The sequence below is a fragment of the Nicotiana tomentosiformis genome, chromosome 3 (assembly GCF_000390325.3).
Source record: "Nicotiana tomentosiformis chromosome 3, ASM39032v3, whole genome shotgun sequence".
NCBI lineage: Eukaryota > Viridiplantae > Streptophyta > Magnoliopsida > Solanales > Solanaceae > Nicotiana > Nicotiana tomentosiformis.
In genome coordinates, this window is record NC_090814.1 from 36,164,599 (window position 1) to 36,308,777 (window position 144,179).

The following is a 144,179-nucleotide window of genomic DNA, read 5'->3' on the forward strand; positions in this document are numbered from 1 at the left end:
CATGATATACTACATAACCCAGATTCTCAGAGCAATAATTTTCGACCACAATAGTTGCTCAATAACAAACCCAGTACCGGTATCAAACCTCATATCAAATAAAACCTTCTTATAAATCTTCGTACACTGCCAATGATGAAATAAACACGTAGAATCTCATAACCACTCATCATAACAGCAAGTCGTATAACTTGCTCGCCCGATAAGAACCATTTCAAAATTCTAAGTTGACTAGAGACGTTATTCTTTCAAACATACCTAAATCAAATTCGATAGCACTTATTCCAGGTCCAATAACCTCACCTCATCCAATACAAGTTGTTCAAGCGACATGCCACACCAATACCATCTATAGCCACATATCGTGCAATCCGTGCACCAAACAGGAAACAACTCAAATGTACCCAAAATGGAAAGAGAATCAAATGAGAGAATTGTTCTGCAAGCTCAACAGATACCACAGGCGCAATGCTGTGAACCCATCACATAAAGGAGAACCAAACCATACAAGATAAACACAAAGGATCATATCCCAACATAACTCTACAGCGATGCACGACCCAATCCAAACACCAGTCCACATGAAATACCTCGAACCATGATGTTCATAATCAACAACCATATGCATATCTACAACAAATACAATGTGCATGATCATAACCATGGAGAAATGAATAGCACAATATAACACAAATAGGAAAAACATAACCAAGGCACAATCAACCATTCAACACCCTAAGAACCATCTCACTCGAATTCTGCCACAAGGTCCAAACAAAACGCATCATGAGAGTAAATAGTCAACAGTCTCACAACCCATCGTAGCATAGCAGAGCAACACCCCAAACATATCAGGCACGAATAAGATCAACTCTAACTGATGACATAACATTCAACAATAGCTATGCTGAGTAAACAAATCTGATCCGATGGAGAATAAATATCCTCAATGGGCCTACCAGTGGCCTCCAATTCAATTTTGATCCTTTTGAAATAGATAGATAACCTCTGAAAGGTCCACAATAACTCATCCATAATACATACACTTAATCTTCAACCTCTTAACATGCCTTCACTGTCCGTAACCAAGGAACAACCAGCCTTTAAGAACCCTTATGGTCTTTAAATCCCTAGAATACACGAATCTCTAAGTTTGATCCCAACTTCACCACTCATAAGGCTAACACGTCCCTCATACACAATCATCTCACAAGAAATACTTCCATAATTCTTACGTGCTACACATCCAAAATCTAAACATCAACAGTCGATCAACCAGGCAATTACTATAATACCAGTCAAGCATCTGCAAGTCAAAACACAGTACGCCTTTCTAAAATACATGCTCTCCTCGAGTGATATCGAAATAGTGCCAGCATTCTTCGAAACATCTGAAGTTGTCCATGCTGTCTAAAACTCGTGACCTTCCCTTCAATATTGAACCACAAACTTGCACATGCAAATCTCAATCCCACACATCACACCGTATCCATCATGCCATCATAGGAAAACACAAAAACCCCATTATCAACCTCGAATCACAAATAGGATACACATTCCGTTAGCCAAAAACCTTCCACTTGACTCACATCCAAGAGAAAATCACAACACGCAGCATACCCCTCATACCTGACGAAAACATCTATCCGAAGTCATGGTCAAAATTATCGAGAACTCTTTTGGAACCCATTTGGACATCACCAAGCCATCAAAACTGAATCTATCTAACTCAACCAAATCACGCAGGTCGCCAAACATAAGAGTATTACCACAAAGCACCGATAAAGCCCCACCATATCTTAAGAAACAAAACAACTGATCATATCCATTACCATTATGATCCACCCTACCACCAAGTTATCCTATTTCTCCGAGTTCTTTTCGAATTGCCTTCAAGTTAACACTTCTCCTTGCCAGTACATCATGATCCTTACCCAAAGCTCACCACAAGGGAACCTAGCATGAAAGCACGTCATCTTAAAGCTCGTAAGCCATTGTATTCCCTCTTAAGCACCCAAAAGTATCGCAACCAAAATTCCCACTCTAAAGAGACCTCCCGCGAATGTAAAGTTGTTTCCTCAACCTCTCTGATACTAAAATGTAGAATCCATAATGATACAGAAATACCGCGAGTCCTGACACCATCCATCGCAAATCGCATATCTTAACCTTTTACAAGTCCAAAAATTCCTCAAATACTGCATATGCATTTCGAACCCATTAGAACCTTCTTGAGAGTCATCAACCCTATTCTAATCCCGAATGCACCGCCCAAACGAGCCGAACGACATGTGCTCCATTAGCACACCAACACCCAAAGAAGTACTCTACATCTGTAAGCAACCGAGTGAATCCCTACTCCATGAACACTACCTCCACTATGAATAACAACCTGAATTATTACAAGATTTCTAGTATCCCCATAAAGTATAGCATATCATGCATCCAGCAATTCCCTTGCTCAAGTCATCCTCAAAGCCAACCTCTTCAGGTCGCAACCGATCATTAAATATGCCTCAGACCGAAACCAATATAACACATAACCATGCAATCTGATCGTCGATAGCCGACTCCCCCACTTGGATCAAATCCATAGAACACAACATCTGATAACCCACAATACCCTTACTCCATTACTGTCATAATCCCGCATTGTAATTCAACTAAATATACCATAAGCTCATGTAGCTCTAATCATAAAAATACCTCAAATCATTTTCTAAACTCACATTCATCCTCGTGACAGTCAAGCTAACTTCCTCATGCGATCCAAACTCAAAATGCAACACATATAACCGACTGGTAGAAAGAAACTCTCCATAAAATATCATAAGAATCACACATCTGTAGACTATCCCGCATGTAATAACCCACCTGCTTAGCCTCAAACTGCATCTCTCTATGCCCTACCATTGTCACAATCACTATGCAATCGCTAAATCTTCCTGTGTCTAAACTCGCCAACAAGACATAAGAATCTACTTCATCCGACAAATGAACAACATGAAAGATCCCTTAACACTCTCATAACTCGAGATTGTACAACACATCAAGACAGAAATCAAGCACCCAATAGTCCTTTTCACATCCCAAGAAAACTCTTCTCATCACATCCAAGCCATCTGAACACATCCTGCAGTCACATAATATTTATTATATAGCAATCCAACCACTCACTGAGCCATAAATCCCACTCCTAGGGACACTACCGGACATATAAGTCCAAAAGCACATACTCACTCAACCGAATTCTCCAAGCCCAAGTTGCGGTCTGAACCTGGCCTCAAGTCCTCCAGACTAGCCCATCACCAAAACACAACAAATACATCTCGCACCTCATCCAGGGAGACACAAGCCACCGATGCACAGCTGATACTGGGCGCTCAACATAACACATGAGTGAGTGGAAGGAATTCAAAGAGATACGCTTCAAGCTGAATCAATGTCGCACGATAAGGAAAGAAATATGGAAATTTACTACATGCCATGTAGCCTTTCGAAGATAGGGATGGATGTCATCATACCGATCCGCAAAACTCTACTAGACACTTGCTAATGACTCGTAGAACTTATGAACCTAGAGCTTTGATACTAACTTGTCACGACCCAAAATCCACTAGTCATGATGGCACCTAACCTAACCCGCTAGGTAAGCCAACTAACAGTTAACACAATTCAAATGGGAATAATAAGGGATAGATAAATGAAATAACTGAAACTCTATTCAATAACCCAAGGACTAGTAATATGATTCATGAGCCACTAAGACTTAGATTTATAATGCTGATATGAAATAAATACAACATCTATTTGGAATGTATACAAATAGAATTCAAATCTAAAGCTACCAATGGTAAGTGATAGCTATATCCGGAACACAGGTACGTCTTCAGTGCCAGCTCCCAGCATCCACAGCATCTCAGCTCATAGATCTACACGCAAGGTACAAAAGTATAGTATAAGTACAACTGACCCTATATACTCAACAAGTATCATAACTAACCTCGACGAGGTAATAGAAGCAAGAATTATAAATGATACTCGCTATCACCTGTATAGTTCATAATTGCAGCACGTACAGAATAGAAAATATAATCAAATCATGATATCATGGATAAAACCACATTGGAGCTCTCAGTTTTCTCAACGGATTCTACACAGTTAACAATCCATCATTTAAGGAAGATATGCAAATAAATCAGGTAACAACCAAGGAAATTGCAAGTAAAGATAAAATGCAATAACCAAATATCAATCCATTGTGGCGCGTGACCCAATCCAAATAGAATTCACATCACGGCTCTCAGGACCATATCAGAATCACAGTAACCAAACCAAACAAATAACCAGCCCTCCCAGAGCTCACATCAACCAGAAACCCGTCGATTTCTCACAATTCACGTGTACACCATCAAGAGAGAAACATGAGAGGGTGACCCTAGGAGGGATGGATCCATATCCACGTGCTGTACGGACAACTCACGTGCTAACAATATCAACCGCACAGACAACTCATGTGTTGCACGGATAATTCACATGCCAATAATATCACTATCTGGATCAGCACGGATAACTCACGTGTTGCACGAATAACTCATGTGCCAATAGTATCAACCGCACGGACAACTCACGTGCCGATAATCACAATTCGCCTGGAGTGGTCACATGCTCAATATTACAATCCGCTCGGCGTGGTCACAGGCATAACAACATAATTTGCCTAGCGTGGTCACAGGTGTAAAAATATAATCTGCTCGGCGTGGTCACAGGTATCTAGTCCAAATCATATCACACAGAAGCAAATATACAAGAATACATGTATATGATCATGAATATTACATTTCATGCTCCTGGACATGTATAAATAACATGTTAAGGTGTATGGATGTGCAAAGTGTAGTATCATAGCTCAAATCGATAATTTACAAAGAAATAACAATTATCAAGTTCATTCAGGGGATTAGCCTCTATGTAAACTCAAACATGGATCAAATAATTCATATCAGGGTTATAATTATGAGAAACATTACAGCATAAATCTTAACAATCAAGTTAAGGCATGTCATAGCCTAAGAACTACCCCGAGCATGGATAAATACCTATGTGCTTGCACATGGGCTCTAACCACACACATATGCACACCCATAGCACGTAGCTATCACAAATAACTCAGAAAACTTGTGCCTCAACCAAGTTTAGTTAAGATACTTACTTCAAGCAAGCCAAATCAAATGCCTGGCAAGCCAAACAATACTCCAGAAATACCATCCCGCATGAATCAACCTCTGAATGGCTCTAAACTATCCAAAAGCACCTCAAAAACATCAAATACATCAAATAATGCCCTAGGAAACAAACCCAAGCGATAAAGGTCAAATCTTTAATTAAAAACTCAAAGTCAACCAAAAGGCCAACTCGGGATCGCACCTTAGAACCCCGAAAAAACATACAAATTCCAACAACACATTCGAATACGAGTCTAACCATACTAATTTCATCCAATTTCGACTCTAAATCAATTCAAAACTCAATTATTCTCTTTAGAAAAGTTTTTTTTTATAAAAACCCATAATTCTCCAATCAAAACATGGATTAATTCATAAATGAACTATTATAATCATGTTAAAATACAAAATGTCAAGTTAGATATTGACACCCCATGAAAAGACGAGAAGAACTCCACGAAAATCACATCAATCGGAGCTCTAGAACTCAAGATATACTCAAAATACCAAATTAACGCAGTCTGATTATTTTATACACAGGGATTTCCGCTGTCATTTCTGCTTTTGCTGACCACTTTTTGCACCTGCGGGGTCACAGATTTGGACCCTATTTCGCATCTATGAAGCACCAGCAACACCTAACTTCTCCGACACTAAAATGGGCATAACTCCCTCACATGATGTCCAAATTCGACGATTCTTTTTGCTATGGCTCCATAATTACGATACAGATCTAATGTTTTAACCAAAACATAATTTGGAGCTCATTTATTAATGTAGTACCATTTATTCTTGAATAAACAATGACAAAACATCAAAAACAAGTGCAACACAACCCAAACCTATCTGAAACTCATCTGAGCCCCTCAAGACCCTGCCAGAACATACCAACAAGTCCCAAAATATAATACGGACCTGCTAGAGGCCTCAAATCTCACATAACAATATCAAAACCACGAATTGCACCTCAAATCAAACTTAATGAAATTTTGAACTTTCAACTTTCAAAACTCGTGTTGAACCATATCAAATTAACTCGGAAAGACCTCAAATTTTACACACAAGTTCCAAATGACATAACAAAACTTTTCTAACTCCCGAAACCATAATCCAAACTCGATAACATCGAAGTCAACTCCCGGTCAAAACTATGAACTTTCCAAACCTTCAAATTGCCAACTTTTGCCAATTAGCGCCAAAACTTTCTAGAAACATCCAAATGCAAATTCGGGCATACGATAAAGTCCAAAATTACCATCCGGACCTAACGGTACCGTAAAAATTCCGATCCGAGGTCAAATATATAAAAGTCAAACTTTGTCAACTCTACCAACCTAAAGCTTCATATTTAGGAATAATTATTCCAAATCAATTCCGAACAACTCGAAGACCAAAACCGATGATACATGCAAGTTATAATACACTATATGAATCTATTCATGACCTTGAATCACCGAACAAAAGTCAAATGCTCAAAATGACTGTCGGGTCGTTATAGTATGGGAGGGGGTGAAATTAAAAAAAAACACAAGGTAGAGGACATACTTGGGCGTCGCGAGACTAAACGCGAGGGGGGCGGCGCCTGGCCAGGAGACGTGAGCTTCAAGGTGAGGGGGAAAGGGTGTGGCGCGGGCAGTGTGGCGAGCTGGAGCTCATGTTCGGGCAAGCAATGCTAGGCTTTTAAAGAGGTCCCTACCTTGCTAGGAGGGGTCTGGAGCGCTCTTAAGTGATTTTTCATCCCATTTTTGAATCCTCTATGCGTTTTGACCTCCCTATTTCTCTCTCATACCTATTCCAACACCAAACATCAACCTGTTAGTACCCGAAAATCAAAAAAAAATCAAATTAAACAAAGCTAATCTATGAATTGGGTTACCTCCCAAAAAGCGCCTTAGCTAACGTCGTGGCATAACATTTACAACATCAACATCGCCGCACGATGCAAAATGTTCCCGCAAGCATCCACCAAGTCTATCGAAGTTTTGTGACGACGAACGCTACCACCCCAATAGTATTTAACTCCTTGCTCTTTAACTACAAACATTCCACCGTGTATGGGATCCCTAAGTTCCACATCGCCATGCTTTGTATCACATACTACCTCAAATAGACCACACCATCGAGGCTTGTGCTTTCCAGGGAAGAGCTTCAATCTCGACTTAAGCACGAGCATGGATTGACCCAGCTCAAAGTCACAATGTGCAAGGTGTTTGTGACGCAACTTCTTTGTCTTTCCATTGCACACTTTCATATTTATAAGCAACTAAAACTCTTCATGCTCAATTTTCTTTTCAATACTATCATTCACATCACTATCTGGCTCTATTAACTTTGGTTCCACCACTAAAATCATGCACAAGTCCTCGTAATGCTTGGAAAGGTTGAGCGCCTTGTACACACTAAATGTAACTTCTTCATCATGCACTCTCATATTTAGCTTGCCCCCCCCCCCTCCCCTCACATCAATAAGTACCCCTCCAGTGGGCAAGAATGGTTGCCCTAAAATAATTGGAACCTCCTTATCGGCCATGTAGTCAAGAATAATGAAATCCGCGGGAAAAATAAACTTCCCCACTCGTACCAGCACATTTTCAATAATTCTTTCAAACACTGCTAATGACCTATCTGCTAGCTATAGAGTAATAGTAGTAGGCCTAGGTGCTCCCAAGTCGAGCTGCTTGAACACTAGCAATGGCATCAAATTAATACTCGCCCCAAAATTGCATAATGCTCTACCAACCTCGTATTTTCCAATCGCCAGGGGAATTGTAAATCAACCGGAATCCTTCAAATTAGGCGGGAGCTTACTCTGTACTCTACCACTGCATTCCTCAGTATATGCAACTCTGTAACAACTCGATCGGTCATTTTGAGTACTAGCTCTCCTTTCTGGGTTTTGAAACTTTTCATAGCTCTATTTGATGATTTATGACTTGTGTGCATGGTCGATTTTAGTTTTCGAGTGGTCTGGAATTGATTTAGAAGAATGATTCTCATTTTAGAAGCTTTAAGTTGGGAGAGTTGACCAAGTTTGACTTGTGCGTATTTGACCTCGGATTGGAGTTTTGATGCTTTCTATTAGGTCGGGGTGGTGATTTTGGACTTGGGCGTATGCCCGGACTTGCATTTTGATATTTTAAGAAGGTTTTGGCTCTATTTGGCGAAAATCGACAATTTAAAGGTTTGGAAAGTTCATAGGTTTGAACGGGAGTTGACTTTGATGTTATAAGGTTCAGATTATTTTTCTGGGAGTTGTAATAGGTTCGTTGTGTCATTTGTGACTAGTGTGTAAAATTTGGTCTCATTCCGAGTTGGTTTGATGGGAATCGGATACTTGGTTGCGATTTTTGGAAGTTCTTGAGTTTCATTGTGATTTTGATATGTTTTGGTGTATGAATCGTGGTTTTTCATGTTATTTTTATGATGCAAGCATGCGAGCAAGTTCATATGAGGATTATGTACTTGTTTGTATGATTGGACGGGGTTCTGAGAGCCTCAGGTGAGATTCGAAATGGTTTCGGATCATTTCGGATGGTTTATGTGTTGCTGGTTTCTGGTGCATCTATTGTGATTCGCGATTACGGGAGGAGATTCGCGATCGCGTATAGGGTTGTGGGGCAGCTGGCTGATCTGTTCGTTGCATTCGCGGAGTGGTCTCGCTTTCGTGTAAGGTAGTAAAGCTAGCTTTCGCGTTCGCACTTGGAAGTTCATGATCACGGAGTATTGCTGGAGGCAGTGGCTCGTTGGCCTTCGCGTTCGCGGTATAAGCTTACATTCGCGCTTCTATGGTTTAGTGGTTATCATGATCGCGGGGCACAGACACGATTGCGTAGGGCTTTTTATTGGATAGTGCTAATTTGTACTTCGCGATCATGATGGATATTCCGTGATCGCGATAGGTATCACGGGGAAGATATTTTAAGTACTCCATTTTAAGGGTTTGAGTCATTTTATTACATTTTGAGATTGGAAGCTCGGATTTGGGCGATATTTGAAGAGATTTTCACCATTTGGGCTGAGGTAAATATTTTTGACTCGCATTTGATTATTATACATGAATTTATCTTTGATTTTGGCATTTGATTGAGGAGTCTAAAAGAGAAATTGGGGGTTTTGGCTAAACTTTTCTAAAGTGAATAATTGGATTTTGAACATCAATTTGGAGTCGGATTTGAGTGAAACTAATATGGTTGGGCTCGTATTTGAATGGGCTGTCAGAATTTGTGAGTTTTTGGGTTTCGAGATGCGGGCTCGGGTTAACCTTTTGGTTGACTTTAGTATTTGATTAAAGATTTGACCTTTATCGTTTGGTTTGTTTTCTATTGCATTATTTAATGTTTTTGAGTTGATTTTGGTTAGATTTGAGTTGTTGGGATGTCGATTCATGTGGGATGGCATTTTAGAGTATTGTTATGGCTTTTTAAGGTAAGTGTCTTGTGTAACTTTGTTGAGGGAATTTTTTCTACTAAATAATAATGTTTGTTACATGTGGGGGTCATATATATACGAGGTGGCGTATATGCATGTACTAGGATTTCCATGCTCAGGAGGGAGAAATTATATATTTCTTTGTGCCTTGTTGAACTTGGTGATTCCTTATCTTATGCTTCAATTAATTATATGACTAATACATTCAATTATATGTGTTAGAACATATGACATCTTGAAAGGATTTAATGTGCTGTTTTTCTGAGACCATTTACAGGCTTAATTAAACCGTAGCATCATGAACGTTTATTTATACATGTTATTGTTAAGCTACTTGAGCTTCTTTATTCGTAATAAGAGATGAGAATTGGGGCCCTAGGGCTATGTTTGGCATGATGAGTATCGTCGTGCAGTGTGAAATAAGATAGGTTGGTTGGTCGTTACCGTGTGAGAAGAATGGGAGTTGGATTTTTGTAATGATTACTCGTTCGTTAAACATTTACATGCCCTCAACTTTGGTTTCTATTATTGTTTGCTATTTTGTATGTTACTTCCATGTTTGTGTCCCTTATGTAATTGCCTTTGTGTTTCATATTTGGCCTAATACTGTTATATCATTGATTCGACCTTGTTTGTTCCGGTTACTCTTACGCTTTTACTTGATTTACTTCTGCTACATGTTCTCCTCGAATTCATGCCTTTAGTTGCTATTAGCCCGTACATGTCACATGCCTCTATTTGTTACGTGATTTACTTATTAGATGTCTTGACTTGTTACATGTCTTCTCTTACTACCTGCATTCATATGTTATATGCCTTTACCTGCTATATATCTCTACATGTTACATGATTTCACTTCTTACACACCTCTACTTGATACCAATTTTTATTTGGCGTACCTCCTTCCTCGCTTCATGTTTTACACTTCTTTGCTTACCCGGTTTGGATAACTTTTAGATTGGTTGTGTGTTTATGCTTTGTGGGAGATTTGTCTTTATATGTGGGAGACTAGCTTTGGGGTGCGGTGTTGCTCATCTACTTTGTTTGAGTTTGTATTCCTAGTTGAACTTCGCATGTTAGTTTCCTTGGTGTTACGTTGTAAACTTCTCGTGCTTGGTCGTCGTAGAATAGCTTTGTATGAACTTATTTAAATTTTTGGGATTGGGTTACATGTCTCAACGGTATTGATATTATATATGGGATGGGGTTGCACACTGCAACAGTATTGATATTATACATATGGGATCGGGTTATACGCTGCAACGGTATTGAAAATTTATATATGTGGGTCGGGTTGCGCACCGCAATGGAAAAGTTGTACTATGGTTATTCTTGGTTGTTGGTTTCCCTAACCATATTGTGTTGTTAAACTGAGTTGTGATGATATTATGGGACCCTCTGTCAATTATATTCTTGCTTCATCCATTACGTGGTTATTCGTTTCTTTATCTCGTATTGCTCTTTCTACTTATCAACTGCACATGTAAAAACATAATAAGTGAGTATCTTGTAACTCAAAATCTCGTTACTACTTCACCGAGGTTAGTCAAGATACTTACCGAGTACATGAGGTCATTTGTACTCATACTACACTTCTGCATTTTGCATGCAGATCTTCGAGTTGCGTAGCTGTGGAAGACAAAGCGTTGCATTGAAGACGTACCTGCATTCCAGATTCAAGCTACCTCTTGATCATGGTAGTTTAGGATTTCAAATTCTATTTATGTAAATTTCAAACAGATATTGTATTTATCTTTCATATCAACTTTGTAAATCTAGATCAATGTGGCTCATGACTTGTACTACCAGTCCTTGGGAGGTTGTATAGAATTCAACTTTGTTCTATGTTTGGTTTACCTAACTCTAGGGTTAGGTGACAGCATGACTAGGTGGATTTTGATTCGTGACAAACCGTTTCAAACTCTATCAAACTTCTTTTATTGGCCATAATGTCTCTCAAGTACTTGGCATATTTAGAAACTTCTTGTAACACTTCAACCAAAGGTAGATTCACACGCACCTAGCTCACGATATCTAAAAACTTTTGTACTTGGAATCATCTTTCGATTTCTACAACCTTTGAGGAAAAGGCGGTGGTGGACTTACCTTTATCTCTTGTCTGTGTTCATCATCTATTTTTTTAGCTTCTACCTCCGGTTTAGGTACCAATCTTTCAAAACTTCTTTAGGTGTATACTTTTTAGGTGGCACATCCTCTAATGTTCTCCCATTTCTTAGATTAATTTTTTGCACTTGTTCGATGGGATTCTTCTTAGTATCATTTGGGAGAGCCCCTGCAGGTCGGATATTTTGCTGTGCATCCAACTGCCCAATCTGCCTGTCTAAATTTTGAAAATCAGTCCTCAGCTGGTTGTCAATTAACAACTTTTTCATCAAATCATTGGTGCTTTCTTCTACCTGTTGTGGTGGCTTTTGGGGCTGATTGTAATTTCCTTGGGGTCTGTATTGATTTTGAATAATCTGATTTCCACCCCATGAGAAGTTCGAGTGATTCCTCCAGTTGGGATTATAAGTGTTTCCATATTGTGCATTTTGGTTCGGGTAACTTCGTTATATCTGCTCTCGTGGCTGAAAATTCATCAAGCTCAATTGTACATGATGCTCTTTGTTTTATCATTCTTCGTGGTTCATCCTCACCTTGACAGTTATGATCGTTTGCGGTGATGTTGTTTAGTAGGGTCTGAATCTCACTGTATGACTTTTGCATGCAACTACTTTCACAAGCTGAGTCTAGATTCAATTTGGAGGTCTCGTCCAACCCATCGACAAAATTATGAACCAACACTTCATCAATTTGACAGTGATGCGAACAATCTCTGAGTAGCTTTTTATATCCCTCCCAGACTTGACGTAGAGTCTCGCCATCTTTTTGTTGAAACCCCAAAAGTTGGCTTCTTAGTGACTTTGTTTTCTTTGTGGGAAAGAATTTGATTAGGAATTTTTGTGCTAGACCATCCCAAGTGCGGATTGAGTTTGTTGGCTCTTTGTTCAACCATTCATTTGCTTCCTCCAACAAAGAAAAGGGAATCAAGGTCAGTCTGACATAGTCCTTGGAGACATTCGGATAGTTGTATGTATCCGTAATCTCCAAAATAATTTGTATGTGCCTTTGCGGATCTTCACTCGATAAACCCACAAATTGCCATGTGGATTGAATTAGCTGCACCATGTACTATTTCAGCTTAAAGTGACCAGTTATGCCAGGCTTCACGATAACCTGAGTCATGTTTGCGAGACTAGGACTTGCGGCCTCAATCCTGGTCTCTCGTCATTCTCTGCCATCTCGATTGGCTGTGATTGGACTACGATTCCCAACTATGCAGTTCTTGCTCTTGCTTCCGCCTCCCTCCTGCATAGTTGGGAATTATAATCCTAATCGCGAATCTATTCTCTGATGCCCAGATTCAAGAACTTACTCTACTCAATCTTATATGCAATCTATAATTCCCACTTTCGAGTTCAACTATAAATTCATAGATGGTATTCTACGGTTAGCTACGCAATAGAATAATTTAAGTGCAAGATTGAATAAACAAATTAATATGAACAGTTCAAAACCCGTTGGATGTCAATTGTAGATTTTTCACTCATCAGTGTAATTTAACTGATTATACTAGGTTAAGTAGCTATTTTCCAACAACTGACGCTCAACTAATTATAGACAATATGTCTTTAGCTAGCTTTTACACGCTGATTAGTGCATAAATATTAAACCCAAAATTTTTACAAGCAACTCATCTCTGCAATTCTTCGTTCAATTTAACTTAAGGATCACTTGCAGCTTCACGCTTCTACCCCACTCTAAAAAGAATTACACCTATGTGATATAGACATTTACATTTTCATAGATTACAAGAACAAAATATACAGTTTCTGTGAAACTCTGCAGCAACTCCCTCACTTTTCGATGCCCTGCTGCATATATTGTATCAAATCATATCCGGCCGTAGTCCACTTGTTGTACGCATCACTACATGCACGAATCATGTAATTGGCTGCTTCACGCTCACTCATCTCAGGGTGAAATCTCTTTCTAAGATTTCCTATGGGGTCACCCCTGCTAAAGCAAGGCAATCCGCTATCTAGCATCATCGAAACTGTATTTATTATCCCATCCATGTGGCGACGTGCAGCAAGGTAACCCTTGACACACAAGCTGGAAAACAATCAATCGAGCCTTAGCATAAGAAAAAAGTAATTCATACATAATAAGACAGAGCAATTAGCCCAACGAAGACCACTGACCTTACAAACTGGTACCACGTCTCACTTTTCATTGCTCCAGATGGGTCAATTAATTGGGTCATCTCATGACTCAGCTTGAAGTGAGCACTTTCAAATCGCATATTTCCACCAGGAGAAATTTCCAGGATAAAACCAAAATCAATATGGACAAGCCGACCAGCACTGCAGAACAAATATAAAAAGGAATTCATCAGATGATGAGTCAACATTACCCGGCCAATATTGACAAGCTTGAAAAGATATCTATTTATCCCAGTCCCAGAATAATGTATTTACTTCCTTGGAGTTTCCAGACTTCTTTGGAGTGTCCAAAAGTATATGTCCATCTTCATGAACTCCACAAAAAATATGCACCGCCCCACGTGGAAACAGCATTTCGAAAAGGAATGCACAGCTATGAAGTGAAGTTACTTCTCATCGTTAGGTTCTTGGTATGTTAAAAGACTCAATTAATACCACCTTTCCTGTTAACTAACCAATTGAGTCCACCATGAGCTCGAACAATGAACTCACTAGCCATCTATATACAATAGAAGACTAGTTGAACTTGCCTTATGAACAATACTGTTTCCTTGAGTCTCTTAGTTGACATTGCTAAATGCAAATATCACACGGCAACAGCAAGTATATGGCCAATCTTTAGTAGTATATAATTTATAAGCAGAATAGTCATCTATTGGTGTGCATATTGCACATTATCATTCAGCATCATTGATGTGTGTCAGCCATCTTACCATAGACTAATCTAACACGACATACAAGGTCTTCAAATCAGATCTGAAAAAGGAGCCTACTTTATGACACATCATCAATCTAAGCTGGAAAGCATGGTGGTGAGGAAACATATAAAAACTTATTTTAAAAAATCACTTTCAGACGCTTCCAAACACATTTAACAGCAGCTATCCTATATTGTGCATATTTCTATCTCCCCTTAGCTTATGCACTTCAACTGTTAAAACAATTTGAAACATTTCCACCATGACATGACGATATTTTAGAAGCCTCTGCATCTTAAGTAACACAAAACCTGACTTACATAAAGTGTAATTTCACAACCATTGGCATTATGAAACTTAACAACAGAAGACAAAGGTCTTACCTGTCAATCAGAAGGTTCCCATTATGTCTATCCTTAGGCTGAAGCAACAAGCTGGCAACTGCATAACCTGCACTGCTTATGATGAAATTCTCACGAGCAGCTTCAAAGCCAGGAGAGCCGACAGGCCCATAGTCCTGTTGGAAAATTTCATATAGACCACCATCAGTCGTCTCACCCATCTGACTTCTGCTTCGTGTGTTGGGTACAACCTGCAAAGGGACAGATGTGAAACGATTTTGGAGGCAAAAAGAGCTATCATGACCACATAAAACTAAATGACCTCATAACCATCGGCTACATGAAATATCATCTTTCTTCTGTATTGTAAAGTAGAAGATACCACCATGGATCGCATTCTAGGTTTTTTCACGCGTACAAAGATTAACTCTTTAACTAATCTCCAATACAAAACAAAACCATGCATATAAACAACGAACTGTTTGCTGAAAATACTCTATATGCTATAAAGATAAACCAAAGGTATGAGGGAACAAGGAGAAGATAAAAGGAAAAAATTAAGGCATTTTTTACAGCAACACAGTTCAGTAACCAATATTTAGCCACCTATCCTGCAGGTGAGCATTACATCCCTCTGACAACAATTTGCATTCAGACCTTCAATTACCTATACGATTCAGCAGACAGTTTAACTTTCCTAATTTCTCTCTAAGGTGTCGACAGTGAGTGATAAAATTTATCAGTTGTTACCTCACTGAGACGCTCTTTAACTTCTTACATAAAATATGTGTGTGTGTGTAATTTGGCATATTTACCGGAGATGAGAGGCTGTTTCCGATAGACCCTCGGCTCAAGAAAAGGTGAAAAGAGAGAAAAAGGAAGAAGAAAGAAAGAATAGGGGTAAGGTCTGCGTACACACTACCCTCCCCAGACCACACTTGAGGGATTATATGGGGTATGTTGTTGTTTCTGGTCAGAGAACTGAAAATTGCACTTGTCAGATTTAAAGTTTTTTTGAAAAAAAAAAGGGGGGGGGGGGGGGGGGTGCTTGGATAAATCTGAATAAATTTTAGATGGAACTACTGGCTAGGCTCAGTATTTTTGGTGGATGACATGAGAAATGAAGATGTAACACATAAAAGTAATTAATATTTGATGAAATGGAGGAGTTAAATAGCAGCAAATGTTGGGAATTCAAGGGCCAACACATCCGAAAGATGAATGCCATAAAAATACAGATGTTAAGATAGATGTTTGCGCATATAATATTGGACAAATTAGAATGATCAAATTCAAAAGGGAGTGTCAGTAGCACATATAGAGTATAAACTAAGAGAATTTTGCTTTAGATGGTTTGCCCATGTCCTATGTAAACCTCCAGATGCATCGGTTACATGTGTGATATGACGATTGAAGATACTAAAAACTTAAAAAGGGACACGGCGACCAAAAATCAAGTGAAAAGTAAGATGAAAGGCCTACAATGTCTAGAATCAATGTGAACTTAGCTGAGAGCAGCACACGATGGAGGCGAATGATCCATAAATGCAATACCTACTAGTTGAGATTAAAGTTTAGTTATTGTTTATACTCTTACGCAGGTCCAGCATTTGACACGTGTTTTTTTAGTCTGATGACATTTGTATGGCAGAACAGGGATAAGAGCGAAATCTAGAGAACCCCTAATTTGCCTTAAATCATAAATGACAAACTTATTTAGTAGTAAAAGGAAATGGATCCAAATAGAGCAGAATGAATACATAGGATTCATAAAGCCAGCCCCAATTATTTCGCGAGTGAGGAGTGATTGACTGGCTTATCCATGAAAGAGACTGAAATGCCAGTATTTCAAATTTTCATTGAAGTGAGACGCCAATAGCTTCATACTCAAACACGACAGATCTAACACATCTAATTATCAGTAATGTTTTTTTGTTGTCTCATCATAAATACTCTCTACAAGCTACTTTTATAACTTGGAGAGACTAGATACAACATTAATTTTTCAAGCACCTCTCCAACATGAGTAGAGGAATGCACAAAAGTTGTACCCTTCACTATGCAAATTAAAAGTTACATAAAATGGTAGCACAATTGGTCCTTTAGAGCCGGAAGGCTACAAAATTTCAGCATCCTACATATATTTTCATTTCTCAATCTTTCGTCAGAAGTTCTTTTAAAAAGAAATGTTGGAAGATAATTTTGAAAAGTGAATAAATGATCACAGGACAGCTTGTTGGCCCATAAAGTACAGTGGGACTGAAGGAAACATAGGCATCAAACAGAATGGAAGAGCTTGATTAATTGTCCTGTTCTCCTCTTTCAATCTATTCTTAGTTTTCCTACAGTCTCCAAGTTTGTCCCTATATTTTCTGCAAACTCTGTCATCAGGACATTCCATGATGAATCCCTCAAGGGACTATTTCACAATCTGATTCACCTAAAATAGCAAATCCTACAGAAACAAGGGCATATAGCTAACAGACTGATTTGGGTAAAACTTAATAGGTCAGTTACGGCTTGTTTTCATCTTCATGTCTTTTTTCTCCTCTATATTCATATCTATTTCCACTTCTTTTTTCGGATAAATCAGCAGTTTCCAGACATTTCACATATGAAAATTTCATTATGAAAGCATACGCATCCATGAAATCATAGGCAGATGTCATGTAAAGATTCACCTCAATTATTCCTCTTTCTGGGCCAGTTGGGAGAACTCCATATGGAAATAAATAAAGATTAAGCCCAACAGCTTCAAAGATATCTTTTAAAAGTGAAATAACTTGTAAAGCAAGAACATCTTGTCGACAATCATCTCCAACCTATGCCAAAGAAAAACAAAATTTAGCCATATGTAAACTAGCATAAACAAGAATGAGCCGAAAACTAACAGTTCCATCTATCTAACAAGTTAAGTTTCTTTTTTGATAAGGTAAGAAATCAGTTCTACCTAACCACTTAAACTTCTAGACTAGATAGGATAACAAATTTCGCATCGCATTAGATGAGACATAAATCCTGCTCTTGAATTTTAAAGCCAATCATCATTGGAATTTTTTTATGTATCTGGTCCAACAAAAATAATCAACTGTAGACGTGAAGAAGCGTTTTGAAGACTTAAATAAATAACTAAAAGTGTCTAAAATAGGAGAGTTCAAAATTTTAGATGACGTGATGCACACATTTTAGAAAAACTATTACTCCCTCTGTTTCATTTAAAGTGAAGAGTTTGATTGGGCACAGAGTTTAAGAAAGAAAGAAAGAAAAACTTTTGGGACTTAAACATGCCATGACATTTATGTGACTATAAAATCATATCATTAAGGGTAAAATAGGAAGTATAAAGTTAAATTGTTTCTAAATAGAAAGGTGTCATTCTTTTTATAACAGACTAAAAGGAAAGAGTATCACATAATTAAATGGAATAGAGGGAGTAGTACTTAACAATGTTAGAAACGAAAAGCGCATAAAAGCATAAAGGTCCCCGGGGCTTGAAGTGAAAAAGCGAGAATTAAGCATATTTCATGAATGAAGCGCACAATTTATGGAAAATAATAAATATCAAACTTGTATTAGTTCAGTACTACAATAATCAAATTGTGATTAAAGTAACATTCACAGTCATTTACAACAACGCAGATATTAATTCAACTCTTCAAAATTGAGAGCTAAAGAACCGACCACTTCTTGTTTGGATCACTTTGCTCATCGCATCGCTTCAGGGCTTTTAATAGCATTGCTTAACAAAAGAGACAGCAATATGATATGTGGCACAAATGTGCATATTTTATATGATTTATGACTCGTTTTAAAAACTTTTACATTGGTTTAGCTATTATAAACATTTGTATTGACCTAATTAGTGAACTTTGATGTTTAGGAGGCCATTGGAGTGAAAGGAAGTGAAATGGGTCGAATTTGGAGCAGAGATAAAGAGTTGGATAAAATTGTATATACATGCTGCAAGACATGCACCGCAGGCCTATAGCAGGTTTACAGTTAAAAGTGGGGTTAGAAATAACGAAGCTTCGGAGCGATCTTAGTGAGTTGTTTGAGTTGCTAGCTGGAGTTAGTTGAGAGAATAATTCTAGAAAATTACTGCTTTTTATCGAGAAATAATTGCAGTAACAAGAGAACTCACGATCAGCGGAGAATAATTCGGCGAAATTAGAGGAAACATGTTAGACACTCATCCTGATAATTCCAGAAATCACTATCCTAGCTTTTTACTCATCGAACACACCTTATCTCTTTAGTTGCTTATTTTTTTATTACTTTAGTGTTTGTCATTTAATTAGTTTAAAACAAAACCACAATTTTTATAACTCGAAAATTGTTTGAACTTGTTTTTTTTGTGATATTGATAATTATAGCTAAGCGTTAGTTCTCTGTGGGATTCGACTCAGGACTCTTTAGCCGGATATATTTGCAGTGACCGCTTATCCTTTTTAGAACTAGAGTTGGGCATTGATCACAATACTATTTCTGCAGGATCTGAATAAGCTTGGGAAAGCTTTTTAATTGCATAAAGTATTCAGGATCGTTGAGCCCATGTCAAGTTCATCTACTTACCGCTCAAAATCCATTACTTCTAGATTATATTCCTAAAACTGATGTATCAGTAAGATAAGAGAAGTAACTAACTTTCCAACTCCTCTATAATAAATCAAATGCCATTGTTCCTATATGAAATTGGTCTAAAAAGATTTTGTTAGTTTACAGCATGTATAGAGTGTAGTATTGTCTCACATTGGTAGAGGTGTAGTATGTCCTTGTATAGTATAGCTATAAATAAGGACATCTTGTATTGTATTGTTCATTCAACATCAATAACATATTTTCTCCCGTGCCTTCTCACATGGTATCAGAGCAATTGTGAGAGACTTATCGCTGTGCATAAATTCCAGTGATTCCTGGAAAGAGAAATCAGTACTTTTTAAGGCTATTTTCTATCTGCTTCATTTCTGCCAGTGTTGTGCAAAATCCAACACTACCACAAGAGTCGTCATTGTCCGGCGACCAAACCCCAATGAAAAGCTCCGGCAGCAGCCTCCTCACGCGCCTCCACGCGCCACCAGAAGCTCACGCGCCTCCACGCGCCGGCGCGTACGACCACTTCCGGTCATTTTTTGAAAATCTTCCTTCAGAACAGTTGGGTCGCCTGGTAATTCCGATCCTACCCCTACTGTTTTCATTTCATTTCGACAACTTTGAGTTTTTTCCGGCAGCTACAGTACTATTCCGACAACTACAGTATTCTGTTTCTGTGTTTCCGTACTCTGTTTCAGTAGATTACAGTTGATTCTTTCTCTTATTTGGTAATAATTTGCAACAATGTCTTTGGGATTTGATGCTTTTGGGTATAGAAACATGAGTTCTGGAAGCTCTAGTGCTATTATTACCTCGGAACCTTTAATGGGAGGTTCAAACTACTTAGCTTGGGCTTCATCTGTCGAGTTGTGGTGTAGAGGTCAAGGTGTTCAAGATCATCTAATCAAGCAGTCTAGCAATGGAGATGAAAAGGCAATAGAACTTTGAGCAAAAATCGATGCTCAGTTATGTAGCATCTTGTGGCGATCTATTGATTCCAAGTTGATGCCCTTGTTTCGTCCATTCCAGACATGTTATTTGGTTTAGGCAAAGGCACGCACCTTATACACTAATGATATATCTCGCTTCTATGATGTGATATCGCGGATGACAAACTTAAAAAAGCAGGAATTGGATATGTCTACTTACTTGGGTCAAGTACAGGCAGTCATGGAAGAATTTGAGAAGTTGATGCAAGTTTCTGCTAGTGTGGAAAAACAACAAGAGCAGCGACAAAAGATGTTTCTCGTTCTTACCCTCGCTGGACTTCCTAATGATCTTGATTCAGTACGCGACCAGATTTTGGCTAGTCCAACTGTCCCGACAGTTGATGAATTATTCTCTCGATTACTCTGCATTGCTGCAGCACCAAGTCCACTAGTGATCTCATCACAGATACTTGATTCCTCTGTTCTTGCATCTCAGACAATGGATGTTCGGGCATCTCAAACTATGGAGCATAGACGGGGAGGAGGTCGTTTTGGAAGATCTAGACCCAAGTGTTCTTATTGTCACAAACTTGGACACACTCGTGAAATGTGATATTCCTTACATGGTCGTCCACCCAAAAATGCTTACATTGCTCAGACCGAGACTCCAGGTAACCAGGGATTTTCTTTATCTAAAGAAGAATATAATGAGCTCCTTCAGTATCGAGCAAGTAAGCAGACATCTCCACAAGTAGCCTCAGTTGCTCAGATTGATAAATCTGTTACTGGTAATTCTTTTACTTGTGTTTCCCAGTCTAGCACTCTTGGCCCATGGGTCATGGACTCAGGCACTTCTGATCACATCTCTGGTAATATATCACTTTTGTCAAATATTGTATATTCACAGTCTCTTCCCACTGTTACTTTAGCCAATGGATGTCAAACTAAGGCAAAAGGAGTTGGACAAGCTAATCTCTTGTCTTCTATCACCCTAGATTCCGTTCTTTATGTCCCTGGCTGTCCTTTTAGTCTTGCATTTGTTAGTCGTTTGACTCGTGCCCTCCATTGTGGTATATATTTTATTGACGATTCTTTTATTATGCAGGACCGCAGTACGGGACAGACAATTGTTACAGGACGTGAATCAGAAGGCCTTTACTACCTTAACTCACTCAGTCCTTCCACAACATGTCTAGTTACAGATCCTCCGGATCTAATCTACAGACGTTTAGGACATCCGAGTTTATCCAAACTTCAGAAGATGGTGCCTAATTTATCTAGTTTGTCTACATTAGATTGTGAGTTGTGTCAACTTGGGAAACATACCCGAGCTTCCTTTTCGCGTAGTGTTGAGAGTCATGCAGAGTCTGTCTTCTCCTTAGTTCATTCTGATATATGGGTCCTAGTAGAGTCAGTTCATCCTTGGGATTTCGTTATTTTTTTAGTTTCATTGATGATTATTCAAGATGTACTTGGCTTTTCTTAATGAAAGATCGTTCTGAGTTATTTTCTATATTCCAGAGTTTCTGTGCTTAAATCAAAAACCAATTTGGTGTTTCTATTCGCATTTTTCGCAGTGATAATGCCTTAGAATATTTATCTTCTCAATTTAAGCAGTTTATGACTTCTCAAGGAATTATTCATCAGACATCTTGTCCTTATACCCCTCAGCAAAATGGGGTTGCTGAGAGAAAGAATAGGCACCTTATTGAGACTGCTCGCACACTTCTAATTGAATCTCGTGTTCCGTTGCGTTTTTGGGGCGATGCAGTTCTCACAGCTTGTTATTTGATTAATCGGATGCCTTCATCTCCCATCAAGAATCAGATTCCGCATTCAGTATTGTTTCCCCAGTCACCCTTATACTCTCTTCCACCTCGTGTTTTTGGGAGCACGTGTTTTGTTCATAACTTAGCCCCTGGGAAAGATAAGTTAGCTCATCGTGCTCTCAAGTGTGTCTTCCTTGGTTATTCTCGTGTTCAGAAGGGATATCGTTGTTATTCTCCAGATCTTCGTAGGTACCTTATGTCAGCTGACGTCACATTTTTTTGAGTCTAAACCTTTCTTTACTTCTGCTGACCACCATGATATATCTGAGGCCTTACCTATACCGACCTTTGAGGAGTTTACTATAGCTCCTCCTCCGCCTTCGACCACAGAGGTTTCATCCATACCAACCGTTGAGGAGTCTAGTGTTGCTCCCCCTAGTTCCTCAGCCACAGGAACACCACTCTTGACTTATCATCGTCGTTTGCGTCCTCCATCAGGCCCAACTGGTTCTCGTCCTGCACCTGACCCTGCTCCTGCTGCGGACCCTGCTCCTAGTACACCGATTGCACTTCGAAAAGGTATACGGACCACAGTTAACCCTAATCCTCATTATGTCGGTTTGAGCTATCATCGTCTGTCATCTCCCCATTATACTTTTATATCTTCTTTGTCCTCGGTTTTCATCCCTAAGTCTACAGGTGAAGCGTTGTCTCATCCAGGATGGCGACAGACTATGAGTGACGAGATGTCTGTTTTACATACAAGTGGTACTTGGGAGCTTGTTCCTCTTCCCTCAGGTAAATCTACTGTTGGTTGTCGTTGGGTTTATGCAGTCAAAGTTGGTCCCGATGGACAGATTGATCGACTTAAGCCCCGTCTTGTTGCCAAAGAATATACTCAGATATTTGGGCTCGATTACAGTGATACCTTCTCTCCCGTGGCTAAAGTGGCTTCAGTCCGCCTTTTTCTATCCATGGTTGCGGTTCGTCATTGGCCCCTCTATCAGCTGGACATTAAAAATGCCTTTCTTCACGGTGATCTTGAGGATGAGGTTTATATGGAGCAATTACCTGGTTTTGTTGCTCAAGGGGAGTCTCGTGGCCTTGTATGTCGCTTGCGTCAGTCACTTTATGGTCTAAAGCAGTCTCCTCGAGCCTGGTTTGGTAAATTCAGCACGGTTATCCAGGAGTTTGGCATGACTCGTAGTGAAGCTGATCACGCCATGTTTTATCGTCACTCTACTTTAAGTCTCTGTATTTATCTGGTAGTCTATGTTAATGATATTGTTATTACTGGCAATGATGAGGATGGTATTACCAATCTGAAGCAGCATCTCTTCCAGCACTTTCAAACTAAGGATCTAGGCAGATTGAAGTACTTTCTAGGTATTGAGGTTGCCCAGTCTAGCTCAGGTATTGTTATTTCTCAAAGAAAATATGCTTTAGACATTCTTGAGGAGACAGGGATGATAGGTTGCAGACCTGTTGACACCGATGGATCCGAATTCTAAACTTATGCCAGGACAGGGGGAGCCGCTTAGCGATCCTGCAAGCTATAGGCGGCTGGTTGGAAAATTAAATTATCTCACAGTGACTAGACCCGACATTTCTTATCCTGTGAGTGTTGTAAGTCAGTTTATGAATTCTCCCTGTGATAGTCATTGGGATGCAGTTGTCCGCATTATTCGATATATAAAATTGGCTCCAGGCAAAGGGTTACTCTTTGAGGATCGAGGTCATGAGCAGATCATTGGATACTCAGATGCTGATTGGGCAGGATCACCTTCTGATAGACGTTCTACGTCTAGATATTGTGTTTTAGTAGGAGGAAATTTGGTGTCCTGGAAGAGCAAGAAACAGAATGTAGTTGCTCGGTCTAGTGCAGAAGCAGAATATCGAGCAATGACTATGGCAACATGTGAGCTAGTCTGGACCAAACAATTGCTCAAGGAGTTGAAATTTGGTGAAATCAGTCGGATGGAACTTGTGTGCGATAATCAAGCTGCCATTCATATTGCATCAAATCCGGTGTTCCATGAGAGAACTAAACACATTGAGATTGATTGTCACTTCGTCAGAGAAAAGATACTTCCAGGAGAGATTGCTACAAAGTTTGTGAGGTCGAATGATCAACTTGCAGATATTTTCACCAAGTGTCTCACTGGTCCTCGTATTGGTTATATATGTAACAAGCTCGGTACATATGATTTGTATGCACCGGCTTGAGGGAGAGTGTTAGTTTACAGCATGTATATAGTGTAGTATTGTCCCATATTGGTAGAGGTGTAGTATGTTCTTGTATAGTATAGCTATAAATAAGGACCTCTTGTATTGTATTGTTCATTCAACATCAATAACATATTTTCTCCCGTGCCTTCTCACAGATTTAATGTCCCAAAAATGGAAAATCTTACTCATTTTACCTTTTATTACCATTTATGCAAAAGTTCAATTGGACTTACCACAATACTTCTGAATTAACATAAAACTATTTCAAAATCAAACATCTGGGCAATGGTGATCGTAAATTATAAATACCACTATTCTAATTCTACTTTGCATTTAGTCCTTCAAAATTTATCCACTTTTCTCAAATAGAATTTTTTTCTCAAGCTACCGAACTCTTTTGAATTCATAACAGCAGAATAATTGAACCGACTATTATATGATTAGAAAGTAGAAACTTCACTTTAGATAGGTTTAAATAAATCAGGCGTTTGCCTTTAGCTTTATACACATGTCTAATAGAAAATTGATGCAATCCACAAAACCCTCTAATGGAATACAAATTTAAGAATGTTAAAAGTTTGTAAAATGCTTAAGTTGTGTCTGGGCTACAAATTAATTGGAGGAAGAATCTATTATTCCCGGCAAATGAAGTGTCAGAGATTCAAGTATTAGCAGCAACTCGAGGATGTGAAGTTGATCTCTTCTTACAAGTTACTTAGGGATGGATCTGGGGTCAAGAAATAAGCCACAAGATATCGGGGATGGAGTTCTTGAAAGGTGTGAAAAAAGATACGCTAGATAGAAGAGCCAACACTTATCCTTGGGAGCAGGGTGATTTTGGTAAACACTGTTCTTTACTCACTACCTACCTATATATGATGTCTTTATTTCCTTTGCCTGCAAAAATTGAAAAGAGATTGATTCTTTGAGGAGAAACTTCATTTGGGAAGGTAACAAGGCAAGAAATGTTTCCACTTAGTAAAATGGAGAACTCTCATTGTTTTTGTTAAAGAGGGAAACCCGCAGCCGCTACACTTGGTGCGCACTGGGTAAACCTCCCCCCTGTGTAATAGCCTGCAAACCACACAGGGGAGGTAAGCCGCACTAGGCAAGCCATGTGCGACAGGCTCAACCCAGAAGGCATTGAGGGGGATTCGATCCCAGGTCATCCGTATGGATGACCGCCCCCGTATGGATGACCGCCCTCCAAACCAACTGGGCAACCCCGAAGGGGGGTTAGGTATAAGAAATTTGAGAATGCACAATAAAAGTTTACTTATGAATGATACGCAGATTTAGTTTGGAAGAGCAAGCTTTGTGGAGAAAGGTTGAAAAACACGGACAAGAAGGTAAGTGGGTCTTAAAATGGCTTCCCCTTATGATGTTAGTGTATGGAAGTCCATCAGAAACTTTTGGCCTGCTTTTGCCAATTATGTCAATATAAAACTTGGTAATGGGATGAAAACTTCTTTTTGGAATGACAATTGAGCCCAACATGAACCATTAAAAGATTGATCTTTCTGTTTGAGCCAACAACCTGATGCATCTGTTGCTGAAGTTAGGGATAAATAGGGGTGGAATCTAAACTTTAGAAGGCTTTTGAATGCCTGGGAAGTGGATAGAGTAGCTGAACTTCTCAGAAGTTTGGGACAGTTTCCAGGATCTACAGCAGCTGAAGACAGTTGAATATGGCGGAGGCATTGCAAAGGTGTGTATAAAATAGCATATATAACACTCGATCACAGTGGGCAACAGAGATTCAAATGGCCTTGAAAGGAAATATGGAAAGTGAAGATACCTTATAAGGCGGCATGTTTTTCATGGAGTCTAGCCAAGGAAGCATGCTTGACCCAAGAAAAACTTATGTGAAAAGGGTTGCAGCTGTATTCTAAATGTTTTTTGAGTGAAAAAGATTCTAAGAGCATAAATCATCTCTTCCTAGCCTGTGAAGTTACTGACGAGATTTGGCAGCTTTTTTCAACATGAAAGGAATAAAGTGGGCTATGCCAAAGAATACATCAGAGCTGTTGGCATGCTGGATTAATACTGGAGGTACTGCTGGACATAAACAAAATGGTGGCAAATGATACCTGCTTGTGTATGGTGGACTGTGTGGAAGGAGAGAAATACAGATGCTTTGAAGGAACCCGCAACTCTGTACAGGAAGTCAAGATGAACTGCCTGTCTTTATTTTATTTTTGGTGTAAAAAAGATCTCCTAGATGATGCTGAATCTCTCAAAAAAAAGGGAGAATGCTTCTCTCTAGTTACTTCCACCTGTATGACTTTGACCCAGTGTTGTCAAAGGCGCGCTTAAGCCCTGAAGCAAGGCTCAAAACATGTTGAGCGCTTTGGGGAAGTTTCAGTGTCGCATCAAGGCTCTAAGGCGTACTACTCCTTGCCAATGTGTGTGATCCTGACAAGGCGACACTAAACAATTGATATTTCATTTTATCGTAATTTTTTTCAATTTATTCATGCTTATAATTATTGGTCTTGGAATGTATATACATATTTTTGCTTTTTCTCCAGTTGCGCCTTTTTTCATTAATGCCCACGCTTTATTTGCGCTTTGCGCTTAAAGCCCCAACAGAACTTAGAGTTTTTTTGCGTTTTTCGCCTTTGATAACACTGTTTTGACCTAATTTACTATTTCCATGCTTACTTTTTCATCTTTCAGATTTGCAGTTTTATATCTGGATTCTGCTAGAGCAGATTTTGCTGATGCTGGCAGTATAGTACGCAGCACCTTAAAATTTTCTGGAAGAAGACATTTTATAGTTTGTCTGAGTACGTCAGAATAGCTAGTAGAATTAAATTTTTGATTGCATTATAGGATCCTTCTTGATAAGACCGGGTTTTTGGAGTTTACAAGTATCATATATGCTTCAATTCATCCGATTGTGCTTCGATTGAATTCTATGTGAAGTTCCTAATAATGCGCGGACGCATATAAATCTAGGAGTGCTCCCAGCGGTTACCTATTTCTCCTTCTTTTTCCCCTTCCTTCCTAAACTCACCATTGTAAATTCTGGCTATTTCTTCCTGTAGCTTTGTGTCATAAAGACAACCACACATCCTTATCCTTTCCCAAAAAAAACTTTTTGAACCAATTATATTTCCAAATTCTCATTTAAAAAAACAGCACAAAATCAAGGCCCAAAAGACGCCTTTCAAATCTGTCAAAACTTGATATTTTCAATGATTTAATGAGAGTCTCACTTGATTTGAAATTCTCGTTAATTATATTCCAAGCCTGAAAATAGCCTCCGTTTCATCTTTCTAATCCTCCAATGCCTAGGCCATCACCCATCCTAATACCCATTTAACCTAACAATTTTCTACCCCTTTAACCCCAATTGATCTTTGACTCCTATTCTTACCTCAGCGTGGTATTTTTTTAATTTAAGTCAAGTTTCAAGCTGTCGCAGCAAGGACAGAGATGTAAAAATTTACAACTCAACATGTCATTGGCAAAGCTTCAACTTTTACCTCAGCATGGCATTGCAAATGAGATAAAGACAATATATATTTCACCCTCTGATATTATAAGCAATGACCAGTCCGAGTTCTATGCTACAACAGTAAAATGTCAAACTAAACCATTAAATTCAAAATAGAGTAATTACCTACTAATCGTTAATTATGAAAAAGACACTCATAAATTTTAATGATTTTCATTCACTTCTTTCAATACTTCTGAAGCAAGCCAGTCAACCATCCACGGGAATTAACTGAAAGAAGACTTAAGAGGAAGAAATGCCTTTAAATTTATACTCCCTCCGTTCCAGTTTATGTGAACCTATTTCCTTTTTGATCCGTTCCAAAAAGAATGATCTCTTTCTATATTTGGAAACAATTTAGTTTAAACTTACAATTCTAACCTTAATGAGAAGCTTTTATAACCACACAAATACTCTGGGCCCCTTTTTGACTGGTTTAGGACCACAAATTCCAAAAGTCTTCAGTTTTTCTTAAACTTTGTGCCCAGTCAAACAGGTTCACATAAATTGGAACGGAGGGAGTATATATTAGCTGCTAAGCATAACGGTGTGGTGGGGAAAAGTTGTGGCAGGAAGGCAAGACCATAGGCAGATTTTCTTTCATCTGAAATAAAATATCTAAGATCTAGATCAATAAAATACGCTTATATCCCCTAATCATACCTTGAATATACAAGCTTGGGGTTTTATGTCATTTTGATCGCCATCTCGATCTGCAACGTTAAATGTGATCATAATAGGAACCTTGGCAGCTGATTGCAAGGGAATTCCACTATCAACCTGAATCCCTTTCACGATTTTATTAGGAGCTGTAGGTAGATAGAGATCATCTCCTTGCATCTCAATTTTCTCCAGCTCCCTAGTAAATGAAAATATGAGGTTTGTTCAAGATAGACAAATATCAGAAGGCACACAGCACCTATATATACAACATATTGTAGACAAATTGACAATATTAAATCTTGTTGCACATTTTACTTTACCTCCGAATGCCAGCTCGTCTCTCCTCCTTGGGGAGTGGATAGAGTGCGCCAGATATAGATGTAACCTTGTCAAAGAAATCAAACTCCCTTTGAAACACATCACGAGCCTTTTCATTGAACCCATCAATTATTCGTTGCCTCACAAGAGGAAGCAGGGCCAGAAATGCAGCATGCTGAAGATAAAATACAACGATATTGACAGTTATGAAATAGTGCAAATTAAAAATAAATCTATTAACCACTGAGTGAGAATGTGCAAGAACTTATGAGGTGGAACTACAAGAAAGACAAAATTCGTTGCCTTAAAAATTTTGGTCACCAGTCAACACAAAAGGTGAGAGAGATAGAGAGTGTGCAAAGTAAAAGGAAATGCATATGACATGCCTCTATGTGAGAGTTTCAGAGAGAAGTTGAATCATACAGAAAACAGATAAATGAATCTCCTTATCAGAAAAAGGATGGTTATAATATTGTCGCAAGGAGAAGTGCACCCCCCCCCCCCCCCCAACCCCCCAAAAAAAGTCAATTTGGAGGTATTACAAAGTCAATAGCTATACTCAAGGGAAATTACGTTTATTATCTGAAAATTAAAGTTTGCAGTTTCCAGAATCTTCCATAACATGGAGTTTATGCTGCATGCTCACAGAAAGAGGACCAGATAAGAGTGATTAGAAAAAGGTGCATTAGATGCTTTAAATGGAAGAGGTATCAGTTGAAAATTTTAATCTACCTTTGAAGAAGAATCTTTCCCTGACTCCGGCTCACAAGTCTCACCCTGCAAGCGTTATTCAGGTTAGTGGTTATCATAGAGAACAAGACCTATGTTCACCATAAAACAAGAGGGAACAGATTTAATTTTATCATACAAGGATAGCCATCTTAAAACAGAAACAAAGCAAAAGCTTCCCACCTGCAGATTCCATATTAGAATATGAGCGAATATGTCACTCCTTTGAGTAGCTCTCAGCAAGTATCCTTCTACTAATTTCTGCATGGGTAAACATCACATGATTAGGGTCAATCATGTCTATAATATGAAAGATGATTAAGCGTCTGTTTTCATTGATGAACACTACAGATGGGAAGTTGAGACACAAGGAAGGTATTATTGAGACTACTTCAAGATGAAAAGCCATTGTGATAGCTACTGTTTAATTCTAGTCATTTTTTCATACTACGAACAGAATCATTCATTTAATCGTTTATTATAACCATAAAATTGTTGTTCATTTAAGAATAATAATATCTGAAAACTGACAGGAATACTAAATCCAAGGTGTGAACTATGTAAAAACGTTGAACTAATGAATTAACTTCCAAGAATATATCGCTCTGACTTGCCGTCATGATTAAAAGAAAAGAACGAATTCACATCACAAAGTTAAGTAAAATGCACCTCGTCGTCATATCTCAGGGCCTGCACCAGCTGGGGCATGAAGAAGGTTACTCTTTGAGGAGGATAAGACTCCAACACCCTTAGAACATAAGCCATGACACGTGGATGACCCTTGTATGCTGGTGTGAGGAACTCCAGCGCCTGTGTAATTGAACAAGCAGCCCAGTGTGGCAATTGTTGTAGAAGTGTTGAATTTTCATCAATGGCTTTAGGTGTAACAAAGTATGGCAATGCTTCAGGTATGTGACGTATCTCCAATATATGCGACTGTAATAGAAACAAGATATTTATTTTCATCAGTCACAAAAAATAAAGAAAGGAAAAAATGGAAACAAAAATATAGGTCACCAAAATGAGTAGCAGTAACGGAATTTCAGTAACAGGATCAAGTGTTTGGTTAAAAGGACGACTAATAAGATTGTAAAACAGGCCAACTCAGAGAAATAGTGACAAGCCAGGAGCTGTAAACCAAGTTCTATTTCCTCTCATATAAGAAAATTCATAAAAAGAAAAAACAGATTCAACCTTAAGATGCTTTGGAAGACCATCAGCATCTCAAAAGAAACAGAATGATTTCTTCAGCTGATAAAATCATTATTTCTTACTTTATGCCTTCTCTTGGACTAGATTTATTCATACCAGAAAAGCTACATGGCCTAACACGATTGTCGTAGTGAGGAGAACAACTGCTCCGCAGCTCCAAACAATTCAAAATTTCAGGTTACAGTTGAGCAAAATGAGCATGCAATACAGAGAAATTAAGATAGCTAACAAGCAGCACATAAAACATAGCAGCTATGAAAAGAAACATATTTATTTAGGAGAAACATTCATCTGAGGTTTTTAGCTTATCAGACATGTAAAGCAGCCCTAGAAATTGTATGTCGCATTTTGATTTGTATCTGTCAAGAGATTTGACTTTGACAACTTGAAGTAATTAGACCGCTACAGTAAAAGAAAAAATCATGGCAATGAGCAAAAATTTAGTGAAAAGACCAAAAGGAAATATGCTGCCATAAAATTTCATGCTTGAATCAGCAAGGCAAATGGAGGCTAAGGCAAAGATGACCACAAGAACCATTCGACCAAATCTGAGGAAATGTTTGGTCAAGTCAACTACATTTCAAAACCATTCCAAAGCATTAAGAATGTATTTGGACTAGGCCATTGGAAGCTTTAGAAGCAAACACCTAAACTGGAATACTGGATCAATACTAAAATGACAAATGAGATCTGAAAAGATTGATGCAGAAAGCACAACAGGACATGGTTTTCAAGCATGTCCAAAATTATTGGATAGATTAAGTAAATTGAATGATAATCGGTTGGCTCTATACTATACAAGAAAAGAGATTTAGAATTACAGTAGTCTAGACTGTCAAAGTCATCATTTCTTTCATTCAGGAAATTAGTGTTGTTAAAATCATGGAGACTGTCTATTACTAGCTGGGTTGTTCCCAGTTTTTTGTAATAAGCAAATATATTTTATTAGAAGAAACAATCCCAAAAAAGGTGTCACCCTAAATAACACGTTTACACAAACCCAAAACATACGCAAAAGGAACTAGCTCTTAGTCCAATTTCTTTCCCAATCTTTATTTTGCATTAAACTCATTTCCCATCATAGTTGACACTGCCTTCCAACCATCATAAGTCACTCTTGTTTACTGCTTCCCCTCTTTCCTATCTGGTGGTTTTTCTTATCTTGGTTCACATCTTTGCTAACTCCTCCATTACATCATGAACAACATTACCTTTTTTAATAACATTTTAAGGAGAAAACAACCTTATGTTTTCATCTCAGATGCCATGATTTGCTTAAAGACTTAATATATCCTGCAACTCTGCCATCATGTTCAGATATTACCTAGTGGACCCTTATTAAAATTCCGTTAACTGATGGGTTGAACAGTTTCGTCAAGAGCCTTTAATGCATTCTTGGTTACCATTCTCCGATATCCAATTTTGACCCACTATCCCCTGTTGTCTTGTTTCAACTGCATCATCATATTCATTTCCCCACTCTTTTTCTAGATTAGAGTCCCCATCTGAGAGTATAATCCCCTTCTCCTACAGAATCCTCTCCAAAATCAAGAACCAGTAAAGCATTATGGGTTATCCTTTCTCTGAGATCCAATTACCCTCTATTCTCTGTTCTCTTGTTTCAACTCCATCACAATATTCATTTCCCCACTCTTTTTCTAGATTACAGTCCTCATCTTAGAGTATAATCCCATTATCCTACAGAATCCCTCTCCAAAATGATTGAGCTTAGTGTCAGCCAGATCACAGATCCCCAATAATGCATCATTTTCAGATGTTTCATATGAAGTGTTCCTTCCTAATTTTTTCCTCGTGATCCGAATAATTTTACTGAGGAAAGGTCTTTCCAAGCAAGGAAGACCAGAGGAAATAGAACTTGGAGCAGAGGAATTTTAAAGTCAAACATGTTTGTCGGAAATGCAAGGAAGCAGAACTTTATCCGATATTTCGGATCAACTTCAACTCTAGTCTTATCAAAGTGGACTTCATCAACTCCTTGTCTGTTAAATAGGAGCAACATCCCACATAATTTTTTTGTAATGTGGCACCTTCTCCGTGCTTATACGAATAAAACTTTACTTATCAGAAAAAGATGATACCAAGCCATATCTTACAAGCATATTGTACAGGAAGCATTCCTCCATCTTTTTGGCAAGAAAAATGTATTGAACATCTGATTGAGGTGGTGTTCCCATAGTAAAAGGCAACTTTTGTCCAATTAAAGCATCCTAACCTTTCTTTAAGGTGTAGAAAATTTCAGTCTACACTCAAAAGGAAAAGATGAAAATTAAAAAATCATAAGGGACATCTTTCTATTTCCTGGTCAGAAAATTTGTTACAGAGAACAGCCACCATATTATTGAAACTAGTTATGAAGCAAAAGTTACTCGAGAATGTTTGTCGTATGATTCACCAAGGCCCTTATTTTACGCGCTTTTGCATAAAAATTTCAACAAAATAGACAAATAATGCAATCTTCATCATCCTAAAGTCAACTTCATACGCAATTTCTGTTTCAAGTCATCTGTATTCTCTCTTAAAATATGTATCATTCAGGCACATTCATTCAGGGTTTAATAGAAAACCGAAGGATATGATGAGTGGGAATGAAAGACATACTTGCACCAACTGTGTTACTTCAGTCTTCAGATGATTATTTGTAGGAAACCTTGCAGCCAGACACAAAGCTATCTGAGGATCCACAGAAAAGGCAGTTCGAGCAAAATCGACCCATTTGTCGGAGCTGATTTTAAGACGTGAAGTGATTTCCCTGATGTTGGAAGAATTAATAACAATAGTGACAACCACATTAAAAGAAGTTAAAACAGGGAGAAAAACAATCAGTAATCGTTGTGCGTTACTTGGCAGTAGGTTGTGCCCAGACATCAAGTCTGTCAGCTTCATGCTGGCATAACATCAGAAGCAACTGTTTCCGCTTCTCCCTTCCAACAGCGTAGCTCTCCATTTGGCCCCAAACGGGATGGAATTGATCTCTCTGTGAGCATCATTAAGTTCAAAAAAGAGCACACGGACCATAAACAATTGTTTGCAATTAGAGAAAAGAAACTGTTCCCACGACAAAAAATAAAGATATTTTAGGCACAAAAAGTTTCACAAATGATGTAAGAACCAAAGTTTCCAGCGCCTCGATTATGATTATCTCACCACATCATTCAAAGAGTTTCCATTTTCCAGTGCACGTCCTCTGGAATCAAGTTGGGGAGTATCTAATTGCTCATTCAAAAGATGATGGACAAACATAGAAACGGACTGTGCCTCACTCAGGGCAAAGTTCTTATTCATATCATACCACTCAGGTTGGTGAGCAAACCACCCCAATGAAGCCCTGCAATTGAACATCACCAAATGGTTGAATGCATCAGCAAATCAGCATACTCCTAAATAAGGCCTAGTCTAATGAAACATATTGAATCCATTGAGATAAACTTCCATAAACAAATAGACATATGTTTGTGAGCAACTTAATGTCTATTAGCAAGCTATTGGTCAGAAATGATGAGCAAGGAACTTCCACTACTCATTCCATGCCTGTATTCACAATGCAGGCAAACATACTAGTCCAATTAAATGTGTGAGAAAGCACGGGAGAAAATATATTATTGATATTAGATAATAAATACAATACAAGAGGTCCATATTTATAGCTATGCACTACAAGGAGATATTACTCCTCTTCCAATGTGGGACAAGACTACACTATACATACTAACACTCCCCCTCAAGCCGGTGCATACACATCATATGTACCGAGCTTGTTACACATGTAGCTAATACAAGAACCAGTAAGAGACTTAGTGAAAATATTTGCTAGTTGATCATTCGACTTTACAAACTTTGTAACAATATCTCCTGAAAGTATTTTTTCTCTGACAAAGTGACAGTCGATCTCAATGTGTTTAGTCCTCTCATGGAACACCGGATTTGACGCAATATGAAGAGCAGCTTGGTTATCACACACTAGTTCCATCTTGCTGATTTCTCCGAACTTTAACTCTTTGAGCAACTGCTTGACCCAAACTAACTCATACGTAGCCATAGCCATGGCCCGATATTCGGCTTCGGCGCTAGATCGAGCAACTACATTTTGTTTCTTACTCTTCCACGAGACCAAGTTACCTCCTACTAGAACACAATATCCAGACGTAGAACGTCTATCAAAAGGTGATCCTCCCCAATCAGCATCTTTGTACCCAACAATCTGCTCGTGGCCTCAATCCTCGAATAGTAATCCTTTGCCTGGAGCTGACTTTATATACCGAAGAATGCGAACAACTGCATCCCAGTGACTATCACATGGAGAATCCATAAACTGACTTACAACACTCACCGGAAAAGAAATGTCAGGTCTAGTCACTGTGAGGTAATTCAATTTGCCAACCAACCTCCTATATCTCGTAGGGTCTCTAAGAGGCTCCCCATGTCCAGGCAGAAGCTTAGCATTCGGATCCATAGGAGAGTCAATAGGTCTGCAACCCATCATTCCAGTCTCCTCAAGAATGTCTAAGGCATACTTCCGCTGTGAAATAACAATACCTGAGCTAGACTGAGCGACCTCAATACCTAGAAAATACTTCAATCTGCCCAAATCCTTAGTCTGGAAGTGCTGAAAGAGATATTGCTTCAGATTAGTAATATCATCCTAATCATTGCCAGTAATAACAATATTATCAACATAAACCACTAGATAAATACACAGATTAGGAGCAGAATGCCGATAAAACACAGAGTGATCAGCCTCACTACGAGCAATGCCGAACTCCTGAATAATTGTGCTGAACTTACCAAACCAGGTGGTTGCTCCATATAAACTTCTTCCTCAAGATCACCGTGGAGAAAAGCATTCTTAATGTCTAACTGATAAAGAGGCCAATGACGTACAACAGCCATGGACAAAAAGAGACGAACAGATGCTACTTTAGCCACGGGAGAGAAAGTATCACTATAATCAAGCCCAAAAATCTGAGTATATCCTTTTGCAACAAGACGAGCCTTAAGCCGATCAACCTGGCCATCCGGGCCGACTTTGACTGCATAAACCCAACGACAACCAACAGTAAACTTACCTGCAGGAAGAGGAACAAGCTCCCAAGTGCCACTCGCATGTAAAGCAGACATCTCGTTAATCATAGTATGTCGCCATCCTGGATGAGATAGTGCCTCACCTGTAGACTTGGGGATAGAAACAGTGGACAAAGAAGATATAAAAACATAATGAGGTGACGACAGACGATGATAACTTAAACCGACATAGTGGGGATTCGGATTAAGTGTGGATCGTACACTTTTGCGGAGTGCAATTGGTTGACTAAGAAGAGACAAGTCCGCAGTAGGTGCAGAATCTGATGCGGGGCGTGAATCACCTGGGCCTGATGCTGGATGTGGACGACAATGATAAGTCAAGCGTGGTGGAGCTGCAGAAGGTTGAACTGGATTATGTGGAGGATCCGGAGCTATAGGTGGTGGAGCTACAACTGGAGCTCTAGGTGGTGGAGCTACAACTGGAGCTGTAGGTAGTGAAACTGGAGCTATAGGTGGTGGAGCTACAACTGGAGTTGTAGGTGGTGGAGCTAGAGTGATTGAATCTCCAAAAGATGAAACTGGTAGTACCTCAGAAATATTTAAGTGATGACCTAAACTTGTGAAGTATGATTGGGTTTCAAAGAAGGTAACATCAGCGGACATAAGGTACCGTTGGAGGTCAGGAGAGTAGCATCGATACCCCTTTTGTGTTCTCGAGAAACCCAGAAATACACACTTAAGAGCACGAGGAGCTAACTTATCTGTTCCTGGAGTAAGGTTATGGACAAAACAAGTGCTTCCAAAGATACGGGGTGGAAGAGAGAACAAAGGTAAGTGGGGAAACATGACAGAGAATGGAACTTGGTTCTGGATAGTTGAAGATGGCATACGGTTAATAAGATAGCAAGATGTAAGAATTGCATCCCCCAAAAACGCAACGGAGCATGAGATTGTATGGGTAGGGTACGAGCAGTTTCAATAAGATGTCTATTCTTTCTTTCAGCTACCCCATTTTGTTGAGATGTGTACGGACAAGATGTTTGATGAATAATCCCATGAGATTTCATAAACTGCTGAAATGGGGAAGACAAATACTCTCGGGCATTATCACTACGAAATGTGCGAATAGAAACCCCAAATTGATTTTGAATTTCAGCGTGGAAGGTCTGGAAAATAGAAAACAGCTCAGATCGATTTTTTATCAAAAATATCCAAGTGCACCTGGAATAATCATCAATGAAACTGACAAAGTAGCGGAATCCCAAGGTGGAACTGACCCGACTAGGACCCCAAACATCTGAATGGACTAAAGTAAAAGGTGACTCTGCTCGATTATCAAGACACCGAAGGAAATGGGAGCGAGTATGCTTACCGAACTGACATGACTCACACTCTAGAGCTGACGAGTGAGATAAACCAGATACCATTTTCTGAAGTTTTGACAAACTGGGATGTCCCAACCGTTTATGTAATAAATCTGGTGAATCAGTAACAGAACAAGTTGTAGAAGGAAGATAAGATGTGAGTCCATGTGATTTAGCAAGGATAAGGTAATAAAGTCTGTTTGATTCACGCCCGATACCAATGATCCGCCCCGTACTGCGTTCCTGTATAAAAACATGGTCATCAAAAAATAAAACAGCGCATTTAAGTGATTTGGCTAAGCGACTAACAACTATGAGATTAAAAGGACTATTAGGAACATAAAGGACTGAATCTAAAGGTAAGGAAGGAAGTAGGCTTGCTTGACCTATTGCAGTTGCCATGGTTTGAGACCCATTAGCCATTGTGACTTTTGGAAGAGATTGAGAATACGAAATAGTAGTGAAAAGAGATTTGTTACCAGAAATATGATCTGATGCACCTGAATCAATGACCCAAGACTCAGAGGATGAAGATTGGGAGAAATAAGTCACGCTATTACCTGTTTGAACAACAGAAGCTATCTCAGAAGATGTCTGCTTACATGCTTTGTACTGAAGGAACTCAATATAATCTGCTAAAGAAACCATCCGACTATTCAAAACATCGGTTCCTATGTCGCTACGAGATGTCGGCTTACATGCTTTGTACTGAAGGAACTCAATATAATATGCTAAAGAAACCATCTGACTATTCAAAGCATCGGTTCCCATGTCGCTACAATTTGTAGTAGTAGGATTAACTTGAAATAGTAGAAATAAGTAACTCCGGTGAGAAAACTGAAGAAATAGCTTGAAAAACACTGTTTACAGCAGGAAAACAGAACACTGTTCTGTGCTGGAAACACTATTCACGCTGAAAAACACTGTAGCTCGCCGGAATCTACTGTAGCTGACGGAAAGACTCAAATTGATCAGAATGTAACACAACCAGTGAGGGTAGGATCGAAATTACCCGGCGATCCTACTGTTCACCTGGAACTTTTTCAAAATCTGGCCGGAACAGTGCTCAGGCGCCGGCGCGTGGGTCAGATCTCGCCGGAAAATTTTTTTCTTTTCCAGGCGCGTGAGGGCGCGTGGACGTGTGTTTTCCGGTGGGATTGACTGGGGTTTGGTCGTCGGAGCCTGAGGAGTCTTGTGGTGGTGTTGGTTTTTGCACAACACCGACAGAAAGTGATTTGCTTATGGACAGCCTTCTAAGTCGCCGGAAAATTGTACGGCGAAGAGGTCTTTGTTCCCGGAAGTCGCTGGAATGATGCACAGCGACGAATTTCTCACTAATGCTCTGATACCATGTGAGAAAGCACGGGAGAAAATATATTATTGATATTAGATAATAAATACAATACAAGAGGTACCTATTTATAGCTATACACTACAAGGAGATATTACTCCTCTTCCAATGTGGGACAAGACTACACTCTACATACTAACAAAATGCAAAGTTTTTACCTATATATTCTGTCTTCCAGAAGCTGAAGCCCAGCCCTGAGGTTTTGCAAATTACCCTGTGACTTGCACGAGCAAAACTTCAGCCCAAGTAGCATCAGGGTGAAAAATGTGCCAGTAGCAGCAGGGTGGGAAGAAAAGTTCCAAGGTAGTTTGGTGGTTCCTTGCAACAACCGCCCTAAAAGTAAAAGCTGTGAAACACTATCATGTCGAACAACCTGCAAAGACAAGTTTTTCAAAACCAAAAAAAAAAAGTAGGAAAAAAAAAACTACAACTTGAACATTTATGAAATACATTTAAGAGAAACAAAAGGCTGAAACAATGATTATTTTAGCAACATTATCAAGAGAACATAAAGGCAGCACTTTTCACAAGAAAGGTTTGTTGTTTGTTTATTTTTCAATGTATGGTTTAAGCCATGTTTCATAGGCAACTATTGACAGTCTGGAAAAAGAGTGTTGCAAGAAGTTAAAGAGCAAAAACTGAGAAGCCGTCAAGGAACAGAAAATATAATCATTTCAATTGTGATGAAGTTAGTAGAAAAAACTATAGTAGTAGTTTTACCACGGCATCACCACAGTCCAACTAATCCAAACACAGATTCAACAAGCCAAGTACTCATATATCATAGTACTATACAAAGAAACAGCATTAGTGCGAGAAATTGGTGAGGAAGGAAACCAACGAGGGGCTTCTCTTACAAGTGCTGGAAGATACTCGGTAAAAGTTATACCAGACCAAAATACAATGAAAGAAGAGAAACAACAGCTAAAGACACCAATATTGTGAAATAGGTATTGCTAATTTGCCATGGAAAATCACATCTATTTAACTCGAAACCCTAGTACTTGAGTATTATGATTGAAGCAAACATCATATTGACATATTCATCTAATTAAATTTCAAATAAGTGATAGGACAACCGTACTTTAACATCATCTCTAAAGTCTAACCTAACCATTTTTGGGTGGACAATAGATCAGTGTATGTTTGATTATCGCATTGGTTCATAGGGAGCAGCTAAGAGAGTGAAAGCATTAAAACATTGATAATCACCTCAAAACGATCAATGAAAAAACCAAGCCATAGTTTGTGGGCCAATATTTGATCAACGGGATCCTTTTCAGGTGGTGCTTCTGGCTCCCCGGCAACCAGATGAGGCCTTAATTTAGCAGCAGGTCCACTACACCTAACTTCAGATGCAAAAAGACCTCGCTTTGTGTCGACTGTCCACAACCATGCATCGACGAGCTCAGCAAGTACCAGAGAACACAGTTGAGGAGCAGCTGAAACCAACCATGTCCAAATAAATACACCAGTCTCCATGGCATCAGATGTCAATATATAAGCTGGGCACCAGCAAAGAAGACGTAAAAGTTGTGAAAAGCTTTCTACATTTGATTTAGTATCTGAACCCTGTGGACAACAGCAAATACGGTAACATGTAAAGCGATAAAGAAAATTTAAGGGGAGAAAAAAGGAAGTTTCATCCCAGCCTAAGAATGCAAAGACTGGTAGGAATTAGAAACTTTTTGTACCAGATGAGAGAGAAGCAAAGCAGTTGCTTGAGAACAAGTTTCATGGAATGATGACTTATCCACTTCTTCCCCTTTTTCTGCAGTATTAACAAATTTCTGCAGCAGTCGGACAAACTTTGTAAGTAAAACCTCAGAAAAGGACTCAGTTTTTGGCTGCAAACTATCCACCATATCACCGGGACCCAATGCTGGCCGATCAAGGCTACCAATACTCTCATATAACCTTCTCATCCCTGCAATTTCTCCAGCATGATTACACTTCGCAGTTGCACTGATCATACCAGTACTGAGCACCTCTAAATTAAACGCCTCCGTCAATTTTAATTTTGCTCCAGATGCTGCAGCTGCTGCAGCCATAACAGCAGGAATATTTGCTGTTTTTGTTCCGGTCCAACAATCATTTTTACCAGTACCAATTTTTATCTCGGATAAGAGAGAAACAACTTCTGCTGTAGGCTGTGATTTTTGCCAAGTGTTTGCTTTACAAAGCTTTTCCTGAAGGAAGGAAAGAGAGACTAGCTAATAGTATGTGCAATAGAAAATGTAATAGGATAGAAAAGAAGATAAAAATCCAGTAAAACATCTGCACAAACCACGCAAATTCAGATCTTTAGGCAAAAAGGTATCTGAGATTTTAAACTTCGTTACTAAATAAAGCTAAAATACCATCTGCACACAAAATATTTACTCCTACATAAAAAAGACAATGTGTTTACCAATGTTAAAGACTAGTGATGTTTTTCCAACAAAATAATTTTTTGTCTGCCTGTATTGTCGCGGAGAGATAGACCCAAATATTCATTTTGCACTCTAAGCAAAGTGCATCAATCCCTTAGCAAGAGCAAATGAACATAGGCAAACAAACATACTTGAAAAATGTAATACGGAGGAAAAAAGGTGACACAGCCTTGTCATGAAACTCGAAACTGATGGAATAACAAACCTGAAGAAGCCCCTGACTAGTACAAGGAGCCTGTGAAAGTGAAACAATTATCCATTCGCGAACAGTTCTTTGGTACAAAGAGCGAATAGTAGCAACACAAGCAGGATCATTGACTACAGATGAAGGTGGATCATTGTGCACAGAAAACAACAGTGAATCTAGACAAGAAGAATTCCACAAAATCTGCAAGCCAGTAAATTATTCAACCGTTAGTATCAACCAATGGCAAGAAGCAAAGTAAAACAAATTTGACACTCGATACAAGCAGCAGCGAAACGCCACCTGAGGAAAGCGATCTCTTAATTGATTCAGCAAATTGACTGAGATATCTCGTATATGCTCATCCCTTTGAGACAAATTTTTTACAAGGAAACTGGCATGTGTGGACAACGTAGATTCCCTATACTCTGCTTCAGGTCCAGTCTCAGACATCCTATCCTCCTGCAGCAAGTTACAAAAAAGAGAAGAAACTGAATGGGGGGATGCAAGAGAAGAGGATCAGCAATTTATGTTTGTTTAAAAACTATGATCTCCATTAGCTTTTTCACTAAGAAAAAGTAGCTAAAAAGGTATGCTATACAGTTCAAAGTTGATTTCTAATGTGACGAACTTTGTCCATAACAGTTTCAAAATGTTCGTCTTCAGCTAAAGAAATTTAAAATGCTCTAAGTCGAGTACAGATATACGCAATTGCCTCCAGATGCAAAAAGAATGCCCCTTATCCCTATTTTCTACGATAAATTCCCACGCAATCCCCCAAAGAGTCTAGATGGAAAGAGGCTACGCCGTTTGATGCATATGATGGTGGAATGCAATAACCAATAAGAAGCAAAATAATCAGCAGTTTTGGTCTGCACTCGTTCAGAAAGAGAAAACAACAATGAAAACAACGTACTATTTAGGCAATTGAGAATTTTGCAAACAAAACGAGGGGCTAAATTGTTTCGAAGGCATAAATTGGAAGCTAACAAATTCGTAAAGAGAGAAGGGAAGACAGTTATTAAAATATCCATATGGGAAACACACACAGCAAAGGCTATTTAACGTACAAGATACACATATAAATTGTAAGCAAAGCTGAATACAGAACATTATTGCACATAAGTTAAAAATACAAACAAGATGTATACAAAGATGAATGCTGAATTTAATAGATATAAGTTAAAATGTTTAAGTAAACAAACCTATCATACTCTGAAAATATACAGTTTAACTGTTCTTTTTTTTTTTCACTGCATTTGGTATTCGACAATATTTTTCATTTAGTTCTATGAATTCTCGATGATTTGTGCATTCTGTTTCTTTCACTTAACTTGCATTTCTGGTATCCTTCAACCATCATATTATAGTACCCTTTATAAGAAAATTTAGATATACTGGTAATTTATAACCTTATAACTGCAAGTGATTAGTGTGTACAGCAAGACATAGCAGAAAGTTATAAGTACCAGCCACGCTACTGCTGTTTCAAAAGCCCTGTGAACAATTGCAGTCAAGCACTGAGAGACAGCCGGCGTGAGACCAGGACTCTTTAAGTATTCGAAGACACAGCTGAAGGCACTTCTAGAAGCTGTTGAACTAGGGCCCACACTGAGAATCCCACCATTACTACTAAACCGTATGATCTCCAAAAATGCTACAGCAAGTAGATAAGTTGACTTGACACCTGTAAAGGCCAAATAAAAATTATCTGTGAAGCCTAGAAACATCTCGATCATCATTTGTATCTAAGCAAAGAACATCTCAAAAACAATTAAAATTCATTAAGAACTTGATTTCCTTCTCAAAGCAAATCCTAACACGAAGAAATTCAACAAACCGGAAATTGTGCTCATCGCTGAAACTTCCATACGCCCTCCTAAAGCAGCAGAAAGAGCAGTTCTTTGGCTAACGGCAGCTTTCTCATTGCCACTACCACGCCGACTACCTGGGTTATGAAGAGCATTAAGTTCCAACTCATCTTCAAGCCACTTCACGGAGCTCACAACCTGGTAAACAGCACGTCTTAGACACCTTATATAAACTATTCGGTTAAACGAATTACATTATTAACATGAAACGAAAAACATTACAAGATTCAAGATGAAAAGAAATCGCACATTTATTGGCCTATTACTTTTGAAGTTATGGCTTGTGAGTAGGATAAACTATACTACCTTGAAGTAAATAACAAGAACAACATCCCATAATCTTTCTAGTCTCTTTGTCTCCACATATCACATCCCTCACAATGGTTTAAAAGCTAAAAGCGCACAAAAATGATATGATTAAAGCGAGAAGTGAAGCGAAGGCTTCCTTGAAGTGAGTTGTAAAATTTACAAAAATATAAAAAAATCAAACATATATCAGTTTAGTACTATAATAATATCTCAATTAATATAACTAATTCTGGCATTCAGTATGCAATAATGTTGATAGTAATCCAGCTTCTCAAAGTTGAGATTCAATAAACCAACAATTTTTCGTTGGGATCACTTTGTGTGTCATTGTTTGAAGCACACACTTCTATGAAGTGCATGGCTTCACTCATCAGACGACAAGCCTTCATTTCACATCATTTCATCGCTTCAAGCGACGAAGCAATGGCTTCTAACAACATTGATCCCTCCCTTCTCAGAAAATTGAGATCAAGAAAAATATCAAACATGTGGATAATTATGTTATCTTTAGACATGTGATATCCTTATTTTCGGTTTGGAAGTAAAATGCACCAATACTGTAGTTCTTTCCACTCAGTCAAAAGGACCAAAACAAAAGAGACAGCCATATAAGAGACTTATGTAATGAGAACTCGAGGAACTTTATTTTTTTGATAACCAAGAAATCCCCGAGGCCCAGTGGCCCTTGATCCAAAATTCGATAGATAGTGGGGCCGCCACTCTACCTTTCTCGACTTAAATACCAGGCTTTTGTCTCTCGCAAGTTAAAAAACGTATTGTGCACCTAATCCACTAATCACGGGTTGCGATCTTACCACTAGACCAGAGCCCTGAGGGCAAGAAATTGAAGAACACAATCACAAGACATGCTCATATAAAAATCGTCTAATGAGAGGTTTTTCTAGAAACCTTAGCTACATTCATAGAATTAGATGTGCTAAAGTAAAGGATGTCACGAAATATATTAGGGTTAGAAAGGCTTGTGATAAACCCAAATAGTATCCCTATAAAGGTTTGGAAGTGCCTTTGGGATGTCGGAATACCATAACTAACCAAGTTACTCAATGTCATTATATTAAGAAGTGAAAAGACGCCAAACAAGTGGACAAGAGTACCTTGGTTCTGACTATAAAACAAATGAGATGTTCAAAGTTGTGTCAATCAACTAGATATAAATTGGGTCAATGATGAAACTTTAGGAAAGAACAACAGAGTGTAGCCTTGGAGACATTAGAACACTACAAATGTGATAAGCGACAAGTTTGGTTTTATGTCTAAGCAGACCTACAACCAAAGATATATTATTGAAGATTGATGAAAGTTTATAGAGAGACAAAGAAGGATCTCTATGTGCTATTCATTGACATAGATAAAAAATAGATATGATAAAGTGCTATGAAAAGTCTTTTGGTGGGTGTCTGAAAAAAAGGAACTCATACCAAGTACGTAATTACTGTAAAAGATATTTAAGAGCAAGTTGTCACATGTGTGAGAATAGTGAGAAAAGTTTCTCATGACCGTGGATTTACACCAAGGATCTGCCTTGAACTGATACTTGTTTTAGCCTAGTTATGCATGAATTAATCAATAGTATCTTGATAGCATACAGGATGATATTCATTGTGTACAATTTGCAGTTGATATTGTGTTAACTCACAAACTAGCTAGGGAATATTGTGGAGAACTACTCAGAGCAAGTAGTTTAGAATAAGTAAAAGTAAACATAATACATGAACAGCAAGTTTAGGCCAGTGTTATCAAAGGCGAAAAGCGCAAAAAAGCTCTAAGGTCTGGTGGGGCTTTAAGCGCAAAGAGCAATAAAGTGCGGGCTTTAATGAAGAAAGACGCAAATGGAGAAAAACTACAAATATCTATATATATATATATATGTGTGTGTGTGTGTGTGTGTGTGTGTGTGTTATCCAAGGCTAATATCTATAAGCATGAATACCAAATACATGGACAAAGAAATTGAAGAAAATTTAAAATAAAGTGAAATATCAATTGTTTAGTGTCGCCTCTTCAGAATTACGCTCATTGGAAAGGAAAAATATGCCTTAGAGCCTTGATGAAAACACTTAAGCGCCCGCTAAGCGAGACGAAGTGCCCAACATGTTTTGAGCCTCGCTTCAGGGCTAAGCGCGCTTTTGAACTTTAGGCCCATAAGAAGAACAAAGATAAAATAAGATTAGACGGAATTGTTATGCATATATGCAGAAAATTCGGATATCTAGACTTAGTGCTCTAAAGGAATGGCATAATAGAGACCTAAAATAGGAATGGTCCAAATGGAGGATTGATATGCAATGTAAATTATGAAGATACCTAATAAATCAAAAGATAAAAGATAAGTTCTATAGAACAGTTGTGAAACGGGTAATGTATATGAAGTGAATATTATGTCTCAAATAAGTGTTGTAGAAATGCAAGTGTTAAGATCTCTACTTTTTCTGATGAAGTGTTAAGATCTCCACTTTACCCCAAGAAAATGCAAATGTTAAGATGAATATACAATCATATAAAATTAGACAAGGTTAAAAACAATCACATCAGATAGAGGATGCAAGTAGCACAAATAGAAGATAAATTGAGGGAAAGTCGTCTGAGATGGTTTGATCATATCCTAAGTAGACATCCAATATGCAGAAGCATGACAGTACAATAATTGAAGGTACTAAAAAGAGACAGTGCAAAGCGCAAAATCACGTTGAGAGGAAAAAAAAAAAAACAGCCCGGTGCACTAAGCTCCCGCTATGCGCGAGGTCTGGGGAAGGGTCGGACCACAAGGGTCTATTGTACGCAGCCTTACCCTGCATTTCTGCAAGAGGCTGTACACGTTGAGAGAATTAGCCTCAAAAGAACTTCAATCTATCAGAATTAATGCTAACTTAGCTAAGAACTAACAACTTTTAAGCAAGGATCCGGCAACATCAACTAGTTTGATTTAGACTAAGTTCTTATTGTTCTTTAAGTTACACTAGGTTTGGTAGGAATGAGTGTGAGATTTAAAGAATCCTCACTTAGAAAACCTTTAATTTGCCTAAACGGATAAATTATTTACGAATATTGGAATGAAATGGATGAAGGGGAGCCTTGGAGCAATGGTAAAGTTGTCTCCATGTGACCTATAGGTCACGGGTTCGAGCCGTGGAAGCAACCACTAATGCTTGCATTAGGTTAGACTATCTACATCACACCCTTAGGGTGCGGCCCTTCCCCAGACCCTGCGTAACGCCGGATACCTTGTGCATTGGAATGAAATGGATCCGCAAAATGAACCTTTTTTTCTGTTCATGTTGTTGTGATGTAGGTTTTTCCAAAATGAACCTCATCTTAATCAAGGAAGATGAAGAAAAAGAGCAAAATTAGAGCTAAATGAGTAAGAGGAATTACTAGGAAAACCGCTAAACTACTAAGTTGGGATGAAAATATGTAGCACACATGACATAGGAATGCACCAACAGGTGCAACATCTTAAGCATTTTCTTAACATGTTTCTCGAGATTGACCTACAATAGTTGCAACAAGGCAGCAATTTCAACATAAGTAGTAAGCATTCTAGGAGAAGATGATAACAAAAATTTGTTAGACGCTGAACTTCTAAGTCAGAACCAAACTTACAAGTGGTGGGGTTCCTTGAGAAATGCGTTGGACAGCGGAGGACCAATCAGCACTCCACATGTATGGACCACTCACCGCTTGAAGTGCAATTGCTCCCATGCTACCAACACTGTTTAGAGTCGTTGATACTGACTTTGCCATGCCATTAAGGTTCTGTAATGGAGGAGCCAACCCAAAGAGAGCAATATAGAACCACAAGTTTCTAAACAACTTCAAGAGTGAAGGTTCAACATCTACAGTAGGATCAAAATCTGAACATATCTCAGCCACGGCAGGAAGGAGAGGCCCAAGAAAATCTGCTCCACTCCTGCAAAATACAGTCCCTGAGTTCATCCAGAAACACTCCAGTAAAGCACATTCTCAGCCAACATTACAAAAACCTACTTTCCACTTTTTGACTCTGCAGCCAAGCCCACATCTGAGCACAGGGATAGCAAACGTTGACGGTAGTCTGTACGCAACTTAGGAGTAGTCAAATCTCTGGCAATCAGAAGAAATCCTGCGGGAAGTGTCTAGAATGTGATTGAACATGTGAGCAATCGATCAATTAAAGATAATGATAATTAACTGCTATAATATGATAAAAACACCATGATCCCACCTCAACACGCTCTGTTGTGGCCTCTGGGGCTGTGGTCTTACTTTCAGCTGAGCCAACAGCAGCAAGTTTACTTAAGTAACTCCTTGTCATCAGAACAACAGCTTCACGGTAGGACTTCTCAAAACCTAAACTTGCCATACGAGCAACAGCATCAAGAAGCTGCAGCAGCTCAACAAAAACAGGTTGAGTAACTCAGAAAGTGATTCAATTAGCTCAGTTAACAGAGTAAAGGCTTTCAAAACTTGAGTAAATGTTGCAGAGATACTGCACTAGGTTTGTGATGAAAAGAGATTTTCATACTCGGAGTCTCAATAAGCCTGGTATTGATGCATCACGCTCCTCTAAACTTTCAATGAATTTAGGCAATATCATATCCACAATTTCAGGCCTCTTAACTGAAGAATTCAGATCAGCTAGTAACCTTATAACGTTCAACTGCAGGGAAGGAGCTGCCTGCTTCTCCTTCTCTACCTGGAAATGTAGGCAGTTGCAAATAATATTATCAAAACAGAGACTAATAAAGAAACACTAAGAGAATTAAGCAATATGTCCTCCATGAAAAAATGCAAATACATGTAAGCCTCTTAGGTGGGTGTTACCATATTCTACGAGATTCCCCACCTTGGTTTGTAGAAGTATTTCATGAATATAAAGCATTTATTGGAAAAGGAGAGGATATTTAGCAAATGTTTTTTTAGATTGTTAAGGGAATAAATACTATTTTGTCACAGGCCAACCAGAAAGATGCTTGTCTAATGGCACAACTATGAATTTGCTCATCAAACTGTGATTTCAAACCTCTACTTGCAGAAACTTAGATATTCCAAAGCTATAGCTCAGTTGGTTGGCTACCTGAACTTTCAGCTTGTTGGTGAAGGTTCAATTCCCCACCATGTAATCCTCTCCCCCCTTTCCCCTTCCCCTATCCCCTATGTAATTAAAAAGATTTTGAAAAAACAATAAATAAATAAAAAACAAAAAAAACTATACTTCAGCTATAGGTTGTGCAGCCTGTAAAGCTGGATAACAAGCAAACTTCAATGTAAATGGATGCATATAAGCTATAAAAGTATTAGATTTCAATGCTTTATCATCAGCAAATGTCAAGAAGAAGACCAAGAGATTTTCTCAGGTCAAAGGAAAACTAACTTCGATTGTTTTCTTTGATGAGTAAACTATTTTCAACTTCTTTTATTGGTAACATATCTTCTTCTTATTTTATTTTTTTTGAGAGGGAATCATTAAACAATTCCTTATCAGTCTTGACTCCTTTCAATAGGAACAACAATTCAACTAGTACATAACAAGTATGGAACAAAGAAATATAATGGTACTAGGTTGACCTAAAGTCTTCCTATTTATATAGCAGGATCAAATAGAATTGAAGGAAAATGAATGTGATAAGACAGAATTTTTGATAAATTATATTTTTTTGATTGGTAACTATCTCAACTTTTTTGATACAAACTTTTCACAACATTTACAACGAACAACAACGAAACGAAATATTTCACATGATATACCAATTGACTCCTAAAGGAAAATCAAACATACAGGTCCCTAAGCAAGCATTCAAAAAGCTAAGCACAATTTCTAAGGGGTCCGTGACTCACAAGAAAAATCCTTCCCTTCTGTGAGCCTAGGAGAAACCAGAAACTCAACAGTGCAGATTAAACCACTAATCAAGACATTAAATGCCAAAAGTTTTGTCCTTGCAGCATGAAAGAGCACATTCAGTTTTTTATTATCAAAACTAGAGAAAGAGCAAATTTCTGAGGGAAATAAAGAGGATGTTTACACAACAATCAGTTGTAAAAATTACAGACATTTGAGGCACAAGTCAATCTTGTCCGTTCTTAGGCCTTAAAACAACCAAATCTAAGAAAAAACAAAAGCTCACAGACTAATCTTGAACTCACAACTTGATAACACAGTTTTACTTCAAGAAAAATAGATAAAAGCTTGAATAATGACCTAGCAATTGAAGCAGAACACAATGAAGCTAGACTCTAGAGTTGGGTCACAAGGAAGCTAGACTCTACTGGAGTAAATTAAGAGGGAGAAAGATAGATGAATTTAATTTACATTAACTGTAAGATCAAGTGAACTGCAGAAGTCGCCACACATTTTAACAGTTAACACACATTCAATGACACAGTCTCTGATCTATACAGTCAAAAGGGTCTTCACCACTCCAAGTTATCAACATGAAAAAGCTGATAGGAAACAATCAACCTGGAAATGCCAGTTTTTGTGGGAGAGGGAAGGAGTGGCATTAATCAGCAGTGTGCTAGATACTCTTCAAACATACTTAATGTCTCATTTCTATGACATCAAAGGTGGAAATGTTGCTCAACAGCATAGGAAGGACTTTTATGTGGGAAGGAAAAGCGAAAATCTTTTTTGGCAGAATACCTCGTGACCCCCCTAAACTTGACATGTTTTATTTAGTGCACACTGAGTATACACAGAGTATATACCAAGTAAAAGTTCAATGTCACAAAAATATCTTCCTTCAATTCCAGGCCACCAATTATGACTAAACATTTTTTTGTTTTTTCATCAATATAACCAAAAAGGTTGCTTGTATAGTTTAGGCTTAGCTAGGTAGATAAAATGGTAACAAAAAACCCATAATTTTGCAAGGAAAACACATTGAGGTAAATATGACATCACAAAATTAAACCTGAAAATGCTAAAAAGGAGCAATCTTGACACACACGTGTGAATTTTTACCTTGAAAATGCTAAAAAGCTAAGTTGCTCGGACTCTTCACTTTCAGTGCCGCACCCGTGTCGACACGACGTGGGTGTGGGTATGGGTGTGGGATCCGTGTCGGATCTGGTCAACCGATTTTGGGTACTTTGACCAAAATCAACGAAGAAATTTGGGATAGATATAATGATTTTTGAAAACAAATCAAAAGCTAGGGTGATATGGAAGAAAATGGAATACCTTCTATATATAAATTTCTATGTCAGTCCTTTTCCTTTTATCTCCTTCTAAAATTCTACTCTTGTTCAATATTTTCTCCTTCTCGGAATACCTTGTAAGTTTTCCACATAATGCCTCATAATTTAGACATATTTTTATAACTCTATTTTTAAATAATTGAATTATTTTTAGCCGAATCCCCGCACCCATATCCGTACCTGGATCCGTACCCCCGAATCTTTAAATTTAGATCATGAAGGATCTGACCTCTAGATCCGCACCCGTATCGGACACCCGCACCCGAGTCCGAGCAACTTAGCTAAAAAGGAGTAATCTTGACACACAAAAATGCTTACAGTTGTTGTTAGCTTGTTGTAAATGGAAAGATGTGAAATAGACATTTTGATAGAGTTTCTTTAGCTTTTTAAGGCTTAGCCTGCTTTATTCAAAGTTTGTGTATATTCCTGCACTCTCATATTGGTGGTTTTACTGCGACAAGATTCTTACTATACCTATCCAAAAAATAAAGATGAAGAGGAAGAGCCAGATGGCATATTCTTCTTTTGTGGACTACTAATGTGCGTCAGGCACAAAACAAAATTAAAAAGAAGGGAGAAAGCCCAGATTTGCCCCTCTACTATGGTATATTATTTACATTTGTCCCCTGTTATACTTTTCGTCCAAATCAACCCCTACCGTTAACAAACTTGTTAGAATTGCCCCTAACCCTAACGGTCCTCCATTATGGCAGCCGACCCCTCAATTAAAGAGCCACGTAGATAGCCAAGTCAGCACCTATTTTTAAAATGCCTTTATAGTAAATAATTAAACTCACTTAAAATCCCTAAATTTAATAGCCCCACATCATAGCAGCTCCTTCTTCTCCGTAAAAGACCTCCACTGCTGAAAAAGTTGAGGTTCATCAAGAGGAATCGGCTGCACCTTCAAAGAAATCACTCGGTGCATTAAATTCTTCCATAAATTTCCCTTTCCCCCAACTTGCTCTCTTCTTTCTCCATAATTAGAGTAAATGAATCAATTATTCTTCTACCAGACCCTTTTGTCACATGTTATTTCTCCTGATTGCCTTCTCCACCTCTTCAGCAAGTTGAGAGGTAAAGCTATTTCCAATTAAATGTTAAATTATTTTAAGTTTCTTCTCCCCTAATTGGACAAGATGTGGGAGTTGAGGCTGAGATGGTTCGGGCACGTACAGAGGAGGAGTACGGATGCTCCTGTTAGGAGGTGAGAGAGGCTGGCCGTGACGGAGCTGAGAAGGGGTAGAGGAAGGCCGAAGAAGTATTGGGGAGAGGTGATTAGGCAGGATATGGCGCTACTTCAGCTCACTGAGGACATGATCCAGAATAGAAGGGTGTGGAGGTCGAAAATTAGGGTAGTTGGCTAGTAGGTAGTCGAGAGTTCCCCGTTCTTTTTTAGTAGTATTAGTAGCTCCTTTTTTTCGTTCGCTCTGTGTATTGTATGTTCCAGTTTGTTACTGTTTGATGCTATTTTCTGTTACTGGTTTCGTTGTTGTTGTTGTTGTTGTTATTGTCATTGTTGTTACTATAGTTGTCTTTCTCCCCTTTTCCTTATCGTCCTTTGTCCCCCTATTCTTTATTTCTTCTTCCTCTTTCTTCTTCGTCTTCTTCCTTTCTCTCTTTTCACCTTTTCTTGAGCCGAGGGTCTATTGGAAACAGCCTCTCTACCTCGCCAGGTAGGGGTAAGGTCTGCGTACACACTACCCTCCCCAAATCCACTTGTGGGATTATACTGAGTATGTTGTTGTTGTTGTTCCTCCCTAATTATTTCTCCCCTATTTGTTGGAGTTTATTCGAGGATTGAGATTAGAAATTCTTGTTATGTTTTGCATATTTAACGAGTTGATTCAATTTGGTGGCATCTGATGCTAATTATTTCTTTTTAATTGATTTTTCAAATGAGTCTTGGATGGAAAATATGATGACCTTTCAGAGCAGTCATTCTATATGGTTGGTGGAATTGACGAGGCCATTGCCAAGGAATCTACAGCTTAGATTATGAACTCCATTGACTTTCTTTCATTCAACCGCTACTGGCTTCTGTTCATAAACTGTTGGACCTGGAAATGAAGCACCATCTTTTATGAATGCGTACTTTGTGGTTGCGAAAGAGCTTTAATGGAGAGGGTGAATATGGAGGTTACTCTGTGTGTAGTGTTCTCAGGTGGTGATTTTGAGAAAAATCGTTTGATAGAGGTGGTGCTTTTGGAATTTGTATTCCCGGCGATGATGGTGCGGTGAAGGGATGGGAATAGTTTAAGGAAAGGGGGTGGGGTTTGTTTGAAACTTTTCGTGGGACCCTTAAAAATTGCTGACATGGACAATTTAATTGAGGGGTCAGTCGCCATAGTGGAGGGTTGTTAGGGTTAGGGGCCATTATGACAAGTTTGTTAACGGTAGGGGTTGATCTGGACGAAAAGTATAACGGGGGACAAATGTAAATAATATACCATAGTAGAGGGGCAAATTCAAACCTTTTCCCTAAAAAGAATAAATAAAAAGTCATAGGACGTTATTGTACATAGTAATAGATGTGTTTATCCATATATGTCCAGTATAATAGTTTAATCAGGAAAAAATTACCGAAATGACTTATACTAGAACAAATGGTACGTAACAACGTTCTACCTTCCAGAATTGGCTCCATTTGCAATATGCGGAGCAAATGACTAGCAACTTTAACTTGCAAATAATTTTATCTAGCGACTCCAAACAACAGGCAATGTTTACTACCTCTTGATTCATCAACAAACATCCATTTACTTCCACTAGCTTATGATTAATGTGTGCGAGTTATTCAATGGCCAGTAAACTGCAAGGTAAAACTAACCTCTTCCTCATAACGATTCCTTTCACAAATAGGAAACCCCATAATAAAAGTGTCCACAGGAGATCGATCCTTGTTCCATCCAAACTGAATTATCTCGCAACTTGTCTTCAACACGCTTTCAAACAAGGCCCCCTGGTTGCTGCCCCAACTGTCTGCCTGTGGTGAAAAAACCCATAATCAAGAAGTTATGCTAGATTCTGCAATCACCATTGAACCATTAAGTGCGACTTAATGCAGCTGAATGTTGTACCTGAGCACATGTCGCCAGCACAAGAGGCTTAAACCGAATGAGCAGCACTCGAAGCATCTGACCATCACGAGCAACAGCAGCATGGGAAATTCCAGAAAGCAAGGAGCGAAATAGCTCTTCACATGCTCTCAACTTTCGCCACACCGAGAATAAACATGCCTCTGCAGCCTCTATCAATGAAGCAAGAGCTCCCTGCAACAATCTTTTTGATGATTTTCCATCCAAATCAAGGGATGCAAGAGTTTTAATCTGCAATCTGGCTGCTGCTTGATAAACAGCAAGTTTGGCATTGATCCTAACTTTCAGCAACTGCCCTTGTTCTGACCAGTCACGCTTCCTTATCTGCCAGTCAACCAAGTTAATTAGACCATCCTTTTCACTAACTTTTTCATCTTCTCTTCTAACGAGCAATAAACCACACATTTAACGAAATAAACTGCAATTACATCATGCTTTCTAGTAACATGCAATTTCTACTCTGAAGAGCAAAGGCACTGCGGATAATTAAACAGAATAAACTACATTTTAAACCAACCCTTTTTCCGCAACAATGCAGCTACTATCCTAAAGACCAAAAATTCACCACATATATTAAACTGAATAAACAGCAATATCTTGAAATGTTACCTTTAAAAATGCTACCATCGACTGAAATTGCAGCTTTACGATACCTCTAACATTATCCAATAGATTGGCCTCAATAGAGACTTTTTCCAGGACATTTCCTATCAATTTCAAAGCCATTTCTCTTTTCTCAAGGCTATCAAGTGGCTCCTCTTCGAATGAGGCAATAGCTCGTTGTTTCTCTGCGCTGCCATCTCCATCATTGTACCCACCACCACTACTTCCACCTAACAAATCTATATTGCTAACGCTCATAGGTGAACTATGAGAGGAAGAAGTTCCAAGAAGCTCTCGGGGAGAGCTAGGGACGAAATTATCAAACTGCTCGAGCAGACCCGAAACCAACTTATTAGCATCAGAAGGAACAATAGGAGGGAAATAATAACACATTGCTTTCAAAACTGCCTTCGATATCCCCAAATCTCCACTCCTGTTACCTAAAGCTGATGTCACAATATCCCCCGTGAATCTAGCTATGTCGGCAGAAAATTCCGGAGATAATTCACATGCTTTACAAATATATTCCAAAAAATCACGGAAAAATGAAACAATTGAGTCGTTTGTAAGGGATTGAGGCCAAAAGTGCGGGTTAAAAGAGGAAGGAATTGAACGATAGAAGGCGAGAACGAGGGATTTGGGCATTTCATCCGAATGGTTAGGACATTTGGAGAGGAATCGTGCAAGGGCGAGCATGCCATTGAGTTGAGACCTTGAAACCCTAGGAGAAGATCCAACGAGTAAGGCTTCTGCTGGAGGGCATCTGCCGCATATCCATGCTAATTTCTCTGCGAATTGAGCTGGGTTTTGTGCGATTAAATCACATAGCTCAATCAATGACTCCATTTTTAGAAATAATTGTGTCAACAGAATGAACCAAAAAAATTAAAGAAATCACAACTAGATCAGGAAATAATAGGCAAAATTAAAACTGGAAAGGGCCCGATCGGCTGGATCAGGGACCTGGAGGAAAATGGAAATGTGACGGAGCCAAAAGAATTCACGAATGCGGTAATGGATATTATAGATTTAATAGGAAAATTGTAATAAGAATGTGTCAAAGAGGATAATGGAGGAGAAATGAGGTGCAATTCGTGAATTCCGATGCCGGCTCCTTGTTACGTCGCTGTTTTTTTTTTTTTTTCCTTTCTTTTTCAGGTTGGGGGAAGCACACTGCACATCGCGCGCCTCGCTCAGATTTTTTTGTTCTTACGTTCGTACTACTATGTCTTTTTCCCCAGATTTTGATGCAGGCGCGAATTATTCGGCAAAATTAACTGTACTCCGTGCGTCTCGTAATTTCATACTGAGTAGCAAGTATTATTTGATGAAAACAAAAGTACTAGTAAGTATTATTTAAGTAGGGAAAAAATTCAAATTTGCCCCTACACTATATATGAAATAGTTTAAATTTTTATTTTTTTTAAAGTTGGGTCAAATATTGCCATTATCAAAATGGGCTAAATTTATTTTGCTAACGGAAAGTTAATCGAAAAAGGGTCAAATATATCCTCTACTATGTGAAAAGGATTATTTATACCCTCTGTTATCCAATGGGTCCACCACATCCCCTAACGTTACAAAATAGGTGAAAAAATACCCTTTCGCCTTCGGGGCATCCACCACGTCCAATACCATCCTACGTGGTCTGACATTTTACTGAGTGCCACGTGACAATACCACCTCACTGCCCCAACCCCCATTTTATTTCTTTCCCACTTTTTCCTCCACCGCCACTTCGCATTCACCCAAACACCACCGCTAACATCACCTAACCACCACAATCACTAACTCACTTCCAGAACTCCCTCCCCGCGGAAGTCGCCCCTCCTCTTTGTAATTGCACTAATCCTTAAACATGAATAATAAAAAAATCCCAGAAAAATGGTTGCATATGCACTTTAGAGTAAGATTGTAAATGAATTAAATCAAATTCAATAAACAAAAAAGTGTGAGAAAATTGTCAACTGACAAGGCAAAATAGTATCCTAGAAGAATCCCATGAAAAACAATCTGGTGATGGCATCATTATGACATATGACAACAAATGTTGGGAAATAACTATAAAAAAAAATCTCGCATTAATTACCTCAACTTAATAGATGACGCATACTGGAAAAGCTATATGTGAAAAAGCCATATTTGAACACCTGATCTCCAGTAGAACCATAAAGCTATTCTTCATTGTTCCAAGATGCATGCACAGTATATTTGTCAAATAGTTGCTACTCGCTGAAACAATTACAAGTCCAACAAATCATATGCGATTCAAATAGAGTTAAAGGCTCCTTTCTCTAGTTTTATTAATTATTGTTACGTACTCTTTTGTAAGTCAAACACATCATCTATGATTTTTTCTAGCTTTTTTTACTATGATTTGAAAAGTCACATAACTTCATCGTGGCTCATGTTTTCCAATATTTACTCACTATCTTGTAATTTCAACTTTAAAGTTAAAGGAAAGCAATTCTAAATGTCTAAGATCAGTAGGAATAGTAGGTAATTGTAAGTAATTTATCATGTATTTAAAGTTTTTTATTTCCTAATTAAGAACAAAGAAAACTCACTGAGCAAATATAGAGTAGAAGAAATTATTTCACAATTGCAGTAGGAAGAAAGTCGGAGCTTTTTCCCTATAGTCAATAGTTGTGCAGCTAATTTAATTTTATTGAGAATTTATTGTTATTCACTTTTAAGGATTTTGTCACGCCCCGAACTCGGGGAGCGCGACCGGCGCTCAACCGAGTGAACCCGATCAAGCAAGCATGTTAGATACTTTCTACCCAAACTCTCTTATAAATAAAGATAATACATGTTTTCGTTAATTAGACAATAAAGAGATCATGTGTACAATACCAATTCATTACCATTAGTTACTTCATTTTAAAGTCTCAAATTACACACATTTTCATGGTATGAAGCGAAACAAGTAATTCAAACACAATATAACTTGTTTGACTTCCCCCAATACTAATATACAACTCACACTATGTCTACGGAACCTCTAATAGATATGAAAGAGTACTATGATAGTGCCGGCAACAAGGCTCTGGCTATACCTCAAACACAATATACGAGGAACAAAAGATACATGACCCTGAAATGAAGTGGGGATCACCAAGTCAGTTGGGAAGAGGGTGTACCGCTATCACTGATCAATGTCTCATGCTGTGGAACCACCTGCATCCATTGAAGATGCAGCGCCCCCGGCAAAAGGGACGTTAGTACATATGGAATAACGATTAATAATACAAGCAAGAACAATCATAATATCAGTGGAAGCCTCAAACAACATCAAACCTCAAGTTAGGACCAAGACAGTGTTCAAATAAATTTCTATATTTTAAGTTGGGAAATCTTTAGTACCAATATGCCAACGTTCACAACACCAATACCACTGTACGTTTATCACGGAATCCGATCACGACTCGATCAGCTAGGCAGTCTCATCTAAGACATCAACCACCATCACGATTTCAATTACAATTTCCAGCACAATCACCACCATGTGTGCGGCATGGCGTCCGATCACGACCCGATCGGCTAGGCCGTCTCACCACAATAATGTGTAGATCGACGTCATCCTTTTCTACCAATCATCTTGTTTCATACTTCTTTCACATCTTTTTATTTCATTGGCACTAGTGGCCACAATTATAAAATCATTCTTGGCACGTCGGCCGTATTTAGTATTTCATGCTCACCTTTTTCACTTTCAAACATCATCATCACCATCAACAACAAGGCGTTTCAAATCAAGGTTTTTAGTACACGTGAGGAATTAAGAGTCTTAAGCACATAGAAATTTTCACAAGATTTGACATAATAGCCTTCGTTTGAACTTGACTTGAAATCAAAATATTTTTAATGCACAGCTCATACGTTCGAACACATTCTCAAATAATAACATAACATGATAAAAGCATTTGGGATACATATTGAACATATATCTTTCAACACAGGCTTATTCGGAATAACCAATTTTATAATGAACAACTCGGGACTTATATAAATTACATGAATACCGTGAGATTCAATTCTAAGAGAGGAGTTTAGCCAACATACCTTGATTTAAGCTTTTCTTAAATTACTACAATGTTCTGAAAATCCTAGCAATTCCAATCTATTTTGAAACATAACAAAATTGAACACAAATTAGGAAGATATTCATGGTTTTAGCTCACTTGAGTATTTTATCAAATACTAGGTGTGCAAATTTGGCTACAAGGTTCTTCTACAAGATTTTCTTTATTCCACAACCCAATCTTTACTTATTTGAGCTCAACAATCTTCCCACAAACCTTATTGGTACATGCATGTATACATAATACCCTCACACCCAAGAATTATACTCCCAATCACCCATCTTTTACCCAAACTCGAAATTAAAGAATTGGGGAAATGAATTTTTACCTCTTTGAAGCCTTAGCAAGATCTTTGTGAAATCTTCAAGCCTTTAGCAAGAATTGATGAACAAAATAGCTAGGTCTTCTCTTTCTCTCTTGAAGATACTCTCACCTCTCTCTAAAAATATCAAATGAAACCTTTAAAAATGACCCCCAAAGCCTTTTTATAAAAATGGGATCATGTTATAAAAATCAAAAAAAAATGGAGCCCTGTCACAGATATGCAGTCACATATGCGATCGCATAATGCTTATGCAGTCCGCAAAATGGGCCGCATAATATCCCTCCGGAACTGGGCAGTGTTGCCTCACTCTGCGACCGGTCTACGCTCCGCAAACCTGTTCTGTGGTCACATAATGGACCGCAGAACCTTTTTCAAAAATTTATCATGCTGGTTCTGTGATGGGATTTGCGGCCCGCAAATCGATTATGCGGCCGCAGAATGAACTGCACAATGGTCCTAAAATTTATCTCAAGTTTCTGCTTCATTCTGCGACAGTTATGCGGCTCGCAGAGTGATTCTACGGTCGCAGAATGAACCGCAAAAATGCCCTACACTTCCGAAAAAAAAATTCAACTCCACAAACCACTAATCAACCCAAAAAGTCCGAGCCGCACATAACCTACCTCGGCATCACAAAATCTTAAATTTCTTTACGAGATTTTAGGGGGCCTTAAAGATTTATACAGATACAGAAAAAAGGGGACGAGTGATGGAGGATTGTGGTAGTGGGTTCAAAGTAGTGATAGTAATTGTGGTGGTTGGGTGTTGTTGGCGGTGGTTGTTGGATTAAGGAGAATGTAGTGGTAGATAAAAAATGGGGGATGGGTAAGATGGGGTTGGATCGTAAGGTGACATTTTCACGTAGCGTCTACCTAAGTAAAATGTCAGGCCACGTAGGATAGTATTGGACATGATAAAGGCCTTGACGGAGAAAGGATATTTTTGCACCTCTTTTATAACATTAGGGGTTGTAGTGGATGAATAGTATAACGGAGGGTATAAATGATCCTTTTTCACATAGTAGAAGAATATTTTTAACCCTTTCCCGATATCCAACGAATTAGCACCGCAAATTGTCATGTGTGCATGGATTTAAATTAAACTTACTCTTGATACCCTGCTGCCCCGTTTTACCACCCCAACCTCTAACTTTTAATCCCTCCCCCCCTTCAACCACCATCTCTTCGGCAAATAGCCTTCATCCATAACAATAAGTTTGTCATGGAGTTTATTTTCTTGGCTCTAAAATTGTAGTTCAACCAAGAGCGCCCATTTTGAAATGACGATATATCGAAAAGAACCTTAAGTTTAACTATTGCGGCTCAAAAGAGAGTCAAGAAAGTACGAAACATGAATTAATTCTTGCAAATGTGATACTAGGTCTTTAGAATCACCTTGTTTTTAGTTTCTGGTATATTGCCCAAGACTTGCAAATGCCATATACTTTCATTGCTTTAGATTCTTTTTTCAGTATATATTTTGTTGGGTGAAAAGTGCGAATATTGGTTTCTGGTTCACATATGCTTATATTTTGTGGTATGTATTTGTTTTTTTCCACAATTTTCTTTCATTTGTAGCAAATGTCCTGCAAAAGTATTATAAATAGAAATTAGGGAGAATGGAAAGAGAACACAAATGAATACAAGTTGCAGATACAAATATAAGTATCAGATCTCGTTCCCATTTATAGTAAGTCAAGTTTAACTTCTTCATTGATAGCCATGAATGACACCAAAGAGACATTACAAATAACAATCGTCCAATTTCAAACCTTTCAATACCGATCAAACAAGATCCAAACACACTCTTTTTATTTCTTACTTTTTTATATGTAACAACCCGACCAGTCATTTTGACTTCAGTTCGGTGGTTTGAGGTCATGAGTATCTTCATATGGTGTATTATGATTTGCGTGTATCGTCAATTTTGATTTTTGAGTGGTTCAAAATTTATTTGGAAGAATGATTCTCATTTTAGAAGCTTTAAGTTGGAAGAGTTGGCCAAGTTTGACTTTTGTAATTGACCTAGGATCAGAGTATTGATGGTTCCATTAGGTCCGGATGGTGACTTGGGCGTATGTTCGGATTTGAATTTGGATGTTTCTAGAAGGTTTTTGCTTGAATTTATGAAAGTTGCCAATTTGAAGGTTTGAAAAGTTCATAGATTTGATCGGGAGTTGATTTTGATATTATCGGGTTCTGATTATTGTTTTGGGAGTTATAATAAGTTCATTATGTCATTTGAAACTTGTGTGCAAAATTTAAAGTAATTTCAAATTGTTTAGGCGTGTTCGGCATAAGTTTGGAATTTGGAAATTTAAAATAGTTCATTAAGCTCTATTTGAGGTGCAATTCATGATTTTGATATTATTATGTGGGATTTGAGGTCTCGAGTAGGTCCGTATTATGTTTTGGGACTTATTGGTATGTTCGAACGGGGTCCCGAGGGGCTCAAGTGAGTTTCGGATTATTGTGGTCTTAATGGTAGTTTTGGTTATGGTTTTGCGCACCTGCGCAGGTGTGGTCGCAGGTGCGGATCCGTTTGTGCGGGAGAAGGCTTGCTTCTGCGAAGAAGAGGTTCCCGGGGGAGATTCACTTTTTGCGGAGATTTCAGCTGCAAATGCGATGTCGCATCTGCGGGTGGGTGTGCGCACCTGTGAAGCTTGGCCGGACTGAGGAATTTCTTGCGCTTGAGGAACCGCACCTGCGGAGTCGCAGATGCGATGGGTGGCCCGTAGAAGGATACTCGCAGATGCGAGATTTGTACCGCATAAGGAGTGTCGCAGATGCGACTGTTTGACCGCAAATGCGAAGATGCCTGGGTAGATCTTATTTATTTTGAGGGTTGAGTTATTTTATCATATTTTGAGATTTGGAGCTCGGGTTTGGGCGATTCTTGAGGCAATTTTCATGACTTGGATTGGGGTAAGTATTTTTTACTCGGATTTAATTATTTTACATGATTCCATCTTTGATTTTGGCATTTGATTGATGAATCTAAAAGAAAAATGGGGGGTTTTGTCTAAACTTTTCTAAAGTGAATAATTGGATTTTGAACATTGATTCAGAGTCGGATTTGAGTGAAACTAGTATGGTTGGACTTGTATTTGAATGGATTATCAGAATTTGTGAGTTTTGTCAAGTTCTGAGGTGCGGGGCTGGGTTAATATTTTGGTTGATTTTGAGTATTTGATTAAAACTTTAACCTGTATCGTTTGGGATTGTTTTCTATGGTATTATTGGATATTTTTGAGTTACTTTTGGCTATTTCGAGCCGTTCGGAGGTCGATTCGCGTGGGATGACATTTTTAGAGTATTGTTTTAGCTTGTTCGAGGTAAGTAACACATCTAAACTTGGTTTGAGGGTAATTATCCCTGTGAACTATGATATTGGAGGTGTGTTAGGGTGACGCACACGCTAGGTGACGGGGCGTGTGTGCGTAGACCGAGGTATTCATGATCTGGATAGACTTTAGGCTACTATAAGACTTGGGTGCTTTCATGCCTCGTTATATCCGTAGTTTCTCTACTTGTATGATTATTTGAGATATGATTCATGTAAGAAATTATGTCTAGGCTATGTGCTTAATTGTTTGAGATATGATAGAGCTATTTTTGCTGTTTCAAGCTATTTGGATCGGGTTGCACGCCACAAAAGATTGATATTTGGATCAGGTTGCGCGCCGCAACGGATTGATATTTGGATTGGGTTGCACGATGCAATGGTTATATTGATTATTGATTAGCGTTTGGGCCAGGATCCACTCCTTTGGGGTCTGATATTATAGTGAGCGCAAGTACAATGATATATATGTGCTTTGGTGATGGCATTTGTGCCAGGTACCCGTACAATACTGAGTGTGGTTGTGTGTGTGATGGGGAGGGGTATTTGTGTTAGGCACCCGTACAGTGCTGAGTATTGTTGTATGTTTGATGGTGAGGGGCATATGTGCCAAGCACCGTGAGTGTGCTGAGAGTGAGTGTACTTGACGATTTAACTATAATGTTATTGATTTGACAAGTATATTTGGCATGTAGGCATAGAGATGTATTTTTCTCATGCTAAATGGTAAATAGATGTTATTGACTTGACATGTATATCTGACATGTAGGCATAGAGATGTATTTTCCTCATGCTAGATGGTAATTGAAATGTTTTACCTATTGTTGTTAAGTTGGAAATCACAATTCTCTTGATAAACTCATGTTTTAGTGACCTCGATGGTAAGATTGTACTTTGACTGTCATACTTGCAAAGCATGTCTAAATTTTCGTAATTGTGAATGGGCTGAATATGATATCTTTGAGTTATTTACTTTTACTATCTTCATTGTATTCTGAGTTGTTATTGATTATTGGTGTTAGATACTGATCTTCTTCCCAACTCGTCACCGCTTTCAGCCTAATGTTAGATTTATTATTTATTGAGTACATGGGTTTGCTTGTACTCATACTACACTTCTGTACCTTGCGTGTAGATCTTGGAGCTGATGTTACTGTGCATGGCGGGAGCTAGCTTTGAAGATGTACCTACTTTCCGGATATAGCTATCACTTGTCCTTAGTAGTTTTAGATTCGTATTCTGTTTATGTATATTCCAAATAGATATTGTACTTATTTTCATACCAGTTTTTGTAAATCTAAGTCTTAACGGCTCATGACTTATACTACCAATCCTTGAGTTATGGTATATAAATTCAATTATTTCCCTTAATGAGTTCTCATTTATTTTCATTTGAACTGTGTAACTATTGCTTGGCTTACCTAACGGGTTGGGTTAGGTGCCATCACGACTAGGTAGATTTTAGGTCATGACAAGTTGGTATCAGAACTCTAGGTTCATAGGTTTTCTGAGTCATGAATAAGTGTCTAGTATAGTCTTGCGGATCAGTATGATGACGTCCATACCTATCTTCGATAGGCTATGGGGCATGTAGGAAAAATTTTCATCTTTCTTTCCTTATCGTGCGATATTAATTCAGCTTGAAGTGTATCTCTTTGAATTCCTTCATCCACTCTTATGTTATGTTGAACACTAGGGATTAGCTGTGCATCAAGGGCTGGTAATGTCATGAATGAGGCGTGAAATGTGTTCTATATATTGTGGAGATAGGCCAGTCTTGAGGATTTAAGGCTAGGTTCAGACTGCAGCTTGGGCTCGGTAGTTTATGTTATTTGAGTATGTGCATTTGTACTCTTATGTCCGATAGTGTCCCTAGGAGTGAAATTGATGGTTCTGTGAGCGGTTGGGTAGATATATGATGAGTATTATATGACTGCGGAATGTGTTTAGATGGTTTGGATTTGATGGGAAGAATTCTGATTGGCATGCAAAAGGGCTATGGATGCTTGATTTCTGTCTTGACATGTTTTACGGCTTTGAGTTATGAGTATGTTAGGGATATTTCAGTTGTTCAATTGTGAAATAAAGTAGATTTTTATGTCTTGTTAATGAGTTCAGACTAGGGAGAATTTAGAGATTACATAGTGGTTGTGACTATGATAGGGTATAGAGAAATTCCAGTTTGAGGCTAAGTAGATGGGCTATCTCCTACGGGATGTTCTGAGGTTGTGTGATCCCTGTGATATTTCTATGAAGAGTTTCCTTTCTGCCAACGGGATGTGTATGTGCTACAATTTGAGTTCGGATTGCTTGAGGAAGTTTGCACGACTATCGCGAAGATGGATATGCACTTACCAGATGATTTGAGGTCTTTTATAATTAGAGCTACATGAGCGTATGAAGGATTTGGTTGAATTACAATGCGGGATTATGGTTGTTATGGAGTAAGGGTATTGTGGGTTATCAGATGTTATGTTCTACTGCTTCGAGCCAAGTAGGGGAGTCTGCTATCGACGAGCAGATTGCATGGTCATGTGTTATGTTAGTTTTGGTCTAAGGCATACTTGTGGATCGGTTATGACTTGAAGAGGTAGATGTCGAGGATGACTCGAGTAAGGAAATTGCTGGATGCATGATGTGTTGTACTTTATAAGCATATGGAAATCTTTGAATGATTCGGGTTTATTATTTGTAGTGGACGTAGTGTGCGAGGAGAAAGGATTCACTCTGTTGCTGAAAGGTGGGGGTTACTTCTTTAGATGATTGTGTGCTAATGAAGCGCAAGTCATTCAGCTCGTTTTGGCGGTACATTGGAGATTAGAGCAGGGTGGATGACCCTAGAGAAAGTTCTAATGAGTTCAACATTCATATGTGATATTTGAGATTTCCCGGATTTGTAAATGGCTAAGATCTTAGATATGCATTGTATGGTGTCGGGACTTGCAGTATTTCTGTAGAATTATGGATTCTACGTTTCAGTATTAGAGAAGTTAAGAAAACAACTGCAGACTCACAGAATGTCTCTTCAGAGTGGGAATTTTGGTTGCAGTACTATTGGGTGCTTAAGAGGGAATACAATGGCTTATGGGCTTTAGGATGACGTGGTTTCATGCTAGGATCTCTTGTGGTGAGATTTGGTTAAGGATTGTGGTGTACTGGCAAGGAGAAGTGTTAACTTGAAGGATAGTTGAGAGTAACTCAAAGAAATAGGTCAGCTTGGTAGTGGCTTGGATCAGCATAGTAATAAAAGTGATCGTTCTTTCGATGTGGCAAGCTTTACCGGTGTTTTGTAGCAATACTCTTGGGTTTGGCGACCTGCGTGACTTAGTTGAGTTGGAGGGATTCAGTCCTGATGGCTTAGTTATGTGCTAATGGGTGTCGATGAGTTTTCGATGATTTCAACCACGACTTGGGATAGATGTTTTCTACAGACATAATGAGTTTGTTGCGTATTGTGAGTTTCTCCTGGATGGGGTCAAGTGGAAGGTTCCTGGTTGATGGGGTGTCTATCCTACTTGTGATTCAAAGATTGATAATAGGGTTATCGTGTTTTCATATGATGGCTTGATAGATGCGGTGCGACGTGTGAGATCGAGGTTTGTATGTACAAGGTTGCGGTTCAGATTTGAATGGAAGTTCATGAGTTCTAGACAATATGGACTGTTTGAGATATTTAAAAGAATGATGGCACTATCTGATATCACCTGAGAAGGGTGCACATTTTAGAAGGAGCATTGTGTTTTGACTTGCGGATGCTTGACTGGTCTTACCGTAATCACCTAGTTGATCGACTGTGCTGTTTAAATGCTTCTATGTGGAATGGAAGAATTATGGAAGTATTTCTTGTGAGATGATTGTATATGAGGGATGTGTCAGTCATTTGAGTGGTGGAGTTGGGATCGGACATAGAGATTCTTGTATTATAGGGATTTGAAGACTAGGAAGGTTCTTAGAGGCAGATTGTTCCTTTGTTGCAGACGGTAAAGATATGTTAAGAGTTTGATGGCTGATTGTATGTGTTATGGTTAGGTTACTGTGGACTTTTGGTAGGTATTTTACTTACTTGTGGATGATCGGAGTTGATTTGGAGGCCACTGGTAGGCTTAATGAGAATGTGTATTCTACATCGGGTCAGATTTATTTACTCAGCACAACTACTGTTAAGGGGTGTGTCATCGGTTAGAGTTGATCTTATTCGTGTTCTGAAATATGATAAGTGTGGATTTTAACCACTTATTAGTACCTTCTTTCTTTAGTTTTAGTCCAAAAATGCTGATTTTTAACTCCAAATCTAATGAAGATGGTTGAATTACATGTGTGCTGGAGAATGTGAGCTCAATTAAGAATTATAACTCAAAGAAGAGATGATCCATCTAAGATTAGAATAGTGCGGTCCGCATAATTTTATTGGCGGCCGCAAAAGCAAACGCAGACCGCAAAAGATGATATGCGGCTGCAAAAGATGAGCTGAAGCTTCAGAGATTTTTGGTAGAAGTGTGGTCCGCAAACAAAAAAGTGCGGTCGCACTTGGTCCGCAAAACAGGTTCGCACTGACAAGCCTAAAAGATCAGAGAATATGCAATCCAACAAAGTCTGGAGCCTCTTCAAAGTGCGGCCCACAACAAATTTAGTGTGGCCGCAGAAGCTGAAGTGCGACGACATAAGCTAATGTGTGGTCGCAGAACTCCTCCAACAGAAAGCACTTGCAACAGTTCCCACCAAAGTGCGGACCGCAGATGTTAAAGTGCGGCCGCATAACCCTCCGAAGGGTATTTTTGTCAGGAATTTCGGAGCACTATAAATAGACGTGAAACACTTTTTTAGGGCATCTTTTTGTATTGTAACAACAGCTGGTAGTAGTTATTCTTAGCCATTTGGGAAAACTTTGAGCTACAATTTGAGCGGATCAATCACTTTTCCATTTTAATTTAGTTTTATGCCTTTAATTTCTTCTTCATTTCATTTTTCTATGTCCATTGCTATGAATAGCTAGATTTTATCTAAGGTTGTGATCCAACCCTAGTATGTAAAACTTATGGGTGTTTAATATTAATGCTTGCTATTGATTGAGACAATTTTATATAGCGTTGTTTATGCTTTATAGTTTGAATTAATAGTTACAAACATTGATTCATGCCTATTTGACTTTGTTCTTACTTGAGAAAGAGAAATTTAGTCTAGGAAAACTTGGCCAACAAGAAATTGAACTAGTTAAAATATTGATTAGTTCAATTAAATGATTTAAACTAGAGATAGAGACAATCTAACTTGGACTCATATTCAATTGTTTTGATTGCTACCCATTTGGACTTGAGAGAGCCAATTTGGGATTAATCACTCTTTAACCAAGAGGTGTTGAGTGGGTACTTGTGTTTTGAGAGTCATAACAAACCCAAATCTACCAAACAAGCATATATTTATTCTACCCATTAGGTTTACACCTAGGTTAAGGTTACAACCCTAGGCTTTTCTCTATTTGATAAAACTTCAAAAATATTTCCATCATTACTTGTTCATTAGTTAGTTAAATTTCTTAGTAGTTTAATTTAGAAAAATTGTTACTCACTTTTGTTTGGAAGCTAAATCTAATGATTTCGAGTTTCTGTCTTATGTATTTACCTCAACACCCATTTTAAACTCCTTGTGGTTTCGATCCCGAGTCGCGTTGTGTTTATTATTGTAATAACGGTTTCATATTCCTTTAATTGGGGTGTGAATTGGACGTGATCAATTTTTAGCGCCGTTTCTGGGGATTTTACAGTGTTTGCTATATACTTGAGTTTATTTCTTGAAGTATCATCTTTTACTTTCGTGATTCTAATATGTTGAAGTGATTGTAGGTTCCAAATGGTGAACAACGAACTTGGAAACATACCATTGTGAGAGGTGGACGTCGAAGAGGAACAACTTGATGAAATGCCACAAGTTCCACAACAAAACAGTCGAGGTCGTGGGCAACAAGACAATATGCCTATACCTACCTCACCTCCACCACCTCCACAACCACAAGCGGTGCAACATCGAATTTTGTCCAATGAAGGGTATGCAAATGCCATAGTCCCCCCTCGCAATAGGGCGGGAAACTTTCAAATTACCAATGTGATCCTCACTTTGCTCGAGCAACGAGGCTATTTCACCGGGGCACCAACTCAAAATGCTTACAAGCATTTGATAGGTTGTGTGGATACATGTTGGGGGAACAAACAAACAAATATTTCGGAAGATGCTTTGCGGTTAAGGAATTTTCTCTTCTCACTAAATGGTAAGGCTTTGGGTTGGTTGGAACGCTTGCCTAATAATTCTATTCATACATGGGATGAATTGGAGACGAAGTTTATTTCGAAGTTCTTCTCTCCTAGGCACATGGCAACTCTACGGGATGAAATATTGGCTTTCACATAAGAGCCCAATGAACCTTTTCATAAAATTTGGGAGTGGTATCGGACAATGGTGAAGGAGTGCCCGAACAATAATATGACCGATAATATGATTCAATAAACTTTCTACCGTGGTATTAATACCACGAATCAATAAGTGGTCAATCAATTGGCCGGAGGCAATTTCATGATAACACCTTATGTGGAAGCATGTAACATTTTTTATGAGATGGCAAAAACTTCTTTGACTTGGCAATCCCGAGCTAATGTGCCCCAAGGTGATCCCAACATGATCCATCTTCATAAAGGATTGCAAGACCATGGGCAAGCTATTGCCGAATTGACTACTACCATGAATCAACTCGCTAAGTCTCAACTTCATCAAACTCAAGCTCCTAAGCAAGTTCATGCTATGGAAGGAGTGAATGTCTTGGCCAACAATCAAGGGAATTGGCATAACAACAACAACAACCAAGGGAATTAGGAAGGCAACAATCAAGGAAATTGGGGAAATAATAATAATCATGCGAATCGAAGTTCGAATTTTCAAAGACCCACAATGTACCAACAACCAAGCAACCCACCTCCTTATCCTTCAACGGTTCAAGTTCTTCAAGTAATAAAATGGATCATATTGAGAACATGTTCAAGTAAATGATGGAAATAAAATGCGGATTCAGATGCCAAACTTGCCTCATATACCACATCGATCCGTAATCTTAAAGTTCAAATAGGGCAAATTTCTCAAGATCTTAATACTCGTCCTAAGGGTGCATTAACAAGTGATACGGTAGTGAACTTGAAGGGTGGTAAGAATACCGGGCATGCTATAGCGTTTATCACAAGAAGTGGAAGAGGCGAGAATGCACCCACCTCAAATAAAAAACAACTTGTGGATGATGACCAAGTGATCCAAGAGAAGGAAATCTCTCAAAGTGATGTTCAAGTACATGATGACGTTCGGATAGATATTGATGATAGTGTGGAGGAGACCCGAGATGAGGTGAACCCGTCTAGGGAATACATCATTGACATATCGACTCCGGTAGTGCAAATGGCTAAGGCACCCTTGCGAAAGCCTTCACCTCCTACCCTCAAAGGCTTGCTAAGCAAAATGGTGAGAATCAATTTAAGAAGTTCATTCAAATGATTAAAGGTCTCTCTATTAATGTTCCATTGGTGGAAGCTTTGGAACAAATGGCCGGTTATGCCAAGTTTATGAAAGATATTGTGAACAAGAAGAGGTCGATGAACTTAGAACATTCAAGGTCACTCATAAAGTGAGTGCAATTGTTCATTCCATAGATCCCAAGTTGGAGGATCCCGGTGCTTTCACATTTCTCTGTACTATTGGAAGTGCCGATATTTCTAATGCTCTTTGTGATTTTGGGGAGAGTATCAATTTGGTGCCCTATTAGGTGTTACGAACGTTCGGGATTGGGAATCCTATACCCATATCTATGAGGTTACAAATGGCTGATCGTATTATGAAGAGACCATTGGGAATGATTGAGGATGTCTTGGTCTGAGTTGATAAATTTACTCTTCCGGTGGACATAGTAATTCTAGGTTGTGAGGTTGATTATGAAGTGCCTGTCATTCTTGGGAGGCATTTCCTTGCTATGGGTAAAGCTCTTTGTGATGTTAAAGCCAGAGAACTCACTTTCCGGGTTGGTGATGAACAAGTGATATTTTGTGTGTGCAAGTCCATGTGTCAACCAACTAGCAATGAGGTGTGCTCTTTTGTGGACTTGGTGACCGATGTCATTTTTGATGATACTAGCGCTACAATCAATGCAGTGACATGTTGGAAGCCATTTTGCTCAACTTTGACAATGATGAGATGGATGGTTTCACGGAGTGTGTGAATCCATTGCAAGGGATGGGGTCTTACAACTATGCACCCCGAAAGTTGTCATTGGATCTTGAGAATAGGAAAACTCCTCCTACGAAGCCTTCAATTGAAGAGCCACCGACTTTGGAATTGAAGTCATTGCCACCTCACTTTTGGTATGAATTTCTTGGCCCTTGTTCTACTTTACCGATTATTCTTTCCTCTTATTTGACTAACGTGCCGGTGGATTCTACATTGATGGTCTTGCAAAAGAGGAAGAAAGTTATTGGATAGACTTTGGCGGATATTTGGGGTATAGGCCCCGTATTTTGCATGCATAAGGTCAAATTGGAGGATAGTGATAAATCGTCCATTGAACATCAAAGAAGACTCAATGAAGCTATGCAAGAGATGGTCAAAAAGAAGATTATCAAATGGTTGGATGCCGGGGTTGTCTACCCCATTTACGATAGTTCATGGACATCTCCGGTCCAATGTGTCCCAAAGAAGGGGGTATCACGGTTGTTACCAATGATAAGAATGAGTTGATTCCTACAAGAACGGTCATCGGTTGGAGAGTTTATATGGATTATCTTAAGCTCATCAAAGTCACAAGGAAGGATCACTTCCCTCTCCCTTTCATGGATCAAATGCTTGATAGGTTGGCCGGTTATGCATTCTATTGCTTCCTTGACGGTTACTCAAGCTACAACCAAATTCTTATTGCACCGGAAGACCAAGAGAAAACCACCTTTACATGCCCATATGATACTTTTGCTTTCAAACAGTTGCCTTTTGGATTGTGCAATGCGCCGACGACTTTTCAACGGTGTATGATGGTTATCTTCACGGACATGGTGGAAGACTACCTTGAGGTCTTTATAGATGACTTTTCGGTAGTTGGGGATTCATTTGATGATTGCCTTGCTAATTTGGACAAGGTGTTGGCTATATGTGAGGAAACACATTTGATACTTAATTGGTGGAAATGTCATTTCATGGTTGAGGAAAGCATTGTCCTTTGCCATAACATTTCACATAATGGTATTGAAGTGGATAAGGAGAAGATTGAAGTTATTTCTAAGCTTCCACCCCCACCTCGATGATGGGTGTGAGGAGTTTCTTGGGCCATACAGGATTCTACCGACGATTTATCAAAGATTTTTCTAAAGTGGTGAACCCTTTGTGCAAACTCCTCGAGAAGGATGCCAAGTTCCATTTCAATGATTATTGTATGAGAGCTTTTGAATAATTGAAGCTCAAGTTGACAACTACTCTTATCATTACATCTCCAAATTGGAGTTTGTCGTTCGAGCTCATGTGTGATGCAAGTGATGTAGCAGTTGGGGCTGTTTTGGGGCAACGTATCACCAAAGTTTTTTATCTGGTCTACTATTCTAGTAAGACCATGAATAATTCCCAAGTCAATTATACCGTTACGGATAAGGAGCTCCTTGCTATTGTGTTTACAATTGAGATGTTCCGCCCATACTTGATGGGTGCCAAAGTTATTGTCCACACGAATCATGCGGCGCTTCTCTATCATATGAGAAAAAGGAATCCAAGGCTCATTTGATGAGATGGGTGCTTTTGTTACAAGAGTTTGATATTGACATCCAAGACAAGAAGGGAAGTGAAAATCAACTGGCTGACCACTTATCTCGTTTGGAGGAGGAGGGGAGGCCACATGATGGCCTTGAAATCAATAACTCTTTCCCTGATGAGTAACCCTTGGCACTTTCATTGAAAGAGCTACCATGGTTCGCGGATTTGGCAAATTTCCTTGCGAGTTGCATCATTTCGAATGGTTTCTCTTCAAACCAAAGAAAGAAGATCAAGAGGGATTGTCAAGACTACTATTGAAATGAACCATACCTTTTTCGGATTTGCACGGATGGGGTAATTAGAAGATGTGTGCCGGAGGAGGAAAAACGTGATATTCTTGGGGCTTATCATTCTTCACCTATGGTAGTCATCATGGTGGAGCAAGAACGACGGCTAAAGTCCTAAGTTGTGGTTTATATTGCCCTACTCTCTAAAATGATGAAAATGAGTTGGTGAAAAGATGTGATGAATGTCAAAAGGCCGATGGAATTTCAAAGAAACATGAGATGCCCCTTACAACCATCTTGGAGATTGATATCTTTGATGTTTGGGGTATTGAATTATTGGGTCCTTTCGTGAGTTCGTGTGGAAGCTCCTATATTTTGGTCGCGGTGGATTATGTTTCTAAATGGGTTGAAGTCATTGCGTTACCCAACAATGAGGCTAGAAGTGTGGTGGCTTTCTTGAAGCGGAAAATTTCACAAGGTTTAGGACTCTGCGGGAAATCATAAGTGATGGAGGGTCGCATTTTTGCAACAAACCTTTTGACACTTTACTTGGAAAGTATGGTGTCACTCACAAAGTGACAACTCCTTATCATCCTCAAGCAAGTGGTCAAGTGAAAGTTTCCAACCGTAAGATAAAGAGTCTTTTGTCCAAGACATTGAATGCAAATCAGACGGATTGGTCTAGGAAGCTTGATGATGCTCTATGGACATATAGAAGGGCTTTCAAAACACTTATTGGAATGTCTCCATGCCAGTTGGTGCTCGAAAAAGCTTGTCATCTTCCGGTGGAATTAGAGCACAAGGCAATGTGGACTTTGAAGAAATTGAATCTTGATTGGGATGTAGCCACTAACTTACGGGTTACACATTTGAATGAATTGGATGAATTTTGGTACCATGCATATGAGAGTTCATCCTTGTACAAAGAAGATGAAATACTTTCATGACAAGTATATTTGGAATAAGGAGTTCAAGGCCGGTAATCTAGTAGTGTTGTTCAACTCAAGGTTGAGAATGTTTCCCGGGAAGCTCAGTTACGACCTTAGATTCAACATGGCTCGGGAGTTGGTGACTGATACTCCATTTCAGTAGGTTGTGGAGATTACCAGGATATTAGAGCATATTCGGGGCGAGGAGAGGGAGGATAAGGAGGTCAAGAGGTCTCGACGTTCTAGAGGATTATATGGATTCTACTCTTCAGGTATGACCCATAATCGCGGAGGCTCGGGTAGTCGGCCAGTCCAGTCTGCACTTCAAACTACTCGTGGTGCTCCATTTAGTCAGGGTACTTATATGGGGCAATTATCTTTTAGTGAACCATCTGCACAGGGTTCCTACAATAATTATTCCAGTTATCCGGCACAGACTCAGTAGGAACAACCATGCACGTAGAGGGGCTGTTATAAGTGTGGCGATACCAGGCACATTATGAGAGATTTTCCCAGACTCGGGAGAGGTGGATTTCATCAGAGCACTCAGGCTACGGGCTCCATTCCAGTTGCTACTTCACCTGCATAGCTAGCTAGGGGTAGAGGACAGACGGGTATTGGGCGTCCTAGAGGGGGAGGCCCGACCCATTGATATGCTTTCTATGGTAGGGCTGAGGCCGCTGCACCAGATAATGTCATTACATGTATGGTTTTGATTTATTATAGAGGAGCATCATTATTATTTTGATTCGGTTCTGCTTATCGGAGTGAGTCCTCCTATCATGCTTCACATATGGGTGAGTTTCGTGATTCTTGTACTCTGCTTATGTGTTTACCCCTGTTGGGAGATTCTATAGTGGTAGACCATGTCTATCGTTTTGTTTTGTTCACCATTGAGAGCTATAAGACTAGATCGAACTTTCTGATACTCATTACGGTAAGTTTTGATGTGATTTCTGGATGGTTTGGTTACGATATGTGATTTAGGTACTCTACCGGTATGGGAAGTCCGTTATGTGTTGTTATTTTGTTTTGCAAAATTGAGTTAGTGGAAGTTTCCTTTTGGTGTGAGGTGTATTCTACTTGTGATTCAGAACTGAGGGTGAGACCCTCGCATTTTCATGTGGTTTGATATGTTTGAACCGGGCTACGTGCCGCTATGGAGTTATATTATGATGAAACCCTTGTGATTAGTTCATATGTTTTGATTCTCCCTTGTGGAATTGATTCGTAGTATGGTACTGATAGGGAGTTGTGCTTGTCGGGCTTGTTTGATAGTTCTCTCATGTGTTTCTCTTTGCATATTCAGTCATATTCGCGTTGCGCTTATTGGGTTTTAGATTGCGAAGTGTGTGCCTAGGTGGAGTTAGGTGTGACTTATTGATTTGAGTGAATGGTTATGTGATCTTCATGTTTCTTGAATTGTTGCAGTGTTGTGAAGGTTTGGAACATGGTTCTAGCTGTTATGAGATTATTTACCGGTACTGGATTTAGTTATGGGCAGCTATCATGGTCAGAGTTGTCGTTATGGGCCTCTGTGTGATGTGTTACGTCGTGTGATTATACCTTATGGGTGTATGCATGAGCCGTTGAAGATGGTTGAGGTTGATATAGTGTGTTTATGTGGGAATCAGTTCTTTGGGAAAGGATCAGATGGTGAAAATGTTTGTTCTAATGTTTATCAGTATGGGTGGAAGGAATAATCTTCAGCTGAGAGGGTGTTGTCGGGCCTATGTGGATTGGGGTGACATGGAATCATCCGCGAGTATATGTATGGTGAGTTCATTAAGTGATTTGATGACTTTAGAACGGTTCTTGGCACGCTCGAGGACAAACGTTTGTTTAAGAGGGGGAGAATATAACGACCCGACCGATCGTTTTTGTGCAGAGCCAGGTATTAGAGATAACAGACTCGGGCAGAGTTATCTTATTGATCGCGAGAATTTAAGGTAGAGCTGCTTAGTCGTCGCAGTCCCTTGGAGTCCTTTCCCTTCATTATATTGTCACCTTGTCATTTAAACAATATTGTATTTCGATCTTTGAGATCTTTCCATGTATTCTGCTAGAGTTCGTAACTCTATATTACCTAGTCTTGGGAGGTTGTTATTATTATTGCCGCGTAGGCTTATTTCACTTTTTGTTTCGGTATTCATATTAAACTCTATTTCAAATTATCAAATATTAAAAATGGCTTAATCGTTGTTAGTAATCGGCTTACCTAGTCTTAGAGACTAGGTGTCATCACAACGCCTGCAATGAGATTTTGGGTCGTGATAGTGACTTTGTTGAGTTAGAGGGATTTGGTCATGGTGTCTTAGTTATGTGGTAATGGGTTTCGATAAGTTTTCGATGATTTCAAGCACGACTTGGGACATATATTTTCTACAGGCATGGGGAGTTTGTTGCGTGTTGTGAGTTTTTCCTGAATGGGGTCAAGTGGAAGGTTCGTGGTTGATGGGGTGTATATCCTACTTGTGATTCAGAGATTGATAAACCATGTTTTCATATGATGGCATGATAGATGTGGTGCGATGTGTGAGATCGAGGTTTGCATGTATAAGGCTGCGATTTAGATTCGAATGGAAGGTCATGAGTTCTAGAAAGCATGGACGGTTTTAGATATTTAGAAGAATGCTGAAACTATCTGGTATCACCTGAGAAGGGTGCGCATTTCAGAATGAGCATTGTGTTTTGACTTGCAGATGCTTGACTGGTCTTACTGTAATCACCTAGTTGATCGACTATGATGTTCACATTCTGCTATATAGCATAGAAGAATTATGGAAGTATTTCACCGTGAGATGATTGTGTATGAGGGATGTGTCGGTCATTTGAGTGATGGAGTTGGGATCGGACATGGAGATACTTGTATTATAGGGATTTGAAGACTAAGAGGGTTCTCAGAGGAATATTGTTCCTTGGTTGTAAATGGTAAAGATATGTTAAGAGTTTGATGGCTGATTGTATGTGTTAATTGTTATGGTTAGGTTGCTGTGGACTTTTGAAAGGTATTTTACCTATTCATGCATGATCGAAGTTGATTTGGAGGCCACTAGTAGGCCTAATGAGAATGTGTATTCTACATCTGGTCGAATTAGTTTACTCAACACAACTATTATTGAGGGGGTGTGTCATGAGTTAGAGTTGATCTTATTCGTATTCTGATATGTTCCATATGTTACTCTCCTATGCTACAATGGGTTGTGAGACTGTTGACTATTTACACACATGATGCGGTTGTGTTTGGGCCTTGTGTCAGAATTCGAGCGAGATGGCTCTTGGGATATTGAATGGTGGATTTCGCCTTGGTTATGGTCTTCCTATTTGTGATATATTGTGCTATCCATTTTTCTATGGTTATGGTTATGCACTTCCCATGTTTGTTGTTGATATGCATATGGTTGTTGATTGTAAGCATCATGGCTCAAGGTATTCTATGTGGACATGTGTTTGGATTGGGTTACGCATCGCAGTAGAGTTATGTTGGGATATGATCCTTTGTGTTTATTTCGTGTATTTTGGTTCTCCTATGTGTGATGGGTTCATAGCATTACACCTTGTGGTGATATCTATTGAGCTTGTGGGACGGTTCTCTCAATTGATTCTTTTTTCATCATTGGGTACATTCAATTTGTTGCTTGTTTGGTGCACGAATTATACGGTATGTAGCTTGAGGTGGTGTTGGTGTGGCGTGTCGGTCGAGCAGCTTGTACTCAATGAGATGAGGTTATTGGACCTGGAATGAATGCTATCAGATTTGATTAAGGTTTGTTGAGAATAATAACGTCATTAGTCGGCTCAAAATTGGGTAATAGTTCTTATCGGGCGCGAGAACTCCTCGACTTGTTGATCTGATGTGTGATTGTGAATTTCTGCATGTTTATTCCATCATTGGCAGTGTACGAATATTTAGAACACGATTTTATTTAATATGAGGCCTGTTACCGGTACAAGGTTTGTTATTGAGCAGCTATTATGGTCGAATCTTATTGCAATGAGTATCTGAGTTATGCGGTATACCATGTGATTATATCTTGGGTTATGATTTTAGCTTGATATAGCTTGTTCAGACTTACACAGTGTATAGATACGAGATTCGGGACGTATGATGAATTTCAGATGTTGGGGATTGGGTTCTAAGATTTATGGACTAAGGTTGAAGAAAGGATCTTCAATTAGGTATGTTGTCGGGATGTGGATTGAGGACGTGGGATCTCCATGGGTATGTGTATGGTGAGGTTATGCTGTGATTTGATGGCTTTGCAACGACTCTTGTCACGCTCGAGGATGAACTATGTTTAAGTGGGGGAGAATGTAACGACCCGACCGGTCATTTTGACCATTTGCAATTAGTTCAGTAGTTTGGGGTTATGAGTAGTTTCATATGGTGTATTATGACTTGCATGTATCATCGATTTTGGTTTTCGAGTGGTTCGAGATTTATTTGGAAGAATGATTCTCATTTTAGAAGCTTTAAGTTGGACGAATTGACCAAGTTTGACTTTTATGTAATTGACCTCGGATCAGAGTTTTGATGGTTCTTTAAGGTCCAAATGGTGAATTTGGACTTGGGCGTATGCCCAGATTTGCATTTGGATATTTCTAGACGGTTTTTGCTTGAATTGGAGAAAGTTGGCAATTCGAAGGTTTGGAAGTTTATAGATTTGACTGGGAGTTGTGTTCGATGTTATCAGGTTCATATTATTATTATGGGAGTTGGAATATGTTCATTATGTCATTTGAAACTTGTGTACAAAATTTGAAATGATTCCGAGTTATTTAGGCGTGTTCGACGTGAGTTTGGAATTTGGGAATTTGAAATAGTTCATTAAGCTTGATTTGAGGTGTGATTTATGGTTTTGATGTTATTATGTGAGATTTGAGGTCTCGGGTAGGTTCGTGTTATGTTCTAGGACTTATTGGTATGTTCGGACGGGGTCCCGAGGTGCTCGGGTGAGTTTCAGATGAGTTTCGGATTATTATGGTCTTCATGGAAGTTTTGGTTTTTGCACCTGCGCATGTGTGGTTGCAGGTGCGGATCCACTTATGCGGGGTAAGGCTCGAATCTGCAAAGAGGAGGTGCCTAGGGGAGATCATTTTTGTGAAGATGTTTGCTGCAGATGCTAAGTCGCACTTGCAGGTGGGTGTGCGTACTTGGGAAGGTCGCAGGACTGAGGAATTTTGCTTTTGCGCTTGTGGAACCGCACCTGCAGAGCTGCAATGCGGCTGGTTTGTCGCTGATGCGATGGGTGTCATGTATAAGGATACTCGTAGATGCGAGATTTGTTCCGCTGAAACAGTGTCGTATATGCGACTGTTTGACCACAAATGCGGGGATGCCTAGGCAGATCTTATTTATTTCGAGGGTTGAGTTATTTTATCACATTTCTAGATTTGGAGCTCGGGTTTGTGCGATTCTTGAGGAGATTTTCACTACTTGGATCGGAGTAAGTATCTTTGACTCGGATTTGATTATTTTACATAATCCCATATTTGATTTTGGCATTTGATTGATGAATCAAAAAACAATTGGGGGATTTTGTCTAAACTTTTCTAAAGTAAATAATTGGATTTTGAACATTGGTTCGGAGTCGGATTTGAGTGAAACTAGTATGATTGGACTTGTATTTGAATGGTTTATCAGAATTTGTGAGTTTTGTCGGGTTCCGAGGTGCGGACCCAGGTTGACCTTTTGGTTGACTTTGAGTATTTGATTAAATATTCGACCTTTATTGTTTGGTTTTGTTTTTATGGCATCATTTGATGATTTTGAGTTATTTTTTGCTAATTTTGAGTCGTTCGGAGGTCGATTCACGCGGGATAGCGTTTTTAGAGTATTATTTTGGCTTGTTCGAAGTAAGTGACATATCTAAGCTTGGTTTGAGGACAATTATCCGTGTGAACTTTGATACTTGAGGTGTGTTGGGGGTGACGCACGTGCTAGGTGATGGGCGTGTGTGCATACACCGAGGTATTCATGAGATGGGTAGACCTTAGGCTACTATAAGACTTAAGTGCTTTAATGCCTTGTTATATCCGTATGTTTCTACTTGTATGGTTATTTGAGCTATGATTCATGTTAGAAATCATGTCTAGGCTATATGCTTAATTGTTTGAGACATGATAGAGCTATTTTTGTTGTTCAAGCTATTTTTCATGATTGTAGTCATATTCTCAATCATAATTCTTCACCTGTTGTTATATCTCAGTCTCTCCACATTATTTGTATGTCATATCACATGCTGTTGTTATGTTCTATATGTGATACTATTTGGGCTGAGTTCCATGAGATGTGAGCCATTGCGACCTGTGCGGTTGATGACTGATGTGGGCCATAGAGCCGTGTTGTGAGTTATGTTGGATCTGGTTGAACGCAACAACGAATTGATATTTGGATCGGGTTGCACACTACAACATATTGATATTTGGATCAGGTTGCACGTCGCAACTGTTACATTGATTATTGATTAGCGCTTGGGCCCGAATCCGCCCCTCCGAAGTCTGATATTACAGTGAGCGCATACACAATGATATATATGTGCTTTGGTGAGGGACATTTGTGCTAGACACCCGTACAATGCTGAGTGTGATTGTGTATGTGTGATGGTGAGGGGCATTTATGCCAGGCACGTATACAATGCTGAGTGTTGTTGTATGTGTGATTGTGAGGGGCAAAAGTGCCAGGCACCGTGAGTGTGCTGACAGTGAGTGTACTTGATGATATCACCTTAATGTTATTGACTTGACATGTAGGCATAGAGATGTATTTTTCTCATGCTAAATAGTAAACATATGTTATTGACTTGACATGTATATCTAACAAGAAGGCATATAGATGTATTTTCCTCGTGCTAGATGGTAATTGAAATGTTTTACCTATTATTGTTAAGTTGGAAATCACAATTCTCTTGATAAACTCATGTTTTAGTGACCTCAGCAGTAAGATTGGACTTTGACTGTCATACTTGCAAAGCATGTCTAAATTTTCTGTAATTGTGTACGGGCTGAACATGATATCTTTGAGTTGTTTACTTTTACTGTCTTCATTATATTCTGAGTTGTTATTGATTATTGGTGTTAGACACTGACCTTCTTCCGAGCTCGTCACTGCTTTCAACATGCGGTTAGGTTTGTTACTTATTGAGTGCATGGGGTCAGGTTGTACTCATACTACATTTCTGCACCTTGCGTGCAGATCTTGGAGTTGATGTCGTTGTGTATGGTGGGAGCTGGATTTGAAGATGTACATGCTTTCCGGATATAGCTACGACTTGTCTTTGGTAGTTTTAGATTCGTATTCTATTTATGTATATTCCAAACATATATTTTATTTATTCTCATACCATCTTTGTAAATATAAGTCTTAGAGGCTCATGACTTGTACTACCAATCATTGGGTTATAGTGTGGAAATTCAGTTATTTTTCTTAATGAGTTCTCATTTATTTTCATTAAAAAATGAGTTCTCATTTATTTTCATTAGAATTGTGTAACTATTGTTTGGCTTACATATCGGGTTGGATTAGGTGCTATCACGACTAGTTAAATCTTAGATTGTAACATTGTATCTTTTTATTTTCATGTTCGCAAAATGGCAACGGTGGGAACGGGAGGACGATGATGGGAAGAAAGTGGGACAATTGTTGGAGAAGATAGTGGTGGAAAGAGTTGGTTTTGGGGGGGGGGGGGGGGAGGGGGGAGGAAACAAGGACGATAGAGGGGGAACGAGGTTGGGGTAAAATATTAGGGTTGTAGGAGTAGGTTTGATGTTGAGCCGTTGACACAAAGCAATTTATAGTGCTAATTAGTTGCATTAATTTGTCATAGCAAATAAGGTAAATTTGGCTCATTTTAATAACGTGGAGGGTATATTTGACCCCAACTTCTAACAGTTGGTAAATTTAAATCATCTTATATAGTTCAAAGACAAATTTGAACCCCGTTCAACTATATAATATTTATAATATTCTCTAAGTATATTATTGATATTTTTAGTTTATGTTACATTTAATGTTATTTTTAAATATGCAAATTTTATTATAATCAAGAAAAAAGATAGATGTTCATACAAATTTATTCGATGTGTATTTAGAATCTCATCATTTTTTTGTGCGGAGGAAGTATTATTCTTAGTACTTTGTTTATTGGTATGTATTTAATATAGGAAATGGGTCAAACAACCACTCAACTATGAGAGATAGAACAAGTTTGCACTCTGTTTGAATTTGGTTCCAACTAATGTTATTTTTCTTTAATGGACTAACTTAAAATTATACTCAACTATGTGAAATAGAACATATTTGCCATCCATTTGAATTTTGTCTTAGATATGCCCTTATCGTTGGTGGATTAGCTCAAACTTGAGCCGAAAAACTTACGTAATTCACCTTTTTTTCAATCGACCCTCTTATTTTTGGGTCATAAGGTTTATTTGACTTCTATTTTCTAAAATATCAAAAAGAAAAAGGAAAAGAAAAAGGAAAAGAAAAAAAAAAGAACATGTAGAAAACAAAATCTTCAGAAATACTTATCAAAAGCACAAAAAATATTTTCCGAAAACTTTCCTTTTTGCTCAAGACAAGAGTGGGTTGCTCTTGGGGTGACTCGAACTCACAACCTCTTCCAACCAAGAGGTTGTGAGTTCAAGTCATCCCAAGAGCAAGGTGAGAGTTCTTGGAGGGAGGGAGCCGGGGGTCTATTGAAAACAACCTCTCTATCCCAGGGTACGGGTAAAGTCTGCGTACATACTACCCTCCACAGACCCCACTAGTATGATTATACTATGTTGTTGTTGTTGTTGTTGTTGTTATTTCTTTTTTGCTCAACTAATGACTAATAAATTTTCCCTCTTTTAATTTCTATCTTTTTGAAGATTGATATTTTTAGTCTATGTAATTGCGGTTATATGCATAGTTTAGCTTAACTAAAATAAAACTAATATTTTATTAATTTTTTTTTAATCCTTTTTAGTATGGCAATAATCATAATTTCTTTTGCAAGAATAAAATATTTTGTTAAATGTACATAATAAATCTCTATAGTTTCTTCATTTATTTTTATTTTTCTCATTACTTTAAGAATCTTAATTTCGTATTGAGTCCTTGAAGATTATTTATTTTTTTCATGAAAAATATTTGATTTTCTAGAATTCGTGTTTTGTTTATTTATTGTTAAACTTCGAGGCGTAAGCCCTGAGATATGGGACGTAAGCCCTATGGATCTTTAGATTTTTTTAATTGAAAAATTAATAAAATAGCATAATAACCACAAAAATACATAAGTACATTAAATGTTCAAGAAAATAAAAAGGGATTAAAATAACTCATAATAAATAAAAAATTTAATATTTTTTTATAAATACAAATAATGCAATAGTGTTAAAGTTACTATGTGATAAAAATCAATTATAATGTCTTATCTTTCGAACGATTAGAAAAAAATAATTTCTAAAAAATGTTATCAAACTATACAGTTCATCTTTATAAAAGTTAATGATCAATAAAATTTATAAGTACTATCATTTTAAATATTACTTCTTATCAATAAATGTAAAATTACATACAAATAGCAAAATAATGAAAGTCCGATTGTCACGACCCAAATCCCAACCTGTCGTGATGGCGCCTATCACATTACTAGGCAAGCCGACAATCACATAATAACCACGCGTCTTAAATTAAAAATGTGATTTAATAAGTTCAACAGTGAAAAATCTCATAAATAACTGATAAGAACAACTGCGACTCAACTACAGCAATCCCAAAATTCTGGTGTCACCGAGTATATGAGCTACAAGTGTCAACACAGTCTAAATCTCTAATATAACTGTCTGAAAAACAATAGAACAATACTGAATAAACTGAAAGGAAGGAGCGTCGAGGTCTGCGAGCGTCATAGCAGCTACCTCAACAGTCTCCGAGCAGATACTGCACCAAATCTAGCAACCACCACGTCCAGATGTATCTGGATCTGCACACGAAATGCAGAGTATAGTATATGTACAACCGACCCAATGTACTCAATAAGTAACATGACTAACCTTGGGCTGAAGCAGTGACGAGCTTAGAAAGATATAGCCCGAATCAAAATAATGACAACACAGATATAATAAGATAATGACTGTAATAACTCAGAGAACTTCCATATTCGGCTCGTACACAGTACAAAAATTTAGTCATGCATTCAAGTTCAAAAATTTAAGCTCAACATTGATAAAATATGCCAAGTACAGCTAACACGAGTAATGTTACATCTCTATGCCTACATGTCAAATATGCATGTCAAATTCAATGCATCACAGTGGTAATTCGAGCTACTCACACTCTCAAAGTACTCAATTTGTCTGTCTCAAACTCCCACTCATCATACGCAATCACTCAGCACTACGGTACCTGCGCTCACTACTGGTATGTCAAACTCAGGAGGGGAGGATCCTGCCCAAGTGCTAATATAAAACCAATATGGCCTGCTGCGACGTGCAACCCAATCCCATAATCTGCTGCGACGTGCAACCCGATCCATAATAATAATAATAGATATATATATAAAGCCAATATGTCCTGTTGTGACGTGCAGCCCAATCCACAATTTCACTCACAACACAGACGACTCTCAGGTCCCAACTCAGTCATCAATCTCTCTAGTCTCACAGGCTCATATATCTCATGCCACTCAGCCCAAACAATGATAACATGATGTAACAGTGAATGATAACAGAGACTGAGATATGATATGCAAATAAATAAATATAATTGAGTGCAAAATGGAAACTTAAGCAAATAACTCAACATCAATAATAACCTCGGTGGGTCCCAACAGAATAAACACATAGCCTAAATATAATTTCTAGCATGAATCACAGCTCAATTACTCTAACATATAGAAATTACATGGATAAAGGCAAGATTAGGTAACTACACAGTATCACAGAATTAATCGAGTCATAATTACCACGGTGCACACCCACGCGTCCGTCACCTAGCATGTGCGTCACCTCAACACCAACCATATAACATGTATTCCAGGGATTCGTACTCTCAATACCAAGTTTAGAAGTGTTACTTACCTTAAAGTGTGCAACTCAATGCTCTAACAAACCCTTGTCTCGCGAATCGGCCTCCGAACGACTCGAATCTAGTCACAAACAACTCAATAAAATCAATACAAACTATAGGAATCGTCCCATACGATAAATCTAAGTTCTTTAACCAAATTCAAAAAGTCAACCCAAAACGTCAACCTCGGGCCTACGTCTCGTAACCCGACAAAATTTATAAAATCCGAACACTCATTCAATAACGAGTCCAACCACACCAAAATCATCCAATTCCGACCGCAAATAGACCCTCAAACCCTCAAATTTTACTCTCAAATCCCTAGTTCAAAATCCCCCCTATTTCACCTTAAAAACACATAATCTAGGTGTATAAATCAATGGGTATTCAATATAAATGAATAAAAATGATCAAAAGTTGCTTACCTCTTGAAATCTAGTGAATCCCTCTAAAACATCACCACTATCCGAGCTTGCAAAGTCCAAAAATGAAGAAAAGACTCCAACCGTCGATTAAATCTTCTGTCCAAGCATTTTGCACCCGCGGTTCACTTAACCGCTTCTGCGGTTTCCCTAAAGGCCCCCTACTTTGCATCTGCGTACAAGACTCCGCTTTTTCAAAAATTCCTGCCCCTCGCATAATCCGCTTTTGTGACCATCCTCCCGCATCTGCGAGTTCGCAGGTGTGGAAACAACCTTGCACTTGCGACCACTGCCCAGCCTTGCTCCATTCCGAATATGCGTCCTCATGGTCGCTTCTGCTGCTCCGCATCTACGGCCAGTTCCAAGCCGATATCAATAAAGTCAGCTCTCAGTCAAACTTCTCAACTTTCCAAACCTTTAATTTTCCAACTTTCGCCAATTTAATCTGAAGTGACCTACTGTGATCTCTTTCGGATCCATGCGGTATGGTGAAATAGAGATAGACTGTGTACATAGAGCCAGATCAATACAGAAATTGATATCACGATTTAGTGGCATGCCTGGGAGAGCAAAAGGAAACACATCGGAGAACTCCCGCACCACGGGCACTAAATCTATCGTCGGAGTCTCTACAGTAGTATCCTGAACATAATCTAGCTAAGACAAATAACCCTTCTCGACCATGTGGCGAGCCTAAAGGAAAGAGATAACCCGACTAGATGCACTGATAGATGTACCCTTCCACTCCAGTCTAGGCAACTTTGGTATCTCCAAGGTAAGATTCTTGGCATAGCAATCAAGGACCGCATGATTTGGAGACAACCAGTCCATGCCCAGGATGACCTCAAAGTAAACAGTTTGAGGAGTTGCTAGCAAAGGGGTTTGTCAAACCGAGTGTGTCACCTTGGGGGTGCACCGATGTTGTTCGTGAAGAAGAAGGACGGGACTATGCGGATGTGCATTAATTACTGCCAGTTGAACAAAGTTACCATTAAGAACAAGTACCCGTTAATGAGTATTGATGATTTTTTTGACTAGTTGCAGGGTGCCATGGTATTCTCTAAGATCGACTTGAGATCTGAGTATCATCAGCTGAAGATTCGTGCTTCAGATTTTCTGAAGACGGCCTTCCGGACTAGATATGGTCACTATGAGTTTTTGGTGATGCCCTTCTGCTTAACTAATGCCCCGATGGCATTTATGGATTTGATGAACCGAGTGTTCAGGCCGTATCTTTATTCTCTTGTCATTGTCTTCATTGACGACATATTAATCTACTCACACAGTATGGGGGAGCACGAGCAACATCTGAGAGTTGTGCTTCAGACCTTGCGGGAACATAAGCTATATTTTAAGTTATCCAAGTATGAGTTTTGGTTTGATTCTGTTGCATTCTTAGGGCATGTTGTATCAGGCGAGGGTATTAAGGTAGATCCCAAGAAGATCGAGGCATTCCAGAGTTGGCCTCGTCCTACCACAGCGATCGAGATCAGGAGTTCCCTGGGGTTATCAGATTATTATCGCCGGTTTGTAGAGGGCTTCTCATCTATTGCAATACCTTTGACTAGATTGACCCAGAAGGGTGCTCTGTTCCGATGGTTCGATGATTGCGAGGTGAGCTTTCAGAATCTCAAGATAGCTTTGACCGCATCACCAATGTTAATGTTTCCTTCCAGTTCGGGGATGTATACTTTGTATTGCGATGCTTCACGTGTTGGCCTAGGTTGTGTATTTATGCAGGAGATGTGAGTTATTGCATATGCTTCACGTCAGTAGAAGCCCCACGAGAAGAATTACCTCGTACATGATTTGGAGTTGGCAGTGATAGTTCATGTCCTGTGAGGTTTACACCAATCATCGCAGCTTACAACATTTGTTCAAACAGAGGGATCTTAATTTGAGGCAGCGCAGGTGGCTTGAGTTACTAAAAGACTATGATATTACCGTCCTTTATCATCCGGGGAAGGCGAATGTGGTTGCGGATGCCTTGAGCAGAAAGGCTGAGAGTATGGGAAGTTTGGCATTCATTCAGCAGAGGAAAGGCCATTGGCTTTGGACATTCAGTCCTTAGCTAACAAACTTGTGAGGTTGGATATTTCAGAGCCCAGTCGGATTCTTGCATGCGTCGTGGTTCAGTCTTCATTACTCGAGCAGATCAAGGCTTGTCAATATGATGATCTGCACTTGTTGGTTCTTAGAGAGACGATACTACACGGTGGTGCCAAGGAGGTTACTATCGGTGAGGATGGTGTTCTGCGGCTCCAGGGTCGCCTATGTGTTCCTAATGTTGATGGCTTGAGGGAGAAGATTCTAGAGGAGGCGCACAGTTCTCTGTATTCTATTCATCTAGGGGCTACAAAGATGTATCGTGACCTGAGGCAGCATTACTGGTGGTGGCAGATGAAGAAGGACATAGTTAAGTATGTGGCGAGATGTCCAAACTGCCAGCAGGTCATGTATGAGCACCAGAGGCCAGGTGGCCTCCTTTAGCAGATGGTTATACCAGAATGGAAGTGGGAGCACATCACTATGGACTTCGTTATTAGATTGCTGCGGACGTTGAGGAAGTTTGATGCCGTTTGGGTCATTGTTGATAGGTTGACCAAGTCGGCACATTTTATTCTGGTGGTGACTACTTACTCTTCAGAGTGGTTGGCCCAGATTTACATTCAGGAGGCTGTCTGATTGCATAGTGTGCATGTTTTCATCATATCAGATAGAGGCCCTCAGTTTACTTTGCATTTCTAGAGGGCAGTACAGAGTGAGTTGGGTACCCGGGTAGAGCTCAGCACAACCTTTCATTTGCAGACCGTCGGGCACTCGGAGCGGACAATTCAGATTCTGGAGGATATTCTTAGAGCATGTGTCATTGACTTCAGGGGTCAGTGGGATAGATTCTTTCCCTTGGCCGAGTTTGCTTACAACAACAATTATCAGTCCAGCATCGAGATGGCTCCATTTGAGACTTTATATGGTCGGCGATGTCGTTCACCCATCGGATGGTTTGAGCCCAGCGAGGCTACATTATATGGTACTGATTTGGTGAGGGATGCCTTGGAGAAGGTAAAGTTGATTTAGGAGCGACTCCGCATAGCACAGTCTAGACAGAAGAGTTATGCGGATCAGAAGGCGTGTGATCTATCATTTATGGTGAGTGAGAAGGTTCTCTTGAAAGTTTCACCGATGAAGGGGATCATGAGGTTCGGCAAGAAGGGCAAGCTGAATCTAAGGTTTATTGGCCCATCTGAGGTATTGCGGTGAGTGGGGAGGTTGCTTATGAGCCTACTTTGCCTCCCAGTCTATCGGGAGTTCATCCGATCTTCCATGTGTCTATGCTCCAGAGGCATTATGCCGACAGGTTGCACATTCTAGATTACAACAAAGTTCAGCTAGATGAGAGTTTGGGTTATGAAGAGGAGCCAGTTGCCATTATTGACAGGCAGGTTTGCCAGTTAAGATCCAAGACGATTGCTGTGGCAAAGGTCTAGTGGAGGGGTCAACCAGTTGAGGAAGTGACTTGGGAGACCGAGGAGGACATGCAGATAAGATATCCACACTTATTCAACACTCCAGGTATGATTCTAGACCCGTTCGAGGATGAACATTTATTTAAGAGGTGGAAAATATAACGACCCAGCCAGTCATTTTGCTTTTTAGATCCCCGTTCCCCTAATCAAGACTCCCTGTATATGCTTCTACTGTTTTATGTCTTGCGGGGATAGTTAGTTCGGGTTTGGAAGGCTTCGGGTAGAAATTGGAACACTTAGTTCCTTAACAGTAGCCTATAATGGTTAAGCTTGACTTGAGTCAAAGTTTTGAGTAAATGACCTTGGAACTGGGATTTGACGGACCCAATAGGTTCCTATTATGATTTTGGACTTGGGAGTGTGTTCGGATCGGGTTTTGAATGAACCGGGAGCGTTTTTGCGCTTAATATTGAAAGTTGGCGCATTGAAGGTTCTCCAAGTTCTTTAAGTTTGGTTTGGAGCATAATTTGGTGTTATCGAGGTCTGTTTGGGATTCCGAGTATAGGAGTAGTTCCGTATGTTGATTTATGACTTGCACGCAAAATTTCATGTCATTCCGAGTTGATTTGATAGGAATCAGACGCGCGAAAGTATTTTTAGAAGTTTTTGAGTTTCATGATTTAATTCATGCATTTTGGCATCCGATTCATGATTTTAGATGTTATTTCGGTGTTTTGATCGTGCGATCAAGTTCGTATGATGTTTTTAGACTTGTGTGAATGTTTGGTGTGGAGCCCCGAGGGCTCGAGTGAGTTTCAGACATGTTCAGAGGGGGTGGAAGGAATTTAGTTTTTCTTGTTTTCTGGGCTGGTGTTGCAGGTCTCGCAAATGCGAAGTATTGTTCGCATTTGCGACGAACCATTCACATTTGCGAAGTTGGGAAATCATTGAGGATTTCGCATTTGCGATAATTCTGCCGCTTTTGCGAACAACTCTCTTCACATTTGCGAAGTTTTTGGTCACATTTGCAACCATGGCAGAGATGGACACCCTTCACATTTGCGAACAAGATATCGCAAATGCGACATCTGCGACTGGTGCAAGAGCTTTTTATTACGTGACTTAGCTTTATTTCCCTCATTTCCCACTTGGTGTTAGGCAAATTTGAGAGCATTTTGTGGAGGGATTTCATCAACATCAAGAGGTAAGTGATCCTTATCAATTCTTTAGCTAAATACGTGAATCATATGTAGATTTAACATGGAAAAATGATGATATTAATGAGATTTTGAGAAGAACCTAGGGTTTTGGTAAAAATAGGATTTGACCACAAAAATGGTTATAGAATTAAGTAAAAATTATATATTTGAGTTCGTGAGGCTATGGGTAATATTTATCTTCAAAATTTTTCGGAATCCGGGCACGTGGGCCCGGGGGTGAATTTTAGGAATCTTCAATTTGGGTTGAAAAATTACTCTAATAGCTAAATTATGAACTTTTGAGTATATATTGATTGAATTATATAACATTTGACTAGTTTCGGATTGTTCGGAAATGACTTATGGCTTTTATAGCGGATTAGTGGACCGAAAGTGAGCTTGGGAACGAAGTAAGTCTCTTGTCTAACCTTGTAAGAGGGAACTCATACCCTTAGGTGTATCTTTGTTGTGTATTACTTGTGTGGGGAGCTACGTACGCACGAGGTGACGCGAGTCCGTGCGTAGCTATATTCCATGATATGTGTCACGCCCCAAACCTGGGGAGGCGTGGCTGGCACCCGGTGCCGAGCTGGCCCGAGCGAACCACTCTGTAATTCATGATCATTCGACCAAAACTAGAACATACATAGGTCAAGTTGGCTGAGCTCATTCCTTTTGTTACTATCATGGGCAAACATGGCCACAACTCATAATGTACAACTGTAAGTGGGCGAACATTGTATCAATAAACTATCATTCTTAAAACATGAATACAAATGGGCCGTCAAGGCCTCTGAAATACTGTACAAAATGAACCTCTGTCTACAAAGCTTCTAAGATTATTAGACATCAAACAGAACAGGGTACCGGCCTACCCATAAGTTTGTAGTAAAACTCTAACACGATGACTTATAGACTCGACTGCACTCCAAATGAGGTGGAGTCTTACCGATCCTTTGCTGAATGCTAACCTCATCTACTATGATGGCTCGTCAAACTGATTATCTATACCTGCAGGCATGAATGCAGCGTACCCAACAAAAGAACGTCAGTACAAATAATGTACCGAGTATGTAAGACATATAAATAAGTATATAAAAGACATGAAAGAAACATGGAGTACATGACTCAACCTGCAAGTGGATAACTCTGTAAATCATGAAATACTTAGTGTCATGCATATGCATATGGATGTCATGTCGTGCATAGGTACATGTGTTCTTAACATCATCAAGCCTCTAAGGGCATCCCATTATATCATCTCGGCCACTGTGGGCAAAATCATCAACGTATATCAGCTGATCAGGTGGTGGTGCATATATAACGCCGTAACCTTTTTCCAGATCCCATATCCATATAATATACATATATACACGTATATAACGCCATATGGTCATGGGTCAATGTACATGTATAAATGCATGAAATGCATAAGAAATACGTTAATAAGATTTTCTCGGAATGCCATAAAAATCAATATACCTTTCGGCTAAACTTTATCAAATACGTATTTTTTTGAGACCCATGAACAGAAGATATAATAATAATTCACATGGAAAATCAAAAATATAGACACCCCTAGTATTTCTATGAATAGAGTTATTTATAAAAGTTGCGTATTTTGCTCGTTTCATTTGTATTATTTGGATTATGCCAAAAAGAAAGAAGGGGTAGCCTTAACATACCTGAGCCGTTTCTCTTGAGAAAGATTAAACCGTACTCCCTAAAATTTGCAAAAATCTCACGCTATATTGACAAGGTGGAGTGCTTTAAGCTATGAAAAACTCCAGCTAGTGGTTAAAAGTCTCAAGATGAAAGTGGCTTAGTGAAATATACACTGCCAGTGCTGGTATGCTCCATAGTTGCTTTGGTTATAGATCATAAATTATACAGAAGTCTTCCAGGTATAGTGAACAGAGCAAAGGTAAAGAATCCTAATACATTTTCTAGGTGAATATATTGTCATGATTGAGAATTTAGTGAACAACAGAACAATTTAGAATAGGATCAAAAAGTGGGTTTTCGAATATGAAACCATTCAGCTCCAATTCCAGTATCCCCTCTATGTCAAATACTTCATAATGAGTTTATGCATCACCTAATGTGCAAGAGTATCAAATAATTAATTTACTACGAACCAGATCTAGAGTTGTCCATAAACTTGAGATTATTTCTTGAATCAAAGAACAAAGAAGTAGCTTTCTTTATTCTACAAGTGAACCAAGACTTTAGTGAAGATGAGAAAAAGAAGAATACACATTAGCTAGGCAAATAATGGACTCTTCTTTATTAAATGAAATAACTTACATTCTTAAAGACTTTGCCAAATATCACATCTCTAAGCTTGCCATATAACATAATGACTTTAAGAGTCACTATTCCCATAAGGTAAGGCTGCCACGTTAATCTTTATCCCAAAGATTTTAATTTCCTAGTTAATCTTACTACCAAAATTATTAAGTAACCCTAATTATTCACGTAATTAAGAATTATCTCAACTTACTTAAAATACTACTCACTTTTAACACACTTTATATAACTTACTATCATGGTCATGTGGTACCATATAAAATAAATACATACACTATTATTTAAAATATCTATGTAAAAATACATATATTTTCTCAACTTCTAATTTTTCTAATCTCATATAAAGAGTACAAATTTTTGTACGCTTAATTCTTAAAATAGTAAAAAGATAATCTTCTTTTCTTATGAGAAAATAATTTCTATCTTTACAACAAAGAATATCTCATAAACTTTCTCATATTATATATGTGTAAAATTTAAAGCATATTCGAAAGTAGTAATATTAATAACTATATAAAATTATAATTTTCAAACTTTTTATAAAAATATTCCACTCCAAATATCATATCAAATGTATATGACGGTATCAAGGTTGTTAAATTTACAGGGTCTTACAATAACATAGTCACAATCTTCAAAAATAAGAAGTTTAACTAACATGTATGCATTCAGTACGTGTAACATCAAATTGGAACTAAGGTTATTAATTTTAGCATCCAATATAAAATAATGACAATCTTAATCGAACCACTCAAAGTGGTCATCATTAAAATATACTCTCAACAGACCATAGAAGGATAACATCAATTGCAAATTGATTTTCGATTCCCGATTTATCTACCATTATAGAAAACTAATTTGCAGCATTCAGTTTCAGATTTAAATGCATTAGAAATTTTATTTTAAAATATAAAAGTTTGGCAGAAACATGTAAACTTTTTCCTCCTAAACAGATATCCTAATATTAAAGTACAGGGTGTAACAATATGTCCAGGTAGTCTTAGATCCACATCATGCTCTTAATTGTACTATTGTGTTTATCATATGTGTTAACTATCTTGAATAGAGCTCAGACTAGGGATTTAAAGTTGAATTTTCGACTTAGCTTTCTTATTTTGGAAAATTGAGGAATACTTAATAACTATGAAAAATCTATGTCCTCTCGTGTTGCAATTACTTCCGCGAGCGAGGTAAACTTCTCTACTCTAATGGGATCGGGCCGTTAACCTCGGCAGTATGGTAACACCACTCTTATGGGATCGGGTCGTTTGCCTCGGCAGTATGGTAACACCACTCTTATGGGATCGGGCCGTTCGCCTCGACAGTATGATGGTAACACTATTCTTATGGGATCGGGTCGTTTGCCTCAGCAGTACTGAATACCATTATTCTTATTGTTACACCCCATATTTTTGTACGTAAAAGTACGCCATAAATATATTGATGAAAGCTCGGAAATGAGATGTTACATTCCGTATTTTCATACGTTAAAGTTTCGTCGTAAGTTAATCAACGTAAGTTCGGGAATGAGATTTATTTTGGGATTATAAGTATTATGCTATTTCAAATAAGTGATAAGTAAATTCGTGAAGGTGAGAGGGTAAGCGAATCGAAGGAAATGAGTTTTCGTCGAAGTTTGACATTTTGAGAAAAACATACGACCCGAGCTAAAATATCCGATATTTATAGACTAGTGCCATACAAGGTACCACGTGACCATGATAGTAAGGTGTATAAGGTGTGTTAAAAGTGAGTAATATTTTAAGTAATTTGAGATAATTCTTAATTATTGAGTAATGGGAGATTACTTAGTTAATTAAGAAATTATTGGGTAATTAAGTAAAGAATTGGATAAGATTTGGCAGTAAGCCACCCCATGAATTGTGACTCTTAAGTCATTACATTATGTGTCAAGATTAGTGATGTGGGATTTGGCATTCTTAAACAAACGTGAGTCACATATCCGTTCTTAACATATCCACTCTTAAGAAAGAGTAACTTATTCATTCTTAACATATTCATTCTTAACATATCCATTCTTAACATATACGTTCTTAAGAAAGAGTCACATATCCTTTCTTAAGAACGTGCGAGTCATATATCAGACCGTAAGATTTGACAATTATAAGGAAGTACGGTACAATCTTTCTCAAGAATATCATACGGATTGTCCCATATTTTGATCTCACCGTTACGTGTTTCGTCGCAATTAACGTGTGTTAGAGGAATTATCAAGAGAATTGACTCACGTATGTTAAGGCTATCCCTTCTTTCTTTTTGGCATGATCTATACGACACGAACGAAATGAGCAAATGCACAACTTTTATAAATAACTCTATTCATAGAAATACTAGAGGTGCCTATATTCTTGATTCCCCATGTGAATTATTATTATATCTTCTGTTCACGGGTCTCAGAAAAATACGTATTTGATAAAGTTTATCCGACAGGCATATTATATTTATGACATTCCGAGAAATCTTATTACCGCATTTCTTATGCATTTCATGCATTTATACATGTACATTGACCCATGACCAGATGGCGTTATATACGCGTATATATATGTATATGGAATATAGGAAAAGGTTACGACGTTATATATGCACCACCACCTGATCAGCTGGTATACGTTGATATTTGCCCACAGTGGCCGAGATGATATGATGGGATGCCCTAAGAGGCTTGATGATGCTATGAACGCCCATGCATTGTAAGCCATTTATATGCATATGCATTACATTATAATATTAAATGATTCACATAGCTATTCAGATATACATGTTGAGTCTTTTACTCCATGTTTCTCTCATGTCTATTGTTTACTAATTTTCATTCCTTACATACTCGGTACATTATATGTACTGACGTCCCTTTTGCCTGGGGACGCTGCATTTCATGGCCGCAGGTCCCGATAGACAGATCGAGAGTCTCCAAGTAGGCTATCAGCTCAGCGGAAGATGTTGGTGCGCTCCATTTGCTCTGGAGTTGCTTGTTTGGTTAGTATGATTTAGACGTGTATTGTTTGGTATGACGGGGCCCTGTTCTGACCTTTATGATAAGTATATACTCTTAGAGGCTTGTAGATAAATGTCATGTATACAGATACTTGTATGGCCTTGTCGGCCTATGTTTTAAATATATAATGGATCACATTGGCCTTATAGGCCCGTATGTCAAAGATATGAGTTTCTATATCAGGTTGGGTCATTCTATGTCGGGTATTTCCTCATGTTTACTCTGTTTATCTCATGACGCCCCTTCTGACCCACTTACCTATGATGATATATTAAGAAAGATACCTTATGTTGGTACTCGGTTGAGTAAGGTACCGGATGCCCGTCGCGGCCCATCGGTTTGGGTCGTGACAAAAGTGGTATCAGAGTAGTTCTGTCCTAGGGAGTCTACAAGTCATGTATCTTAGAGTCTTATTTATGGGTGTGTCGTGCGCCACACTTATAAGCAGGAGGCTACATGACATTTAGGACTGCCACTCTTTCTTCTTACTCTAGATCGTGTGGTAGAGCTCAGTTGTAAGAACTTAATTTCCTAAACCCTATCTTATTCATAATATGGCGATGCCTATATCTAGAAAGATGGTTGGTAAGAGATTTAATGTTGCTATGGAAGAGTTGAGTCAGAGGAACTCAATTTTTGCATCATGCTTATGATGGATAAATATGAGGTATTCAACAGATCATGTGTGTACTAAGATGTGTAAACTTCTTGATAAGGATCCCTAAGGCAAGAATGTCTATCCACTCTTACGGTAAAAAGGAATAAGAGAATCGGAAGGTAGATACAAGTTTCAGCAAGTAAAAGAAGCAATGTGAAAATGGTACGAGCTACCCAGCTAATGAAGATTATCGCAGAGGAATATAAGCCTTTTGAGTTACCTTTAACAATAACAGAGGTATGTACAATTGGCCACACCCATATCATTTATGCCCTATGGGGGCTAACAGAAGTAGTATAAGAGAAGGCAGGATATCAGGATCTAGCTGGGGTTAGGGTAACCCAAAATGGTGGATGGATTGTTAGCGTTAGCTGACATTTCTGAAAGATATTGCAAATGTGCTAATAGATATCCTTGTAAGACGCCCAGATGCTGCACTCTAAAATAGTACAACTAGATATGAGTACTACAAAGATAGGCACTGGAAGACTGGAAGGGATGAATATTATCTTAGTGTCACTCCTGTCCCTAGTAGAGAAGGAATGTTAGGCAACCCGAAGAGCCAGTAGATGGAGCAAGGGGAGATAAAAGCAAAAGAATGTCTTGTTCGAGTTTTCAGAATAAAGTGATAGACATAAATGTTTGCGGGAAATAAGAAGAGAGTTAATGAAGCATTATGAGTAAGATATGATACATGGATGACAACGGTAGATCAAAATAATGACAGTATTACAGAGTCTATAGTCAAGTGAAGGAAAAGACAAGAGGTGACAAGCCTTGAGACAACAAAAGAGTATAGGCCATAAAGTCAAATCCTCATTTCGAGAAATAAGTTCGTGACTCTAACGCGACTACCAAAAGGGAAAGTTAGACCCCATAGTAATAAGAAATCAGCATGGATTGATGAATAAGATAATCTAAACATGAACTAGGGACTGAGTAATAGTCGGCATCATGAGAATTTCAGAGATTGCATCCCGGCGATAATAGAATGGACGACAGAAGAATACCCTTTAAAGGTCATTTAGGAAGACGCTTTCCTAAAGCAAGCAAGGTGAGCAAAGTTAAGCTTAAGGGACTGTACATGCCAGTTACACTAAGTTTCACCCTTGCGAGTAAGAAATTTCGTTATCCTTGGTACAGAAGGATTACTGCAAGGCGAGTGAGGATCATCGATGATGTGGAAAGATGCCAAAGATGAAGAGGTAAAACATCTATACGTAGATCTCCGTAGCTCCAATTATTAGTACTCCCCTAAAGGAGGGAATATGGAGTGATGTGGCATGAAGTCAGAATTAAATGGTTCTAGTAACTATGGATTAATAAAGGAAGAATGTGATAAGAATGAGAAAGGGATAAGATTGCACTTATTCAAATCCTACAGATATGCTACGATTCCAGAACACTATGCAAATAGGACGTCAAGGAAAGGAAGTAAGGATTCCTACCCGAGGTGTTATTGATAAATAAGGAGTCAGTGTGAGAGTTAAGTTAAGACAAAGGAAATAACGTGAGAGTTAAGTTAAGACAAAGGAAATAACCCAACAAAGATTACGCGGAATATTGACATGAGAATGGGCCAACAAGTAGTTAGTAGTTGATTCAGGAAGAGCTTAGTTATGGCTAGACAAGAGGATACAGACAAATTAGCAGGTCGTGCAAGATAAAAATAGTAAAACCCAATATAGTGGATTCAGCCCCGCAGTTATGACATTGTAATACTTGAGAAATATTCAGATAGGAGTTGGGGTAGTTAAAGGTACCGTATGAGTGTTATGGGAATAAAAGAGAGTGCCACTAAAAAGGCAGTCAAAATATCGATTCAGAAGCAACCCTAAAAGCACAAGGGCGTGGAGGTAAGTAACTACAGATAATTATAGGCGAGGAAGAACATCAAAAATTTTATTGGATATGCGATGTAATAAGCCCGCAGATTTACAAAAGTCGAGGGTCTTCCCTAAGTACAACAACGAAAGACTAGCTGAGGAAATATGGAAAAAAGCTTCAACCTAAGCACAGTGACCTAAAGAGAAAATGGTCTTGTAACAACAGTCTCACAACAACATTGTATGCACCCCATAAGAAAGTGGCACCTATCGTGGCCAATATGTGTGGGCACTAAGATAAACCAAGTATTCATGCAACAAGTGGCAGAACGACCAGGAAAAGTAATTGCATGCATTTAAAGAAAGTTGAGAATGAATGAAAGGAATTATTCGATCAATGATTCAGAGATAATTACATTATGAATGCACCTAAGATTTTGGGGTATTATGCAACATATATGTTGACAATCATACAAGCCGTAGAAGACTCTGGTATAAGTTAAAAGAAAGAATTGAGCCCAGGTCATAGACAAAGGATTGAATTGTTAGGAGATTGTATGGATATTCCATAGCGTCCATGAAGGGATAAAGTAATAACTAATACTATGACCCGCAGATTGGAAGAAAGCTTAAGCTTACATAAAGGTTGATAAGAGGAAAGAGGAAACTAAAGAGTTACATCAACTAAGTAAATTAGGAGTCTCATTATTGGGTCCAGAAAGTTATAGACATCATGATTGATAACATTGCAGAATCACTCTTAATATCAGAGGTACAAGAGAGATAGTACAATAGCCATATTCTATAACAGCTCTACGATAAAGCCAGTTAGAAGGGCACCAGCCTTATAAGACGTCAGTATGAAGCTCCCACCGGATTGTATATGCACCAAAAGTGCACGTGTTATAATAGAGCTTCAAGTTGTGGATGTGAATTATACCTATGTGGAAGGGAGGCCATGAAAAAAATAGAAGATATGATGCGAGATTTTAAGGTAAAGGTGAACAACGTACGAGATACTCAAATGCAGAAGGTTGTGAATAGTCCATACTTCGGATAGAAGGATAGAAGCGTTAGGATTCAGTATCCAGGAATGATAGCGGCGTCGTCAGTGACAAAGTATCCAGGAATGATAGCGTCATCGTCAGTGACAAAAGTGGTATAAAGATGACGTTTGGGCCTTCGATTGAGTAATAATTTGATTTCATGGACGGCTCGGGATTAGAATACCCCCACCCATAAGATGAATCACGTTAGGACACCATGAAATACGGTTATGGAAGTACAGTATCGCCCCCAGGTGGGTCAAGAAAATCACTTCAAATAATCCTCAATGCAACGTGAGCCCTATTGATTACATAAGAGGTTTCAAGTTATCAGTGGTAGAGTGTAGATCAATATTGAGATATCAAAAATGGATGTATAAGGGTTACAATATATGAGATGCGAGTAGGCCGTCATTCTTAAGATGGACAGTAATGGGGAAGCATTAAAAGACTTAGATTTATACATATATGATAAGCAGCGAAAGAATAACCTGGAGTTTGGTAGCAGACCTCAGTAACGATAAATCGAAGTAAGAGTTATGGTATAGTATGACCTATCTAGATGTGGTAAAGTCATACGAATGGATAATCGGGTCTATGAAATAAGATATAACAAAATTTGTAAGTTTAACAAAGTATCGAGCGAAGAACTTCATGGCACTTTATAGATGCCCAAAGGCACATCTTATTAAGTTTTGTATATGTTCACAAAATGAGGCCTAGGGATTGGCTAAAATCTGGAGGAAAAAGGAGAGAAGAGTCGCATAGGCACACTTACAAAGTCAAAGTCATACATGCTGCATGATAAAAGATAGCAACAGTTACAAGATTGGAATGATTCTGACCACGAGTCGTGGTGTGAGAAAGAGGCCTAAAGGGGGAATGCCATGGCCTTTGGATTTATTCAAATAATAGTTTCCTAAATAGCAAGAAGAGTATTAAATTATTCGCAAGAGCTATGGGTTATGAGAATGATAAGTGCATCAGTCAATATTCGAGGACGAATGTTCCAAAGGGGGAATGATGTTACACCCCATGTTTTCGTACGTAAAAGTATGTCATAAATAAATTAATGAAAGCTCGGAAATGAGATGTTACATTCCGTATTTTCATACATTAAAGTTTCGACGTAAGTTAATAGACGTAAGTTCGGGAATGAGATTTATTTTGGGATTATAAGTATTATACTATTTCAAACAAGTGATAAGTAAATTTATAAAGGTGAGAGAGTAAGTGAATCGAAGGAAATGAGTTTTCGTCAAAGTTTGACATTTTGAGAAAAAAATATGGCTCGAGCTAAAATACCCAGTATTTATAGACTAGTGCCATACAAGGTACACATGACTATGATAGTAAGGTGTATAAGGTGTGTTAAAAGTGAGTAGTATTTTAAGTAATTTGAGATAATTCTTAATTATTTGGTAATGGGAGATTGCCTAGTTAATTAAGGAATTATTGTTTAATTAATTAAAGAGTTGGTTAATATTAACCCTTCCCCACGTGGCAGTAAGCCACCCCATGAATTGTGACTCTTAAGTCATTATATTATGTGGCAAGATTAGTGTTGTGGGATTTGGCATTCTTAAACAAACGTGAGTCACATATTCGTTCTTAACATATCCACTCTTAAGAAAGAGTAACATATTCATTCTTAACATATTCATTCTTAACATATCCACTCTTAACATATCCGTTCTTAAGAAAGAGTCACATATCCTTTCTTAAGAACGTGAGAATCATAAATCAGACCGTAAGATTTGGCAATTATAAGGAAGTACGGTGCAATCTTTATCAAGAATATCATACGGATTGTCCCATATTTCGATCTCGCCGTTACGTGTTTCGTCGCAATTATCGTGTGTTAGAGGAATTGTCAAGAGAATCGATTCATATATGTTAAGGCTATCCCTTCTTTCTTTTTGGCATGATCTATACGACACGAACGAAATGAGCAAATGCACAACTTCTATAAATGACTCTATTCATAGAAATACTAGGGTTGTCTATATTCTTGATTTCCCATGTGAATTATTATTATATCTTCTATTCATGGGTCTCAGAAAAATACGCATTTGATAAAGTTTATCTGACAAGCATATTATTTTTATGACATTCCGAGAAATCTTATTAACGTATTTCTTATGCATTTCATGCATTTATCCATGTACATTGACCCATGACCAGATGGCCTTATATACGCGTACATATATGTATATGGGATATGGGAAAAGGTTACGTCGTTATATACGCACCACCACCTGATCAGCTGGTATATGTTGATATTTGCCCACAGTGGCCGAGATGATATGATAGGATGCCTTAAGAGGCTTGATTATGCTATGAACGCATATACCCATGCATGATAAGACATTTATATGCATATGCATTACATTATAATATTAAATGACTCACAGAGCTATTCAGATATACATGTTGAGTCTTTTACTCTATGTTTCTCTCATGTCTATTGTTTACTGATTTTCATTCCTTACATACTCGGTACATTATTTGTACTGACATCCCTTTTGCCTGGGGATGCTGCATTTCATGGCCGCAGGTCCTGATAGACAGATCGAGAGACCTCCAAGTAGGCTATTAGCTCAACGGAAGATGTTGGTGCGCTCCATTTGCTCTGGAGTTGCTTGTTTGGTCAGTATGATTTAGACGTGTATTGTTTGGTATGGCGGGGCCCTGTCCCGACCTTTATGATAAGTATGTACTCTTAGAGGCTTGTAGACAAATTTTATGTATACAGATACTTGTATGGCCTTGTTGGTCTATGTTTTAAATATATAATGGATCACATTGGCCTTATAGGTCTGTATGTCAAAGATATGAGTTTCTATATCAGGTTGGGTCATTTTATGTCGGGTATTCCCTCATGTTTACTCTGTTTATCTCATGACGCCCCTTCTGGCCCACTTACCTATGATGATGTAATAAGAAAGATACTTTACATTGGTATTCGGTTGAGTAAGGTACCGGGTGCCCGTCGCGGCCCATTGGTTTGGGTCCTGACACTTATGGGATCGGGCTGTTCACCTCGGCAACTTTGTGCTTAATAGTTGAAACGGGTTCCAGTTTGGATATAATTGAGTTAGAGTCTTCACGGCCAGTTATGAGATATGTTACAGACTCCTATTGTATTTATTGTAGTTATTTTTATTTGTCTCGTTGATATCTGTTGTATGTTCACCATGTGTGCTTTATGCACTTTCATTATTATTATTGACCTCTAGTAAGTGTCAAGTCGAACCTTCATCACTACTTCTTCGAGGTTAGACTAGATACCTACCAGGTATGTGTTGTTCTTCGTACTCACGCTACACTTCTACACTGATGTGCAGGTACTGAGGCAGGTACCACCAGTGGTCACGCGAGCGCGTAGCCCATCATCTACGGAGACTTAGGGGTGAGCTGCTTGCCTTGCTACGATCCGCAACACCGGAGTCTCCTTCCATCTTATTTACTATTCCTATCTATTACTTTCGGAAAATTATTTTAGTAGTTTTGTATATTCTCTAGATTGCTCATACACTTGTGACGCCGGATTTTGGGGATTTGTAGCACTTATGTACTAATGTACTCGTCATTTCTATCACCGCAAACTATGTACTTATGATGTAGATATTTTGTTTAAAAAGTCTTATCACAGTTGGATGAAATTTAGTGTAATTAAAAATAAGTTGAAAAGGGATAAATAAGTTGTAGTTACACTTTCAGGCTTGCCTAACGACGACATTAGGTGCAATCATGACCTATTACGGATTTGGGTCGTGACAATCATTGCCATCCAAAGCTTCGCGAATGCGAAGAACAATTACCCCTGCCAACAGATTACCCTCCGCGATCGCGAAGAAGGAAACAAGAACTGAGAATCAGTAGTTCCAAAACATGGAGAAATGGTCCGAAACACACCCGAGGCCCCCGGAACCCGTCCAATCACACAAACTAATTCAAAACATAACATGGACTTACTCGGGGCCTCAAACCACACAAAAAACTAGCAAAGTCATGAATCGTACCCCAATTCAAGTTTAATGAACTAATAAACTTTAAACATCCAAAACTCATGCCGAACCATATCAAATCAAGTCCGAATGACCTCAAATTTTGCATGCAAGTCCAAAATGATACAACAAACCTATTCCAACTCCTAGAACCAAAATCCAAACCCGATATCAACAAAGTCAGCTCTCGGTCAAACATATCAACCTTTCAAACCTTCAACTTTCAAACTTTCACCAAAAAGCTTCAAATCAACCTACGGACCTCCAAATCCAAATTCGGACATATGCCTAAGTACCAAATCACCATACGAAGCTATTTGAACCATCAAAAGTCAATTCTGGAGTCGTCTACACAAAAGTCAAACTCTAGTCAACTAATTCAACTTAAGCTTCCAACCTTGGGACTAAGTGTCTCAATTCACTCCGAAACTTCCCCGAAACTAAACCAACCACCCCGGCAAGTCACGAAACCCCAAATACATATAATTAAAGCATCAAATAGGGGAAACATGGCTAAATACTCAAAACAACTGACTGGGTCGTTATATTCTCCCCGTCTTAAATAAATGTTTGTCTCGAACAGGTCTAGAATCATACCTAGAGTCTCAAATAGGTGTGGTTATCTGCTCCACATATCCTGCTCGGTCTCCCAAGTAGCCTCCTCCACTTGCTGACTTCTCCAATGAACCTTCACCGAAGCTATATTCTTCGACCTCAACTTTCGAACATGTCGGTCCAAAATGGCCACATGCTCCACATTATAAGTCGGATTCCCATCTAGTTGTACCGTGCTGAAATCCAAACATGTGATGGATCACCATAACACTTTCGGAGCATCGAAATATAAAACACTAGTTGAGCTCCCGATAGACTAGGTGGCAAGGCAAGTTTGTAGGCCACCTCTCTAACCCTTTCAAGCACCTCAAAAGGGCAAATATACTGAGGGATCAACTTGACCTTCTTTCCGAACCTCATCACACCCTTCATGGGCGGAAATCTAGGAAGAGTCTTCTCACCCACGATATATGCAACATCACGAACCTTCCTGCCAGCATAACTCTTCTTCCTGGACTGTGATGCATGAAAACTCTCCTGGATTAACTTTGCCTTCTCCAAAGCATCACAGACCAAATCAGTGCCCAACAACCTAGCCCCCCCAGGATCAAACCAACCAACCGGAGAACGATATCTCCTCCCATATAAGGCCTCATAAGGATCTATTTGGATACTCGACTGGAGGCTGTTGTTGTAGGCAAACTCTGCTAATGGAATAAACTGATTTTACGAACCTCCGAAGTCGATAACACATGCACGTAACATGTACTCCAAGATCTGAATAGTACGCTCGAACTGACCGTTTGTCTGGGGATGAGATGTACTCAACTTTTGCTGCACTGCTCTCCAAAACTGCAATATGAACTGAGTGCCCCGATCTGAGATAATAGACATGGGCGCACCATCAAGTTGAACAATCTCACGAATGTAAATCTAAGCCTGCTGCTCTGAAGAGTAGGTAGTCACAACTGGAATGAAATGTGCAGATTTGGTCAGTCTATCCACAATAACCCATACTGCAACAAATTTCTTCAAGGTTTGTGGAAGTCCAATTACGAAATCCGTGATAATACGCTCCTGCTTCCATTATGGATTATCAAGTCTCTGAAGAAAACCATAGGGTCTTTGATTCTCATATTTCACCTGCTGACAGTTCAAACACCGAGCAACATACTCAATAATATCTTTCTTCATCCTCCGCCACCAATAGTGTTGTCTCAAATCTTGATACATCTTCGTGGCACCCGGATGGATTAAATACCGCGAACTATAGGCCTCCTCAAGAATCAACTCACGCAACCCGTCCACATTTGGAACACAGATCCGACCATGCATCCTCAATACCCCATCATCTCTAATATTAACCTCTTTAGCATCACCGTGTTGCACTGTGTCCTTCATGACAAGCAAATGGGGATCGTTATACTGACGCGCCTTAATGCACTCAAACAAAGAAGACCGTGATACAACACAAGCAAGGACTCTACTGGGCTCCGATATATCCAACCTCACGAACCGATTGGCCAAAGCTTGAACATCCAATACTAAAGGCCTCTCCATAACTGAAAGATAAGCAGGACTCCCCATACTCTCGACCTTCCTAATCAAGGCATCAGCTACTATATTGGCTTTTCCCAGGTGATAAAGAATGGTAATATCATAGTCCTTTAGTAGTTCTAAACACCTCCGTTGTCTCAAGTTCAGATCCTTTTGCTTGAATAAGTGTTGTAGGCTTCTATGATCTGTGAACACCTCACAAGACACGCCGTAGAGATAGTGCCTCCAAATCTTCAATGCATGAACAATGACTGTCAACTCCAAATCATGTACATGGTAGTTCTTCTCATGGGGCTTTAATTGACGCAAAGCATAAGAAATAACTCTACCCTCCTACATCAATACACAACCAATGCCAATCCGAGAGGCATCACAATAGACCGTATAAGAACTCAATCCTGAAAGTAAAACCAGAACTGGAGCTGTAGTTAAGGCAGTCTTAAGCTTCATAAAGATTTCCTCAAACTCATCATACCACCTGAATAGGGCACTCTTCTGGGTCAATCTAGTCAAAAGTGCAGCAATGGTCGAGAAACCCTCCACAAAACGGCTATAATACCCGGCCAAACCAAGGAAACTTTAGATCTTAGGAGTAGAACATGATCTGGCCCAACTCTGAACTGCCTCAATCTTCTTCGATCTACCTTAATCCTCTCACTGGACACCACGTGCCCCAAAAATGCCACCGAATCAAGCCAAAACTCACACTTGGAGAATTTAGCATATAACTTCTTCTCCCCCAAAGTTTGGAGCACGATCCTCAAGTGCTTCTCATGGTCCTCTTGGCTGCGTGAATACACCAACATATCATTAGTAATCACAATGACGAAAGAATCAAGATACGATTGAAACACACTGTTCATCCAGTGCATAAAGGTTGGTGGGGCATTGGTCAGCCCAAAGGACATCACCAGAAACTCATAGTGACCATAGCGCCTCCTGAAAGTCGTCTTCAAAATATCTGAATCCCGAATCTTTAACTAATGATACCGCGACCTCAAATCGATCTTCGAGAATACTCTGGCACCTTGAAGCTGATCTAATAAGTCATCAATGCGCGGTAGTGGGTACTTTTTCTTAATTGTAACTTTATTCAGTTGCATGTAGTCAATACACATCCTTATAGTAACATCCTTCTTCTGCACAAAGAGAACCAGCACACCCCACGGCAACACAGTAGGCCTGATGAAGCCCTTATCAAGTAGTTCCTGCAAGTGTTCCTTCAACTCCTTCAACTGTATAGGTGCCATGCGATACAGTCAAATAATGATGGGCTAAGTGCCCGGTACCAGGTCAATACCAAAATCAATGTCCCTATCGGGTGACATGACTGACAAATCTGCTGGAAAATATCTCGGAAGTCTCTCACTAGCGGAGCTAACCCAACAGTAGGAGTATCATCACTAACATCCCTCACGAAGTCCAAGTACGCCAGACATCTCTTCTCAACCATCCATTGATCCTTCAAGTATGAAATTGCCCTACTCGAAACAGAGTCTAGGGGACCTCTCCACTCAACCCTAGGCAACCCGGGCATCTCTAGCATCATAGTCTTAGCGTGACAATCAATCCATGCCCAAAATCACGTCAAAATTAACCATGCTAAGCAGTAAAAGATCAACTCTCAAATCATAACCCAGAAAAGCATAGAACCTAGCTGGAGCGCCACCTATCTAGCCTACACCTGACTGGCCTCCACCTCTAGGACGGCCCCTACCCACCTGCCCTCCACCTCTCGGCGGCCGGACGACTGGTGCGGCAGCTGGTGCTGGAATTATAGGCTACTAACTCTGCTGCATTGCCTTGCCCCGAAGCCTGGGGCAGAGCCTCCGCATATGACTAAGATCGCCGCACTCAAAACAACCTCTCAGTACAGTGGACTGTTGACCTGAAGTCTGACCCTGATGGCCTGAATACCCACTGGAGGAACCTTGCATAGCTGGTAGGCAGTAGGAACTCTCTGGCATAACGCTGAAATATGGTCACACCGAAGCACCCCGAGGAGGCGGCGATGCTGGATAGGTGGGCCTGCTAGACTGATCCCTCACAAACTGACCTCTGCCGCTAGTCGGGGCACCTCTGAACTCTACAGAATATCGAAACCACTTATCCCTCATAATCTGCTCTCGGCTACATTGACGTACTCCCTCGATCCTCCGAGCTATCTCCACAACTATCTCGTAAGAAGTCCTCATTTCAACCTCTCGAGCCATAGTGGCCTGGATACCTGAATGCAAACCCGCAACAAACCTCCGCACTCTCTCTACATCAGTAGGAAGTATCATAAGTACATGGCGAGACAACTCAGATAATCTTTCCTCATAGTCGGTCACTAACATCTGATCCTGCCGGAGCTGCTCGAACTGAAATCATAACTCTTCCCTCCGAGAGGGTGGAATATACCTATCTAGAAAGATAGAGGTGAACCGGCCCCAAGTAAGGGTGGCAAGTGGGCCGGGCCCGGTCCTAAGTGGGCTTCGCGGGCCCGGTCCTAAACGGTCCCGGGCTTCGCGGGCTTATTGCTGGAACCGGCTCGGGACCGGGACCACGAACTAACGGTCCCAGGTTAAGTGGGCCGGTTCCGGGCCTAAACGGGCCCAACAGAAAATTTGTATTTTTTTTATTTATTATAGAAGTTAGAGAAAAAAAATAGTAATAAAGATATATAAGCTATATTCGATTTATATACTATATATACATCTTAAAATATACTATATATACATCTTAAGATATACTATATATATATATCTCTCTATATATATATATATATATATATATATATATATATAGTAAGATGTATATATAGTATATCTTAAGATGTATACTATCGAATATGACTTATAAACTATGTATATATATTATAGTATATATATAATATATTATAGTATATATATATATCTTAAGATATATATATATACACACACACACACACACACACTATACTATATATACATAGTATATTCGATATACTCGATATACATATATATATAAGCTTATATATATATACTATATATACTATACTATATATACATCTTAAGATATACTATATATACATAGTATACTAGATAAGATATACTATATATACATAGTATATCGAATATAGTTTATATATCTTAAGTTGTATATATAGTATATATATAATATACTATACTATACTATAGTATATTGTACTATACTATGTTATACTATATGTATAGCTTAAGATATATAAAAAGACAAAAATATTGTAAAGAGATATTCAAATCAATGCGTTATATTTTTATTATAGTATTAAAAATCATGGCAATATCTTTCTTAGTCTTCCTCTCTCCTATGGAATGAGCACAACAAGGTGTTAATACCACCATTGAGAAGAAAAAGAAGCTAATTAAGATGTATTATCATCCGGTTGCGTTTCATCAAAATCTATTTCTTCATCATCATTTTCATCAATAGTTGGACTACCATAAAGAGCATTCATATATTCATGGTTTAATTGTTCACCGGGTACAATATTATGGCAAAACTGACTCTCGGTAAATTGTAATAAACTATTATCGCTATCAAGAATAGGAGGTGTAGGACGGGTAACATGTTTGGGTCGGGGAGCCGGGGGAAGTGGAGGAGGAACATATTGGCCACTAGATTCACCACTCTTCGATTTTCCCTTATTTTTACTAAACATATTTTTTAAGGAATAAGCCATCTTAATTAATCAAGCAAAGTAAATAAAACAAACAAAATTATAATATTAAAACTTAAGAGTTGGAACGAGTTTACCGAATTGACGAACAACTTGTTGGAAATTGATTATCGTTGAAGACTTCAATTCACCAACTTCACAATTATTTCACAAATTGTAACAATAAAGTAAGTAATAGTAGCAATTATAGAAGTAAATTAGAGAGAGATTGTGATAGATTGATGATTTTGTAAGAAAAAATGAAATAATGATAGGGTATTTATAGTTGAAAATAGGGAAAAAGTGTAATTATAAAAAGTTTGGGATTAAAACAAAGTTGGGGGGTTAAATGGCTATTTCATAAATAACCAACGGCTATTTTTGACAGCCCAACGGCTATTTTTTTATTTAAAAATAGCCGTTGGGCCCGCTAGGCCCTCTAAGGGACCGGGCCGGTCCCGGGCCTGACGGGCCCAAATCATAGGACCGGCCCACGAGACAGGACCAAGCCCGCTAAAACCGGACCAAACGGTCCTGGCCCGTTTAGCCGTTTGGCCCGCGGTCCCGGGCCAGTCCCGGCCCTGGACCGGCCCACTTGCCAGCCTTAGCCCCAAGTCATGGGAGGAGAATGTGTCGATCTGCCGAGGAGATACGGCTGCCACCACCTACAGGCCCTGCCCTCCTGCTGGAAAGTAGTAAAATCCACCCCATGGGACTCCAATATCCTCATATTGTGCGGTCTGTCCCTGCACCGATCAATAAAGTCCTGGGGGTCCTCATGTCGCTAACCCCCAAAGACAGGAGTATGCAGCCTAGTCCATCTGTGCAATAGCTTCTGCGGATCGCCGACCGCAGCTGGTCTGGGCTCAGGTATAGCTGTTGCAACTGGCTGAGCTCCACCCACGGGTAATGTGCCCGGGGTCTGATATACGGCAGTTGCATGCCCTGGAGCTTGAGTGGTAGGGGTATGTGCTCCCCCTCCCGCCTGAGATGTGGCTGGGTCCGTTGGAAATAAACCAGCCTGAGTCATAGAATCCATGAACCGCAACATACGGCCCATAACCTCCTGGAAACATGGTGCGGACATGAAATTCGCTGGGGCTGGCTTTGCTACAGGAACCTCTTCCTGCTCCTCAATAATAGAATCCTTTACTGGATCCGCTGGTGGTATAGCGGGAGTAACTCTAGGACGCCCTCGTCCTTTACCGTGGGCTGGAGCCCTCCCTCGACCTCTAGCAATAGGGGAGCCGCTCCTCCATGGTCTGGAACATCCGCTGCGCACGTTCTTACCATCTGTGAGAGAATAAGAGAAAGATACTTAGTACTACATCAACTGCACGATAGGAGATGAAGACAGAGTAGTTTTCTAACACCCTATAGGCCCTCGAAGATAGGTACGAATGTCTCCCTACCGATCCGCAAGACTCTATTAGGCCTGCTCCTAACTTGTGAGACCTACGTGAACCTAGAGTTCTGATACCATGTTGTCATGACCCAATTCCTACTATGGGTCGTGATGGCGCCCAACGTTAGCGCTAGGCAAGCCAACAGTGAATTAAACCATGTTATTTCTCTTTTAACAAGTTTTCAAGTAATTAAATTCTATTTAAGAAGAAATTAAGGAGTGGAAAATTCAATAAATGAAACGAAGACAACTGAGTGGAAATCATAGTGATATAAGTACTCCAAAACCATAAAGTCTACTAGTGTGTGTGCCATGACCTGGTGTCACAAGTGTATGAGTAACTAGTAGAATATGCAAAACTCTAACTATTGTTCGAAATAAAGGAGACATAATATAAAATACAAAAGAGATACTCTAGGGGCTGCAGAACGGCTCAGGAATAAGCTCACCACTAGGCCTCGGGATATCTAGGATGCGCACCGGTAGGAACGCCAGATGAACCTGCCTCAAATCCTGCACGATTAGTGTAGAAGTGTAGCATGAGTATATAAACAACATGTACCCAGTAAGTATCTAATCTAACCTCGAAGAATTAGTGACGAGGGATCGACATCGACACTTACTATGGGCTAACAATAATAATACAAAAATTCTAAATAGGCATGAGTTATGTAAATAATAATAACAACTCAATAACAAGCAGGAATGAATAATTCTTTCACATTTAGTAATTTCCAAGTTAATTTCCTGTCATTAATAATCAAAACTTCACAAGTCATAAAATAATATCAAGTATAATTAGGCTCTTAGTATTATTAAGCACAATTTATGCCGAGGTCGTACGACCTGATCCAGAATAACATGTACATTGTTGAGGGTCATGCGGGATGAACCATAGATGCATCTATTCTACTGCCGAGACGTTCGGCCTACTCCACAAGAAGAGAGGATACTTTATGAACATTCAATTTAAAAGTTATTACGAGGCTAATACACAAAGAACCACAATTTCTATTAACGGTCATGTAACCCGCCGAAACCCAAGTAAGTGAAATTCGGTCTTTTACAATCCCTTTATCAAGTTCCAATATAATTTAGGCAATTTAATTAATAAGTAGAGTGCGAACATGACAAGTATTTCATGATTTGGGTCCTAAACTATCCGGACATAAGCATAATTAGTAGCTACGCATGGACTCTCGTCACCTCGTGCGTACGTAGCCCCCACAATTAGAAGAAAATATTAATTTAAATCACCTATGGGGTAAATTTCCCCTTACAAGGTTAGGCAAGAGACTTACCTTATCTCAAAGCTCGCTTTCCGGCCTCAAATTTACTCTAAAGCCTCAACTCGGTGCCGAACAATCCGAAACTATTCAAAGGTTGTATAAATTAATAAATATGTATTCAAAAGTTCATATTCTAACTATTTGAGTGATTACCCAATCCCAATTGAAGGATTCCTACAATTCACCCCCGGTCCCATATGCCCGAATTTTGGAAATTTTTGAAAAAAGTTGTTACTCATAGCCTCACGAACTCAAATATATAATTTTCACTCAATTCCCTAACCATTTTCGTGGTTAAATCCCATTTTTTATCAAAACCTAGATTTTTCATCTAAACCCATGATTATCACAATTTTACATGTTAAAATCTAGGGAAAATATATAGACGGCCCCTTAACTTGGTTCCAGTTTCCATTTTGACACCTTAACTTAGCGATTTTCTTATTGAATACTTTAACTCTATTTTGGTTTATACCATTTAAACATAATGCATGACCGGCCAAAGTAGCGTTATGTCCACACATGGTAAGCGCGTGAATATTATTAATATTTGCTTAGGTGGATATTCCAACGGTAAAAAAAACCCCACTTGTTAGACCCACTTCAAAACACCCGATTTTCCCATTATTTCTCTCAAAAAAGCCCTAATTCCTATTTCGTATTCTTCCCCTTTCAAAGTCGTCATTTTTCCCTTCAACTGAAGCTTAGGTGCCCAAGCTTGAATCTTTATCTGATTTCTTCCTCATCTTTCTCGTTTATCAGCTTCATGTCACAAAAATCAACAACTTCACGCAATGGAATGGATATTTTTCACTGTGGATTAAATGCGCCACTGACTATATCATGGTCACCTGCAAACCCAGGTTGTCAATTTTATGGTTGTAAATTGGTAAGTCGATCGTATTGCTTAGACCCTTGAATTTCTTAAAAAAGAAATATGTTTTTAATTTTTTGGCCATATTTCTTTTTTAATATTGTAGGGTCGAGGTGGATGCAAATACTTCAGATGTCATGATGATGAAATGCCCGACCAAGCTAAGAGGGTTATACGAGGTCTATTGAAGAGAGTCGAAAGAACTGAGAAAACAGTTGCGCGGTTGAAGTGGTTATTTGTTATGGTGGTGGTTCTGTTTCTATGGATATGGCTTTGCTGATGCTGGTGGTTTGAAGAACAATGTAGTATTTTTATGATATGCTGGTGATAATGGTGTTGTAGTTGCTACTATTAGTTAAAGAACAATGTAGTATGTTGGAAGTGGGTACTAGGAATTTGGCTTTTGATTAATGTACTTGTTATGAATGAAATGGCAATGACCAATATTTGATGCAAATTGAAGTTCAGCTGCACTTCCATATTGTGTTAGGAATGAAATGCAAATTCATATTCATGAATTGAAAACATAACTGCCCAAACATATTCATGAATTGAAAACATAACTGCCCAAACATTCAATTGCATAATATGATGAACTAGCATTACATCGAAGCTAAAACACAGAGCATTATTTTGGTCTACAAATTACAAAAACAGAGCATTATTTTCCCAAACAAATTACTTCCCAAACTAGTAAACTGTAATAGAGCATAATGTATCAAATAGAGCATAATTGCCCAAACAAAAAACTGGCAGTGACATCTTAGATAACATAAACAAAAGCTGGTCTGCTTCACAATGTAGATGCAGCTGAACTTATTTGACTTGAAGGGCCTTTTTGCCTTGCTGAACTCATATGCTGAAGCTGTGACCTTGTCACTGTATTTTTTCCTTTAAACTTCAATCCGGAGGGGGGGGGAGGGAGGGGGGTTAAATCCAATGTCTATGTTAGTTGCAGATGTATCCTTGAATGTCCCAGCTGATATGACTCTCTCAGATGATATACCAGGCTGTAAAATACAATAAATTAGTAAAAATAGAATAATTCCAGCGCACAAAACTGCGTTACAATAAACTATACACCCTTGTTGCTTTGTCTTTTGACAACACTTGTATCCTCACATATAGATGATGGATTGCTTTGTTGAGATGGTATTTCCTGAGATGATCTTGGTGGAGGTAGTGGTATATTTTGACTTTGTTGAGTAGCACTTCTTGGAACATGCTGACAGAAGTAAAAGAAAAGAATATCAGAATTACAAAAAAAGAATGTAAAAGACAGAATTACAAATATGAGAACTTACCATATTCCTGCATCCAAATTTGTTGTGGCCTGTTTGTTGGCAGTTTGAACAAGTCATCTTTACATCTTTCTTTGATAGTTTACCATGCTTTTTCCTTGGTTCATCCTTGACTTTTCTCCTACATCTCTTTGGTCTACCTGGCATAAGTTTAGGTTTCAGAGGCTCTATATATGGATTTGTTGAATCTGGCCACATCTTCATATTGGGAATTGGCTGAATGAAATGCTGGTAAGCAAGCTTTAAGGAAAGTTTTCTTCCTATACCAGTGGGCAACATAATCATCTAGGTTTCACACAATTTACCAGTGGGCACAGACTTGTGCCTAGGACCTACTATCCAAGAATTGAATATTTCACACATGCTATTCTCAATGACATCACACTTTGAATCTTCTCTAAAGTATGCCCTACACCAATACTCTTTATCATACTTCAACAAGTCTTCACATATCTTATAACCAAGCTTATTCATTGCTTCAAGTTCTTCCTTGAATTTCACTTCATAAGATGCTTTGGCACATCTCCAGAATTATTTTCTCCTTTCTTCACCTCTCCAGGTTTTGGACCAGTTAGACCAAATGTGTCTAGCACACATTTTGTGTTCTGCCATTGGTAGTAATTCTCTTATAGTTGGTACTAGTCCCTACAAAAAATAGTAATAACTGTTTTGTAATTTTACCTTTTGCATATCTGACATAACAGTTAAGCCAACACCATCTCCTAACTGTAAATCTGTAATCAAATATGTGATGAACCAACTCCAAGAGTGTTTTGTCTCTTGATCAACTACAACCCATGCAATAGAAAATATTTGATTGTTCCCATTTCTACCAACTGCAACAAGTAACTCACCCTTGCAGATTCCCTTTAGAAAACAACCATCAAATCCTATGATTTTTCTGCACCCTTCTAACCATCATCTTTTCAAAGCATCTAAACATAGATAAAAATAGCAAACAGATTCTTGCCAGGAAGAGTCTCACTATCTGTTATGATCCAGCATGAACTCCCAGGATTTGTTTGCTTAATAATATCAGCATAATCAGTAAGTTTGTTAAATTCCATCCTCCAGTCACCCATGTATTGACTTATCACCCTACACTTAGCCCTGTAACAAACAGTCCTTCCAACATACAAACCTAACTTATCCCTGACCAAATTCTGAATCTCCCACAACTTAATATTTGGCTGGGAAATAATCCTATATTTATACTTATTGACAATGTACTTAGAAGTACATAATTTGTTCTTATTTTTGGTGTTGCACTTGTGAGCTGGATGGTACTTCTTCATAGTAAAGTCACATGAATCCTCATAATTGCTTGCATACAATTCCCAGTTACACTTGGCTCCTTTACACTTAACTCTAACCCTATCCTTTTCATTAGGCCTAATTTTTAGTTGCACTTTGTTCTCCACAGCATATGAGGCTACTGCTTTTCTAAACTCTACAACATTTTCAAATACCATACCAAGCTCAAAAATAGCAAGGTAACAGTCAGGGTCAAACCTTACCTTTTTACTTCTCCTTCTAGGAGGTAAATCAATACCTCTTTCAGCTAAAATATCTAAGTCATCTGTGCTATCATCACTTCCAATATCAGAACTAGTATAGTAGTCTTCATCCCCTCCTAATTTTTCAGCAAACCTGTCCTCCTTAGATGGCCTACCAATATCCTCAAAGACTTTATCTATTCCAGCTTCTCCCAGAATAATCTCTTCAGTTGGAGTAGGTTTTTTTCTTTGTTTATTCTATTTTTTCTTGTTTCTTCTTTCATGCCTTAATGAAGTGAGCTCTTCATTCACATCACTATCATCTTCATCAGGAATGTTATCTAATTCAGACTCACTACTTGACAGATCTAATGCCAAACCAACATCTATGTTTGTTGTTTCTTCAGCCACAAATGTGTTATCTGCAGCACTTTCTTGGACATTTATATCCTCTGGAATAGTAGATGTTGCCCCAGCCTCTTTATTTAATGTATTTTCACTTGGTTCAACAACTTTTGGCCAACATAAAAGGCCGCATGGGACAGTCTCATCAACCAACAAAGGCTCATTAACTACATGCTTAATAAATAAATCTAAATGATCAAGATGATTAAGGTGACAAACTATATTATATAGCTGTTCATCATTTTCAATCAAGACAGAGTCATTAGATTTCAGATTAATTAGATAGAAACCCTCTACCTCAGAATACCTCATATCCTTTGTGTAGGACAGAAGCTCAAAAAGAGAAAAGTGGTCCTTGTCTATCATGTGACCATCCTCACCCCTCTTTCCTATATATCTCGGGTCAGGATCCTTGACAATATGTCCACCATGGTGAAAATTGACAAGAATATATTCGTCTGCAGATATGTCTAGATTTACCACTGTATTGAAACACCAAAAAGCGAAACAGAGGATGTCAGTAGATTTCCGGACCCAAATTTATAAAAGAACCCTAATTTTCACAAACTCCAATCAAACTAAATTACAACAACCAAAAACAACTATGTTTTCAGTAAATAAAAGCTTACCACAAAGGAAAACTTCAATTGAAATAGCGTAAACCGCGAAACTCCAGTCACGACCAAGTCCAATCACGACTAGCTCCAGTTACGACCAACTCCACTCACCACCACGGTCGAAAGAAGCAAACGATTACCCGTATTAGTAATATAACCGACCAAGATATTGACGGACAGTTGAATCTAACTCAAAACCAATAAAGATTCCACCGAGAATCGGTCTCAATATAGTTCATTAGGGTGGAAGATCGATTAACCGAGGCGAGGTAAAATGTGGGTAAGGTAAAAAAGGTTTTTTTTATCCGACCTGAATAAATAAACACATGTCAGACTATTCTTAGTATGTTATTCCACGTGGGAAGCATTTAAAAATATACGCTTAAGTTTTTACATCCCGATCATGCGCTGTGTTTAAATGGTATAGACCAAAATAGAGTTAAAGTATTCAATAGGAAACGCGCTAAGTTAAGGTGTCAAAATAGAAACTGAAGCCAAGTTTAAGGGGCCGTACACCTATTTGGCCTAAAATCTACACATAATCTATGTTTTGAACTCATATTGTATAGAAATTATATACCTCAACGTGCTACGTAAAAACCCCCTTCCAAGAGCTCTAAAATCGCCCAAGAGTTGAAAGAAAATGAGCCAAAATAGCCTAACATTAAATGGACCATTCTGCCTTCAGCGATTTTCGCTTCTGTGGAGGGGCAGCCGCTTCTGCGGAAAAATCATCACAGATGCAGCCCTTCCCCAGTTGATCTACTTCCGCATCTGCAGACCACTGCCCCGCTTCTGCGACGCGAGTGTCACACCTGCGTCTTTGGCCACTTCTACGGTTACTTCCATCGCACCTGCGCGTTCGCAGGTGCGTGCCATGTCCCACATCTGCGGTTTCTGGGCTGCCCATGCTGGGCTGCTTCTACGGCTGCTGGCTCGCTTCTACGAGTTCGCACCTGCGGCTGGCCCTCCGCAGGTGCGATTGCATCAGAAGCTGGGTGCTTCGGCTATTTACCCAAGGCTAAACAACCTCCGCGCATCGTCCGAATGGCATCCGGGGTTCCCGAGGCCCCGTCCAAATATACCAACAAGTTTGAAATAATAAAACGGACTTGCTCGCACCCTCGGAATGCGGAAAACAATATTAAAACTAAGAATCGCAACCTAAAACCAATAGAATCAACTTATGAACCTCAAATTTTTCCAACTTACTCCGAACGCGCCGAAACATACTTAAACTACTCAGAATGACTTCAAATTGTGCGCGCAAGTCTTAAATCACCATACGGAACTATTCCCAGGCTTGGAATCCCAAACGGACCTCGATAGCCTCAAAACGTACTCCAAATCAAATTTAAAGAACTTTAAAACCTTTAAGGTACCAACTTCCAATATTAAGTGTCGTAACGCTCCCGGATCATCCAAACCCGATCCGAACATATACCCAAGTCCAAAATTATCATACGAACCTATTAGAACCGTCAAATTCCGGTTCCGAGGTCGTTTATTTAAAATATTGACCAAAGTCAAACTTAGTCCTTTTTAGCCAACCTTAAGGAACCAAGTATTCCTATTTCAACCCGAACCCTTCCAAATCCCGAACTGACCATCCTCGCAAGTCATAAAACAGTAAAATCACATACAAAGAGTCTTATTTAGGGGAATAGGGATCTAGAAAGTAAAACGACTGGTCGGATCGTTACCGATATAAGACGCCATTTTAGCATTCCATTTCCTAGTACCATGACCAAATTAAACTTCTGCCTCCATTATCTCTTCCAAATTTATGTTCCAATATCTTCTTGTCAGTTCTCCCCCACACCCTCCCCCCTTTGTTTGTTATTTTTTTTCAAAAAAAAAAAAGAAGAGACGAGGAACCCAGAATTGAAATAAATAATTGTTCTGATGGAATCTTTTCTTCTATCGTAGATTGGGCGTAGATATACGACCTAAACCATTATTCTTTTTATTACCAAAGCAAATAACCATACCAAATGCAGATAGCGAAAGAGATGAATCCATTGTTAGGAATCATTAAATCCTCTAAATGATTATTAGAGTATATCGTGGAAAGTTTTTGAAAGACAAGAACCAAATAATTTTATGTGGTGGAACAAAATATCTCTCATCTCCCCCTTGAATAGATTCCTTTTTTTTTTTTTGTTTCCAAAGGAATTTTGTTATGTTGTTTTGAAAGGTGCACTAATCCCTTGAATCCGGTACCAACGGGTATTCCCTCCCCCCCTCCCCCCCAAACAACGTTCTCTTTCAGGCCTTTCAACCACTCGTTATGACCCCGGAGAACCGCTTGCTAAAACTCGAGCAGTTTCTTGAGAACTCGCTTCAGATATGAAACTTTGAATATTGAGAAATGCTCTTGTTATTCCCAATAGGACGACTCGCTAACTGATCGCTTCTTCCAAAGTGCGCCCCATTAGTTCTGCTCGCAACAATCCAATAAGTTCTTCGGGTAATAAATATTAGACATTCCATCTTCTGAAACCTACACTTTTGATCTTATTTGACGTACAATAATTTCTATGAACCTATTATGCACCCGTGGGAGTGATAAACATGTTGGATTTTATTAACCAAAGAGAATCGACTTTGCGCTATAGTTAGCTCAGCACCAAGTACGAATAAACTTTTGCCTAGTTCTTAGAAGGAGACCCGTGAAAAAAGTTACTATTCAGGTTTTGATATTTAACTCGAATTGGTCAAGTGATAAATTAATATATAAAAATAGAGAACTAAGTTAGTTAAGATAGATTATTGATAATATAAATACAGAGTGAGTAGGTTTTTCTAACTCAGAGGAAAATACGTTAAAAGATATAGTTAATATTATCAGAAATAACAATAGAGGAAAACTATACATATATTTTAGAACCTCATCTTGTTTGCTATATAGAATCATATTCTGGGCAAATATATGTTAAGAGCATTAGTGTTAACACTACAAGAAAAAAACATATTTTCAACAAATAATTCTGTCAAAAAGCGATCGACTATTTAGAATTTTCTTCTTATAGAACGAAATCGCGAAAGAAAAATAAAGAAAACAATAAAGTTATCCTATCAGGTTCATGAGTATAGTTCAAATTACCATGCCTAAAAGGTTCTTTACTCATTCATAATATAGTTTACAAATAAAAAGAAGCAGACAAACATACTAAGAGCCCGTTTGGACATAAGAAATTTTTTCTTTTTTTTCAAATTTTGTTTTTGAAAATAATATTTGGTTATCAAAATCTTACAATTTTTCCAATCTCACTTGAAAATGGGAAGGTTGCTAGTATTTAGTTGCAAAATATGTTGAAAAAAAGACATCCAAATATGTTGCAAAAATTATAACCAAACACAACTTCATATTCAATTCAAATTTTAGTGAAATTTCAAATTTGAATTTTGTTTTTGGAATTCATGTCCAAACGCCTGCTAAAACCCCCAAGAAAAACAAAAACAAAAAATAAAAAGGACAGTTTTGTCATTTTTTTTGGTAAATTGTGTTATTTTTTAAAATTAGTAAGAAAGTAGATCTCTTTAAAGACATACATGTCCTCTTCCTATGACGCCTTTACCGAGTCCATCGCATTTTCCACCCCTAATGTGTATCTTTTTTGTGATTTGCACCCTGTTCTATTTTTTTTTATTTTTTTATTTTTTTTATTTACAATTTCAACCTTAACCTCTTTATTCCCTTACAAAATAATAAAATCACCATTTATATAAATTTTTTATGAAGGCAAAATAGAAAATACAAATAAAATATACTTGAGGGCAAGGGAGAAACCTATACTTGGACTATTGAAGGAATTAGAATATACTTGATGAAGAAACTGAACCAAAAGAGGGAAGACCTGCTCAAATACTAAGGTAATATTGTTATTGTAACTTCTCTGAAGCACAAAATATTTAACATGATCCTGACAATATTTTACTATAACAGGAAATTTATGCCCTCGAATCCGAAAACTAGTAGAAAAAGTGAAGGAAGACTAGGCTACATCAATTCCTACTTGGGCTGAAAATTTTTTATTTCAAGTAAAGACCATGTATGGTGAACAATTTAGTGTTGACTTGAGTGGAAGAACCTGTTAATGCAGGGGATGGGACCTTACAGGAATCCCATGCTCACATGCAATGAGCTGCATATTCCATATAAGAGAGAATCCAGAAAATTTCATACATGATTGTTATAAGAAAACTACTCAAATGAAGATTTATGAGCCAGTCATTGCTCAAATGGATGGACCTGATATGTGGGAACCTACTGATCTACTTGATGTTAACCCTCCTAACTATGAGCCGAAGAAAAGAGCCCGATGAAATTGAAGCCTCCAAGAGAAAAGCAGTTGAGATGAAAAAACAGAGAAGAGAGAAAAAGAAAAAACAATATGCAACAAGTGAAATGCATGATGTTACCAAATTGAGTAAGAGAGGGGAGTTAGGGAGGTGTAGCAAGTGCTTGCAAACTGGTCACAACAAAATAACTTGCTAGAAGAGTAGTGATTCCCCGAATTCAACAACTCTACCTCAAGCTACTCAAACAACTCAAGATTGTTGCCAAAATGCTACAAGTCAATCCCACCCAAGTAAGCAAATCAATTTTGAGTCCACTTATTGGACTGGACATATAAATGAACCTTCCAAACTCAATGTAAGTATGGAACCTTAAATGTAGGAGATTTAGTACTTTGAGAGACAGTTAATATATTTGTGTTCTTTATTTTTTTCACAGCTAAGAAGGCCAATGGAGGATGATTCATCTCATAGGCATGCGCGAGCTCAAGTTGGCGGCATTGTGTTAAATGCTGAGAAGTATATGTGGAATGAAAAAAATTGTATTAGCTTACAAACCCTTCAAAATACAAGTGCTACAGAGAAGTCCAAGTAAAAGAGCTTTGATGTGGAAGAAAATAGAAGCAATTAGCATATGAAATTGTCAGCAAGAACAAATTTTAATTTCATCACTTCTTTTGCTATTCAATGGATATTTCCCTATCATTTATTCCTAAGAGATTCTCAATGTCAAGTTTGTCATTTATCTTTACAATTTAATTTTAGTATTTCTACTCTTCGAAGCCTTTTATTTGTATTTTCTATTTTGCCCTCATGAAAAATTTATATAAATGGTGGTTTTATTGTTTTGCAAGGGAATAAAGAGGTTAGGGTTGAAATCGTAAAAATAAATAGGAAAGAGTGCAAATCACAAAAAAGGATACACATCACGGGTGCAAAATGCGATGGACTCCGCCTTTACCCATGTGGCAAGCGTCGATGAAAAATTATCTTATTTTTTAATGGATAAGACTAATTTTATATACGATCACTGAACTTTACCCACTATATTAACAAAATCTAAAAGTTAGGTTTTGTATTATTAAAATCACATAAATTTGTGTTACTTTTTAAAAAATACAACTAACTGAAAAGTTAAGTTTTCCGCATTGAAAAATGACATGTCATATCCAAGTTCTGAATTTTGTTGTTAAAGATCTTTTTTGAAGTTTCCTACAAGTAAATGAGAGTAGATTTTGCGAGAAGAAGTCTTCGAAATCGTAATAGTAATTTCGGCATGCTGAATGACGTCCAAAGTAATACCTCACATCCTTGACAAAGCATAGGTGAAAAAGTTGACTTCCTTGTGTTTTTGAGGGGTGTTGGAGAGTAAGAGACAACATATCTAAAGGTAAAAGAGGTAGTCATCAATTGGCATACTTTCTGGCTAGTTCTTCGATTAAAGGCCCTTCTCGACCAAAAAATCTTCATTTCCCAAAGAAACGTTTTAAAGAGATTCTTCTCTAGCCGAAAAGAAACTTTTCCAAAAGATATTTTTGTTTCACTATTTGCTTGGCTTTATAAAGGAGGAGAAGAAACAAAACGAGAAAATGAATGTGAAAGACAGCAAAGAATACTAATGATTGTATGCATAGGCGGATTCAGGATTCGATGGTTATATGTGTAATTATTTTAATGCAAACCGATTATTAGTGAAGAAGATTGAATTAGAGTGTACATTCAGACGATTCGATCCATTTTGGATTACTTTGGTTCGGTTCGGTTCGATCCATTTTGAAATTATCAATCCAGTTTAAAAGATTTTTTATGCATAAATGAATATGTGATACACTCTTTCAATCTACATGTAACTTATTAATGTCTTTGATGCATCACTGTAAAAAATTTTATAATTAATAAAATAACATTAGATGGATAAAAACAGAAAATTATTAAATTATATTCAAATAAAATATGAAGATCCAGAAAAAGACAAAGAAAAATATACAATATAAATAAATAAGAATAGTGAATAACAAAGATGAAGAAAATAAGAGAAATTAATAAAAGGAGCATAAAGAGAAGAAAGGAAAAGGAAAAAGGCATAAGAGAAACAACAAGAACATCCCGAGAGTCTAGATCTCGGGCGTTGCAGGTTGTTTTTCATCACTTCAACCATGACACCTTTAATCATTTTGTAACATGGGATGCCACTTATTGGTTATGTAGGAGTTTTTGTGAAAAATACTAGTATATATATAAAATTTTCTCCAAGCGATTGGGTGGCATACCACTCCCAATTCCATACGTAGATCCGCCTGTGATTGTAGGCGAGCTTTTCCCGGCCATGTTTATAAGGATACTAGTAAATTTGCTCGTGTTTCGTACGATCGTAAAAGTCGACATTGTAGATTCAATTCCTCTTTTTTTATTAGAAAGATAACGCTTATAAACCAATATTTGCAAATTTAAATAGAGGGAGGAGAAGAAATGGAAAAGTACTCAACTTTATTGGAAAATAACTTTCATAATTTTATGTTTAGGAGCAATAAAATATATATAGACGGATATATTACCTTCCTGTGATAAACGTTTACCATTTTCAATAAAACAAAACTCTACTCTTTCCAATTCTGTCATGTGAATATAAATTACAATAATATAATGCTAACTTTCATCTTGGAATGGTCCAAAGTAGACCACTAAAGTTAATATATTCAAAACTCTGCCAAATTCACGAAGGGAATAACACTTATATGTAATCGTTCTTAAAAGTGAAGACAAAGAAAAGACCTCAATTTCAAGAAACTATACTTGTTGAAGGTCATTATGTTTTGCTGCTACTCTACTCTTGAAAGACATTTTTTAATTCAATGGATTTCACAAATTAGAGAATCCAACAGGCCAAGAAAGTTATGCCGGTCATTATTTTTACATCAAGCATACTTTGAACGTAAATGCTATGAACATACTTTGAGGAAGATGCAATTACAATAATAAGCTATAGCCCATAGCTATTAGCTTATTTACCTGTACAGGAAAAAGGAGTGTTGCTCTCTCTCTCTCTCTCAATTAGTACACTTTGCAGGGTAGGGAAACAAAAAGGAGTAATACTTTTGTATACGGTCGAAATAGATTTCGGCCTTCCTACGTTCGATCGAGTTCAAGTGGTAAGAAGTAGGAGTGGAATTTTGGGAGTGAGCTCCGAAGACAGTACTAACGAGCCTTGAGTCCGAAGGCCGCTCGAGGAGTCGGCTCGATAACCTTATTGAGCCCGTGACCGAATCGATCCGCAAGGCATTGCTTTGAGGTCGGAATTGCGCGACGCCCATCCCGAAGGTCAAACTCGAGCCAAGACCGAAGGGCTCGACCCAGTAACGAGTTCGAGCCAGTATCGAACTCACAGACAAGAGCCGTTGCAACCGCACCAAGAGAGAGAATCTTGGCAGGAATCGAGGAAGAGACAAATCATCATGGGTCCTTCACTATATGCTTTATTTTATTATTTTTTGTAATGACCCTCTACTATAAAAGGGGGAATCCTTGTAAGCTATGGACATACTGAATACACTGGAAAAAAAGAGACCTCCTTGTGCTTGTTTTACTTCATTTTATTCGTTCTTTTTGATTCATTATTTTCACTGTCATAGTCAAGAATATTCGTATTACTATCTCTCTATACGATTTGTATCAAAGGGTATCACGTATCCTTAGAACCATACATAAATTTAACGTTATCCGATTTTTCGGGTAAACAGTTTGGCACCCACCGTGGGGCTAAGGATAACCGTGATTGTTTGACATAAATCTGCAGTACACACCAGGTTACAACTTCAAATCAACAATGGCTTTACCTATCGACCACGAAGCCGGCCTTCAAGATGAATCCAACAACTTGGCACTCGGGGGCGGAAGGTCACTTGACGATGGCACTGAGGCTCGAATCGAAGTACCCGAAATTCGAGCCGAAGTACTATTGGATGTCAATTCATGAATAGCTCTGGAGGCGAATCAGCGTTCCGAACCGGAAAAAATCATTCAGGGCGGTACTCGATCCGTAGCCCGAGATACCCATAATGCGGGGGAAATCGGAGCCAGCTTACGTATGATCTTCGAGATGCTACAAGCCCAACAAATAGCAATAGCCCAGTTACAGAGCCAAACTCATATACAAAGCAGGCCGAATCCCAATCCGCTTCGAGAAATCACCCCCAGAACGGAGCCCGCCATAGTGAAATCAAATGAGTAGGAATCGGGGACCACTCCCGAAATTACTAAATTGCTCTAAGAACTCACAAAACGAGTCGAAGTCAACGACAAGAGAGTGGAAACATACAATGCCAGGGTCGATCAAATCCTGGGAGATCCACCAATGATAAAAGGGCTAGATTCGAAAAAATTCATACAAAAGCCTTTTCCCTCGAGTGCGGCCCCAAAACCAATCACCAAAACAATTCCGTATGCCCGAAATTCCCAAATACAACGGTACGACCGATCCTAACGAACACGTTACCTCTTACACATGTGCCATCAAAGGTAACGATTTGGAGGATGATGAGATCGAATCCGTGTTGTTGAAAAAGTTCGGGGAGACCCTGTCGAAGGGAGCAATAATCTGGTATCACAATTTACCGCCTAATTCCATCGATTCTTTTGCCATGTTAGTAGATTCGTTCGTAAAGGCACATGCTGGTGCCATAAAGGTTGCAACAAGGAAATCAGACCTCTTCAAAGTAAAGCAAAGGGGTAATGAAATGTTGAGGGAATTTGTATCCCGATTTTAAATAGAACGCATGGAATTGCCACCGGTCACAGACGATTGGGCCATACAAGCTTTCACCCAAGGGTTGAACGAGCTGAGTTCGACAGCGTCACATCGGCTAAAGCAAAATTTGATCGAGTATCCAACAATAACTTGGGCAGATATACACAACTGATATCAATCAAAAATTAGGGTCGAAGATGACCAGTTGGGAGCTCCGTATGGACCCGTGCATCAGAACAAGACAACTACTAAAAACCAAAGGGAGATCGACAGAGAACAAAGGTCGAACAGAGACCAATATCAACCGTACGTCGCAGATCGGATGAATAACAATCCAACATACAATATAGTTCAGAACAATCGAAGGATTGATCGAGGGCAAAATTCTCGGGGACTTATGAGCAAGAGCGGCTTTGATAAATATGCCGATCCTATAGAAGCACCTCGGTTATCAAAGTATAAGTTCAGCATTGGTGCATCCGCCATCATGTCAGCTATCAGACGCATTAAAGACACCAAGTGGCCTCGACCCATGCAGACCGATCATGCCCAAAGGAATCCCAATCAAATGTGCGAATATCATGGCACCCATGGTCACAGAACGGAAGATTGCAGGCAACTAAGAGAGGAAGTAGCCCGCTTATTTAATAAAGGGCACCTTCGGGAATTTCTGAGTGATAGGTCAAAGAACCATTTTAAAAACAGGGATTTTGGCAAGCAAAACGAGCAAGAAGAACAGCAGTGCGTCATTCACATAATCATCGACGGCGCCGATACCCCTCCGAGACCAATGCTTAAACGCACTAAAACATCGATTGTGAGGGAAAAGCGATCTCGGACTCAAGATTACGCACCCACGAGGACTTTGTCCTTCGATGATAAAGATGCAGAAGGAATCATCCAACCCTATAACGATGCACTAGTAATATCAGTACTCATGAATAAAACTAAAATTAAGCGTGTGTTAATCGATCCAGGTAGCTCGGCCAACATCATCAGATTGAAGGTCGTAGAACAGCTCGGCCTATAGGACCAGATCGTACCCGCAACTCTAGTTCTAAACAGATTCAATATGGCAAGTGAAACCACCAAAGGCAAGATAATCTTACCAATAAACGTGGCCGGAACCATCTAGAAAATGAATTTTCACGTGATCGAAGGCGACATGAGGTACAACTCCCTTTTTGGAAGGCCATGGATCCACAATATGAAAGCTGTACCTTCGACCCTACACCAGGTCCTCAAATTCCCGACATCGAGAGGTGTCAAAATAGTGTACGGAGAACAACCGGCCGCAAAAGAAATGTTCGCCGTCGAGGAAGCGAAATCAATATCCTCGCCTTTGCCGATAAAGGGATCGGGCTCAGAAGGAGAACGGGATACCAAATAGCAATCACAGATGTCGGCCTCGACCCAGCCAGATAACCAGAAGATCGAAGAAGATGATGGTCAAAGGGTCCCTCGATCTTTCATGATTCCCGATGACTCCGACGCAACCAAATCAACAATTGAAGCACTAGAGCAAATCACACTAATCGAGCACTGGCCCGAGCGAAAGGTATACTTGGGAACGGGGTTGAGCCCCAAACTCAGGAAGAAACTTGTTCAGTTTCTTATCGATAACATTGATTGTTTTACCTGGTCCCACTTAGATATAACAGGGATCCCACCGGACATAACGACACATCGGCTATGCTTGGACCCTAGGTTCAGACCGGTGAAGCAAAAGAGAAGATCGCAGTCCGAGGGAAAGTACGCATTCATAAAGGACGAGGTAACCAAACTTCTCAAAATAGGGTCCATTCGGGAGGTGAAATATCCCGAATGGTTAGCCAACGTAGTGTAGTGCCTAAAAAAGGGAAAAAAACTTAGAATGTGTGTAGATTATAAGGATTTGAACAAAGCATGCCCCAAAGATTCCTTTCCGCTGCCCAACATCGATCGCATGATCGATGCCACGGCCGGCCACGAGATCCTCACTTTTCTCGATGCCTATTCCAGGTATAATCAAATCCAGATGAACCCGGAGGATCAGGAAAAGACCTCATTTCTCACCAAATATGGAACATATTGTTATAATGTGATGCCCTTCGGGCTAAAAAATGCAGGGACTACTTACCAACGCCTGGTAAATAAAATATTCGAAGAACAAATAGGTAAATCAATGGAAGTTTATATTGACGACATGCTAGTTAAGTCCCTACGCGCAGAGGACCATTTGACCCATTTGCAGGAAACGTTCGAGATTTTGAGAAAATACAACATGAAGCTCAACCCCGAAAAATGTGCTTTCGGGATCGGTTTGGACAAGTTCCTCGGCTTCATGGTGTCAAACCGGGGAATCGAGATTAACCCCGATAAAATCAAGGCCATCGAAGACATCACCATCGTGGACAGTGTGAAAGCTGTTCAAAGACTAACGGGACGGATTGCAGCCTTAGGCCGATTCATTTCGAGATCGTCAGATCGAAGTCACAAATTTTTCTCTCTACTCAAAAAGAAAAACGATTTCGCTTGGACCCCGGAATACCAACAAGCATTGGAGGAACTAAAACGATATCTATCGAGCCCACCACTACTTCACACTCCAAAAATGGAAAGCGAACCCCGGAATACCAACAAGCATTGGAGGAACTAAAACGATATCTATCGATCCCACCACTACTTCACACTCCAAAAATGGACGAAAAACTTTGTTTGTACTTGGCAATATCGGAAATCGCCGTAAGTGGTGTCCTAGTTCGAGAAGAGCAAGGTATGCAATTTCCCGTTTATTATATAAGTCGGACCTTAGGAGAAGCAGAAACTAGATATTCACACCTAGAAAAATTGGCACTTGCACTGATAAGCGACTCTAGAAAGTTAAGACCGTACTTTCAATGTCACCCCATATGCGTATTAACCACTTACCCACTTCGTAATATTTTGCACAAGCCCGAACTATCAGGACGGTTGGCCAAATGGGCCGTCGAACTCAGTGGGTACAATATCAAATATCAACCCCGTACGACCATCAAGTCTCAAATTTTAGCAGACTTCGTGGCCGATTTCACGCCAACCCTCGTACCTGAAGTCGAAAAAGAACTCCTGTTGAAATCGGGTACATCATCGGGAGTATGGATCCTTTTTACGGATGGGGCTTCAAACGTGAAGGGGTCCGGGTTGGGCATAGTTTTGAAACCACCCACGGGTAACACTATTAGGCAATCTATTAAAACTAACAGGTTAACTAACAACGAGGCCGAGTATGAAGCCATGATTGTAGGTCTCGAGCTAGCTAAAAACTTGGGAGCAGAAGTCATTGAAGCCAGAGGTGATTCTTTGCTGGTGGTAAGTAAAGTGAACAAAACCTTCGAAGTTCGAGAAGGTAGAATGCAAAGGTATTTAGACAAACTACTTGTCACTTTGCACCATTTCAAACAATGGACTTTACGGTATGTTCCACGAGAACAAAACAATGAAGCCGATGCACTTGCGAATTTGGGATCGTCGGTCGAGGAAGATGACTTGAGCTCGGGGACTGTCGTCCAACTCTCGAGATCGGTAATCGAAGGAGGTCACACCGAGATAAATTCTACAAGGTTATCCTGGGACTGGAGAAATAAGTATATTGAATACTTAAAGAGCAGAAAGCTCCCATCGGACCCAAAATACTCTAGGACCCTACGGACTAAACTGCTCGATTCACGTTGGCTTCAGATGGAACGCTATATCGAAGGACATTCGATGGACCGCTGGCAGTATGCTTGGGTACGGGAGGTACCGATTACATCCTACGGGAAGTACACGAGGGCACTTGTGGGAATCACTCTGGTGCCGATACATTAGTTCGAAAAATAATCAGAGAAGGGTATTATTGGACCGATATGGGCAAAGACGCGAAGGAATTTGTTCGTAAATGTGACAAATGTCAAAGGTTTGCGCTAATGATCCATCAACCCGAAGAGCAACTTCACTCAGTCCTATCCCCATGGACGTTCATGAAATGGGAATGGATATCGTCGGCCCTCTGCCATCGACCCCAGGTAAAGCCAAATTTATTTTATTTATGACTGACTATTTTTCTAAATGGGTTGAAACGCAGGCGTTCGAGAAAATAAGAGAGAAAAAAGTTATAGACTTTATTTGGGATCATATCGTATGCCGATTCGGGATACCCGCCGAAATAGTATGTGACAATGGGAAACAATTCGTTGGCAGCAAAGTAACAAAATTCCTCGAAGATCACAAAATAAGAAGGATACTATCAACACCATACCACCCCAGTGGGAACGGACAGGCCGAATCAACGAACAAAACTATCATTCAAAACCTAAAGAAGAGGTTGAACGATGCTAAAGGAAAATGAAGAGAAATCCTGCCCGAAGTCCTTTAGGCGTATCGGACACTATCGAAATCTAGTACGGGGGCGACCCTATTCTCCTTAGTATATGGGTCCAAAGCATTGATACCAGTCAAAGTCGGTGAACCCAGTACCAGATTTCGATTCACGATGGAAGAATCAAATAACGAGGCTATGAATACCAGCCTCGAATTATCGGACGAAAGACGAGAAGCTGCTCTCGTCCGATTGGCCGCCCAAAAGCAGCGAATCGAAAGATATTATAATCGAAGAACCAAGCTCTGCCATTTCAAGCCCGGGGACTTAGTGTTAAGAAAAGTCACCATCAATACCCGAAATCCGAACGAAGGAAGACTAGAACCAAATTGGGAAGGACCATATTAGGTTCTAAAGAACGTCGGAAAGGGATCGTACAGGCTCAGCATTATAAACTGCAAACAGCTATCAAGCAGTTGGAATTTGTCACATCTAAAGCGATACTACTGCTAAGGTACGACCCTTCCATATTCATTTATATTTCAAAACTGACCCCTGCAGAAGTCCGAACAAGAGCTAAGATGGACTCATCGCTTGAAAGCATGCGTTGCACTCTTTTTCCCTCAGACCGGTTTTATCCCAAATGGGTTTTTCGGCAAGGTTTTTAAAGAGGCAACCAATGATCGTGCTGCACTTACAACAAGTATCCGAGGCCTCCGTACAATCGACCTCAAATACTGGAGGGGCATTAGACCTCAAATATATCAAGTTCTAATACAAGAAAGTTATTTCGCAAGAACGGGGTTCCAGTAGGAAAAGTTGTAAGAGCCAAAATGGTCAAAACGAACCATGCACATGTAGTTGGCCCGAACCCAGACACGATATCTTATATCCAAGAAAAATTCCTCTATTTGGAGATTTATTATGCAATCAGAATTAAGATAAACTCGACCATTACGCCTACGGGCTACATTACTTCGAGTTCGAATCATTCACTCGATGACTAAAGCCTACATGCTACTTTCATTTCGAGTTCGAGCAAGCACTCACTCGACCATTACGCCCACGGGCTACATTACTTCGAGTTCGAATCATTCACTCGACGGCTAAAGCCTAAGGGCTACTTTCATTTCGAGTTCGAGCAACTACTCACTCGACCATTATGCCCACGGGCTACATTACTTCGAGTTCGAATCATTCACTCGACGACTAAAGCCTACGGGCTACTTTCATTTCGAGTTCGAGCAAGCACTCACTCGACCATTATGCCCACGGGCTACATTACTTCGAGTTCGAATCATTCACTCAACGACTAAAGCCTACGGGCTACTTTCATTTCGCGTTCGAGCAAGCACTCACTCGACCATAACGCCCACGGGCTACATTACTTCGAGATCCAATCATTCACTCGACAACTAAGCCTACGGGCTACTTTCATTTCGAGTTCGAGCAAGCACTCACTCGACCATTACGCCCACGAGTTACATTACTTCAAGTTCGAGTCATTCACTCGACGACTAAGCCTACGGGCTACTTTTATTTCGAGTTCGAGCAAGCACTCACTCGACCATTATGCCCACGGGCTACATTACTTCGAGTTTGAATCATTCACTCGACGACTAAGCCTACGGGCTACTTTCATTTCGAGTTCGAGCAAGCACTCACTCGACCATTATGCCCACGGGCTACATTACTTCGAGTTCGAATCATTCACTCAATGACTAAAGCCTACGGGCTACTTTCATTTCGAGTTCGAGCAAGCACTCACTCGACCATTACGCCCACGGGCTACATTACTTCGAGATCCAATCATTCACTCGACAACTAAGCCTACGAGCTACTTTCATTTCGAGTTCGAGCAAGCACTCACTCGACCATTACGCCCACGAGTTACATTACTTCGAGTTCGAGTAATTCACTCGACGACTAAGCCTACGGGCTACTTTTATTTCGAGTTCGAGCAAGCACTCACTCGATCATTACGCCCACGAGCTACATTACTTCGAGTTCGAATAATTCACTCGACGACTAAGCCTATAGGCTACTTTCATTTCGAGTTCGAGCAAGCACTCACTCGACCATTACGCCCACAGGCTACATTACTTCGAGTTCGAATCATTCACTCAACAACTAAAGCCTACGGGCTACTTTCATTTCGAGTTCGAGCAAGCACTCACTCGACAATTACGCCCACAGGCTATATTACTTCGAGTTCGAATCATTCACTCGACGACTAAGCCTACGGGCTACTTTTATTTCGAGTTCGAGCAAGCACTCACTCGACCATTACGCCCACGAGCTACATTACTTCGAGTTCGAATCATTCACTCACCGACTAAAGCCTACGGGCTACTTTTATTTCGAGTTCGAGCAAGCACTCACTCAACCATTACGCCCACGAGCTACATTACTTCGAGTTCGAATCATTCACTCGACGACTAAGCCTACGAGCTACTTTTATTTCGAGTTCGAGCAAGCACTCACTCGACCATTATGCCCACGGGCTACATTACTTCGAGTTCGAATCATTCACTCGACCACTAAGCCTACAGGCTACTTTTATTTCGAGTTCGAGCAAGCACTCACTCGACCATTACGCCCACATGCTACATTACTTCGAGTTCGAATCATTCACTCGACGACTAAAGCCTACAGGCTACTTTCATTTCGAGTTCGAGCAAGCACTCACTCGACCATTACGCCCACGGGCTACATTACTTCGAGTTCAAATCATTCACTCGACGACTAAGACTACATGCTACTTTTATTTCGAGTTCGAGCAAGCACTCACTCGACCATTACGCCCACGGGCTACATTACTTCGAGTTCGAATCATTCACTCGATGACTAAGCCTACGGGCTACTTTCATTTCGAGTTCGAGCAAGCATTCACTCGACCATTACGCCCACATGCTACATTACTTCGAGTTCGAATCATTCACCCAACGACTAAAGCCTACGGGCTACTTTTATTTCGAGTTCGAGCAAGCACTAACTCGACCATTACGTCCACAGGCTATATTACTTCGAGTTCGAATCATTCACTCGACGACTAAGCCTACGGGCTACTTTTATTTCGAGTTCGAGCAAGCACTCACTCGACCATTACGCCCACTGGCTACATTACTTCGAGTTCGAATCATTCACTCGACGACTAAGCCTACGGGCTACTTTTATTTCGAGTTCGAACAAGCACTCACTCAGCCATTACGCCCACGAGCTACATTACTTCGAGTTTGAATCATTCACTCGACGACTAAGCCTACGGGCTACTTTTATTTCGAGTTTGAGCAAGCACTCACTCGACCATTACGCCCACATGCTACATTACTTCGAGTTTGAATCATTCACTCGACGACTAAAGCCTACGGGCTACTTTCATTTCGAGTTCGAGCAAGCACTCACTTGACCATTACGCCCACGGGCTACATTACTTCGAGTTCGAATCATTCACTCGACGACTAAGCCTACTGGCTACTTTTATTTTGAGTTCGAGCAAGCACTCACTCGACCATTACGCCCACGGGCTACATTACTTCGAGTTCGAATCATTCACTCGACGGCTAAATCCTATGGGCTACTTTCATTTCGAGTTCAAGCATGCGCTCACTCGACTATTATGCCTACGGGTTATATTTCTTCGAGTTCGAATGATTGACTCAACTAGTAAACCTAAGGGCTACGTCACTTCGAGTCTGAAGAAACAATCAATCATAGAGACTACGAAGTCCAAATTAGATTAAATTGTTAAGATCCTTGTGAAAACATTTGTAAGGCACGTATAAAGTCTTCACAAGTCGGCCAAGTTGTCTATATACAAAAAGTTTTACATGATTGATTACAAACGTAAAAAATTAAGAACTAAGCTTCCTGACCATCCTTAGGGGCGTTTGCTTCTCTGTCAGGCTCTTTCCCGTCCTCGGATCCGCTCTTGCTACCGTCATCATCATCGTCATCGCCATCAGAAGCCAAGGCTTCAGCTTCAACTTCGAGCTCTTTGGCTTTTTTTATTTCTTCAGTAAGGTCGAAACCTCGAGCGTGTATATCCTCGAGGGTCTCCCTCTGAGACCTACATTTAGTAAGTTCGGCAATCCAATATGCCCAATTCTCGGTAGTATCCGCCGCCTCTCGTGCCTCCATCTGAGCAGCCTCGGCATCAGCCCGATACATGACAATGTAGGGCTGCTTATCGGGCGGATTGGGTGGTTGTTTGCTCTTAACGGTTTGGCTTATCGGTTATCGACTTTTAAATGTATTAATCCGCTAGCGACCCGATAAAATATCAGGCGGATTAGTATCGGTTTAGCTCTTATCGGGTGGTTATCGGGCGGTTTATCAGATTGTTTGCTGACTGCTGTGACTCAAAATAAAATTTCTATGCTCAGCAGACTACATTCCGGTCTATAGAATATGGCACCTAAGAAGAGAGCTAAATAGAAGAAATATAGAGCTACATTCCAGCTTATTTTCCAGTAGAATCATCTCTGGGGATGAGCCTATTAACAACTTATAACTATCAGAAGAAATAGAAGAGAACACTGGGTATAACACATGACATCAAAATTATCTAATAGTAACTAACTGGAATAGTAAATTATAACTAAATGTCTAATAGTAAATTAGTAATAGATAGAGTACTAGAAGTGGAAGAAGGATTTTTTATTATTTAATATATATATATATAGATAAAAAAATGGAAGAAGTGGAAAGGTTTTTAATCTTTAATATATATTCTTAACGGGTTAACGGATTATCCGTTAAGAAAATTGAATAATCCGCCCCCCAAACCGATAAGCCGTTAATAAAAAAATTTCAATCTGTTCCCCGTCCGTTAAACCGTTAAACCGATATCAATAAGCCATTAAGCTTCGGTTTCGGTTCGGTTTTGAACACCCCTACGACAATGGACTTATCCGCCAAAATTTTCGACGACTCAACCTCCGCCTTGGCCTCAGCAAGCCGAGCTTCAAGCTCCTCGATCCTCTTAGCTTGAGCCGAACCCTTTTGCTTGACGTTTCGAAGCTGAACATCGGCCGATAATAAGTTGGTCAAAATGGTCTCTTTTTTCGCAGCCAGGCGGTCGATTGTCTCCTTCCACCGATTACATTCAGCTCTGATTTGATCAACTTCTTCCCGAAGTAACCCGATCGAACCGTCGAAAATCATATCGATTCTCACCGCATCCTTCATGAGAAACGAGGGGACTATCTGTATACGGTCGAAATAGATTTCGGCCTTCCTACGTTCGATCGAGTTCAAGTGGTAAGAAGTCGGAGTGGAATTTTGGGAGTGAGTTCCGAAGACAGTACTAACGAGTCTCGAGTCCGAAGGCTGCTCGAGGAGTCGACTCGATAACCTTATCGAGCCCGTGACCGAATCGATCCGCAAGGCATTTCTTCGAGGTCGGAATTGCACGACGCCCATCCCGAAGGTCGAACTCGAGCCAAGACCGAAGGGCTCGACCCAGTAACGAGTTCGAGCTAGAATCGAACTCACAGACAAGAGCCGTTGCAACCGCACCAAGAGAGAGAATCTTGGCGGGAATCGAGGAAGAGCAAATCATCATGGATCCTCCACTATATGCTTTATTTTATTATTTTTTGTAATGACCCTCTACTATAAAAGGGAGAATCCTTGTAAGCTATGGACACACTGAATACACTGGAAAAAAATAGACATCCTTGTGCTTGTTTTACTTCATTTTATTCTTTCTTTCTGATTCATTATTTTCACTTTCATAGTCAAGAATATTCGTATTGCTATCTCTTTATACGATTTGTATCAAAGGGTATCACGTATCCTTAGAACCATACATAAATTTAACGTTATCCGATTTTTCGGGTAAACAACTTTGAAAGTAAAACAAAGCAACTTGATAGAGCCAAATAAATAATCAATAACAGAACCTTATAAATCCTAATCTAGAGACAAGAATACTCGAAAGCAATGGCAATATCATTTCTGAATTTCTTAAAGGCCTTATCAATAATCTCAAGAGGCAAAGCATTTTTTTAGCTCCTCTACCACATTCCTTAACCTCTAGTTCCATCTTTACAGATACATCATAAAACAAAAGAAAAATCACAGGATTTTATTACAAAAGCAGTAAACCACCCATACACAAAAACTTATTAATGAAATTTAGATATTTCATGGGCAACCATTGTTGCGAAAAATGAAACTACGTACTGACTCATTCCATTTAGGCTTAGCTTTCAACGATATCACAATGCGATGCTTCTGAACAGAAGCTGAGAGCGATCCAATTATAGAGAAATACGCAATAGAGACACTGCTAAGTTAGAAAATGTGAGTCAGAACTCCATTCATCTGCCAACTAGAAAGAATAAAAACTAAATGGAATCATATGCAGCTCCCTGTCAACATTCTACATTGAAGAAAAAAAGAAACTAAATAGATATATTTTGTAGCAGGATGTTAGCATTTATACCGATAATTGGATAGACTTAAAAAGAGGACAAATAAGCACATGATCTATATGAGTCTAAAATTTTATATACAAACAACATATCAACCGCTAGAAAGGAATTATTTTATCAAATTTTCTACAGTTTCAATAAAGTTTCAAGCTTTTCAATCAACACCGTCAAAATTAAGCAGCGCAAAGATGAAAACACTCCAGAAAGCTTATTTCTTATGCGTATCCTAAGTAATTAATATGATAAAATAGTTACTTGACCAAAGTGGCAGAGATTGCACCTCGTGTGGCTATCAAGGCAATTACACCTGTGCAGTTATGGGAGCGATACAATACGGAGTGGTGACCTTTATATATACAATCCAAAAAAAAGAAATTTGATAAATTCAGGAGAAGTCAAACCTACAGAATTATATCCACTTTTATGGAATTACACAAATGAAAAAGTTGACAAACCTAAATAGAAGGAGTAGGGGTAGAGCCACCATCAATACCACCAGTCTACCTTGTTGCTTTCGTCGTTAAACTTTAGCACAAATCAATACCGTATCTTTACATCACAAAAATCAAATAAAATAAGATTGGCAAAGAATCACTAAATTGATATGTGTTTGTCAACTTTCTATCTCAGAATTTATATTGATCGAATATAATTAAGTGCTAAGCGAATATGTAAAGAAACATATCATATATTCACTGAGTTGATGAACATTGGGCTTGAGTGAATTTTAGCAATAACATACTATTAAACACTAAGATAGTTACTACTGCTTTAGAAACTGTACAAAAGTTTTAAGTTTATGATAGTCATCTCGGTGGTACAAATTCAGATAATAGGCACAATATTTAAATAAAAGTAGATGTTGATACACAAAGTTAACTTAGATGAAAAAGGGTAGAAGGAACATATTATTAACTAATAATATGTCGATCTTTTACTGAAAAAATACTTCTCTTCTTATTTTGTGATCGAATTAGTAAGAAAATAAAGTGCGTGAACAGTCTGTGTCTTATTTCAGACATTTTAATGTGAAAAACTGAAGAAAATATGAAGTTTAGCCTTAAAAATAATTTGAGTTGACTACGGTCAATATTTTATGTAAACGGACCCGGATCGGTATTTTGACGATCCTGGTGGGTGCGTATGGTGATTTTGGACTTGGGCATATGTCCAGAATTAAATTCGGAAGTCTATAGCTTGTTGTGACGTGATTTGTTGAAAACTAGTAATTTGAAAGTTTAAACAATTCTGAAGTTTGATCGTAGGTTGACTTTATAGCTATCGAGTTCGGATTTCGGTTCCGGAACTTGGTATAGGTTCATTTTACTATTTAAGACATGTCTGCAAAATTTGGTGCAAAACATAGTTGATTTGATATTATTCGGAAGCTCGGTTGTGAATTTGAAAGTCCTTGAGTTTCTTTAAAATTTTCATGCATTTTGATGTCTGATTCATAGTTCTAGGTGTTATTTTGGTATTTTGATCGCGCGATCAAGTTTGTATGATATTATTACACTTATGTGCATGTTTAGTTTGAAGCCCGAGGGGCTCGGGTGAGTTTCAGATAGGCTACGGATCGATTTTGGACTTAGATGATCTGCTGGTTTTGCTGATATTTGCTGATTTTGTGCTTCGCGATCGTGAAGGTACTCCCGCAATCACGAATGGGAAACTGGGACAAGGGTGAAACTCCTTCATCGCGAACGCGATGGCTTGGTAGCGAACGTGAAGCACTGGGGGTTTACCCTTTGCGAACACGTAGGGTTATAGGATTCCCGGGGTAGTTGGTCAGTTGCTCTACCGGAACACGAGCCCACGCTCGCGAACGCGAAGGTCCGGGGGGACAGGCCATCGCGAATGCGTAGAGTTTCTTGCGAACCACTTGGGTCGCTGCTCTTCGCGATCGCGTCAGGCTCTTCGCGAACGCGAAGAAGGCCTGACGCCTAGTGATTTAAACAACCCAAAGTCGGGATTCAACCCATTTTTCGCCATTTTCAAGTATGAGCTCCGCCTAGAGGTGATTTTGAAGAGGTTTTTCATCTCAACTTTATAGGTTAGTAGATTTTAACTTATTTCCTTCTATTTTCATAAACACCCATAGATTTTAACCTTTAATCTATGCTTTTTCATGGTAGAAATTCGGGATTTAGGTAGAAATTGAGGATTTTGAGAAATTAAGATTTAGACCTCAAATTGAGGTCGGACTTCGAAACTAATCACATAACCGAGCTCAGCGGTGAATGGGTAATCAGGATTTGGTCTGAATCTCGGATTTTAACCAAGTGGGCTTGGGATTAACTTTTGTTGACTTTTTCCAAAAATATTAAAGATTGAATCTTTTTCACTCGTGGGTAGTTTCTAAAGCTTATTTTGAATTATTTGAACTATAATTTAGTTAGATTTATTTGGTTTGGAGGCTAATTCTAAGGAAAAGCAACGGTTGAGCATTGATTTGGTTGTGGAGTGAGGTAAGTGTCGTGGTTAACTTTGACTAAAGGGATTATGACTTGTTAGTCTATTTGCTACGTGTTTTATGTATAGGAACATACACATATGTGAGGTGACGAGTACTTATACATTATTATTGGGTTAAAGCATGCGGGGAAACTTATTTCATTTATATTTTATTGCTTTGTTAATTATGATATCCATGCTTAGGTTAGATTATTACTTCTTTAACTATTCGTTTCGTGATTATTTCTTATTTCATAGTTGTTGAATATTTTTGTAAGTTAAAGTTTGGTATCATGGCACCATATTTGACGTTAAATTTATCCTCCGCATTATTTATTAATCGAATTCATATTATCATTACTATATGGTGAGGAAGAGAGTAAAAGCACGAAGGGTGGTGTCGTGCCATTGTATTAACAGTATCATTATTACATGGTGAGGAAGAGAGTAAAAGCATGAAGGGTGATGCCGTACCATTATATTCATATTATTGCATGGTGAGTACGAGAGTAAGAGCACGAAGGGTGATGCCGTACCATTTTCATATCATTGATGTTTGACTGATTTTACCGGTATTGATGTTTTACTTGGTTATTTCGTGATTTCATACCTGTCGTAGTTGTTATATTTTCCCCTTTTCGCATGTCCCCTCCCAATTTGTACATTATCATCCTCTGTTATTGTTGCTGCTTTATATACACTTGTATAAGTTTATTTACGTAGGTGTCTTGTCATTGCCTCATCACTACCTCATCGAGGTTAGGTTCGGCACTAACAGAGTACATTGGGTCGGTTGTACTTATACTACACTTCTGCATATTCTTGTGCACATTCTTGTATTGGTCCTAGTGGCGCTCAGTAGCTTTCTGCTCGGATTCAGCCACGGTCGAAGACTTGAGGTATAGTTGCTCGTCGTCCGTAGCCCTGAAGTCCCCTTCCCCTTTATCTTTACTGTTTTATTGAGTTTCAAAATAGTTGTATTCTGTTCAGACCTTATTTGTAGCACTCTAGATGCTCATGTACTCGTTACTCCAGGTTCTATTTCCCGTCAGCTTGCCTAGCAAGTGGATGTTAGGCGCCATCATGACCCTGAGGTTGGGATTCTGGGTCGTGACAAGTTGGTATTAGAGCACTAAGTTTCCTATGAAACATGAGTCATGAGCAATCTTAGTAGAGTTTGGAGGATCAGTACGGAGACGTCTGTACTTATCTTCCATAAGCTATGGAGTTTTAGGAAAAAAATCACTTCTTTCTCTCCCTATCGTGCGATTTTGTTCTATAATTGATGTTTGAATCATTTCATTCTTGTTCTCTCGCAGATGGTGGGAACATGCACAACATCTACAGTCGGGTAGGAGCTGGAGCCCCCTGTTACAACTACTACTAGGGGTAGAGGCCGAGGAAGAAGCAGGGCTCAGCCTAGAGCTCGAGCAGCGGCACCCACAGTAGAGCCTCAGATTGATCAGGAGGAGGAGATCCCAGCTCAGACATACCAGTTGGACCAACTCAGGTCCAGGAGGGATTCATAGCCACTCCAGTACTTCAGGACGCTCTAGTATACTTGGTGGGCCTTATGGAGAGTGTGGCCCAGACCGGTGCATTTCTGGTGGCACCAGCCGTCTCTCAGGCTGGGAGAGGAGTACAGACTCCCGCTACTCACACTCCGGAGCAGATGGCTCCCCTATATTAGACTCCATCAACCCAGCCAGTTGGGTTAGTTTAACCAGTTATTGCGGCATTAACCGAGGAGAGGTCCGCGATGCCTACTGAGGGATTGGTAAGATTGGACAAGTTCACACAGATCTTCCCTATTCACTTAGTGGTGCACCCTATGAGGACCCACATGATTACTTGGACCGTTGCCACGAGGTGTTGCGCAACATGGGTATTGTTGAGACCAATGGGGTCGAGTTTGTAGTGTTCCAGATAACCGAATCTGCCAAGAGATGGTGGAGAGATTATGTATTGACCAAACCAGCTGGTTCAGCTTCACTAACCTGGGATCAGTTTTGACAGCTATTTCTAGAGAAGTTCATTCCTTTCACTCTGAAAGAGGAGTATCACATGCAGTTTGAGTGCCTTCAGCAGGGTAGCATGACTGTTACCTAGTATGAGACTTGAATTATGGACCTAGCTCGCCATACAGTTATTTTACTCCCTACTGAGAGGGAGAGAGTGAGGAGATTCATTAACGGGCTCACTTTTAACATCAGGCTACAGATGGCCAAGGAGACCGAAGATGATATTTCTTTCCAGAGGGCCGTAGAGATTGCTAGACGGATCGAGATGGTTCGTGGTCAGGAGAGAGGGACGGTGTCTAATAGAGACCTCGTCATTTTGGTGGTTTTAGTGGTGCCTCATTTGGAGGCAGGGGTGCCTTTGGTAGAGGCCATTCTCCCATGTCATTTCAGTCAGTGCTTCAAGCATCCCACGATGCTTCGAGTAGTCGTCGTCCTTATGTATCTCATTCTGAGTAGCTAGCCTACAGTGAACCATCAACACCTATCAGTGTACCTCTAATCTAGAGTTATCAGAGTGGTTATTTAGGTCGATAGGGAAAATTCCATGGCCAGCAGTCACAACAACCGAGGGCCTGTTATTCTTGTGGAGGTCCGAGGCACCTTTCTAGATTTTTCCCCAGGTCACAGGGCGATATGTCTCAGCAGAGTTCTTGTGCCATGGTTCTGGCACCGATTGCTTCACCACTGGCTCAGCCAACTAAGGGCAGGGGTCAGGCTTCCAGAGGTGGAGATTAGGCCATTAGAGGTGGAGGTCAGGCTGTTAGAGGTAGAGGTCAGCCAGCTAGAGGTCGTCCGAGAGGCGGAGGTCAGAGTGGTAGGGCCCAACCCCATTTTTATGCATTCCCAGCTAGAACTGAGGCCGAGTCATTTGACGCCATTATCACAGGTATTGTTCCAGTTTTCCATAGAGATGCTTCAGTTCTATTTGATCTGGGCTCTACTTATTCCTACGTGTCATCCTATTTTTCTTCATATCTAGTTGTGCCTCATGATTCTTTGAGTGCTCATGTATATGTGTCCATGCCTATGGGAGATTCTATTGTTGTAGAGCGTGTTTATCGCTCGTGTGTGATTACTATTGGGAGTCTTGAGACTAGTGTAGATCTCCTACTTCTTGATGTGGTAAACTTTGATGTTATTTTGGGCATGGATTGCCTGTCATCTTATCATGCTATATTGGACTGTCACGCCAAGATGGCGACCTTAGCCATGCTGGGGTTGCCTAATTAGAGTGGAGAGGGACTCCTAGCCATTCTACCAGCATGGTTATTTTTTATGTCAAGGCTCGGCGTATGGTCGAGAAGGGATGTCTAGCTTATTTGGCTTATATTTGTGATTCTAGTGCGGAGGTTCCTTCCATGGATTTAGTACTAGTTGTGCGTGAGTTTTCAGAGGTGTTTCGTGCAGATCTGTTGGGGATGCCACCCGACAAATATATTGACTTCTGTATTGACTTGGTTCCGGGCACTCATCCCATTTTTATTCCACCATACCGTATAGCCCTGCCTAAATTGAAGGAACTAAAAGAGCAGTTGTAGGATTTCCTTGATAAGGGATTCATTAAACCTAGTGTCTCGCCCTGGGTACACCAGTGTTGTTCGTGAAAAATAATGATGGTCCGATGAGGATATGTATAGACTATTGCCAGTTGAACAAAGTTACTATCAAAATCAAGTACCCGTTGCCGAGGATTGATGATTTATTTGATCAGCTTCAGGGTGCCAAAGTATTTTCGAAGATTGATTTGAGATCTGACTACCATCAGTTGAAGATTAGGGCATCAAATGTCTCTAAGACAGCTTTTCAGACTCGGTAAGGGCATTATGAATTCCTAGTGATGCCATTTGGGTTGACAAATGCCCCAACAACATTTATGGATTTGATAAACCAGGTATTTAAGCCCTATTTGGATTCTTTTGTGATCGTATTCATTGACGATATCTTGATCTACTCTCGCAGTCGAGAGGAGCATGAGCAACATCTTCGAGTTGTACTTCAGACTCTGAGAGATAGTCAGTTATATGCCAAGTTTTTGAAGTGTGCGTTTTGGTTGGATTCGGTTGCCTTTTTGGGACATGTTGTATCGGTTGAGGGTATTAAAGTGGATCCTAAGAAGATTGAGGCACTTCAGAACTAGCCTAGACGTACTTCAGCTACAGAGATTCGGAGTTTCCTGGGTTTGGCGGGTTATTATCGCTGGTTCGTGGATGGGTTTTCATCCATAGTAGCCCTGTTGACTAGATTGACCTAGAAGGGTGCCCCATTCAGGTGGTCCTATGAGTGTGAGTTGAGATTTCAAAAGCTCAAGACTGCTTTGACTACAACCTAGTGTTGGTGTTGCCCACAAGTTCAGGATTCTATACAGTGTATTGTGATGCATCTCGTATTGGGCTCAGTACAATATTGATGCAGTATTGTAGGGTGATTGCATACGCGTCGTGACATTTAAAGGTTCATGAGAAGAATTACCCTGTTCATGACTTAGAGCTGGCAACCATTGTTCATGCATTGAAGATTTGGAGGCATTACCTCTATGGCGTGTCGTGCGAGGTATTCACGGATCATCGAAGTCTACAGTATTTGTTCAAGTAGAAGGATCTCAATTTGAGGCAGCGGAGGTGGTTGGAGCTATTGAAAGACTATGATATCACCATTTTGTATCATCGTTGGAAGGGCAATGTTGTAAGGCCCCGTAAAATTTTACCTAAAACCCGGAGTTTCGTGGTGCCAAAGTAGACTTATGCGTTGATAATTGTAGAGGGTCAGACCTTTTGGGTTGAACAATGCGTTGGGGAGTTGAATAAAAATTTTGGAAATATAGGGCGTTTTCTGCGGTCCATTCTGTGGTCGCACAACTGATCTACGGACCCCGTATCTACCGCAGACCGAGGCAGAAATTTGGGCAAACTTTTTGGACCATTATACAGTCCATCATGCGGCCGCATAATCATTTTGTGGGCTGCATAACCCCTCGCCTATCCAATACAAAACAATTTTGGAGGAACATTCTGCGGCACATTATGTGATCGCAGAATAGGTCTGCGGACCGCAGACCAGTTGTAGAGTGAGGCAGGGATGCCCAGTTCCGGAGGACCATTATGCGGCCCATTTTTTGGAACGCAAAAGCATTATGCGGTCGCATATGCGACCGCAGACCTGCATCAGGGCTTCATTTTTTCTAATTTTTGAACCCGATCCTATTCTTATAAAACAGCCTTGGGGATCATTTTTAAAGGGAAAAACATATATGTTTAGAGAGAGGGAGTGCCACAGAGTGAGAGGGGAAGTTCCTAAGCTCATCATCCATCAATTCTTGCTCAAAGTTGAAGAATTTGCAAGAAGAATTCACTAGGTCTTCGTCCTAGAGGTAAGGTTCTACTCCATAACCCTCAATTTCGTGATTTTAATTGAAATTAGGTAATAAGCCAAGCAATTCTTGGGTATGAGAGTTTTTTATTTTACATGTATGTACCATCAAGGGTAGTGGGAAGATTGTTGAGCTCTTTTGGGTGAACTTTGGGTAGTGGGGTGAAAGAATCCACCATAGGAGGACCTTTAAACCTTAATGCTCACCTAGTGTTTGATAAAATGCTCAAATGAGCTGGAACTATGAACTCCTTCCTAATTTGTGTTCAATTTTTCTACATCTCTAAATAGATCAAAGTGGCTAATATTTTCGGAACATTGTAGTAATTTAAAAAGCTCGAGGGAAGGTATGTTGACTAAACTTCTCTCTTAGAATAGAATTCCCACGATGTTCTTGTAAGTCCCGAGTTGTCCATTATGAATTGACTTTTATGAATATGTTTAGTGTCGAAAGATGTATTTATATGAATATGTTCAAAATATGTTTCAGAATATTCTTATCATGTTATGTTATTCTTCGGGAGCGTGTTCAAAGTATGAGTATGTATTAAAATGTTGTGACTTCAAGTCAAGCCCAATTGAAAGTGATCATATCAAATTGTGTAAGAAATCACATGTGCCTAATACCCTACATTGCTCAAATGTGTGCTTAATGTCTTGATGGGATTCCCTCAAAGGCTTGATGATGTTATGAACGCATATACCCATGCATGGTATGACATTTATACGCATATATATGACATTATAATATTAGATGATTCACAGAGCTATTCAGATATACATGTTGAGTCTTTTACTCTATGTTTCTCTCATGTCTATTATTTACTGATTTGCATTCCTTACATACTCTGTACATTATTTGTACTGACGTCCCTTTTTGCCTGGGGATGCTACATTTCATGCCCGTAGGTCCTGATAGACAGGTTGTGAGTCCTCTAAGTAGGTTATCAGCTCAGAGGAAGGTGTTGGTGCGCTCTATTTTCTCCGGAGTTGCTTATTTGGTTAGTACGATTTGGTCATGTATTGATTGGTATGGCGGGGCTCTGTCCCGACCTTTATGGCAATTATGTATTCACAGAGGGTTGTAGACATATGTCATGTGTATGAAAGATTGTATGGCCTTATCGGCCTATGTTCAGTGTACGAGTGATCATTTTGGTCTTATAGTCCGTATGTCTTATGTATAAGTTGGTATTACATGTTTTATTCTAGTTATCTCACGGAAGATTTCCCGTCTCATTTTCCTATGATAGTATGATACGAAAAGATACGTTA

General features: G+C 39.2%; 3 protein-coding genes across 3 annotated transcripts; 1 reads left to right on the plus strand and 2 right to left on the minus strand.

Annotated features, from left to right (window-relative positions):
- Nucleotides 1-13,302: 13,302 nt before the first annotated feature.
- LOC104117891 (phosphatidylinositol 4-kinase alpha 1) lies at nt 13,303-55,585 on the minus strand. The gene is made up of 26 exons (XM_070196850.1): nt 54,372-55,585; nt 53,745-54,086; nt 53,495-53,650; nt 47,993-48,163; nt 47,693-47,851; nt 47,476-47,603; nt 47,092-47,398; nt 43,131-43,299; nt 42,760-42,977; nt 41,594-41,752; nt 41,312-41,494; nt 40,369-40,863; nt 39,887-40,246; nt 38,833-39,047; nt 34,085-34,265; nt 33,781-33,914; nt 33,539-33,689; nt 30,377-30,643; nt 29,891-29,968; nt 29,711-29,755; nt 28,981-29,153; nt 28,661-28,856; nt 17,660-17,800; nt 15,021-15,229; nt 13,919-14,080; nt 13,303-13,829 (listed from the first exon to the last, which is right to left on the minus strand). Exons 1-26 carry the CDS (start codon nt 55,209-55,211, stop codon nt 13,571-13,573), a joined length of 5,898 nt encoding a protein of 1,965 aa, XP_070052951.1. The 5' UTR covers nt 55,212-55,585; the 3' UTR covers nt 13,303-13,570.
- A 16,854-nt stretch (nt 55,586-72,439) lies between these two features.
- Nucleotides 72,440-73,107, plus strand: LOC138907623 (uncharacterized). The gene is made up of 2 exons (XM_070198227.1): nt 72,440-72,638; nt 72,737-73,107. Exons 1-2 carry the CDS (start codon nt 72,440-72,442, stop codon nt 73,105-73,107), a joined length of 570 nt encoding a protein of 189 aa, XP_070054328.1.
- Nucleotides 73,108-102,876: 29,769 nt separating this feature from the next.
- LOC138907624 (uncharacterized) lies at nt 102,877-105,461 on the minus strand. Its single transcript, XM_070198228.1, has 3 exons — nt 105,231-105,461; nt 103,999-104,544; nt 102,877-103,374 (listed from the first exon to the last, which is right to left on the minus strand). The coding sequence occupies exons 1-3, from the start codon at nt 105,459-105,461 to the stop codon at nt 102,877-102,879; spliced, it is 1,275 nt and encodes a 424-aa protein (XP_070054329.1).
- Nucleotides 105,462-144,179: the final 38,718 nt, after the last annotated feature.

Coding starts and splice junctions, on each gene's coding strand:
- LOC104117891 (XM_070196850.1), bottom strand. CDS start 55,211: ATGGAGTCATTGATTGAGCTATGTGATTTAATCGCACAAAACCCAGCT. Junction 53,651..53,744: donor TGCTGGCGACATGTGCTCAG/GTACAACATTCA, acceptor TTTTCACCACAG/GCAGACAGTTGGGGCAGCAA. Junction 13,830..13,918: donor ACGTGGTACCAGTTTGTAAG/GTCAGTGGTCTT, acceptor ATTGTTTTCCAG/CTTGTGTGTCAAGGGTTACC.
- LOC138907623 (XM_070198227.1), top strand. CDS start 72,440: ATGCCCCTTACAACCATCTTGGAGATTGATATCTTTGATGTTTGGGGT. Junction 72,639..72,736: donor GAAGCGGAAAATTTCACAAG/GTTTAGGACTCT, acceptor TCACTCACAAAG/TGACAACTCCTTATCATCCT.
- LOC138907624 (XM_070198228.1), bottom strand. CDS start 105,461: ATGGCACCTATACAGTTGAAGGAGTTGAAGGAACACTTGCAGGAACTA. Junction 104,545..105,230: donor ATCAGCTTCAAGGTGCCAGA/GTATTCTCGAAG, acceptor GTATTGATGTAG/GAGGGTAGAGTTATTTCTTA. Junction 103,375..103,998: donor TTAATATTAGAGATGATGGG/GTATTGAGGATG, acceptor TCGTAAAATCAG/TTTATTCCATTAGCAGAGTT.